The 144,179-nt window shown below is 42.4% G+C and overlaps 2 protein-coding genes across 7 annotated transcripts in view; one reads left to right on the top strand and one right to left on the bottom strand.

Annotated features, from left to right (window-relative positions):
• Positions 1–30,489, bottom strand: part of Ncbp2l (nuclear cap binding protein subunit 2 like) — a 31,445-nt gene extending 956 nt beyond the window's left edge. Inside the window, exons 1-2 of the mRNA XM_026402644.1 lie at positions 30,278–30,489; positions 29,924–30,153 (exon numbers count right to left, since the gene is read on the bottom strand). Coding sequence (XP_026258429.1) covers positions 29,924–30,153; positions 30,278–30,489 — 442 coding nt within the window. The remainder of the gene's footprint in view (positions 1–29,923; positions 30,154–30,277) is intronic.
• A 21,258-nt stretch (positions 30,490–51,747) lies between these two features.
• Tsc22d3 (TSC22 domain family member 3) lies at positions 51,748–118,497 on the top strand. Of its 6 annotated transcripts, none has more exons than XM_026402673.2 (4): positions 51,748–51,850; positions 52,413–52,838; positions 115,816–115,867; positions 116,971–118,497. In XM_026402673.2, exons 2-4 carry the CDS (start codon positions 52,519–52,521, stop codon positions 117,199–117,201), a joined length of 603 nt encoding a protein of 200 aa, XP_026258458.1. In that variant the 5' UTR covers positions 51,748–51,850; positions 52,413–52,518; the 3' UTR covers positions 117,202–118,497. The 6 variants fall into 6 exon arrangements, with proteins under 6 accessions (XP_026258458.1, XP_026258460.1, XP_026258456.1 ...); XM_026402675.2 differs by having other exon boundaries at positions 52,427–52,838; XM_026402671.2 differs by lacking the exon at positions 51,748–51,850 and adding an exon at positions 51,941–52,071.
• Positions 118,498–144,179: the final 25,682 nt, after the last annotated feature.

Genomic DNA, 144,179 nt, shown 5'->3' on the forward strand with positions numbered 1-144,179 from the left:
TAAAACAAAAATAGTGGAGGAGACAGAAAAGGGCAGACAATTGAAGGAAACCCAACCCCTCTTTCTTTTTACAAAGGGAGAATGGCTCTGTAACATTGGCCTTGGGCAGAAGTTATGCAGATGTATTAAAGCTATCAGAGAGTGTGTGTGTGGGTAGGGGAGTTTTTTGCATCTTAAAATCCTTGATGAGCAAAACAAGAGGGTCATTACAAGGAGGACAATGGGGCAGATGCTAGCTATCCAGGTATACAATATCCCTAAAAAGCTGATTGGTCCATTTGGAACCCCGGAGCCTCCCATTGGTCTGGAGTCGGCCTGTCTGCTGACCTTTCATTGGCTCAGAGACCACCGCCCCACTCACAAGGTGAATGAGAGAGGAAAGGAGGAGGAAGCCCCAGAAAAGACTATTTCTAATAAGGATCAAAAGGTGAGAAGGGAAAAGAAGCCATAAAATGGGAGGAAACAATCCCTCTCAGTTAAGCCTTCCATTATTGTGTATGGGAACAAGTCCAGAAAAATTAAGGTAGCTCTGGGTGTATCCTGTCAGGGAACCAATAGTATTCAGCCAACACCCCTGTTAAACAATGTGCTGGAGAGCACTGAGGTGGAAACAAAGGCAAAAATCACAACCAAGCTACCCTGATGAAAGTCCAGCCCTAGGAGAAGTAAAAGTTAATGAGTCACACCAAAAACACAGGCAACAAAGGCAAAAAATAAACAATGGGACTACATGCAACTTAAAAACATCTGTACAACAAAGAACACAATCAACAGAGTGAAAAGGGACAGCATGCAACTTAAAAACATCTGTACAGAATGGCAGAAAATATTTGCAAACCATATATCTGATAAGGAATTAGTATTCAGAATATATAAAGAACTTCTAGAACTCAATCAAAAACACTAAAAATTGGCAAAGGATAGGCATTTTTTCTAAAGAAGAGAAATGAATGGCCAACAAGTATGTGATAAGATGTTCAACATCACTAATCACAATGAGATTTCATCTCACTCCTATTAGGATGGCCATTATATTAAAAAGTGAAAATAATAAATGCTGACAAGGTTGTAGAGAAATTGGAACCTTTGCACACTGTTGAAAAATGGTTCAGTCACTATGTAAGGGATTTTAAATTGGTGTAGCCACTATAGAAAACAATATGGAGTCTCCTCAAAAAGTTAAAAATAAAATTACCATATGATCCAGCAAATCCACTTCTGAGTATGTACCCAAAAGAAATGAGATCTGTATATAGAAGAGACATCTTGACTGAATACACTTTCTTCTCAGCAGCACATGGATCCTTCTCTAAAATAGAAGCGACAACTTCACTCCCATGTTTATTTCAGTACTATTCAAAATATCGAAGAAATGAAAATCATCTAAGTATTCATCAACAGATTAATGCATAAGGAAAATCTGATATATACATGCCACGGAATACTATTCAGCCTTTAAAAAGAAGGAAATCCTGTCACATGATACAATATAGATGAACTTTATGCTACATCAAATAAGCCAATCAAAAAAGACAAATATTGAATAATTCTACTCATATGAGGAGTCTAAAAAGATAAAATAAATCAGATTCATAGAAACAGAAATTAGAATGGTGGTTGCCAGAGGCTAGGGCGTGGGGGCATGAAAATTGTTGTTTGATGAGTGTAGAGTTTCAGTCATGCAGGATGGGGGCAGTTCTGGGGATTTGTTGCACAATATGCATGCACTTGACAATATTGTACTGTGTACTTGGAAATTGTTCAAAGGGTAAATTTTATGTTATGTGTTTTTTTGCCTCAATAAAAAAGTTAATTGCTTTTTAAAAAGTTAATGAGTCAGGCTAGATATGGTGGTGCACACCTGTATCCCAGCTACTCAGGTGACCAAGGCAGGAGCATCCCAAGATGGAGGCCAGCCTGGGCAACTTGGTGAGGGTATCTCAAAATAGTTCAATAGTAGAACATTTGCCTAGCACATGCAATACCCTGGGCTCAATCCCTAGTACTAAAAAAAAAAAAAAAATGTTAATGGGTGAGAAGTCTGTTGATCTCACCATAACAGAGCAGATAAATAAATTATGTAGTTGCTAAAAACAATCACATATATGCATATGCATACATTGGATGTGTGTATGTATTAGAGTATATATGGTATTGTTAAATAAAAACAGCAAAGAACTATGCATGCATTGCCAGACACAATGGCACACTTATAATCCCAGCAGCTTGGGAGGCTGAGGCAGGAGGATGGAGAGTTCAAAGCCAGCCTTAGAAACTTAGCAAGGTGCTAAACAACTCAGTGAGACCCTGTCTCTAAATAAAATACAAAATAGGGCTGAGGATGTGGCTCAGTGGTCAAGTATCCCTGAATTCAATCCCCAGTACCAAAAGTGGGTAGGGGCTGGGGATGTGGCTCAGTGGTTGAGTATCCCTAAGTTTAATCTCCGGTACCAAAAAAAAAAAAAAGAAGAAGCAGCAGAAGAACAACAACAACAACAATAACAACAACTATGCATGATTTGTTAGTACTCATGTAAAAAAGGAAGAGGTATATGTCTGTATACGCATACATTGACACTCTTCTGTAAAGCTACCCAAGAAACTGATTACACTGATAGTCTGGAGGTGAAGCATAGGTTGGAAAATAAAACCCAAAAGAGTTAACATTGTATATGCTGTTTTGTACTGTTTTAATTTTTTGTAATAGTCATGAATTGCCTTTTCAAAAGCCATTTAAAAGAGCAAGGAACAAAGAGATAGAAAGCAGAATGGAGGTTACCAGGGGTTAATGGGAAGGGGAACTAAGAAATTATTGTTTAAAGCATAGAGTTTCTGTCTGGGATGATGAAAAATTCTGGAAATAGTATGTTACACAGCATTGTGAGTGGACTTAATGCCACTAAATTGCACACTGAAAAATGATTAGAATGGTAAATTGTGTTATGTATATTTTATCACAATAAAATAAATAAAAAATAAAAAGAAAGAGGAAGCTCACAGAACAAGTACAGACTATTCTATCTGCATAAAAAACCAAATATCTGTACATTTCAGGAGATGGAAGCACCTTGCAAACAGTGTGATCCTGGAACTGAGGTTGGTGTTTGATTTTATTCATTTCATAATTAAATATTGTGCAGTGAGATTGTCTTTAGTCATTTTCAAACAAAATTTTAAGGTATGTCTCCAAAAACCAAATTGAACCCCCAATTGAGTCAGAAGTTCCTTGAGAATCCTTCAATCTCACCTGCTATGCTCTCCACAGAGAGCTAGATAATTTTCTAAAATGTGAAGAAGTGACCACTTTCATCAGTGACATTCCCAGTAAAAGGTAACTAGCTCTTGACAGAACTGACAATAAAGGATATTTGTTTTTAATGGAATTTATCATCCTTTAGAAACTATCCTATCCTTCACGTTTTAGCAATCTCCCTTCCACCTGAGCTTCCAGGGCTTTTAAAATAGCCCCTGGCTCACCAGAGCTCTATTAACAGCTCCCCAACTCCATCTTCCCTCCCCAGCAGCAGCCCATGTTCTGGACTTTTCCTTTTCCTCCTCAAAACTTAACCACTTCTGGGTTCTGTTCACAAAGAATCTTGCTAATGATTAAGAATTCAACCAACTAATTTGAGCTAAATGTTAATAGCTTCATTTGTCTCTCTATTAGTAGATAATATTTTAATTTTAACAGAGGCCTTCAATGTATTAATTCAAAGGAATGACTAATAGTGTGTGTGGGTGGGAATGGGGGTGGGGAGATTTTTGCTAATCACAGCACATAAGCAGCTGCTTTGAAAATATCCTCACTTTCAGTGGTTTTATGTAAATTACTCACTGTAAATTTATTAAAGTAAATGTTTTGTATCTGGCAGGAGATGCAAAATTGGCTGGGAGTATGTGATGAAATTATTTGTTTATAATTATTTAATGGTTACCTTTGTATAGAACATATGTTGATCCTATTAACAAAATAAATCTGGCCCATGAAAAAAAAAGACATTTGACAGATTCAGCTTGAGGTGTTTAATTGAATTAATCTGAGGCAGACTTACCACACCACAGGCCCACAGTATGAAAGGGATAGCTTATGGGCTATTTTTTCCAGCTAAGAATGTGGAGCAGGGAGGAACGGCTCCAGATACTTTCTACTGAGAGAAGCACAGAGCCCAGTCTGTTCTAGGAGGAAAATTCACAGAAGGGTGATTCTGTTGTGCAACAGAATCCATGCTTCTGCAGAAGGGGACCTTCATACTGCTCTCAAAAGAAGCAGCTAGTTGTCTGAAATCCAGAGGTTGACCAAAGAAAGGCTTTTCTAACCAGGGGACTCTTAATAAGATGGTAAGAAGAAGAGCACTTTTGGCATGGACTCATCAATAGGACATTGTTCTAAAACTCTGGTTGTGAATAGCCTATGCAGGCAGCTTAAGAGAGAGTGGTTTAAAATAAATATGTTCCCAGTATGGAGAAATGACATGCCCCTGGTACTCTTTATTCTCCTTTGATTTATATTCTGCTATTGCTATTATCAATTTTGTAACTTACCCAAATTGTGCTTGCTACAATATATATGTTGTATGTTTGATAACTATGTTGCATTGGTAAATATTTTTCTGGAGTTTTAATGTGACTTTAGAACTAAGTCTAAAACCTTTCTGCTGGCCATGCTTTCTAATCAGAGTCACACCTGCCTTCCATGAAACCACGTCTTCCTGGTTTTCCTCCCATCTCACTGCCTGTTCCTCAGGTTCTGTGGCTTCCTCCTCCTGCTTTTCTACCTCTGAAGGTTGCCATGCCCCAGGGCTCAGACCTTGGCGCCCTTCTCCATTGACACTCACTCCCTAGTTGACCTCCTCTAATATCAAAATTTTAAGTACAATACATATGCTGTTGGATCTCCATTTTATCTTTCCATCTCTGATCTCGCCCCTAGATCCAGACTTGCATATCCACCTAAATATTTTACATCTCCACCTGGCTGTCTCATAGCCATCACTAACTTAATGTGAACACAAGAGAGCTCTTAGTTTCTACTCCTCCTCATCTAAGTTAATGGCACCACCCAACTACTTAAGCCAGACACTGGGATGTCAACCTTACACCTCCCTTGCTGCAATGCCCAACATTCATTCAATCTATGACCAAGCCGTATTTTGGCGTCCCCACTTCTAATTACAATCAGTAATGCAGCCAGTGTTATCTTTTCAAAATGATCATTTGACACCTGTTCCCAGCTTGAAACTCTTCAATGTTCTTTGTCATTAGAATAAAATTCAAAATACTTAAGATGGTCTACAGGACCTGGCATTAGCTAGCCCTGCCTATCTTTTCAACCTCATTCTGTTGTACTCTTACCCTTGCTCACTGCAATCCAAATACACTGGCCTTCTGATACCTCTGAAACTACACAATGCCCTTAGCCATCCCAGAATATTTGCATGCTCTTTTCCTTCTGCTCAAATGCTCTTCCTTCTACTATTCACATGACTGCCTAGTGCCTTCTCTCAGATTATACGTCACTTCATTGAGAAGCCTCCTCTTACCATCATATCTAATGTACCCTGTCTATATTCTCTAGTATAATATTCCATTCTGTTTCTCCAGGGAATTGATCACTAGCTAAAATTAATGTAAACATACATAAACATGTTTACTATATGCCCCCATACATGCATGAATGCACACACATGAATACACATTGCATGAGAGCAAGACACTTGTCTGTATCTATCACAGGTACATCTCCAACACCTAGAACAGTACCTAGATCACAGTAGATACTAACATTTTCTGAATGAATAGCAATAAACAGGAAAGAGTTTGGTGCAAAGATGATCTGAGTAAGTCTGACATGAACTTACCCCCACCTTCAATCTGCAATGAGAACATTGCATGGAAAGGAGATCTTAGAAGATCAGTGCATTCACAGCAGTTTCATGGTGGAAGGACAGATGCATAACTTAGTACCTCAATTGCCTATATGCCAGCAATTCTTAAACTGGCTAAAGAAGCACTAGCATCCCTCAAGATATTAACTAATATTCTGAGAAAAAAATTGATCAAACATGCTTAGGAAATGCTGCAGACTGAAGCTCTCTCCTTCTCTCTCTCTCTCAGAGACTCACAGCACACATTAGCATATAAAGGCTCTAAGAAGTCCTTCCAGAAATGAAACCTATTTTAACTGCATTTAGCATTTCTCAAACACAGTTGGCCATGGAATATTTATATTTTATTCACTTATTAATGTCTCACAGGGTTCAAGCATCTCTCAAAATTGTTTTGGAAACACGGCCAGAGATATCACACATGTGTGTACATGTGTGATAGAGATAGAGGTGTGTGTACATATGTGTATGTCTGTATCACAGATATTAATGAGAGTTAACTTTAGGTCCATGACAATAAATTCCAATTCAAAGACATTTATGTGAGGAAATACAGTGTGATGCAAGTTTAAAATAAAGCAACGAATGGATATATTGCATGCTGTTGATATTGATCTGTTAGGAGGGTACTGGCCTACAGTGGAGGGAGAGTACTAAATTAGTTCAAATATTCTAGCCTGAATGAATTACCTTGAGGCTACTAAGAACCTGCAAACAAGATCAATGAACCACTGTCAATTCTCCTTGAGAAAGCAAACAAATGAGAGAAATATCAATAAAAGATTCAGAAACTACAGGCGGGCAGGTTTCAAAAGGAGGAAGGTGGATTCTGCAAAGTAAGGATCAATAGACTTGTTTTGAGACAAGGTTCACACCACTAGTCCTCTTATTCATTTGAGTATTTCTTTCTGTTCCTTGTACTAGTCATACTTGCCCATGCTTATGGGCTTTGCATTTGCTGTTCCCTCTACTGGAGCAGAGACTGCTGAACTTTTTCTGTAAGAAACCAGTGATAAATATTTCAGACTTTTTGGGCCATATGATCTCTGTCCCAATTATTCAGCTCTGTCGTTGAGTGTAGAAACAGTCATAGACAATACATAAACAATAAAACTTTATTTTCAAAATTAGGTTGTGAGCCAGATTTAGCTCAAGGGCTAAAGTTGTTGAATTTGGAGTAAGCACTGCCAGGATTCTTTTTTGTTCAGAATTCAACTCAAACAGCATTGTTTTGGATTATACCACCCAATCTAAAGTAACTACACATTTGCTTTACTTGCTTTGAAATATTCCCATTTTAATGATCTCCACTGCACCTATCACCAACTGGTATTTTCTTACTTATTGGCTTATCCCCACTTCTACACATGCGCGCGCACACGCACGCACACACACACAAAACAATAACATTTACTAAGCTCTTTTTGTGTGCTTAGCATTGTTCTAAGCACTTTATATAAATTAACTCTTTAAATGTCACTAATAACCTCATGACAATAATCCATAATCTCTTAATTTTATAGATGAGGAAATGAAGGCTGAGAGATTAATTAATTTATCCATGGTCACATAGCTTAGCCAGTGATTTTCCAGAATTTAGATCAAGGCTCATAAGCATTATGCAATGTTATATCTCAATGACAAGCTCCATAACAGCAAAAATCCTGTCAGTGTTGCTTATTGAGGACACTAGAACAGAGCCTAGAACAATGTTTGGCTCAAAATAAGTGATCAATACACATTTGTCAATTTAATAAAAATTCTAAAACACTGATTAGTAACACAGTATTCACAAAGAGTAAGTCAGATCAACCCTATTTCCTTCTTTGATTAGGCTAATAGAACAAAGAATGGTGAAGCTAATATTTAGAACAAAGAAAGGGGAATAAAGTTTTGCATTTCTTTGGATTTTAGCAAAGCATCACACAAAATCTTTTCAAAAACCCTTATTTTACTGGAACTTCCCATACCATTTAATGGTAGTTTACTTTTTTAAAAAAATATATATTAGTTGTTGATAGACCTTTATTTATTTATTTTTATTTATTTTCATGTGGTGCTGAGAATCGAACCCAGTGCCTCACACATGCTAGGCAAGTGCACTACCACTGAGCCCCAGCCCCAGCTAGTTTACTTTTTTTGTTGTTGTTTCCATGACATTTTTTGGTTTCCTAGTTCCCTGCACACCTTACTATTCTTACTTTGTCCCTTATGTGATCCTCCTCTTTTCCCTTCTCTGACAGCCCCTAAAATGTGGGTATTGAGAAGAATTCTGTCCTCAGCCCTTGGCTCTTCCCACTTTTCAAATTATCTTAGGTGATTCCATCTTCTGTCATTGTTTCCACTTTTACCTTCATCCTGATGACACCACAATCTCCATCTCCAGGCCAAAAGTGTATTGCAGGCCTAAAAAATTGCACAGGCACCTCAAATTTAACATGTCCAAAACCAAACTCAATATCTTTTCACCAAATTTATTCCTTTTCCTATGTTCCCTGCCTCAATTAACAGCATCATCCTCTCATCCCCGTGCTAGAAATTTGAAAGTCATTTTTGCCTTCTTACTACTCTCATTCCACCCATTAGTAAACATTGACCCAATCTTTTTTTTTTTTAAGAGAAAGAGAGAGAGAGATTTATTTATTTATTTATTTATTTATTTATTTATTTTTTAGTTCTCGGCGGACACAACATCTTTGTATGTGGTGCTGAGGATCGAACCTGGGCCACACGCATGCCAGGCGAGTGCGCTACCCCTTGAGCCACATCCCCAGCCCCAATTGACCCAATCTTAGTGATTCTACTTCTCAAATATTTCTGAACTCATCATACACCTATTAGTTATAACCAACTGTTAGCCACTCTCTCTGCCTCCAGTTCTTCCCCTATTTAGTTCCCCACACAGTCACCAGAATTAGTCTTTTAAAGTGAAAATCTGATCTTGTAACACCCCATTGCCTACCAGAATGGAGTTTAAGCTACGTCAAAGACCATACCAATCTCCTGAAACTTGCCAACTGCTGTCTCACAGCTAATGTTTCAACAATTCCAAACTGCTTGCAACATTACAATTCTCCATTTTATGTATTCCTTCATACTGTGGCCTCTGTTTTTGTGCCCACTCCCCCACTATTCTTTTTAAATATTTATTTTTTAGTTTTAGGTGGAAATAACATCTTTATTTTATTTTTATGTGGTGCTGAGAATCGAACCCAGTGCTTCATGCATGCTAGGTGAGCATGCTACCACTTGAGCCACATCCCCAGCTCCCCCACTCCCCCACTATTGACTCCCCTTTTGCCTGGCTGACTTTTTCTCATCCTCTCAGACTCAGCCTAGACATCATCTCCTCAAACAAGGCTTCCTTTAATAGGTTCCATACTGGGCTGGGTTAGATGGCTTTCTTCTGTATTTTCAAGGCATCCTGAACTGGCCTTTATCACAGCTCTCATTTGACTGTATTTGTCCTGTCTGCTCACATCCCTCATTAGATTATGAGCTACTCAAAGGCAGGGACTATGGCTTATCCAAAGTTGTACCCATGGCACCATTTACAGTGCCTGGCACATACTAAGAATTAAATGACTGCTTGATAAATAACCTATTTTATGGCCACAACACACTATTGTCTCATTAAGTTGACTTATGACATCCTTAATTATTTTTACACAATTATTACATAGTGTAGTAAGTGCGATTATAAAGGAGGAAAAATAAAAGAGCTGGGCATGGTGGCACACACTGGTAATCTCAGTGGCCTGAGAGGATGAGGCAGGAGGATCACAAGTTCCTCAAAAACTGAGTGAGGCACTGATCAGCTTAGTGAGAGTCTATCTCAAAATAAAAAATAAAAATGGCTTGGGATGTAGCTCAGTAGTTAAAGCACCCTGCGTTCAAATTGCAGTACCAAAAATGAATAAATAAATAACTGAACAAAAAAATAAATAAATAATAAAACAGAAGAAGGACACATAACTTGGGGTAAGGTGAGGGAGATAGAGGAAAAAGATATAGAAGTGTAGTGATTCAAATTTGGACTGCAGAAATAGAAATAGTGTATGAGGAACCAGCAAAGAGATACTGTGGATTTATTCTGCATGGTCAAACTACACATAAACAACTTTTCAACTGGCAAGGTAAGTTGGATTATCCAATAAATACCAGAGGTTTTGAAAAAATAAATCCAAGTTTGAGAAATGGTTGAAGGGTTAGAGAAAGTTTAATCAGGATAAGGGAAGACTGAGGGATTTGATGGTTCTCTTCAAGTTTTGAATAGCTATATTACTGTTTGAATTATGTGCCCCCAAAAGATTGTTGAAGTCCTAACCCCCAGAACCTCAGAATGTGACCTCACTTGAGAAAGATTTCTTCAAAGATGTGATTGATTAAGATGAAGTCACATTGTAATAAAGTGAGCCCTTACTCTGATAAAACTGGTGTTTTTATGAGAACAGGAAAATTTGAGCACAAACGTAGAAGGAAGATAGTCATGTGAAGATAGTCAAAGATTGGATTACACTGCCACAAGCCAAGGAACAAGGAGCCCCCACCAAAAAAATCTGGAAGAGAAAAGGAAAGATTCTCCCCTAGAACCTTCAGGGGGAACATAGTCTTGTCAACACCTTAATTGCAGATTTGCAAACTCCAGAACTGTGAGACAATACATTTCTGTTGTTTTCAACCACACAGTTTGTGATACTTTGTTATGGCAGCCACAGGAAACCAATACGGCCTGTCATGGAGCAGGGAGAGCAGATTGGTTTTGTGTAAGACCCAATAGATGGGAGACATAGGGAGACAGAAATACTTTAAATCAAATGGGAACTTCATAGTCAGGCTATCCAAAGATTAAAATGAGCTGCCATGGAAGTCAGCAAGCTCCCCATCACTGAAAGTCAATGTATAGGATAGAGGTTTGTTTGGCAGAGAATGTAATGATAATACTAGTATTAACAGTACAACTAAAAACCTCATCCTAATCTGAACAAACCAACTTCTAAAAGATGCTTATGACACAATTGGGTATTTTGAAAGCTGATTGGATATTTGATTATATTAATGATTTCATGCTAATTTTTAGGTGAAAAGAATAGTCTATTGATTATAATGAGTGAGGGACAGAAAAAGGCAGAGGAAGAGACAACTTATCTTTTCGAATTACCACTTCAGTATTCCTGGAGAAAATCATATGGATGCCTAGGATTTGTTTTAAAATAATTTAGAGGAAGAAGAGATTAGTTGGTTTGCAGATAAAAGAAGATTGTCCACATGTTGGTTATTGTTGAAACAGGAATGATGGATATGTGGAAATATATTTATAACATCCTTTCTGTGTATGTTTGAGATTGGGGGCGGGGGTGGATACTAAGGATTGAACTCAGGGGTACTCGACCACTGAGCCACATCCCAGCCCTATTTTGTATTTTATTTAGATACAGGGTCTCACTGAGCTGCTTAAAGCAGCACCTTACTAAGTTACTGAGGCTGGCTTTGAACTCTTGATCCTCCTGCCTTAGCCTCCTGAGCCACTAGAATTACAGGAGTATGCCACTGCCCCCTGATGTTTGAGATTTTTTAAAGCATTTTCTCATCTAATTTAATTATAGCATGTAAGAAGACCTAAATAAAAAATAGATACATGGAAGGCAGTATTGTAAAGACACTTCCTATAAATTAGTCTACATAATCAATTTTGAAAAAAAATGTATATGCTGTTTACTGGTATCCAGAGTATTTAAGCCCTGGAAGGATCAGTAGACCAGATTAAGGGTTCTAAAAATTGATTGTTCATCTGAATTTACTGAGGAGAACTTTAGAAATACTGGCCTAAGATTTACTGTATTGTATCTCTGGGGCAAGGTCTTAGAATCTGCATATTTACAGGATCCCTGAGATGAGATATCTGGGTTGAGAATCACTGGAAAATGAGATATATAAAGGTCTTTCTCAACCCTTAGAGTCTCTAATTCCTGATTTATTTGCAGGAAAGAATGAAAACTCAGTTATGTGCAGCTCTATAGAAAATTGCTTACCTGTTCACTGAAGACAGTCTTTTAGGTGAGACTTCAACTTTCATTCTAAGGAAATACAAATTTTTTTTAGGAAATACAAACTTTAAGTAATGAAAATGCAGTCCAGATGTACAGAATTAGATGATTAAAAATATCTAAAAACTATATGACAATTAATACATCAACTTTATATTTTATTTCAAATAATTTTCAATGTACAACATATAATACAATAAGATAAAAACTTGTGACTAGAAAGCAATTCGATGGATTTCCATAGGTACCTTATATAAACCAAACTCATTATTCTAGAATTTAATTTTTCAATATGAATTGAGTCCCTTTCCTCAAGGAACCCAAAATCTAGTAGGGGCTAAATACACAAATTCAAAAATTTGATAAAGTCCTGAGATATGATAAATACAAACTGCTACAAAACATGTACAATAAGGTCATAATCAGCAGTGGAAGTGGCAAGAGGATAGTCAGGGAAAGAGGAGTCTTGAAAGCAGTCTAGAAGTTATCTGGGGGCAAGAAGGCATTTCAGAAAGATAGCACAAAATTGCAAAAAGGCCAGAGGAAATGTAGCAGCTTCCATGATGTGATAATATTCTAGACACATAGGCTGAGTGTGGAGTGAAATGAAGAGAAGTTGATCAAGTAGTCAGAGGCTAGATCACAAACACGCTTCATGCCATTCCAAGGGATAGAGACATTATTCAGAATTCTGTTTGGGTAAAGGGGATGGTGGTAGGGAATGCAGAAGAAGAAGGAAACTTTGAAGGGAAATGGGAATGGGGAAATGGGAGAAGGATAATGAGATTAGTTTTGGACTTGCAGAATTGAAAGAGTCTATGAAACAATCCAGTGAAATTGTTGAGTAGATAAATGGATATGTGTGTGGATTGCTCAGGAGAGAGATGAGCACTGAATACCCAGATGTAGATATCATGAGCATGTGAATTGGAATTGAGAGAGCAGATAAGGCTCCAAGGAAAGTTGAGGGTAGGGCTAAAGACAGAGGCCTGGGGAACATTAACATTTAAGGAATGGTGGATGAAGAGGGGCCCCAGAAGGAGGTAGACAATGAGCAGCCAGAAAGGTAGGAAAAGCAGGATGGTAGAGTATCATGGAGTGAAGCATATTAGTTTCTTATTGCTGCTGTATCCAATCACCACAAATTTAGAAGCTTAAAAAACACAAATTTATTAGCTCACACTCCTGAAGATAGGGAATCTAAAACTAGTTTCACTGAGTGAAAGTCAAGGTTTCAACAGGACTGACCCTTTCTGCCATCTAGGGAATAATTTGTTTTCTTGCCTTTGCCAGCTTCTAGCTCCTTGGACCCTTCCTCCTTCATCAAAACCAGCAGCATATTATACTTATATCTCCTTCACTCTCTCTGCTTCTGCCATCATATCCCCTTCTCTGACTGTTCTTCTGCCTCCCTCTTATAAAGATCCTTGTGATTACATTAAGTCCACCCAAATAATCCAGGATGATTTCCCCATCTCAAGATCCTTAACTCAATCAGATCTACAAAGTCTGTTCTTCCACATAAAGCAATATATTCACAAATTTCAGGAATTCAAATGTGGACATCTTGTGGGGGGGAATTATTATGTCTGCCTCAATAAGTAGAATGTTTCAAGAAGGAGAATCAGGTCTGGTGTGGTGGCATCTACCTGTAATCCCAACTACTCGGGAGGCTGAGACAGGAGGAGGATCAACAAGTTTGAGGACAACCTGGATAATCTAGCATTTTGGAAAATGAAAAGAAAGGTGGATATGATTTCATAAAAATTGAAGGGAGATCATCAGAATAGAGGAAACAGACCAGGGGGAAGGAGGAGGTAAGGGAAAAGGGAAATACTAGGCAATATATTGGCTAACTTATATTGTTATATTGTGTGCATATATTATTATGGAACAACAAATCCATATTATTGGGATTAATTATGTACAATTGTATGTACAATTATGTACAACTATAATGCACCAATAAAAATGTGGAAAAAAATTAAAAGTACTGAGAGTGTATCTCCATGGTAGAGTGATGTTGGGTTTAATCCCCAAACAATAATAATAATAATAATAGGAAGAGTGTCCATAGAGTCAAACACAGAGGAAAAGTTGAGGAAGATCAAGACCAAAGAGTGGCATTTGGATCTAGAAATTACAAAAAGGAATTCCCTATTACTTTTCCTACTGCCCATCAGCCTCCCTACTGACTTCACTCCTAACTTGACTGTACATTCCATCATTGCAACTATACTCAGCTCCCTTGCCCATCTCTCCTTCACTTGTACGCTACTGACAAAACTTCAATCCTAGATAAACTCTGCCATCTGCCTTCTTGGGACCTGTACCCAAGCTGCTGATTAGAGATGTTTAGTTCTATCCACTGAGAGGTTCTGCATGCAACAAGAACAGCAGGCAAGCTGGATGCTGTGGTGCACACCTGTAATCCCAGTGGCTCAGGAGGGTGAGGCAAAAGGATTGTGAGTTCAAAACCAGCCTCAGCAAATTAGTAAGACCCTAAGCAACTTAGCAAGGCCCTGTCTCTAAATAAAAAGTAAAGAAGGCTGGGGATGTGGCTTAGTAGTTAAGCACTCTTGGGTCCAACGCCTGATTAAAAAATAATAATAATAAGCAGGTATCCAGACCTTGGTTGCTAAATGGTATTCTCAACTGAAAGAAATAGTACTTATTAAAGAAATGGATGGTTTCATGGCTGGGGTAAGAGAAATACAATATAAGCCTAGAATATTGTTTTTATGTAAGAAAGTAATACTGCATTCAGAAATAATGAGGGAATGTCAAATGGACAAATAGACACAACGCCAGCATGAAGAGACTTCCACTGACCAAATCTGGAAATCTGAAGCATTAAAATAATCATGATAAAAGATGCTAACTCATTGAATAATATAAGAATCTATGAGTCCACACTGCTATAAACAAATGAGAAAGAAGGGAAAGTTCATCTTTACAGTAATAATCAACGTAGGAGAAATGATGGAATAAAAATAAAACACCATTTGGCCTCCATCAGAATAATAGCTGAATCAGGCAAGAATCATCAGTGAATACTTAAACTAGTACATTAAAGTCTGAGAAGTAATGAGAAAATACGTATGTGTGTGTGTGTGTGTGTGTGTGTGTGTGTGTGTGTGTGTGTGTAGGGAGAGGAAGGAAGAGACAAATGTGGTAAAAATGTAATAAATATTAGCATTTGGGGAATCTGGGAGAAGGGTAAATGGTATCTTTCTTCTACTCTTCTTGTAACTTTTCTGTGAATCTAAAATTATGCAAAAATAAAAGAGCAAACAAATGATTTGAAGTGAAAACAGCAACTTCTCAATCAGTTTTGCTTTACTTTTCAAATTCTTTCAACAAGTTTGACTGAAAAGAAATCCAGTTGTGGTAGTTGTTGCAGAAGTTGCCTATTGTATAGGTGGGAGACATTTGGGCTTGTTTATAGTCTCAAGGGAACTATCAAGTAGAAAGAGGGTAAAGATATAGGAGTCATTTTTGGCAGTAGGAACATTGATTGAGCATTAGCCTTAGTAGAATGTATAGATTTCCCACTTAGGATAAGAAAAAAAAAACAAGAAACTATGTGTATGTAGATAAATTTATATGTAAGAAGCCTTCCTAAGACCTCAAATCCATTGTCATTTACTTTTCTCACTGTCCATCAGCCTCCCTCCTCACTTCATCTCTAACTTGAATGCATGTTTCATCTTTGCAAGTACACTCAGCTACCTTGCCCATTTCTCCTTCACTTTATTCTCCTGGCAAAACTCTAATCCTCTGCCATCTGCCTTCTTGGGGCATGCACCCAAGATACTGAATAGTTCAGGGGGTATTACACAATTTAGCTGATTACTTTCACTTTAGGTTCATACAATTATACCACAAGAAAGTAAATAGTCTCTCCATTATGCTATGAATCCCATTCCATTTATTCTCTTTGAGGAATATGCACCTTTAATTAGCTCCTTTCTCTTTTTGCAGTCCTCTGCCTCTCCCTCTCCCTCCGACTCCCCTACTCACCTTGGGCAGTTTCCTTCAGAGTTCAAGCATGTCCTAATACTGCTGATCTTAAAAAATAAACACTCTCCTTTGATCATATACAAACCTCCAACTTCCATCCCACTTATCCTATCCCCTTTATAGCCAACTTCTCATATACAGAGTTGTGTAAATATGCTGTCTGGAATTCCTGCCTTCCCATTCAGTTCCCAATCCATTATAATCAGCCCACCACCCCAACCATTTCATCCAAACAACTGTTGTTGTCAATGACCTACATTTTGGTAAATCTAATGAGCACTTATCTGTCCTCATTTTACTCATGCTCTCAATAGCATTCAGCATGCCTTCCATTTTGAAATACACTTCCTAGTTGTCTGTCTTGACGCTATAATCCCATGGTTTTCCTCCTAACTTCTTAGCTATTTCTCATTCACCTTTACTAAATGCTGCCATCCTTCCTTTACCTTTTAAAAAAATGCATTGTTCCGTGAACCACCCCATACCCTGTCTTCGCTCTATGTTCTCTCAGTGGGTGAACTTATTTGCATGGATTTAAATGCCATTTCCACCATTCCAAAAAGAAACTTCATACTCATCAGTGGTCACTTTTCCCCAAATCCCCATCCCACCACCTGCTCCTGTAAATTATTAATCTTCTTTTTGTCTATATGAATTTACTTACTCTGAATATTTCATATATGTGAAATCATACCACCTATGGCCCTTTGTGTTTGGGTTCATTCACTTAGCATTATGTTTTCAAAATTCTACTGTCATGAATAACTAAAAATAACTAATAAAAAATTCACTCATTTAGCAGCATGTATCAGTATTTAATTTCTTTTTAACTGAATAATATTTTATTGTATGGATATACCATAATTTGTTTATTCATAATCAATATATGGACATTTGGGTTGTTCCTACTTTGGGGCTATAATGAATTATGGCACTGTGAACATTGGAGTACAAGTTTTTGTATGAACATGTTTTCATTTCTCATGAATGTATCCTGATAGTAGAATTGTTAGGTCATATGGTCCTCCATGTTTGACTTCTCAAGGACCGTTTAGAGTGTTTTCAAAGTAGTTGCGTTACTTTACATTCTCATCAGCAATGTATGAAAGTTACAATTTCTCTACATCTACACTAACATTTGTTATCTGACATTTTGGTTACAGTCATCCTGACTGTACCTCATTTTGGGTTTGATTTCAGTTTCCCTGAATGGTTAACAATGTTGAACATCTTTTTATGTGCTGTTATGGTTTGGATGTGAAACAATGCAAGAAGATTCAGAGGAGAAATAGTTGAGTTGTAAGAGTTTAATCAGTGAGTTAATCCCCTGATAGAGATTAACTGAGTAGTAGGGGAAGTGGTAGGGTGTGGCTGGGGGAGGTGGGAATTGGGGTGTGGCTTCGGGGTATATATTTGTATCTGACAAGTGGAGACACTCTGCTTCTTGATCACCATGATGTCCATTGCTTCCCTCTGCTACACACTCTGCCATAATGTTCAGCCTCATCCTGAGCCCTGAGAAATGGAGCCAGCCTTCTATGGACTAAGACCTCTGACACCATGAGTCCTACTCTATAATTGTGCTGATCAGGTCCTTTAGTCACAGCAGTGAAAAAGCTGGCTGAAACATGTATTCATTCATCATGGGTATCTCTTCTTTGAAGGAACACCTATTCAGATATTTTGCCCAATATATATATATATATATATATATATATATATATATATATATATAGATTGATACTGGAGATTTAACTTAGAGGCACTCTATCACTTAAGTACATCTCCCAATCCTCTTTATTTTTTATTTTGCCCAGGCTAGCCTCAAACATGTGATCCTCCTGCCTCAGCCTCCTGAGTACCTGAGAGTATAGGTGTGTACCACTGTGCCTGGATGCTCACTTTCTAAATTGGTTTATCTTTTTATTATTGAATTATAGGAGTTCTTTAAATATTATAGATATGGATATATACAGTTTCTTATCAGATATGATTTTTAATTTTGATAATATCCAAGTTATTTCTTTTTCCTTTGGTTGACTTGCTTTTGGTGTCATATCTAAAAATCCATTGCTAAAAATCCATATCTAAAAATGTATGCCTATTATTTTCTTCCAAGAGTCTCATAGTGCTGGCTCTTACATTTAGATCTTTGATCCATTTTCAGTTAAGTATATGGTATGAAGTAGGGGGTCCAATTTCATTCTTTCACATATATATGTCCTTTCACCCATCATGTATACATCCAATTGTGCATATTTCTATCAAAAGCTATTCTTTTACCCATTGAATGGCCTTGTCAAAAATTAAGTGACTGTGGCTAGGGTTGTAGCTCAGTAGTAGAGCACTTGCTTAGCAGTTGTGAGGCTTTTGGTTCAATCCTCAGCACCACATAAAAATAAATTTAAAAAACAAAGTTATTATGTCCATCTACAACTAAAAAAACTTAGTTGACTATAAATGAAAAGGTTATTCTGGATTGTTAATTATATCCCATTGATTTCCATGTCTATGATTATGCCAGTACCATGCTGTCTTGTATATTGTAACTTTGTAGTAAGTTTTGAAATCAGGAAGTTTGTGTCCTCCAACTTTGTTCTTCTCTTTCATGATTGTTTTGGCTATTCTAACTGCTGCATTTCCATATGAATTTTGAGATCATCTTGTCTACAAAAAAAGTCAGCTGGAATTTTTATAGGAATTGCATTGAATCTATAGATCAATATGGGAGGTATTACCCTCTTATTAAATCTTCTTATTAAATCATTAAATAATTAAATCGATGAATATTAAATCATTAAATCTTTCAATCCATGAATATGGAATATATTTCCATTTATTTAAGTCTTCTTTTGTTTCTGTCAACAAGGTTTTATAGTTTTCAGAGTATAAGTTTAGCACTTCTTTTGGTAAATTCCTTCCTAAGTAGTTCATTCTTTTTGATGCTATTGTAAATGGAATTGCCTTCTTAATTTCCTTTTGGAATTTTTTTTTATTAATTGTATTTAGAACACAATTGATTTGGGTATATTTATCTTGCATACTGCAATTTTTGTGGAACTATTAATCCCAATAGTTCTTTTGGGGGGATTCTTTAGGGTTTTATCTATAAATAATCATGTCACCTGAAAATAAAGATAATTTAAAATTTTATTTATTCTTTTCCAATCTGAATGCCTTTTATTTCATTTTCTTATGTAATTGCTCTAGCTAGAACCTGTAGGACAATGTTGAATAGAAATGTCTTGTTCCTGACATCAAGGGAAAGTTTTTTATATTTCATCACTGATGATGTTAGCTATGGGGTTTTCATAGATACCCTTTATCAGGGTGAGGACATTCTCTTCTATTCCTAGTTTTCTGAGAGTTTCTTTTACTAAGGAAAGGGGTAGTGCATTTTTTCAAATGCTTTTTTCCGAGTCTATTAAGATGATTGTGTAGGGTTTATCCTTTAATCTATTGATGCATTCAGCATGATATTGAGGAACATATTGTAAGAGCTACTGGAGGAGTTTTCCAACCACACAGTAAAAAAAAAAAATCTTTTACTTAACCAAAAGTATCATTCAGAAGAAATTCTTAAAAGCATTTTCTGAGTCTAGGAAGACATCCTTGGAACCAATCCAAGTGGGAAGCCACTAGGAGGAATAGCTGAGTTATACTTCAAAATTTCCTTCCAAAAGCACCCTGTAATGAAAACAAATTTTACTCCAATGACTTTAAATTTTCTTTTTCTATTTTAGGGAAGTTGCAGAAGGGAGATGCTGAAAATTTGGTAAACTCTATTGCTGTATGCAGAGTAAGCTAAATTGGCCAGAAATACTGTCAGATGGTCTTCCTTCTCCCTAAATGTAAAAATAGCTATGGCTAGGTGGCAGTAGATGTGAGATCTAAGAGATCCTGCAAGTCAAGCCAGAAAGATTACTGGAGAAAGAGAGAGCTCCAGTGTGATGTAGTCGAATTATTCCCTGAGAAAAAAGAAATTCACAGAAGGTTTTAGAGTTAGTGGCCTGAGAGAAAGGGAAAGAGATAATAAAGTACTCTAATTAAGGGCATCAGCTTAATGACTCTCTTGGTTTGAATCCCAGCTCTGCCACTTACTAGTTGATGCCCTTGAGCAAATTATTTTATCTCTTTGATCCTCAGTTTCCTCACCTAGGTAATGTACACAGGAATAAATGTGTTCTAAATATAAAGTGCTGTATTTGTCAGGTTTCTCTAGAGGAACAGAACCAATAGGGTGTGTGTGTGTGTGTGTGTGTGTGTGTGTGTGTACACATATATGTGTTGTGAGATATATATATATATATATATATATATATATAATTATAAAAGGGGGATTTATTAGATTGACTTACAGGATCTGAAACCAGAGAATACTACAATGGCCATCTGTAGATAAGAGCTGGAGGAACCAGTGAGCTACTCAGTCCAAGAAACTGGAGCCTCAGAAGAATCATCCTTGGGCAACTGCAGCAGCAATCCAAACACCCACTCAAGAAGAATTGAGCTTCATCTGCACTGGTTTCTTCCATCTTCCGCCATTTTTCCATCCAGACTTCAGCTTATTTGACTGTGCCACCCATATTCTGGGTATGTCTCTCCACTCAGTTTGTTATCACACATGCCAGTCATCTCTGGAAGCACCCTAATGACATACCCAGAAGTCTCTGAATCTTAAAGCATCTCTTAATTCAATCAGGTTGATAATGCAGATTAACCATCACAAATCCACCCCATGTTAACCTGACACCCAAATATCTTTTTAAATCATACTTAGTCTCCAAATAAACACAACAACAAGGTCATGATTTCACCTAACATGATATAACTATCCTTTGTAGAACCAAAAATGCACTAATTTCTTCCCTAGAATATGCAGCAAAGTTTTGGGTGGTGTTTACTCTTCTGACATCCCACAACTTAAATACTATAAAGTAGATTTAACATGACTTTTAGCATTGACATTAAGTAATTAATATTATTACAAGATAAAGGAATAAGAGAGGAGAGGAAACAGACATCGCTGCTTATAATACATATGCATATATGCACAAACATATTCTTAACAAAATAGGAAAGAAAGAACTCATGACAATTATAATCCTCATTTCTGTAACTGGTCATGTGGCTATAGTTGTTATTTATAACTACCTTCTTCAACTACCCATTCTGTATTCTTTCTGCCTTCAAGAAGCACTTCAGCAAGTCTTGGTTATCTACCTGGAGGGGTAACCCACACCTTCATTCCTGAAGTATCTGAGACATTTGGTTGCTATAGTTTCTCACTGACCTTAATGCTAGGAGGTAATGCTAAGAGACACGCTAAGGGAGTTCCAGCAATATACACATACTTTTCCTTAGTTCCATTGTGGAATCACAGTCCAATTTGCCCCTGGTAATCTGGATCACTCACCCCTGCCAACACCATAATTCCTTTTTTAGCCTGTTGACTTAAGAGGCATGAGAAGCCCTAAGTAGCCAGAGGGAAATCTTAACTTCAAATTCCTTGGAATCATTGTGCCTCCTGGTAGGGGCATTGTCCCATTTAGAAACAAGACTTCTAGGCCAGCATAGCATAAATCTGCAAAAACAAGAAGCAAAAATTTTGATAGTGGGACACTAGGAGTAATGGTGAGTGATACTGTTCCCCTTTCCACTCCTTAATTTCTGAACCCATGAATCCTGGCTACAGGAGAAACAGTATCATATAGCAGTATCATATAGGTTCAGGGCACATTCAGCCTTCTGGAGAACCTTGCCCCAGCCCTGCCAGAAATTGCCACCTAGCTGGCACTGTAACTGCATCTTCAAAAGGTCATTCCACTGTACTATCAACCCAGCTGCTTCAGAAACATGATAAGACCAGTGAATTCTGTGGGCATGAGCCTAATACCACACTTCTTTGGCTGTGAAGTAAGTTTCTTGGTCAGGAACAATGCTGCATGGCATACCATGACAACAAATAAGGCATTCTGTAAATCCATGGATGGTAGTTTTGGCAGAAGCATCACATGCAAGGAAGACAAGTTTATACACAGAACAAGTATCTATTTCAGTAAGGGTGAACTACTGCCCCTTACAAGATGGATCAAACTGCCACCAAGTCACTGGCTCATTACCCCAGGCAAGGATACCATATTTGGGGCTTTGGGCTAGACTCTGATGCTGGCATACTGGACACCCAGGAATGGCTGCAGATCAATCTTGCTGAGTGGAAGTCCATGTTGCCGAGCCCAGGCATAAACTACATTTCTGCCATCATGGTCATATTGTTCATGAGCGCATTGGGCAATGACAGGGGTGGCTAAAAAAAGAGGTTGACTGTTATCCACAGACCAATTTGTCCTATCTACATCATTATTAAAGCCCTCTTCTGCTAAGGTCATCTTTTGGTGAACATCTACATGGGACAAAAATATCTTCGCATTCTTTGCCCATTTGGAGAGGTCCATCCACACACCTCTTCCCCAATTTTTTTCCATCAATTTTCCAATCATGTTCTTTCCAGGCTCCTAACCATCCTGTCAAACTACTGGTTACAGCCCATGAATAAGTATACAGTCACACGTCTGGCCATTTTTCCTTCCATGTGAAATGTACAACCAGCTGCACTGCCTGAAGCTCTCTGCACACTGAAGTTTTCCTTTCATGTTCAAGGATGTCCCAGAAAGTTGCTGTTGTGCTGGAGCCATTCACTTTCCAATGGTACTCACTAATGTACAGAACCATCTGTAAATTAGGCTCTAGTCTTCTCTTCCTCTATCAACTAATCATAAGGTACAGCTCATGAAGCCATAGGCTCAAGCTGGGGAACAAAAGGTATTGTAACAAGAGTAGGAACCTTGGCCATTGGGCCACTTCTTTATGCAACTTACTCATGCCTTCAGGACACTCCTGGGCTCAATCATGTATGTGCTACTTCCATTTGAAAGAATATTGCTGCTATACATGCCTAACTTTAGGACCCTGTGGATCAGATAGCACCCAGTTCATGATGGACAGCTCAGGTTGCATAGTAACTTGGTGGTGGCCCATGGTCAATTATTCAGTTTTCACAAAGGTCTAGTTTCAGGCCAAGAACTCAGACAGTGGTTTTCAGATGATATGGCCTTGCTCCAAACTCCCAGTGGTCTACTCTGTGATTCACCTATAAGGGCCTGCCAAAGGATCCAGACAACATCCCTATCTGCCACTGACACCTCAAATACCATTGGACCTGCTGGATCATATTGCCCAAGTGGCAGAGCAGGCTTCACAGCAGTCTGGACCTGTTGTAGAGCCTTCTTCTGCTCTGGGCCCACTCAAAACTAGTAACCTTTCAAGTCACTTGGAAGATGGGCCAGAATAAAACAACCAAGTGAGGAATGTGTTGCCTCCAAAAATCTACATAGATTCACCAGGCATTGTACTTCTTTCTTGTTTGAAGGAGGGGCCAGATATAATAACTTATCCTTTACCTTAGAAGGGATATCTCAGCTGGATAGAGTGGTGTACACCTGTAATCCCAGTGGCTGGGGAGGATGAGGCAGAAGGATTGAAAGTTCAAAGCCAGCTTCAGCAAGTTAGTTAGGCTCTTAGCAACTCAACGAGCCTCTGTCTCAAAATAAAGTAAACAAAAATGCTGGGGATGTAGTTCAGTGGTTAGGCATCCTTGGATTAAATCCCCAGTACAAAAAAAATGGAGGGATATCTCATCAGGCCCTACATACACCACTGGACTTCTAGAAATTTCACTGAGGTAGAAGGTCTTTTAATTTTAGTTGGTTTATTTCCCATCTTTTAACATGCAGCTGGTTTACTAATAAGTCCAGAGTAGTTGCTTCCTCTTGATCACCTTGTTAAATCAGCATAATGTCATCAGTGTAATGTATCAGTGTGATAACTTGTAGAACAGAAAGGTGACCAGAGTCCTTATGAACTAAGTTATGACACAGGGCTGTCATAACTGGAGACATGGATATATCCTAGAGGTAGGTCAGTGAAGGTGTATTGCTAGTCTTGCCAGCTGAAAGCAAATTGATTCTGGGGGGGATTATGAATAGGTATGGAAAAAAATCCAAATCAATAGCCACATATTAGATACCAGGAAATGTGTTAATCTGCTCAAGCAAAGAAAACACATCTGGTACAGTAGCCACAATTGAGTCACCACCTGATTAAGCTTTTGATAATCAACTATCCTCCAAGATCCATCTCTCTTCTTCACAGGTCAAATAGGAGATTTAAATGGGAATGTGGTGGGGACCACCATCCCTGCATCTTTCACTAACCTCTGCAATCCCTCCAGGGATGCAATATTTATTTACTATTTTCACAGGTAGAGACAACTCTAATGGTTTCCATTTGGCCTTTCCCACAATAATAGCCCTCACTCCACTACTCAGAGAACCAATGTGGGGGTTCTACCAAGCTAATTAGATGTACCAGAATTATGCATTGTGGGACTGAGAAAATAGCCACAGGATGAGTTTTCAGGGAACCCCTGGACCAACTGTCATATCTTAGCCAAAATTCCATTGATCAACTGATCTCCATAAGTCCTTACTTAGACTGGAGGGCCAGGGTGATGTTTTGGATCTCCCAGAATCAATGTCAATTCAGAGCTAATGTCTAGTAGTCCCCAAAAGGTCCAATCATTGCCTTTTCCCCAATGCACACTCATCCTGGTAAAAAGCCATAGGTCTCTTTGGGAAGCATGGGGTGAAAGATTAACAGTGAAAGCCTTTGGTATTGTATCACGGTCCATCCTCAAGGGGACCTAACCTCCCCTTCATTCATAGGAGGTCATTACTGTTTCCATAGGCAATGTAGGATTCCTTCCCTCATGGAGAGGTGGAGAGTTCAATACCACAGAGGATATGGATGGGGATGTTTTTTCTGTTAGTAACAGTGGGGAGGCTACTTCCTTGGGCAAGGGAAAAAAAAAACATTGGAACATAGGTGTTCAACGTCTCCAGCTTCTTCAGGGTCCTCCTACCACATGTCTCCATCCCAATTTACAGGATCCCATTCTTTCCCAAGCAATATCCTCACATTAACTACAGACAGCCTTTGAGGCTGAGAGTTAAACTTGCCTCCCAGTTCAGCCAATCACAGGATGAGGGTTTGTGTCTGGTTTTCAGCAACCTGAGCCCTATGGCTGCAGGAGAAAAGGTTCTCCTTTAGAGGACAATGAGAAGATTTAAGATTGGTTGTGACAATATGGAGCTAGAAGGTGAATCTCTAAGTTCATCCTTCTCCTTTGTTGCTTTGTCCTGTGAAACCAGAAGTAACTGGCCAACATCATTATTTTCCTTAGTTTTCCTGAAATGTTCAAAAGTATAATGTTTAGAGTCACTAAACTCCTGTGCCTCTCTCAAATGGTGAATTGGGATCATCAAAAACATTTACTTGGCATATCTCTTTAAATAGTTCACAGCATGGGCAATCTGTATTCTCCATACTACCAGCTGGAGAAGCATCTCGAATCCTAACAACTCCAGAAGTCACTCCTGCTACCAAATTCTGTATGTCAGAGTTCTCTAGAGGAACAGAACCAACAGGATATATATATAACAGACACATTCATATATATATAAAATATACACACATTTATATATATATATATATATATATAAAATATACACATTCATATATATATATACACATTCATATATATATATATATATACACACATTCATATATATATATATATATATACACACACACATTCATATATATATGAGAATGATTATATGATTATAAAAAGGGCACTTATTAGATTAGTTTATAGGACCTGAAGTCAGATAGTCCCACAATGGCTGTCTGAAGGCTGGAGGACTGGAGAAACCAAGGGGGTTGCTCAGTCCAAGAAGTTGGAGCTTCAGAAGAAGGAACAATAATGCAGTTTCAGTCCAGGACTGAAGGCCTAGAAACTCCCTGGAGAATTGATGGTCACAATCCACTTTGGCAGAGTGAAGGACCTAAAGTCCAATATCCTCTGGTGATCACAGGAGGAATCTAAGTACCCACTCAAGAATTGAGCTATGTCTGCACTTGGCTTCTTTCTTCTTCCACGTGTTTTTCATCCAGGGCCCAGGCCTATGGAACTGAGACACCAAGGTTCAGTGCACGTCTTCCCCCTTCAGTTTGCTGTCCCACAAGCTAAATCATCTCTGGAAACACTCTCAATGAACACCCAGAAGTCTCTGAATCTTAAAGTATCTCAATCCAATCAGATTGACAACCCAGATTAATTATCACAAGTGCCTAGCACATAATCACTCCATAAAAATGGACATTCCCTTTCCTTCCTGATTCAGGAAATAAAGTTACTGACCAGAGAGGATGACATCAGGTTACAAGGTAAAGGAGTCAAAATAAGAAGGTGATTTTACCCAATTTTCCAGAAGATCACAAACCCTGGAAATACAGGCTTGAGTTTATGAGGCATTGATTCAATTCCTTTACAACAAGGATGAAACTGAAGGCAAAAATGTGTGAACTTTGGGATCAGATTGCTTTTAGCTGCCATGTCAACAGAGTATCCTGCCACAAGATGGTTAAACAATAAAATATAATGTATTTCCTTACATAATAAGACATCCAGACATAATGTGTGCTATACAGTTAGTCAGCAGTTGAATTATCTCATAAAGGACATGGGGATATTTGATCCCTCTTTTCACCATTTGAAGTGTCCCATTCATCTTAGGGCTAGTTTCTCCTATGATAATAAGAAAGCTGCTTATAGTAATCACTGTATGTATACCTGTTCACATCACATGCCTCTCCTTCAAGCATAAAGTAAAAAATCTTTTATTTCAGTCTCACTTGGATTCCCATTACTTGTTATCTATCCCTGAGCATAATAACTATCATCGCAGGATTGCCAATCTCTGATTGGTTTAAGTCTTTACTACTAAACCAATCACCAGCAAGAGGGAAAGGATTACCATAATGCTTTACATAGCTAAACCCATGAAAACTAGAGAATTAATCCAGGAGGCCCAATATCCAGCTAATGGGGATTACAAAATAACCGAGGAAATGGAGGGTGAGGAAACAAATAAATAATACAAATGAATTTCTAAAAATAGGTACAAATCTCTAGATTGAAAGTTCCCCTTGAAAGCCCATCATAGTAAATTAAAACAAAACAAAATACAACTATATAAACATTGTTGTGAAACATCAGGACACCAATAATAAAGAGAAAACCAAGATTTCTGACAGAGAAAAAGCAAGACTTAAAAACCTGACAGGTATTGGATGTTAGAGCACAAGGGACTTAACACTCCTGATGGAAATTATTGTCATCTAGAATTATACATCAATTCAAACTATCAAGAAAGTGTTGGGAAGAATAAAGATGACTCATAAAAATCAATTTGCCACATGTTTTGCCTTGGTTCCTTGATAATGTGTTCCTGCAAGCAAAGTAGTAAACCACAGAAGAGAGAAATACAAAATCTATGATATGGTCAATCAGACCCAGGAAAATAGTGAAAAAAAGTCCCTGGATGGCAACTATTGTCTTAGAATAGGAGTTCTCAACCAGTGGTGGTTTTGCCACCAAGAACAATTGATAATGTCTAAAGACATTTTTGGTTGTCAGAGTTGGAGTGTGTGTGTGCATGTGCATTCTTGTGCATACATTTGTGTGCATGTGTGATACTATAGTTAATGGATATACAAGGTCAAGAATGCCACTAAACATCTTATAAAGCACAGGACAGCCCCTCACAACAAAGAACTATCTGATCTTAATATCAATAGTGTAAAAAACCCAGATTGGAGCATAAGGACAGACAGATTACAGGAAAAGAGTAGGGGAATAGAAGACTTGATTTTAACAGAAATTTGCAGAAAATTAGGGGATGCAATAAAGACTAATAGTGTAAAAAATACACAAAAGGGCTGGGGTTGTAGCTCAGTGCTAGAGCACTTGCCTAGCACATGCAAGGCACTTGGTTCGATCCTCAGCACCTCATAGAAATAAATAAAGGTGTTATGTCCAACTATGACTATGAAAATAAATAAGTAAACAACCAACACCTTTAAAAAATAGAAAAAGATGAACAATTTCAAGAAAAATACAATTGTTGGATTTTCCTTGGCTTTTTAAAGAATAGTATTTACATAGTCACAATAATAAAATATTCCTTACTAATTTTAACCATTTGGAATTAAAGACAGAGCATGGACAACTTAATTATTAAAAGTAAAATCAAAAGTACAATGAAAGAAGCTGGGAAGTAGAAAAGGTAGAGGAAAGATGATATACAGGCTAAGGGGAATTAACATCTTCATCTTACAAAGTGGAGAGTACTATGTGGTAGAACAAAAATGGAGGTGTACCTACGTTAAAATACAAGAATGTCTATTGTATTTGGGGCCTCTCCCAGCAGAAACTTCCCCACCCCCTCACTCCCTCAAAGTCAGTTTTGGTAATATATTTTGAGAACTGAAATGTGAGTAAAAAGTGACATATACCATTTCTGGGAGGAAGCTCAAAGAGCCAGCTCATGCTTTGCCACTGAATTTCCTTCTACCACCATCCCCTTAGTGATTATAATATCATCCTGGGACCCAAAAGGGAGGATGATCATGACATGATACAAAGACCTCAGGTATTTAACAATGGAAATGTAGTGGGAGGAATAGCTCTTAGTGATGTTATACCAGTAAGATTTGAGGGGTTATTTGTTACTGCAGTATAATCTAGCCTACACTAATTAATAATAGAAAACATAAGTAAAGTATTGTAAACTATACTGAGAGGATGCAGATTAGAAAAGTGCAAACTGAAGTAAGAAGTGACCTAAATCCCCATTATGAAGGCAGGAATTCAATAGATAATGTTTCAAATGAAAATAAATAAGCAGTCATGCTATTTAGCGATATGGATGAAAAACCAAAAAAAAAAAAAACAAACAAAACAACTGCTTAAAAATTAACTTATTGCATAAGGAACAGGCCTAAGTTCCTAGAACATGCCTCTAATTCCAGCAGCTAGGGAGGCTGAGGAAGGAGGATTGTGAGTTCAAAGCCACCCTCAGCAATTTAGCAAGGCCCTAAGCAACTTAGAAAGACTCTGTCTCTAAATAAAATACAAAAAGGGCTAGGGGTGTGGCTCAGTGCTTGAGTGCTCCTAGGTTCAATCCCTGGTACCAAAAAAAAAAAAAGTTAATAGGCCTAAGATATGAAAGAGAAGAGTAGGAGGAGTCTCATTTCATCATAAACTCTTCCAGACGTTTTATGGTTTAAAGTAATATTCTTGTGTTACTTTGATAATTTTTTAAATTTTCCATTTATTTGACTTTATTTTATATGCACTTTAAAAAATGATGATTTGGGGCCCCTGGAATGTGTTCATAAAATTCAACTGCAGTCTTCTTAGAAGAGAAGTTGGATTTTATAGGACACAGATCTAATATACCTAATTCGTTCCTGAAGAACACTTCACTTTTGACCAGTTTAGTAGTCAAACTGGTAAACTGGCAATTTGTCAACCACCTACAAAATTCAGATGGGCAGGCCATGGTGGTGCTTGTTTGTAATCTCAACAACTTTGGAGGCTGAGACATAAGGACCACAAGTTCAAGGCCAGCCTCAGCAACTTAGTGAGATCCTGTCTCAAAAAAGAAAAAAAATTTTAAAAAGGTCTGAGAATGTAACTCAAGAGTAAAGTGCCCATGGGTTTAATCCCCAGCACAGCGCACAAATACACACACGCACACACACACAAAAGGTGGGAACAAAAGGATTCTGTTTATTTTGTGTCATTTAGTAAATTTTCAGAGAGAAAACTACATCACAAGGGTTTCTGCTCAGCAAGTAAAGTAATTTAAACTTGTAGAATGGGCTATTTATAGAGCTGATATTGTTCTTTAATTGATTTAAAAAAAAATGAGCTGCAAAGTTTTCTCTAGTGTATTCCTCTCCTGTTGTGGGCCTGAACCTTTTTTCTAAAGCGTCCCCCACCAACATCAAAGTCTTCAAGAAAATCATCTATTACCTGGCCCCCAGATTGGCCCTTGCTACACTGTCTACCCTCTAAATAACTGAGATCCCAATCTGTTCCAATGATATGGTCATTTAGGCAAGTCCCATTTAGGAATTGCATGGCATTTTCAACATCAGCTCTGTTATGGTATTGTACAAAACAGAAACCATATCTATCCAGTTCTACCCAGTCCCATAAATATACTTTTCTTAAAAAAAAATTTAGTTGTAGAGGGACACAATACCTTTATTTTATTTATTTTTATGTGGTGTTGAGGATCAAACTCAGTGCCTCACACAAGTCAGGCAAGCGCTGTACCACTGGGGTACAACCCCAGCCCCATAAATACATTCTTGATATCATTATATCCATTAAAGAGCTCATATATTGGCTCTGTATGAAATGAAAGATTCCCCACATACAGTGTAGAGTTCTCTTTCAGTAATTTTTCATACTCAACATTATCAACACTGAACTGCTGGTCCTGGTAATCACTCAGTTCCAGAAAGGAGACATTATTCAGAAATCTCAAGTCACTGGACATGGTATTGAGTGGACAGAGTGTAAATAGCAGTTTTCAGTTCCCCTTGGAAACAGTGATACCACCACTGCAGCCTGAGTTTGTTTAAAATTAAAAATAAAAAGGAAATTATAAGAAGGGAAATGAAAATACAAATTTGTGGATATTTAATTCATATCCAAATGCAAGGATACCTCAGCTCTTGACCATGAGCTCTTGACCATGTCAAGGCAAACTAAAAATGAGCAGTTCCAGACCCAAGAAGATGATCATGAAATCCCACTTTTAAAATCTTCCTGAAAGAGTCTACATAGAGTCTGTTTTTGGTTGACTTAAATCTGATATACTTAATCTGTAACCAAAGAGCACTTTAAATAAAAGTGAGCTCTTGGAAATTATGGCATGAAACAGGAAAATGGATCAAATTTTCATGGAAAATGAGCATTACTATCCTTGAATAAGGACTAGGGATTAGGTAAATCACATTTATGATCAGTGTCAAAGCACAAATACTATTGGGACATATAGTGATAATTTGTAATCTAAGTCCACAATATGGGAATCAAAATATAATGCTGTTATATAATACTGTTATATATATATATATATATATATATATATATATATATTACTGTTATACAGCTCTGTAAAAATGAAAACTCTCTGGTATCATAAATAAATTTGGCCTAAATTAAGATTAGATTTTATTATCAATAATTCCACTTACTCATCTTCAATTTTAGAAAGTCTTGCATTTAATTAGTTGACTATTCCAAGTCTATTTTTAAAATCTTTTTAGAGAATTTCAACTAATGCCATTTTCTCCCTTTACTAATTTTTCTTACAGAAGACAGAAGCACTAAAAATTATTCAATTGGTTTTGCAACACTTTTCAAAAATAGACATTAGTTTCCTTTCCCTCTCCTATTTTGCAGTGGCTCCCAAATTTTAGGGTGAAAGAAACACTTACAGAACTAAGTTTAAATGCAGATTGGTTCAGCCCACCCTTAAGAGATTCTGATTCAGTAGATTTGGAGAGGGACCTAGGAATTAACCTACAACCCTCAGTGATCCAGCCGCAAGTAATATAAGGACCACAATTAAAGAAACTGCTGAGGAAGTGCATTCCCTTAACACACATTTAATGAGTACTCTATTTACCAAACATTATGCTAGGTGCTGTGAATACAGAAATACAAAGAAAGAGTGAAAAGCAATATTTTGGAAATCATAGAATCCCAGATACCAACATGATATGACTTGTAAACACAGTAGATAAGCAACAAATATCTGTTGAATGAACAAACAAATGAATAAATGAATTAATAACTGAGTGATATCAGACAATAAAATACAACATAGTGTGATTAGTACTATTTGAGAGCTATTTGTGGAGGTAGGAGAGAAGGAAACTAATATTTATTGAGTATCTGCTTTGTGACAGACATTGTCTACACTTCCCACTACATCACACAGGAGGAGTAATAGTTAGCCCAAGTTGGGAACAACAGAGAATGCTTGTAGAGGAAGGGTTCAGACACTGCTTAGCAGAGGATGTGGGGTGTGTGTGCACATATGCATGTACATTTTTGGGGCAGGAAATATAGGAGTTTAGGAAATAAATTAGGGAGAGAAAAGATGTGGTAGGGCAAAACACAGAGACTAATACAAGCAAAGAAAATTGAAATGGAAACCTAAAATAAATAAACAGGAGCAAAGAGTGATGTACAATTCAAAACAATAAAAGTGGGAGGCCCTGTCTATTTAGATGTCATTTGAAGAACAGTAGGAAGCCCACTGCCCCCCCCAAAAAAAAATCATCTTCCTGACAGCCTTTCAATGATGCCTGAAAATATGTCACTGGAAACTCATTACTTTGAGTCATTGACAAATTGCCCTGCTAAAAAACAAATATCCCTCCCAGACTTCATTTCCTTTTTTTGATCTGGTTGCTAGATTGGCAGATCAGAGAATGTGATAGTTATAGGGTATTTCATTTCATCCATGCATTGGACAAAGTTTCTTATAATTTCCTTGTAGATTAGATAGAAAAATATAAACTGGACACTTACACTGTTTGTTGAGATGAGCCTGTAACTAGTTGAATCACTGTAGCCAAAGGAGTAAAAGAATGTTTTGGTCAGACTGGAAGGGAAGTTATAGAAGACAGCCAAAAGGTCCTGTTCCTGGTCATATCTTGTTTGGTTCATTTATAACTTTTACATAATACAAATAAGAGTTTTCTAAATGGTCTGTGCAGTCCAAAGATGGAAATGGCTTCTTTGAAGAGCAGTGAGCACTAGGCACCAAGGGATGCATGCCAACCTTGGAGAACCTCTTGAATGGCGGTCAAGCAGTAGGCAGGCCCCTTACAATCAGTGTGGTATTATGAATCAAGGATGAATTTAGGGGGTGCATACTGGGGATTGAATGGAGCAGAACTTGGTCACTGAGTTTCATTGCCAGCACTTTTTTTTTTTTTTGTACTTGAGTTTGAACCAGAAGCACCTTCCAATGAGCCACATCCCAGCCCTAATTTTTTTTTATTTGAGACAGGGTCTTGCTTAGTTGCTGAGGCTGACCTCAAACTTGTGATCCTTCTGCCTTAGCCTCCTGGGACAATAGGCCTGTGCCACCATGCCTGATTCAAGCATGAATTTTGAAGTCAAAAAACCTTGGTTCAAATTTCAGTGTCACCACTTACTAGCAATGTGATCCTGGGCAAGGCACTTATACTTTTTTCAATTTCCTCCTCTATAAACTGGGGATCAAAATACCTACCTTGAAGCAAATGCCATGACAAAATCAAATGTAAAATCTTGACACACTGTAGGTGTTCAATAAATGGTAAATCTTATACCAATTATTCTGATTCAGTGACTCAGAATAGGAAATATAAATATATCTCAAATCTACCAACGACACAAAGGTAGGAGGGACTTCGAACTGATCTATGTAGTCATGGAGGAGGCTGAGCCCAAAATGACAATGTGATAATATTCAACAATTATAAGTTTAATTATTGTTTTAGGCTAAATGCATGCAAAAAGGGATGGAGTGAGGTAGATATGAAAAGAGTCAAGCTTGGGAGCTCTATTTTACAATTGGGGCATCCCATATATTAACATTTCTTCACTCATTTCTTCATTCATTCCATAAACATGTATGGGGCACTGTGGTATATTCTGAGGCAATAAGTATAAGATCCAACCCATTCCATTGAATAATTCACCACAATCTCAGAACAAAGACAACTTAAAAGGTCAATTATAACAAAATGTGATTATTCTAATCATAAAAGCATATAATGGACCCAAAAAGAGAACACAGAAGGGAATGCAAAACTATAGAGGAAGAGATTAAGGAGAAGAGAACTTTCTATAGGATGTGATCCTTGAACTTTTTTAAAAAATATATTTATTTTTGAATAGGTAACTCATACTTTTTTCTTTTTATTTCTTTTTCCCCCCTTTGTGCTTGTATCTGAATACAGAGGGCCTTGTACATGCTAAGTAGTTAATTCAGATTTTTGGTACAAAGTACAAAATGGTAACCAAATTAACTCTTCCACTCCTGTTCCCCAGATACTCAGTTCTCTACAGAGGCAAATCACTGTTAGTTTCTTGGGAATCTATCCAGACATATTGAATCCAAGTTTGAAAGCCAAGAAAGGGTATGGCTATAGGACAAGGGATCATTATCAGCATAGACAAGAGTATGTTTGAAGGACAGAGGCACTATGGGGTGTTCAGCTTGATATCATTTGGGCATGAAAATAAGAAAGGATAGCAGGAGATAAGATTGAAAGTGTAGGCAGAGTTAGGTTGTGAGGGGCCTTGTTAGTCCCAGTGAGCAGTTTTAACTCTACTAATAAGAAGTGGGGAACCATGATAGGGCTTTAAGCAGGAGTGGTGTGACTGGATTCACATTAGATTAAACTCATTCTAGCACCAATATGGAGGAAGAACTAAAGTGAAGTAGGCCAAGAGGCAGGGAGACCAGTTAAGAAATTATTTGAATTGTTCAAAAAAGAGATAATGGAAAGCCAGGACTAATATGTTGTAATAACTTCAGGAAGAGACATATCACGTAGATATTAAGAAGACAGACTTAATAGGTCTCAATGTTTGATTGAATGAAAAAATAGGAGAACTTGCAAGTTTCAGGCCTGGACAACTGTGTGGATAGAGATTTAAGTCACCAAAATGTTGGCAGTGAGGTAGATAGGGGTGAAGGGCTGGGTTTGAGTAAAGAAGATGAATTTGGGACATACTGAGTTTGGTCTGAAGTTACTTATGGGATGTATCATATTTTACATGTCTAGTACTAATTTAGTATACAGGCCCTAAAGCTCCAAGGGAGATCTCAGGCTACAGATAAAGATCTAGAGATTAATAGCATGGTTGACAAAACCATAGGGATGGATGAGTTGATCTAGGGAAAATGTACAGAATGATTTAAAAAATCCTGGAAAAGACTGTCATTTAAGGGGTGGCAAAGGAAGGGTCTACAAAGGAGCATGAGAAGGAGTAATCATAGAGGAATGAGGAAAATCAGGAAAGGTACAGAATCACCAAAGCCAAGGAGTAGACAGTTTTAAGAGAGGCATGAGGACAGAAGTAGAATGAGAGCAATCAATTATGTTCCACACAGCAGAGAGACTGCCAGTAATATAAAGACTTAAAATTGTTCATTGGATTTGGCAAATAGGATGTCATTGCTTTTTCTCATCTATAACAGTGGGTCAGAAAAACTGGAGTTGGGCTGAGTTTTGAAGAAGAGGTGAGGAGATGAAACATATATCTACACTTTAGAAAATCTTCCATGGTCATGGAAGAAGAGAAATAGGGCAAGTGCCGGTTGGAGATACACTTGAAGGAAAGTTGTGTTTGTTTGCTTGTTTTTAAAGAAAGGAAATTTGAATATATCTAAATACTGATGGGAAGTAACCAGAAAAAGGACAAGTGGTTGAAAGACAGATGAGAAATGGGATTGCTGATAAAGAAAGTTCCCCAAGGAGGTGGGAGATCATGGGCTCCAAAGCACAGGTAGATGGATTAGCTTTGAACTAAAGAGTTATGTTTATTCCTTCAAGACAACAAAAAGAGGCTAGGATATTTAGGGATGAAGCTATGTGGCAGGGCAAGGTGAGAGCAGAAAAATTAGCATTAGCATCTGATGGCTTATATTTTTATAATGAAATAAAAGGTAAGGTCATCTGCTTAGAATAAAGTGGAAAATGGAAAGATGATGATGAAGTGGAGTAGAGGTGAAAATGATTGAAAAGATACAGCTTATACCTGGGTCATCTAAAGAAAAGTAAATTCACTTAAAATGGTGGTCAGAATTGGAGTACAGAGGGAAACTATAAATGAGGGAGTGAGGTACTCAACACGTAAAAGAACTAGAGAGCAGCAGAGGGCAGTGGAAAGGATCAGAAGAGAGTGGCTGTGCCGTTCCCTGGCCCCACATGATAAGAAACAACAGAGAACCTCTACCATTGAAATTTTTGATAGGTTGGTTATTTGGTAGATATTAGGTACCTGACCCAAAGCAAGTGTTCAATAAATATGAAGAAGAGACTTACTCTTTTTTAAGCAGTAACAATTATGAAATTGCTTAAGAAGATCATAGGAAGTAACAGTCCCCAAATTACTCAGTACTTGTCAAGTCATAATAGGGGGAAGTGTGTCCATTTCTAGGGGACATATTTTAAAGTGAATATTTATAAGCCATAGTGCATCTAGAGAAGAGTCACGAAATCACCAAAGGGTGAGGGAATAGCTCAATGGTAAAATGCTTGCCTAGCATGTATAAGATCCTGAAAAATATAGAAAGAATGAAGGAATAACCAAGAACTGATTAGGAATTGGGTATGTTTAGTCTAGCTAAGAGATGACTAAAGGAGGATATGACAGATTTTATGAAACATTTGATGGGCTATTTCTGCCCCATGTGATAAAAGTAAGATTAATGGATAGAAGTTATAGGAGAAGATTGCAATTTTTTTTCAGAACAGTTTTTAATTCATCCAGTGATGAAATGTGAACTTACCTAGTCTATTCAAGGCTGATTAAATGCCTATCCACTAATGGTGTCAGAAAGGCTGCCCCCCAAGCTAACCACCCCAATGGTTAAAGAGAAAATGGAAAAGCAATCCAGTTGTCAGGACCCACAGATCATCAAGCAAATTTGTAGATATTGTGAAAGACAATTTCCTACCCCCAAAAAAGTAGAGCTTGGCTGAAATAGAAGGTCCTTCCTGACTCTTGCTATTGGGCAAGAATTAGTCATAGACTCTAAAAATAGGAAAAAAATGAAAAGTAGCTCAAAATGATCACAATCAAAATCCTAAGGGGAGGAAGGAGAGAAGGTGGCAAGAAAAAGCAAATAGCTTTCCAGGAAACAAATTTTACTGGGCTTCTGGAATTGGCCAGAGGTTTCTGCAAAGAACCTTTTCAATGTCTGCCTTAAACTAATGCCTGTATTGTTTCAACTATGTGGAGGGAATAAGATTTTGGACTCTAAAAAGCCAGACTGTTGCTTGCTTAATAGGGAGCCAGTAGTTCTTCCTCTTCTTGGGAAGGAAATTAGAAAGAGCTGGGATAGTAGTGTTACATGCATTATACTTTTGTCAGAGGGATCCTAGTAGTAGAGAGAGAGCTAAAAGCAGCTATTGCAGCCTGGAACCCCTTGGCTAGAGATCTAGCTTGTGCCAAGAGAAATTAATGCCTATTTGAGACTTCTTGGAGCTCAGAGTGGGAGAAGATGCTCATACATATTTAACAGCTGTATTTAAGTGAGCAGTTGAACATGAACTGAAACAGACTAGCAGATCCAAAGCAGAGACAGTGACCTGGAGTAGCCTGCAGAGGAAAAGAGAATAAGTGACTGTTTTGTGTAGAAGCTGATTTCAATTGAATTAAGAAGCAGGTATTCATGGATATTTATTATTTGCACTATATGGCCCTGCCATTCAAAGTGTTGTCTTTGTACTAATAGGAGTAACATCACCAGAGAGCTTATTAGAAATATAGGATCTCAGGCCCTTCCCCAGACCTGCTTACTGATAATCTGCCTTTTAACAAGCATTGGGTGATTTGTATGCACAGTTCAGTTTGAGATGCACTGTCATATGTGGTTTCTTACTTGAGCTTTTGCCTAGCAAAACTCTAACTTCCTCCTCTTTCTTTCCCTTTGCTCCACCTCTCTTGTTTTCTGATTTTTTTCCCTACTGAGCTAGCAAACAACTCTAATCACAGATAATAACCCTAACAGTAGGGCTCCTAAAATACTCAGGTAAAGAAAAGGGTGGCCACATACATATTCTAAAGCACGGGTTTGAGTAATGGGAAATCATTGACTTGATCTGATGTATTATTTGTGTGCCATCTCTGATGCTTTTTTCAATCTTTTTGACTTTTCTGAACCTTAGTCTCCTCATCTGAAAAATGAAGGCCATTATAAGATTTTCTTCATAATACTATTGTTAAGATAAAATGAGGAAAAGTTATGCAAACTGCCTAGCACGGTGCAGTACTCAGTATATGGTACTGATTTTTTTTAATTATTTTATTAGTTGTTGATGGAGCTTTATTTATTTATATGTGGTGCTGAGAATCAAACCCAGTGCCTCACACATGCCAGGCAAGCACTCTACCACTGAGCCACAACCCCAGCCCTGATAGTGATTATTATTAAAAAAAAAAAAAAAAAAAAAAACATTAGTTTTTCTGGGCATGGTGATGCACACCTGTAATCCCAGAAGCTCAGGAGGCTTAGGCAGGAGGATTGAGAGTTCAAAGCCAGCCTCAGCAACTTAGTGAGGCCTTCAAAAACTCATTGAGACCCTGTCTCTAATAAAATATAAAAACAAAATGGCCTGGGGATGGGATTCAGTGGTTGAATGCCCCTGGGTTCAATCCCTGGTAACAAACAAAACAAAACCAAAAAAAATAGTTTTGATGTGAAATTAAAAATACTGAAGAACTATGTTATGATCCTCTACAGTCTTCCAAAATTCCTATAAGTTTTTGTTTTTTTTTTCTGAAGAGCTTCCAGAAATCCCTTTCTACTTCATCTGGTTCTACCTCCTTGATGACAGTGCCAGGATTCAAGCTAAAATATTTCTTATTCCATTGGATTTGCTTCTGGTTTCTGCTGAATTACAAGATTTCCTACTTTTTCATTGCAAATGACCCATGCTTCTAGTACATTAAAACTAAAAAATAATCGTCTGTGGGTTGGCCTGGAAATATAATTCCACTTATAACATTTTTTTTCTCCTATGGAAAAATGCATGTCACCTTCCAAACAATTGACTTCAGAATGAACTTTGAAAACTCAGCCTGTCTCTAAGGTTGGAGACTGCCTGTATGACAACATATGGAGTGGTCACAAAAGACTAGATAAACCAAGTCCAGAATTCCAGAGGTGGCTGAAAGGCAAATGAGAAATAGTACAAATAGTACAAGAAGCAGGGCAAAAAGATCAATCTGAGTGCACAGTATCAAGATTTAGAAAGCTAATACAGGAAAGGAGATATACCTTGGGAAGGATATTAAAAAACAGCAACAATGACAACACAAACCATTTTTCTACTATATTATGTCAGGAGCTACTAATCAGTATCTTGGGATCTACGAGCAATATCATGGCCTTTACAAGCTAACTCTCCAAGATGGTCACCCTCCTCCTGCCCCACTCTCTGCAGTTTGCCTTGATTCTCAGCTCAGAAAGGAAGATAGTAAGCAGTATTTCCCATCCTATTTATCCACACACACTGACACCCCATCCCCAAGTTCAGCCAACTTCCCTGTGCCTTTAACCTCTCTGTTAGCTTTCCATTGCACTGACTAAAATAAGTGCAACTTAAAGAAGGAAAGGCTTATATTTGCTCATGATTTCAGACCCTGGTAAGCTGACTCTATTCCTTTGGGCCTAAGGTGAGGCAGAATATTGTGGTGGAAGGGCATGGCAAAGGAAAATTACTCAGTTCGTGGCAGATGGGAAGCAGAGCGAGGGGAAGAAAGGGACCATAGACGTGATTCTGCAATCTGCATTTGGGGTAAAATTGGGAGTTCATAACCCACTTCAATCTAATGTATGAAATATGATATGTCATGAGCTTTGTAATGTTGTGAACAACCAATAAAAAAATAAATAAAATAAAAAAAAGAAATAACATTCCAGGACACACTGCCAGTGACAGACTTCCTCCAACCATGCCCCAGCTACCTATAATCTCTACCACCTCCCAGCACTCCATTCAAATTATTAACCTATCAAAAAGATTAATCCACTGATGAGATTAGAACCCTCATGATTCAATCATTTCCTAAAATCCCAACCTCTGAACATTGCTGCATTAAGGACCAAGTCTTCAAAACATGAGACTTTGTAAATCATTCCAGATCCCAAACATAATAACCTCCTCCCTTTTCCTAAAGGAATCATGGTGTCAAAAAGTACAACATAGTTTTTATACACAAAAGGGAAGATAAAATAAGATGACCAGTGAAGACAAGTTTCCCAGGATGGAGAGATATGGAAAGTTAGAAACAAAAGACCACGAAAAAGCAAAGGATGGCCAGGACAGTAGTGCATGCCTGTAACCCAGTGATTCAGGAGGATCATAAGTTTAAGACCAGCCCCAGCAACTTAGCAGGTCTGTAAACAATTTAGTGAGACCCTGTCTCAAAATAAAAAAATAAAAAGGGGCCTGGGGATATGGCTCCTTAGTTAAGCACCTCTGGGTTCAATCCTGGTACAAAAAAAAAAAAAAGAGGAAGAAGAAGGAGGAGGAGGAGGAGGAAGAGGAGGAAGAGGAGAAGGAGGAAGAGGAAAAAGAAAAGGATTTTTGTGCCTTCTTATGGAAGTCATTAGCAAGAGGATCAACTGTGTCCAAGGGAACTCTGGGTTATCATGGCAACATTATAAATTTTCATTAAAATATCCACAGAGACCTGCAAAAACATTAAAATTTGCACTAGCTTAGGGAACTTGGAGGGGGGAATAACCACCATTTGCTAGTGGGGAAGGAATTTGGGCCAACCATCATGGGAGATGGGGTTAGATTTAGGAGCATACTTATGGTCTACATAGAACTCTACCCTTTGATCAGAATAGTTAAACTGCCCAAGAAAAATGGAGATAGCTCCTGATTCACTTCCACCAACTTTCTTCAGCTTTGCAATATAGAGACTGCACTGATGAGCAAAGCAGTCATGCCTTCGCTGTACCAAAGATATTTTTGGAGGCAACCGGAGTTCTGCTCCACTTCTTCTATTATCACCTGCTTTATTTTCCATATGATTTTGGAGACTAGAACTTGAGCATACCATGTGTCTAGTATTGGTGGAACTGGTGGTCAGGGACAGAAATCATCATCAGGAAAAGCTCCAAACATATGCATGCTTGGAGATCATATCTGAAATAATATAATACAATCAACTGCAGAGTCAGACAACCCAGAAGGTCAGAGACAAGATTTCATCTCAGTCCCATAGAACTTAAAAATACTAATAGCAGTGACAACACTATCAACTGCCACCATTTGTTGTGCAATGATCATATGCCAAGAACTATATTAAGTACTTTACATATCACACATTGTCTCATTTATTCCTCATAGCAAACAGAAATTGTTATTGAAGTTGTTTGAAAAGTTCAAGTAATAATAATGACATCTACCATTTATTGAACACTTACTATATTCTAACATTAAGTATTACAAATCCATCATCTTATTAGGTGAATGCCAACTAGGCACTAGAAAATTGGCTCAGGTAAACACTATGGCCTTCTCAATTCATCCTTTAAGGCTCAATTCAAGTCATCATCTCTTCCAGGAAGCCTTCCTGACCCTTCCAGTATGAGTTAGGTGTGCCTAGGTTGGGTATGTGTTCTTTCTACCAGCTTCCTGTGCTTCTGTCTTTCACAACATATAGATAGATAGATAGATAGATAGATAGATAGATAGATAGATAGATAGATGATAGATAGAATGTGATTGTTTATTTGATGGTACTCCCACCCCTAACACACACACACTACACACACACATACTACACACACACACACACACACAACTGGACTGATTACTCCAGAAGAGAGAACTCTTTAATTATTACCATGCAACAACATATGACCTCCATAGTTAGTTCTATAAAGAGAGAACCTGGTAGATGTATTAATTCACTTGATTATGGTAATCATTTCACAAGGAACATGTGTATCAAAACATCACTTTGTACACCTTACATAATAATTTTTATTCGTCAATTATACCAAAATAAAGCTAGAGGAAATAAATAAGTAAAAGGAGAACTAAAATAAGAAAAACACAAAAGAAAACTTTTGCTGAACCCTGATCTTGGAAGTCTCTGTGGGGATATGAGCTCTGAGCCTTTAGAGACCCAGCTATCCCAAGTCTTCAAATGTGTAGGCTGCTTCTTCAAGCAGCTTATTCTAACAGCCTGTCTCCTCCCCTTGCAGTATCTATCAAAGGGAGTGCTCAGTCCCAGGCACTCATCCTGTACTTAACAAAAGGCAGATATTGTATGGTCTCTTGCACCAGCCCCAGGCATTGGAGTTGAAGCTCTGAGGTGACTTGAGTTATGCTAACCTACTGGTGGAGTCTCAGCACTTTGTCACCAAAGGAGTGGCTTCTACATAATCTACGGAGAAGAGAAAGAGAGCTGGAACTATAGGCACCAGAATGTCAACAATGATTACCTGAAGCAGAGGGGTAAGTAATGTTCTCTGTGCTCTTATGTCTGTACCATGAATAGGGACATATAAAAAGGGGAAAACTGAGATGAAACCTGCTCTTGGGTGGCAGAATTGTGGGTAAGTCATAAAACTTCATCACATCTTCCCGCATCATCAATTTTTTAAAATGATCTTTGTTACTTTTTGAAAAAAAAATTGGTAGTTGTAGATGGACAGAATGCCTTTATTGTATTTGTTTATTTCTATGTGATGCTAAGGATCGAACCCAGTGCCTCCACTCATGCTAGGCAAGTGCTCTGCCACTGAGCTACAGCCCCAGTCTCAATCTTTGTTACTTGTATAATAAAAATATATATATTTGTGCTGGGGTTGGGGGCTCAGTGCATGCCTAGCATGCATGAGGCACTGGGTTTGATCCCGAGCACCACATAAAAATAAACAAATAAAGGTATTGTGTCCATCTTCACTAAAAAATATTTTTAAAGTTTTTTTTACAGTAAAACATGTTACTTTTTTAGCAAATGTGAAAACTAGAAAGTCCCCCTCCTTCACTCTTTTCCTTCAACACCTCATCCCTCCCTTCCCTGGAGGTAAGCACTATCAACATTTTAAGTGGAATCCCTCTACAGGGGGATCTATTTTATTTTTTATGTATTTATTTATTTTTTCTATTTGTTAATGGATCTTTTGTTTTATTTATTTACATGTGGTGCTGAGGATTGAATTCAGGGCCTCACACATGCCAGGCAAGCGTTCTACCACTGAACCACAGCCCCAGCCCAGGAGGATCTATTTTAATTTAAGCAACAGAAAAATGTGTGAATTCTGAATAGAGTAAAATCTCAGGGTTTTTTTTGCTGCTGTTGTTGTTGTTTGGTTTTTGTTTTGTGTACCAGGGATTGAATCCAGGGATGCTTATCCACTGAGCCACATCCCCAGCCCCCCCTTTTTTTAGAGAGAGAGAGAGAGAATTTTAATATTTATTTTTTAGTTTTTGGCAGACACAACATCTTTGTTTGTATGTGGTGCTGAGGATTGAACCCGGGCCGCAAGCATGCCAGGTGAGTGCGCTACCACTTAAGCCACATCCCCAGCCCCCCAGCCCTTTTTGTATTTTATTTAGACACAGGGTCTTTGTGAGTTGCTTAGGACCTCACCACAATGCTGAGGCTGGCTTTGAATTTGTAATCCTCCTGCCTCAGCCTCCAGAAATGGGATTACAGGTGTGCTCCATCATGCCTGGCTAAAATCTCAGATGTGATAGAAGAATGAAACCCCCAACTTTAGTTAAAATAAAATCGTGTTTATAGAAGATCTAGGCTTGTGGGCTATATGAGGACTGACCTCTCTGAGACTTTGTGACTTCTCCAGAGTCTACTTTTCCTTGAGAACAGGAGGAAGAGGGAGAAAATGAGAAGAAAAAAGGAAGATCTAGAAAATGTAGAGATTCTTAAAGATAAGAACATGATTAATACTGCTGCTACTACTACTGTTACATTTGTCATTTTTAAAATATCATAATGGTAACCATTTATTGATCCCCATTAGGAAAATGAAGAGAAAGTGGGCCTCGACAGAGATGAAGAAACCTACTACAACTGCTCATTTACATGTCCTCCATACAATTCCCCCTCAAACCATCCGCCACATATACAATATCCACTCTCAGCCAAAGCTCCACATAGAAATAAATTCACAATGACAAAAATGTATATATCCTTTATGTACAAAAATTTTACCCTTGTTTTCTCATTAACTCTATCCCATTTAAATCAGTTCCTAGTAAGTAAGTTTGTACCCAGTCATTTTTTAATATATGTTTTTAGTTGTAGATGGACACAATACCTTTCTTTTATTTATTTATTTTTATGTGGTGCTGGGGGATCAAACCCAGTGCTTCACACATGCTAGGCAAGCGCTCTACCTCTGAGCCACAACCCTGGCCCCCTGTCATTTTTGTATCTAAAGAAAAGCCAAAGGCCAAATGTTTTCTCTGATATGCAGATGTTAATCCACAATAAGGGGTGATGGTTCATAGGGAAGAATAGAGTTACTTTAGATTAGGTATAGAGGGTGAAGGGAGGGGAGGGAGCATAGGGGTAGGAAGGAGAGTAAAATGAATCAGACATTATTACCCTATATGCATATATGACTACATGACTGGTATAACTCTATATATATCATGTACAACCAGAAGAATGAGAAGTTATACTCCATTTATGTATAAAAGTGTATCAAAGTGCATTCTACTGTTAAGTACAACTAATTAGAACAAATTAAAAAATTTAAAAAGAACTGTATTAAGAAAACATGAAAAGAAGAAGGATGGACATTGAGACCATCTGGTTCAGCCTTCCATCTGCAGAGGTGTTTATTCTATTTGAGATCTTTGACTTATTTTTTATTTGATGGCCCCCACGGACAACTTAAAAATTTTCCTCCACTTGCCCATCTCCACATTTTATTTTTCTTTGGTCAACCACTCAACAAACATTTACTGCTGGGTGTGATGGCACTTGCCTATAATCCCAACTACTTGGGAGCTGAGACAGGAAGATCACAAGTTCAATGCCAGCCTCAGCAATTTAGCAAGACCTTGTCTCAATATTTTTAAAAAAAGAAAGGAAGGAAGGAAGGAAGGAAGGAAGGAAGGAAGGAAGGAAGGAAGGAAGGAAGGAAGGAAGGGTCTAGGGATATAACTCAGTGTTAGAGCACTAGAGCACCCTGGGTTCAATACCCACTATTACAAAAAAAATTACTGAACATTCATCTTGCTCAAGCACTGGGCTAAGAAAGCTTGCAAAAATCATCTGAATGTCCATTAATGGATAGAAAAAATGTGCTTTGTGTATACACAAAATGGAATATCATCCAGCCTTTTAAAATGAGGAAATCCTGCCACTTAAGACAACATGGATGAACCCCAATAATACTATGCTAAGTAAAATAATCCAGATACAACAATAAAAATACCACACGATCTTGCTTATATGTTGAATCTAAAAAAAGGTAAATTCGTAGAAGCAAAGAGTAGCATGGTGGTTACCAGTGGAAAGTGGAGTAGGGGAAAGGGGAAATGTTGGTCAAAGTGTAAAAAACTTCAGTTTTGTAGAATGGTGACTATAGTTAATAAAACTGTATTGTATACTTCTCACCATGCACACAAAGGAAGGTAACTATGTGAAGAGATGGATGTGTTAGCATAATTCTATTCTATGTATTTGTACATCAAAACTTCAACTGTATACTTTAAATATGTATATTTTTTTAAAAAAGAAAGAAACTTGTGGTTGGGGATGTTATAGCTCCCAAACCTGGCTATCTGTCAGAATCACCTGGGGGAGTGTTTAAAAATATAGTTCCTTGATCCCTACCCCAAACGTACTGACTCAGAATTCTTATGGTTGGGGTCTAATATGGGATAACTTATAAATGGTGTCCTCACCCCCAAAATTAATATTTTGAAATCCTAACCCCCCAAGTACCTCAGAATGTGACTATATTTAGAGATGGTCTTTAAAGAGTCAATTCAGTTAAAATGAGCTCATTAGGGTGGGGCCCTAGTGAATATGATTAGTGTCCTTACAAAAAGAAGAATGGACATAGACATACAGACAGGAGACCATGTGAAAACACAAAAGACAGACATCTACAAGCCAAAGAGAGAGGCCTCAATAGAAACTTGCTCTACTGACATCTTGATCTTGGACTTTTAGCTTCTGGAACTATGAAAACATAAATTTTTTACATAATCTAGTCTGTGGTAGTTTGTTATGGCAGTCCTAATAAACTAACACAGGGTCCAAAATACCTGGGTTTTCCAAATAACCTTCCCAGGTGGTTCTAATATAACCATCCCAGTGCCAATCCAAATGTCTGAAGTTTGGTTAAGAGCAAGGGTGGGGCTTAAAATCACACTGACTTAGGGTCAAGTCTCATCTCTTCAATTTGCCAGCTGTAACCTTGGAAGACAATTTCATATCTCTGAAAGCTATAAAACAAGGCTGCCTCACAGACAGCTTCCTTAGGAATAAATGGGAAATCATTGTAAAGGCTTTAGCACAATACTTGGCATATAGCAAAGGTATATTCATGTGAGCTATTATTATTAATATTTTAAGGGATTGGTCTAAAATGGGGACTCTTAAAAATTCAGGGAACAAATGAACTTAGATGGAAAAATATTACATCATTATTTTCACCATACTGTAAGTGAAATTTATTTTCCTTTAATTAAAAATGCAGATAACAGATCACAGTAATATTAACAGTATCTGTGACTTTGCCATCAATAGAAATCACTAACAGTTTTATGTCATAATATCGTTAATACCAGTATTTTAAAATATATTTACACTTGTTACTTTGAAGTTACCATGGTTATCAAAGCTGCCTCTAAATCTTGCTATTTACTGCATTAATAATAAGCACTTATGTAACTATGCCACAAATTTCTTGTTTCTATATTTTGATAACTACACTTCAATATAATTGCTTTCTTCTGTAACCCTAAATATTTTATTTTGTGTTATCTAAAACTATTATTCTGAGAAAGGATCCATAAACTTCCCTATATGTCAAAAAGGCCCAAGGCACAAAAGAAGGATTATGAACCACTCATCTAGATTTTATAACTTTGCCAGCTTTAACAGTCTACAAATTTGTGATGAGCACTTTTGAAAGTGTTTGAGAAAGTTAATCTCATTCACCCAGTTAAGAATGCCTACTAGCTGGGTATGGTGGTTCATACTTGTAATCTCAGTGGCTTGAGAGGCTACAGCAGGAGGATTGCAAATTTAAAGCCAGCCTGAGCAATTTAGCAAGTCTCAAGAAACTTAGTGAGGCTCTGTCTCTAAAAAAAAAAAAAAAAAAAAAAATACAAAAAAGAGGCTGGGGAGGGCTGGGGCTGTAGCTCAGTGGCAGAGCACTTGCCTAGCATGCGTGAAGCACTGGGTTTGATCCTCAGCACCACATAAAAATAAACAAATAAAATAAAGGCATGCTGTCCATTTACAACTACCAAAAAAATTAAAAGTGGGGGCTAGGGCTGGGATTGTGGCTCAGCGGTAGAATGCTCGCCTAGCACGGGCGGGACCCAAGTTCGATCCTCAGCACCACATAAAAATAAGGAGAGAAATGAATTACAGTAGATGGGATAGAAAGAGAAGATGGGGGGAGGGGGATTGTAGAGGATAGGAAAGGTAGCAGAATACAACAGTCACTAGTATGGCATTATGTAAAAATGTGAATGTGTAACAGATGTGATTCTGCAATCTGTATGTGGGGTAAAAATGGGAGTTCATAACTCACTTGAAACTAATGTTTGAAATATGATATGTCAAGAGCTTTGTAAGGTTTTGAACAACCAATAAAAAAAAATAAAAAATAAAGGCATTGTGTTGTGTCCATCTACACCAAAAAAAAATTAATTAAAGAAAATTTAAAGGGGGGGATGGGGATGTGGCTCAGTGTTTAAGTGCCCCTGTTTTCAATCCCCTATTCAAAAAAAAAAAAGGCTAACAAAATTGAGGATCAGTGATATAGAAACAAACTTGCCTAAAAATCACTTGTGTGCCTTGTTTTAAACCTAACTATTAGTAAATGCTTAAAGGGCAGCTACATATACTCTAGACATGCTATATGCCCTCTCTGAATCTCAGTTTCCTTGTCTATTAATGGGGATGATGATAGTATCTAACTCACAGGGCTGTTGAGATAATTTAATGGCACGATGTCGTGCAAACCACTTAGCACAGTGCCTGGCACATGGCAGGTCAACAAAAATTCAGCTATTATGCTTGTGCTGTCAGTTTCCTTCTTGGTTCTCTACAGTACAAATGAAAATCTTTAAACATATTAGTAAATCATTGATTACATGGATTTTTTTGAATATGCGATCTTGTTAAAATAGATGCTACACTTTGTAAATGTTTGATAAATTCATCATTTAAAATGTCACCTAAAGGGTAAAGACACAAGCTCCAAAGACAGAAAGTTGTGGGTTGAAATCCAGACTCCACCACTTACTCTTTATGTTACCTGAGAGCTTCTTTATGTTTCCCAAGCCCATGTCATCCCTGGAATCATAATACCTAATTCATAGGATTGTTGTGAAGAGTAAATGAGACAATATATGTAAGTGCCTGGCACACAATAGGGATTCAATAAATTATATAAATATATATTATATATTTTATTTATTTATATTCTCTTTTTTGGGGTGCTGGGGATAGAACCTAAGTCCTTATGCATGCTAGGCAAGTACTCTACTGAGCTACATCTCCAGTCCTTATTCTTTTTTAGGGGGTTTACTGGGAATTTAACTCAGGGACAATTGACCACTGAGCCACGTCCCCAGCCCTATTTTGTATTTTATTTAGCAGGGTCTCACTGAGTTGTTTAGTGCCTCACTATTGTTGAGGCTGACTTTGAACTCAAGATCCTCCTGCTTCAGCCTCCCAAGTCTCTGAGATTACAGGTATGTGCCACCACGCCTGGCTCCCAGTTTTTATTCTTTTTGCCTATGAATTTTTTCTATGAATCTGTTCTTTCAGTTATACTACAAATTCTTTGGAGTCTAAGGCTGTGTCTTATTTACCTCTGAATTCCTACTAATATAGTACCTGTCACAGGGCGAGCGTGAAAAGGAGGTACTCCTGCTATTCCCTCTCTGTTCCACTCAGAAAGCCACTAGCTCTTTCTAGAAGTGAGTTCTCTCTCTGCTTTCTGAGTTTATGCAATAACATTTTTCTGCTTGGAGTTTTTCCATTTAACACAATATATGTCAGCAAAGCAAGGTTCCACAGAGGGGAGCCAGGTGGCCCTGCCCAGTCAGCCTTCCCTTGCAGAGGTATGCAGTATGTCAATATGAGCTGGACTTGTATGCAAACACGTGACAGTTCTCTGAATCTTATCTCTGAACTATCTAGATTTTTCTATATCTCTATTATATTTTTTCTTGATCAGCCTAGATATGGTATGCAAAGCTGTACTGAATTATTAATAATACTGCTTGAGAACAAGGACCACAAGGAGGAAAATGTCAAGGGGACAAAATCTTGAATTTAATGGTGCCAAATGCCAAGAAGGAAATACTTCCACTGGGGCCTCTTCCCAAGGTTATGCACAAAGATAAGAGGACTCAGGCAAATATTAGAAGCAAAAGGTCTTGCAGTTCTCAAAACACAATTTAAGTAAACATTTATGGATCTAATATATTTTGTTATAACATTTAACATAAAATAATTATAAACAAGAGGAAAAATAATAAACACTGTAATTAAAAAACAATTCAGGGGGCTGGGTTTGTGGCTCAGTGGTAGAGCACTCACCTAGCACTTGCAAGGCCCTGGGTTCAATCCTCAGCACCACATAAAAATAAATAAATAAAATAAAGGTATTGTGTCCAACTACAACTAAAAAACAATAATAAAAAAATTCAAGGGGCTGGGGTGTGGCTCAGAGGTAGAGCACTCGCTTAGCATGTGTGAAGCATGTTTGATCCTCAGCACCACATAAAAATAAAATAAAGATATTGTGTCCACCTATAACTAGAAAATAAATACTTTTTTTTAAATTCAATAGGCTAAAAGTCTACACAATGCAGATGAAATTTCATATTCTACTACCTCCTCTGGCTTTTACCCAAGAACATTAAAAAAAAAAAGACAAGGAAGAAGAAAAAGGGAAAATAATTCATCTAAAGGATTGGCTTTTGAGGGAAGAAATGGAGACTTCTTAGCAGTCTGTGAGAAGAACACAGGGGTCATACTCAGTTCTGCTGGTCTTGTCAGTGACCATCAATCATCCCTGACCTTAGAATCCTATCAGGAGCAGAGGTATAGATTGTTTTTGGTTTTCTGGCCACTATAGCAGAGAGTACACCTTCCACATTCTTATTCCCCTAAATTTGGGGACTCCAAATAAGACCCACAGGGCTTTAGGAACAGGAATTAATTTATTGACTACCGTTTGCTCTTAATCACAGGTGTAGGTTATGGCACCTGGAAGAAAATTCAAATCCATGAAATCCAATCTGCAGCTACTACAAAAAGATGTGGTTCTGACCCTGACTGGGGTCCCTGTCTACAGCTTTGCAATGGCGGGCTGGGCTGGGCACTCTCTTGGTGTAGGAGATCTGCTTCCTCCTCCACCTTTTCCTCCTCCTCCAGTGTCTGTTACTGAGAACCAAAGCACTGTGGATTCCACCAGGAGGCACCCCTGGCGTCTGCCAAACATCTAACTTGGTGACGCAGACATAGACTGTTTCATGTCTAGAGCACAAGATGGCAGTATATACTGCTTTATTTCAAAAGTCATGGGCTTGTGAATGAATCGAGTGAAAAGGGGGTGGGGAGTGGGACTGAAATTGAAATCTATTTGAGTTTTATATGGAAACTGAACATTGCGAATATTTTTAATTTTTCCAGGAACCAGTAATTTTTGAATCTTACACGTTCAATATATTCCAAGTCTCCAAGTCCTGAGACATCTTAGAAGCCTACCACTTGCCCACCCAGCACATCCCTACATCTCACAAAGCTGGGGTATGACCCAGGGCACCAGACTGCCCCCTCTCCACATATCTGCCCTTTCACTGTACCTCAGCACCGGATTCATCCTCTCAGATCCCTCCGCCGGCAGTTTCCGAACGCATTGCTTCCCCAGTGCCCCTCAGGCCCGTGAACATTTAATCACCACATCTGTGAAAAGGGTAAGAAGGCCGGAGATTTCCCAAGGTGGCAGGTAGGAGTGAGAAAAGGTTGAGGAGAGCAAGTTTACCAAACAGAGGGAGATAAATGAGAGGAAAGAGGGGGTGCTGAAGTGAAGGAAGTGAGGAGGAAATTAAATGAGGGAAATTAAGGGAGCTGAAAGAATTCAGAAAGAGAAAAAAGAGGAAAGGGGAAATGTAGAAGTGGAGAAAAGTGGAGAAAAAGAAATGAGAGAGAGAGGGGAAAGAGAGGAACTGCGGTTGGAAGGGAGATAGAGGAAACAGACAGATAAAGAAAAAATAAAAGAGAAAATTTAGCGAAAAACTGGAAAGCGTGGAAGGTTCAAAGAAAGTAGGTGACTGTGGAGAGGGAGAAGGGTTAGAGCAGAGGTAAGTCCGCTAGCCAGAGCTGGCGTTCCAGAAAAACAGGAGAGGTTATTCAAATAGGATTCAGGAGAGAGGGGAGAGAGTAAGGGGGGTGGGGGAGAAGACAAGTGAAGTGAGAAGAAAGGGACAGAAACTGAGGACGAGTTTGACCGTGCTTCTTTGAGTTTGGCTTAAGACATTTATTGAGTATCCCTGACGTGTATCTGGCGCTCTCTTGACTCTGCAGAGACGACCTGTTCTCCGCACCCCCCAAATAGGGTTTGTGGAGAGCGACGGTTGAAAGCCACGACACGCGGGGGCTCCCAAACGCGGCGTTTCTCCTGTAGGGGGACTCCTCCGCGGTGGGACTAGAAACATTTGCCCTCCCGCCAAGCTCCAGACCCGCTAGGCGGGGTGACAGGGGAGGCGCGGCGCTCCAGACGGAGTGCTGGCAGATTTCTGGCAGAGGATGCGCCATGAGCGTTGAGGGAGCCCGAATCGTGGCGCTAGGCGCTCGGAGAAAGGGAGAGCCGGAACGGGTTCCATAGGAGTGCGAGCGGCTGCGTGGGCGCTAGGGTGAGGGCGGGGCGGGGCGAGGGGGCCAGACTGAGCCCGACCTGGGGCCCGCGCCTGCCAGGGAAGCGACGACGGAGCGTGCTCCGCCGGCCCAGCTGGGGTCATTTACATGCTGTCATAGCCGGGTGCTGACTCCGAGGCGTGCGGCAGGCTCGCTCGCTCACTCTCTCTCCGCTCCTGCCACCGCTCAGCCGGCACAGCCCAAGAGAGCCTGAGAGCCTGTGAGCCAGGGTGGGAGGGAGCATAGGAGGGAGGGAGCGAGGGCGCGCCCCGGTTCTCCCTCTTGCCCTGTTGCCCGCCCTTCCTGCCGCCACAGGTCCGCCCCGAGCCCTGCTCACACTTGGGAAACTTGGGACTGCGCTGGGGCCGTGTGTGGCACCTCAGAGGGGGCGGCCCCGGCCACTAGAGGAGGGGGAGGAGGAGGAGGAAGTGAGCCCGAAGGATCCGCTCAGAGCTGTTTGTCCAGCTGTTTCTATTCGCACCCCGAGCAGTTACAACCAGAAGGGGGCTGAGCCTAGGGTGGCTGGCTTTGGGCGCTAATTTCCAACTCTTCTCCTCACAGCTTGTCTTTTCCAGGCACCCTGGAGTCCCCCAAGGCCAGCCCGGAGGGCGCGCACCTGCCAGCCGCCCCTGACCTCGAAGGCCAGGCGGCCCCCGAGCCTGAGAAGATGGCCCAGTCCAAGACCGACTGCCGCTCACCTGTCGGCCTCGATTGCTGCAACTGCTGCCTGGACCTGGCCCACCGGAGCGGGCTCCAGCGCGACAGTAGCGGGGAGAACAACAACCCGGGCAGCCCTACAGTGAGCAACTTTCGGCAGTTGCAGGAGAAGCTAATCTTTGAGAACCTCAACACTGACAAGCTCAACAGCATAATGCGGCAGGATTCGCTAGAGCCAGTGCTGCGGGACCCCTGCTACCTGATTAACGAGGGCATCTGCAACCGCAACATCGACCAAACCATGCTCTCCATCCTGCTCTTCTTCCACAGGTGGGTGGCTGGGCACACGGGTGGGTGCGAGTCCAGGTTCACACCAGCCTCTGCTGGACCTTCACCTCTGACAAAAGGGGCAATCAGGAAGTTCATTAGGGGCACGGGGGAGATCAGGCTCTCTGGCTTTGGTAACTGGACTTTGAGGTTATTTGGAATCCCACAGAACTCAGGGGAGGATTGGCAGGTGCGAATATTTTGAAGGGGCCTACAAAGGCTCACCAAGACAACTCTGGGGCCCAGAAGGTCGGCAGACCCCATAGGTATGGAGAGAGCTCTCAGTACCCATTTTCACAAATGCATACATTTCCACAGACCCCTTAGGACATTCAGCCGTGAGGTCCTCTTGGAATCTGAGTTCTACTGTATCCAAAAGCCCATTTCTAAATGTACAAGCTCGGATTGAAACTGCAAGAGCTTTTAAATTACTGAGTGGCCCTAACTGACAGTGAGGACAAGGAAAATGTCAAGACAAATTAGGCTGCAGCTGGTGGCAGAAGGTGGACGGCTGGGAATAAGAAAAACCAGAGACAGGTTAGGTTTTCTTGAGACTCTGGATGGGGGGACTCCACCCCCTCCATGGATCACAGCCTTTGATTTCAAATGTAGGCAAAAGGAACCCCAGAGAGCACCCTAGGACATCTCCTTGAGTGCCTCAAGAACTGCATGTGGCAGTAAGGTGGATGAATCCATATCCCTGCAAGCAGTGTTTGAGAGGGTAGGTTAGACTTTCTAGAAATCCTGTTGGGGAGGAAAGGAAGAGAGAGGAGAGAAACACAGTGGGCATACCCAAGGCAGCTGTTGTCCCCCAATGTGAGATGATCTGGTAGCAATGACTTAACAACTGAGGTCATTTTTTAAAATTTGTGTTTGTTCTTTTTAGTTATACATGACAGGAGGGTCTATTTTGACATATTTATACAAACATGGAGTATATGGTATTCTAATTATGATTCCAGTCTTATGGACGTACACAATGTTGAGATTCACTATGCTGTATTCATATATATACTTAGGAAAGTTATGTGAGGTTCATTCCACTGTCTTTCCTGTTTCTGTCCCCACTCCCAATACAACTGAGCTAATTTAAAGACAAGGAAGGCAACTTTAGGAAACCTTGCCATGGGTTTGGCATTCTTAGTGGCAGGCTGCGTGTGTATGTACAGGGATGGATTTTATTCTTGCTCAATGACACAGGTTATGTAAGTGAAAGCCATCCCTGTTGTGCGAGACTGGATGGTAGTACAAGTTATGGTTCTACCTTTCTGTATGAGCCTGAGCAAGTTACCTTACCTCTCTGGTCTCTAAGGCTCCTTCTAGCTCTGAGGTTCTAGGTCATGGGTAGGTGGTGTGAACAGACAAAGTGATAAGAAATACTGAGCACTCACAAAATGCTTGGGTGCCTGTGAGGCTGAAAGGAGAAATTTTAAAAAACAATAGAGAAAGGCAGGAGCGACCCTCACTTAATGCTAAGATCAGTTTTGCCTCCCTTGTCCCAAGACAAATCCACCATCGCCTCTCCCTCACTCTATTCCCAGTGGTTCCAGAGGGGGACAAGCAAGGCTGCCAACTTCGTTAGTATCACTGTATCATTTGAGATGCCATTCAAGCCCTTTGTCATCTATTATTTCACTTTAGGTGTCAAATTATCTCATTTTCTAAAATAAACCAGGCCATGGATGGAACAGGTTTTGAGAGAATCTTCATTTCTGGTGAAAGATTACTACAAGTGTATTCATTCCACAGACGTTGAAACCCTGCAGAGCAAAATCCCTAACTGGCTCCTAAGGATCCTCTCATCTCTATTGGAGAGTGGCAGAGGGGGAGGGGTGGTGCAGAAACCTGGAATTGTGTCTGTAGCATTTGTGTTCTTTCAGCTGGGAGAGAAACTGCCCCTCCAGGGCTTTGGTAAAGCGTGAAAGGGGGAACTTCCTCTGGTTCTGGGCCTAGGAGGATTGAACTTAAGTGAGCAAGGTGTGAAGTTGGGAGCCTGAGGATCAAAATTTTCACCTGTGCCACACCTCAGTGTGTCCTGGTTTGGGTTTCTTGAATGGAAAGACCTCCTTTGTTATCCACATTATTGATGTTTGATTCTTGGTAAAACCTGGAAATGCTACAAGTTGGGGAAGAGGGGAGGTGTTGATGGCGCTCGTTGAGAAAGGAGAGTGAACTATTAGGAAGGTGCACCTGAGCACCCTGTCTCCTGGAAACAGAGCAACTCAGTGGCCTAAACTGATGAGGAGCAAACCAGCAAGTTGTCAGGCTTCCCTGAGTTTGAGGAGTGAATGGCAGGGTCCTGTGGTAACAATCTTATAGTCTCTCATTTTTCTTGACAACTAGGACCTTAAAGAGCACAGATACTGGGCTGGGGGTATAGCTTAGTGGTAGAGCACATGCCTAGCATTCAAGAGACCCTGAGTTCCATCCCCAGCACTGGAAAGAAATGGGGGTGGGGTGAGGACTGAATTCAGTTTAGGCTTTGCCCAGAATGACATGCTCATTAGCAAACCAGGAGACCATTATTTCTAGTCATGAGGCTTTTCCAATGTCTGGATTGGACAGTCTTCTTCTAAGTGAACATTTCCTTTATTACTTCATTTCATTCCCTGGGTTTCTATCACCATACTTCAGCTGCCGTTTTCACTCCTGTTCCTTTTCATGATTAGACATTTCAGGTTCCTGTTTCAGTGTCTTTTTCCTTAGCCAACTTTCAAGACTGCCTGTCCTGCTGGAGAAAGTATGCTCCATATCCCTCATCCCATAGCCTATTCTCTTGCTATGAGGGCTCCCGCATTCTTAGGAAGAGGGCAGGGCACACTCCTGATTTATATCTTGTTTGCCTGCTTTGACCTGTCCCTGCTTCCCAGCTTAGCCCTTGGTTTCCTTGGAACAAAAGAGTGTAAGAAATTTGCAGGTAGGGCTGTATTTGACTCACTTGGTTTCCCTCAGCTTCTACTTATACAGCCAGTACTTAATAAAGTTTTTTTGTGTGTGGGGGGGGGGAGTGACTACTTAATTGTTGGTGCAGTCCCATGTAAAGATTTTACAACTTTAAATTTGTCCTGGAAAATCCTTATTAAAGTTTAAATATGGTTCTTTTTTTCCCCATTTTTTAACACCACATGCAATGCTTCTAGTACCCTGGTAGAAGTCCTGATAGACGCTTCTGTGTATACACATATAAATCTGTGGTAATGGGGTATGTAGCATTTTGGTCTGTAAATGGTGCCTCTATACTATTGGGTGGAAGATGTGTGTTTTAAACACCATCCCCTCAGTCTTTTGTTATGTAACTAACAACTCTAAAGGTTTAATAGCTAATGTTTATTTCATATTTTATAATGTATACTAAATATCATATCTGCATAATTTCAGTTAATATTTATACCAACCCAATGAAATGGTCACTATTATTTCATTCTATAAAGAACAAAATGAAGGCTGGGGTTGTGGCTCAGCGGTAGAACGCTTGCCTAGCATGTGCAGGGTGCTGGGTTTGATCCTCAGCACCACATAAAAATAAAGTAAAGTATTGTGTCCAACTACAACTAAAACAAAATATTTTTAAAAAGAACAAAATTGAGACTCAGAAAAATTAAGTAACGTGCCCAGTGCTTCACAATGAAGAGTAGAACCTAGACTGTGACTGAGAGCATGAATTCTAGGGTCTATGTGCTGCCTATGAAGAAAGAATTGTTAAGAACACTAAAGAAGCTGGGTGCACATGCCTGTAATCCCAGCAGTTTTGGAGGCTGAGGCAGGAGGATCATGAGTTCAAAGCCAGCCTCAGCAAAATCGAGGTGCCAAGTAAATCAGTGAGACCCTATCTCTAAATAAAATACATAATAGGGCTGGGGATGTGGCTCAGTGGTCAAGTGGCCCTGAGTTCAATCTCCAGTACAAAAAACACTAAAGAAGAATAAACTCAGGCTGGGGTTGTGGCTCAGCGGTAGAGCGCTTGCCTCACATGTGCAAGATCCTGGGTTTGATCCTCAGTACCACATAAAAATAAATAAGTGAAATAAAGGTATTGTGTACAATTAAAAAAAAAACTTAAAGAATAAACTAACACTAGAGACTTTGTTAAAACACTAAAGATGGGTCTATGAAGAAGAGGTAAATGTGAGCACACAACTTTTCCAAATGGGCAATATGTGCTTGTTAGGTAAGGGGACCAACAGTCTTGGTCCTGGAACACAGGACTTTCATTGATCCCACTGGGACAAATCTAGGAAAACTAGGACAGTTGGTTACCCTATTATTAGGGGATTTTACCTTGTGATTTGAGTATGCTTCTACGGCTGGAAAACTTAGGAGGGAAACAAAATAAGCTGGGAACAACTGAAGTTTTCAACTAATGCATTCCTTATTTATTTATTTATTTTTGGTACCAGAAATGCTTAACCACTAACCCATACTCCAGACCTTCCTATTTTTTATTTTGAGAAAGGGGCTGACTGTGTTTCTGAGGGTCTCACTAAATTTCTGAATCTGGCTTTGAACTTGTAATCCTCCTGCCTCAGCCTCCAGAGTTGCTGGGATTACAAGTGTGTGACATCGTGCCTGGCTTATTTTATTTTATTTTATTTTGAGACAAGGTCTCCATAAATTACTAAGGCTGGCCTTAAATCTGTGATCCTCCTGCCTCAGCCTCCAGAGCCACCAGGATTACAGATATGTGCCCCCGAGGCCTAGCTGTAAATTCCAGTTTAAATGTAGCATAAACACATGAAAAGCCTTGCTAATTTGAAATTTCAAGAACTTTAATTCTTCCACCAATGTGATATACCAAGCTAGAATGAGAGGTTTGGCAATAGTCTGCTGTTGTGATTGTTGTTATTGTAACCTCAAATTTATTTCTAGGATTTTACCCAAAACTTTAAAATCAACTCCATTCTGCCGTCAATCCCAGAGAATCCTTCCCCAGTGTAATCTAAAATATTCTGTACATGAATTTCCCTTCAGTTCCTGAAGTCTTAGTATTCTATCTTTAAGCTTCTGACCTGGCACCAACTGGTTCTCACACATAGATGCTAAAATAATAACAATAATAATAATAATAATAATAATAGCATATCTTGAGCTGGGGTTGTGGCTCAGTGGTAGAGTGCTTGCCTAACACATGGGGGACACTGGGTTTGATCCTCAGCACCACACAAAAATAAAGTTATTGTGTCCATCTGCTGCTAAAAATATTTTTTAAAAGGTAGCATATCTTTCTGGTTGCTTTATGTGTGCTCATTTATTTAATATTCCCTATAATGCTAATATATAGTAGCATGGGGAAAGAAATAAATTTAAAGATTAGGCTTTCAAGAAAATTTTACATAAGAATATTTGTGCTTTAATTTAGTCTTAAAATTAATGATTTGAAGCTGGACACATTGTTGAGTGCCTGTAATCCTAGCAATTTAAGAGGCTGATGCAGGAGGTTTGTAAGTTTGAGGCCAGTCTAAGCAACTTAGTGAGACCCTGTCTCAAAATATTTGTGTGTGTGTGTGTGTGTGTGTGTGTGTGTGTGTGTGTTTCTAGGGATTGAACTCAGGGGTGCTGTATCACTGAGCTACATCCCAAGCCCTTTTAATTTTTTATTTTGAGACAGGGTCTCATTAAGGCTGGCCTTGAATTTGCAATCCTTCTGCCTCAGCTGCCCAATTTCTGGGATTACAGGCATGTAACACTGTGCCCAGCTCAAAATATTTTTAAAAGGCTGGAGGTGTAGCTCAGTGCTAGAGTGTCCCTGGGTTCCATCCCCACTATCTCCACAGATACTAATAATTTCATAATACATATTCCCGGACCTGGATTCTGAGAAAGTAGCCACTTATGTGGTGTGATATGAGGGGCTACTTGCTATAGTGCATACATATACTATTTAAGATTCAGTTCTCTGTACCCACACTATCTAAAACTTCTCTCCCATAGCGTCAGTTGTATGTGGACCACACCGTGAGAAACCCTGAATTAGAGATTGCAACCCTTTGTCAACTAATTTACCATTTGATTTCGAGGATGGAATTCTTTGCCATAGAGAGGTTTTGGGTTTCTATGTGGTTAAGCCTGTCATTCTTTGCCTTTGTGATTTTTAGTTTTGGTATCAAGCTTCAAAAGTCCTCTTAACCCAAGGTAATTTAAAATAACTATTTCCTGAGCGTCTAGTGGTCTGACAAAGAATAGGCACTCTTGGATTAAGGGACAGTTTCTTTTGAAAACACAAAAGCTTTTGCAAACTTAACAAACTTAACATTCATGATTTGGATTCCTCATGTGAACCCCAATGTCTAAGAAATTCTCCTTTTCCTAAGGCAACGTGGAAGTGCATATGCTAGGAGGCTAGGATGGGGGGGGCAGTCCTTTTGTTGTTGTTGAGTCTGATACCCTATAGCACCTACTGTTATATCTGGGTGTGTGTTATATCTGTATGTATTGTCTTTAATATATATATTATACTTATATATATATATATATATATATATTAAGTATATATAACCACTATACATTACTACTATATACATATTATAGACAATAATTTATATATATATATGTATATATACATATATAATATAAAATTTGCCATTTTAATAATGTTTAATTTTACAGTTCAGTGGCATCAGGTACATCCACAGTGTTGTACAACCATCACCATTTCCAGAATCTTCTTATCATCCAACATACCTCTGTACCCATTAAAATGAAAACCTATTCCCCTTTCCTCCCAGTCCCTGGAAACCTCTATTTTACCTTCAGTCTGTATGAATTTTCCTATTCTAGATATTTCACAAAGTGGAGTAATACAATATATGGTCTTTGTGTCTTGCTTCTTTGACTCACCATAATGTTTTCAAGGTTCTTCCATGTTGTAGCATGTAACATGCTTTTTAAGACCAACTAATATTTCATTGTGTGGATATAACACATTTTGTTTATCCATTTATCCATCAGTGAACACTTTTTGGTTGTTTTTACCTTTTAGCTATTGTGAAGATTGCTACTATGGCCAGCCACGGTGGCACAGGTCTGTAATCCTAGCAACTCAGGAAGCTAAGGCAGGAAGATAGCAAGTTTAAGGCCAACCTCAGCAACTTAGTGAGACCCTGTCAAAAACGCAAAATAAAAAGATCTGGGGATGTAGCATATTGGCAAAACACCCCTGGGTTCAATCCACCATGTCCCCTCCAAAAAAAAAGAATGCTGATATGAATACTGGTGTACAAGTATGTGTTCCAGTCACCGTTTTCAATTCTTTTAGGTATATATAGAGTGACATTGCCCAGCAATGTCACTTTTGATACAACTTTTGGTCCTCTGCTCATAGTCGGCCTACACATATATAATAACTCTCAGTGAAATGAAGAAATGTCTGTTTCCTTGGGAAGAATACCCCCACCCTGAGTCATCTGCTGGTACTAGTGATGACAATGAAAAGGAACCTACAAGTTTCATGAAGTGATGGTGCCAGCTGGGGAAATGATAATCTTTCAGAATATTCATGAGTCAGGGACTGGTAAAAAGTTTTAGTGTGCATCTCTCATGAATGGCCAGGATCTGATATACATTTTAAAAGGGTAACATGGAACACCATGACTGGCCATTAACTACTTTGTGTGATTTTTTTTTTCCAGAACTTCAGATAGGTACCAGCTCACTGGGAGTAGGGTTCTTTGGGAATGGAACACGGGAAAGTAAAATTTAGAGAAGAGAGGTAGGGCGACAGCTGGAGACCATGAAAGGCCTAGCTTGGGTAGGCTACAGCATGAGGCCCTGGGCAGTACAAGAGCTCAAGAGGCCTGGCTAGAAGGTTCATGCTCTTAAAGAAAGGTGGTAAGAACAGAACATGAACTTCATCTACTCCTCAGTTTAGCCCAGAGTGGACCCTGTGAGCCCAAAACTTAGAAAATAACTCTTTCCCCGGTGACCTTATTTTTCTTCCCTGACTGAAGAGAAGGTTAACACTCCTGCTTATATTTACACTTCCAGATAAACTGACAATCTCTCAATTCCAGGTGGAGTGTTGGCTTCTTTCCAGACCTGGCCCTGAAGCGTCTGGGTAAATGGAGATTGATGTGTCTGACCAAGGCTGCCAGGGTCTCCAGGCCCCCTGAGTGATGGAGCCCAGCAGAATTCTTGACCCCACCTGCTGGGTTGGTTGAGAGAACCAAGGCCACTGTGTTTGCACCTGGTAGTGGCAGTTGCATTATTTGCTCATCGTGATTCTGCTTCTACCTGAACTTTCTCCTCTTATGTAAGGCATCTCTCAAGATAACTGCAAAGCCATAATCTGCCATGGTTGGCTGGGTTTACATAACAAATTGGTTTGTGTCGTGCAATAGCCTCTTGAGCCCTGAAGAAACCAATGTGCCGAATGAGACTAAAGCTTGGGCTCATTTGGTGGGGCACTTTGTGTGCTCAGTGTACTCGAGGGAGGAGAGCATTTCATGACCATAGGGGTCAGAAAGATGAAAGATGTCCCTTTTAGATGAAGAGAGCAATAATGGCCCAGGACATATTGTGCTGTCCCATTGCCTACAGTTATGGGACAGGGTTAGGGCTTCACTGTAATGCCACAACTTTCTCAGACAAACCCTCCAAAGAACCCCATGGGCTAACAGGAGCCCTGGGAAAGCCAGAAGGAGAGAGCCTAGCTTTAGAGCAACCTAGGTTGATGATGACTCAGCATGGAGAAAATGGCTTCTGGATGCCACTGTCTCCCATGCCGAAATCCGGCTTAGCTAAGGAGTTGGAGTGGGAATAAAGTGTGGTCTTTGAGAGCAGAAAGCAAACTTTTCAGGAAGGAGTAAATCTTATCAGTAGACAAGGCAAGTTTGCTTGGACCTTCCAGCTAGAAATCCCTGCCCCCAAGTAGCTGTCGAACTTCCGGAATCCATCTAGGAGGTATAAGATCCCACCCAACATAGGAGAATGAATGGGAAGCTTCCCATTGTGCAGATGCCAGCCCAAGGGGAAAAAAAAAAGCTAGAAGCAGGCTTGGTCAGTGATGACCCAGGCATGCTATCAGCCTTCCTCTCCTGGGAGCTGCTTTCATCAAATAGGTCCAGCTTGAAATCAGGCCCCAGCCTATAGACAAAGCATGACAGGGACGTTCCCCATCCTTCCTTGAAGGAAGAATTTTCTCACAAAACAGCCTTAGTATTTAATCCACTTCCTCATGTCTTCTCTTCAGGAGAGATGGAGAGCAGCTGCTCACAGTTTAGGGGTCTGCCTGTATTGCCACTGTTCAGTGCTATTTAGGCGTGTGATTGGCTCCAGCTAGCCCTGAAGAAGGAGGGAGTGAGAAATGAGAGGAAGGGAAGTAGCTCCTTCCTGGCTTACCCTCCCCCAGAAACCCCTCCTTCAAGGCTGCCATTTAGCCTTGCTCCTAGCCTATATCAGCCTGAGGGCCCTGACTCATATCTCATACGCAGTGCCTTATGTAACAGCCAGGTTACTGAGGCATCAAGCTTCTGCTTGCTCAGTGGCTGGCTTCCCTGAGGCCAGGCAGTCAGAAGCCTGCTGAGGGTCTATATGGAGCTCATACTTTCCAAGGAAAAGCCTACTATCCCCATTGTCAGGCAAACAGTCTGCTCAGAATAAGTGCCAGACAGCAAAGGTGAGCCTCCTCAGCCCCCATTGAGCAACAAATATAAGCATACTGGTGAACTAGAGTGGACTTAGTTTGGCTTGAGGCGTTTTTGTTGTGGGGTTGGTGGGTGCTCTTCTTTAACCCGATAGTGCACCACTAAAGAGCCAGCCTAGTGCATGGAGGGGCCCCAGAACAGGTCTGTGGAGTCCCTCTTCCTTTTGTTTGTTGATTCAGGTACTGTTTTAGGGACCCCAGGCTGACTGACAGCAGGTGGAAGGGTTTACTGGAAGTTAGAACAGCCTGTTTAAAGGAAGGCACTTCAAGGGGCTGGGGATAAAGGTCAGTGGTAGAGTACTTGCCTAGTATGTGTGAGGCCTTGGGTTCAATTCTGCACCAGCAGCCAATTCCAAATCCATTCGTCATGAATCTCAAAGTCCCAAGGCCGATTGGAATTCACAATGATTCTTAGCTTTTCCTATTCACAGTTACGTCACCAGCTTGATGCAACTGAGGCCCCCATGAAGCCAGGATTACTGGAGTCTCTGACATATTTCTCTAATAAACTAATCTGACTATCTACAACACACAATATTCCCATCAAATATCCCACTGGGCTCAAAGCTTGTGACTAAGCTCTTGTCTTTGCCCTAGCCTGTTCTGCTATGTTTCCATAAGTGGCTAATACCATGAGGGTAGGTGGGGACACTGCTCTGTAGTCTGAGAAAGAGAGAGAAAAAGGAGAAGATAGTAAAAAGCAAAAAAAAAAGTGATTTGGGAATTATCAGTAGATATAGTTTGTAGCCCAACTCCTGAGTCCTTGAACAAGCTCAAGATCACCATCCCAGGGCTTAAGAGAGCTGGGCACCCCAAGTCTCTGAGATAGAGGTACAGAATTTTCCCTTTGGGGAGTCCTCCTAGGCTCTAGCACCTTACTTCTCCCTGTCCCTTTTGCCCTTTTGGTTCATCATAGTCAATTTGCAGGGAAAAAAGGAGAAGGAGGAGGAGGAGGAAAAAAAACGAGAGAAAAGAAAGAATAAGAAAAAGAACTGCTCAGTTTTTAGGCAACTTAATCTGCCTGGCCATATGCACAGAGAAATGAATGATGGCAGCACCTCATTCAGCCTTGTACTGAGCCACCACACACTTCAGTTAATCAATCCATCATTTATTGACCAAGGGTCTGCTATTTATTGAGCACTGACCGTGGACCTATTGAATACCTACCTACGGAGCTAAGCACTCTAGAGGACCCTGGGGACATCAGAGGCTAGATGAGGGTGTGAGGAGCTGAGGGTGTAGCTGAGGGGAGTGGAGCAGCTGTACCCAAGGCCCATGGGGAACAGAGCACTGGAGCAGCCACAGGTCTCTGAGAGCCAAGTTGGGGCTCCTTCTCCTTGAGGGAAAGACCTTAAGCTTAGTGGAACTTGGGCGGTGCCAAAGCAAACTAGGAAGGGAGAGTCTCTTTATGGCGGCGGCTTCCAGCAGAGCCTTAAAGAATGGGTTGGCTTTGGCAGGTGGGAAGCAGCTGGCTGGCTGACTAGCTGGCTGAGAGACTTTCTGGTTGGGAGAGGGGAGAAGAACCTTTCCAGTCCAGCAGGATTCCTGGTAGGAACACTTTTGATTCTTTCTGGGATGAACCCAATGTCACCAAGCTTCAGGAACAAGAGAACCAGTCCTCTTCCTCGATGTCCTCTCTGCCTTGGGGCAGATTTACTCTATATCCTCTCCTCAGGAACCTGGGCTACTCCTGCATAAATAGAGGTCTTCAGGGCCTGGGAACAGGAAGAAAGTTCCTTGGAACCAGGAGAGATGAGCTTGGGGGTATAGTTAAAGGTGGACACTCCAGAAGATACTGTGGCTTCATGTCTGTGCATCTCTGTCCTCAGTTTCTGCAAGGCCCCTTCTGAGGTGGGTAACAGAAGTATGGCAGTGTCAGGATGCTTGGGGGGTGGGGGTGCTGGTGGCCCCATAGGATGTCCTTTTAGTCTTGATTGCAACTTGGTCAAACCCTTATTCCCTGATGCCCTCTAAGTGAAGTTCCTGAGGTAGGGCTAAGAAAAGTGAGAAAACTCAAGCTGGCAGGGAGTGGGAGGGAGCTAGGGTAGCAAAAGGGACTACCTCAGGTAAATTAGGGAAAGAGTGTGCTGTCTAAGGTTAAAGTGTTCCATCTTTGCTGTCTGGTATCCACTCCCTCGGTTAGTGTCTTGGATTCACCTGCACATAATCCTTTCTTACAAGTGGTCTACAGAATTCATATTCAGGTTCAATATCAGTTTCAATCAACAACAAATATTCATTACACATTTTCCATGTGCCAGGCTCAGTGTTAGGCACTGGGGATACAATAGGAAGTGTACAAAAGGTGTGGTTTAAGCCATCTTAGAATGGTAGTGGAATGGAGGAAACAGTCACTAACCAAATGGTCCCATTAATGAATGTATAGTCACAAACTAAGTGCCAAGAGGGAAAAGGAATAATCTTTGTCAAAGAATATAGCAAAGAGATTTCCTAAGGAAGTGATATTTGAACTAAAGAAATGAATCTCTAATGCTGAAATTTTGATCATCAAACCCAGACTACAGAAGACATTTTCAGACAGAGGACTTTCTAAGGGATCCATCAAGTCATGCCAAGTAGGTAGCTCTCTCTCCTCTGGAAATATCTCTAGGACCGAAGTAACCAGCAGGTCCAAAGGGAAAGGACTAAAAACATTCTGACAAGAGATAAGTTTGAAGCCCATGGGGCAACTTGTATTCAATGTCATTCTATGCTAAAAATAGTCTGTGACAGTATGGAAATGTGTAAAGGCTGGCCCTGGGAATCAGTGATAAAGTGGGTATAGCCTGTGGGGAGGAAAGTTTGTTTTTGTAAATTATTTTCTGTTCAGAATAAAAGAAAGGGGGAGGTGGGCTGGGTTTTCTTTCCCCTTCGGGGCTCCCTTCTGAGCAATGACTGTTTCTCATTGGACAGAAGCAGTAGGGCACAGAACTTCAGGCTGCACTCCTTTCTGGGGCCCAATGTGCAACTTCTCTGGGCTGCACATGTCAGATATTTGGCCAGGCTGAAAAATAGCCTGAATATGGAAGGGAAGGGAGACTACACTCTGAGAAGAGCAGAGAAATTGATTGAGGAACCCGCACACAGGCAAAGCAGGTGAGAGCTGAGATCTCAGCATGATCCAAGTGAATCTAATTGTGATGGGTGCAGATAAAGGAAATGAGACTTGTTTAGCCAACAGGAGGTAAGCCTGGGCTTGAGGGACATGTTGGGCAAAGCTAAAGAAACTAAGATTATAGAGAAATTTAGGGTTCCTGGGGCGTGGTGGGGAATGGGGATGGTATAGAGAGAGAAGAGAGGTTGATTTTCAAATATAAAAAAGTCACGACTCAGAGAGGGTGACTAGCTATTTCCCAGCCACACTAGGAACAGAACAAGAGGAAATGGGCCTACACAGTAGCATGAAGAACTGAGATTAGATAGCAGAAAGAACTTCCTGACTCAAGCGCTCAGAGAAACTAGAAAAAATTATCAAGGAATGTTATATATATAATTTTAAAATATGGGAAAGATGGTGACAGTAGCCATTAACAATTGGATAAAAAGAGTGAGGGGACTGGTTTTATAAGGACCATGGACAGAAAGGGGCAGGCAGTTGGGAAAACAAAAGGGTCAGGAACAAGTACTTATAAGGAAAAGGCAAGTGCATGTGTGAAAGATGATGAAAATACTTTCATAATAAAAATGTCAATGAAATTTCCTTGGGAGGCAAGTCATTAAAGCTGCACTCTTCTCTGAATGGTGTGGGGGAATAGAGTAAACTCATTAGGTCTTCCCCAGAATCCATAGACTTTGTCTCAACAGGGCACCTCATGCCCTACTCTAACATTTTGGGGGAGCACCCCTATGCTGGAAACAGTAGAGTAAGACTGCTCACCCCAGCTACTTGTGGGGAAAAACATTTCTCTTTAATGCACACAACAAAGATTAGACACAGGCTACAGTGGGAAACACAAACCATGGGCAATCCCTGCCACCGGAAACTTAAAATTCAATGGCATAAACAGATGTCAAATAATAATTTCACAAATAACAATATCATGATAATTGATTGTAGTGAAGGAAAAGTGCAAGAAGCTGGGAGAACATAGGCTAAGGGGCTTCACCTGGGATTAAAGAATCTGTGAAAGAAAACTCACTTTATTGATACCTTGGGCACTACATGTGACCCACTGTGAGTGAGTCTTGCCCAAAATCAGTAGCAAGAAAAGACAACCTGAGCCCAGTAACTACTAATGCCCTCATATGTAGATTTTGAAACTCTTCCGGCTGTCTGAAGCCCTGTCAGATAGGAGCAAACCCCCAAGGAAATTTTCTTACTGCCAAAATCAGGCAGCCTCAATTTAGGCAGAGTGATTCTCTAAGGGCCATAATGGCCTATCATCTGAAAGTCCAGATCAGGAAGACTTTGAAGAGCTTATCACCTGCCACATGAACAGGATGGAGGTCAATGAAGAGAATAAAGAACTAATGTGCAGAAAATTACATTTGAAATTGGCCCTTAGAAATGACCATGTCTCCAAAATGCTGTGTCCTCAAGTCTCCTCTTTAAATATGGGAGGTTTTGCTGGTATCTTCTAATTTTAACTACAAGTTGTATCTGGTGCTGTTGAGCCTGATCCTGGCAAGTCAGGATCTTAGAGGGGTAGGGCCCAGCTGTTTTTCCCTTTCCCTCTCTCAGAGGGATGAAGGGTTCTGGTACTTGTGAGGAGCTGTGATGGGCTTCTCTGCCCTTGAAAGGACCTGGAGGGGCCACAAAGTGGCTCATAGGGCATTAGCATGAAGCACGGGGGCTTCACATTTGTTGGACAACCATTGATAGACTCAGTGGCCTTGGCAAGTGATAGCATTTCTGCATCTCAGTCTCCTCATCCAGAAATTGATGGCAATGTGGCTGGGAAAGTTAAGTGAGAGGATACTTCTAGAAAATATACAGCATCCTTAGATTATCATTAGGCAAGTCACATTTAGTGCCAGAACACCTTATCTGGCTTGCCTTGCCTCTGCCTCTCTCCCTAAATCCTTACTCCTCTGACACCTTCCCTTTTGCATCAATCGCATACCCTCTCCAGCCTCAAGCCAGCCCAGGCCTGAAAACCCATTTGGAAAGACGTTCCCCTATCAGTGCTTGCACTCTGAACCTTCTGCGTTCATACTCAGTTATAAATGACTGAGAACACTTTGTGTTTCCCTCCTGCTGGGGAAGGAGGTGAACTGGAAAGAGCTTTTACGTTCTTACCAAAGATCAAATCCTATGTACACATAAGGGTGTCCTACTGGTATTGCTAGCAAATGGGAAAGGATTTCTGAGGGCAATGCGGGTGGGGAAGGCCTCTTCAAGACCTGAGCTTCTCTCCTCCCAAAGTTGGCTGCCTGGGCATGCACCTTGACAGAGACATGGAGGCTCAGAACTGGTAGAAACTTTCTTAGTCATCTTTTCTGAACCCTTCCTACTACAGATGAGGAAACTGAGGCTCAAAGTGGGGTTTGTATCTGCCCAAACCAAACAGCCAATTAGTGAGCAGCTAGAAAGAGAAACCATGTCTCCTGATTCTCTGATCCAATGGTGTTCCAACTTCCCATGGCTGTGCACATCCCATCCCAGTAGGTACACAACATCTCCATGCCAGGAGACCAGCTTCAGGCCCACCTGATGCCAAAAACAGTGTTTTATTTGATTTTATTTAATGGAATTGACCAGTGGTTTTGGTGTTGTGGAGCCCCAGCCCTGGAATCCTGCTTCTGCTCAGGCTGGGGCTGCATGCCACAGCCACAGTCATGCTAGGGGGATAGAAAGGCCTGCTGTTCGGGTTGGAAAAGAAATCAGTTGCTGAAACATTGGTCTTTTTGAAAGTTCCAACCACAGGGGCTGGCTGGCAGAGCTGCTGTCTGGGCTCCCCCAGAGGATCCGGCCCTCCGCTTCAGTCTGGGAGTTAGTTTAGGAAGCTGGCCCGGCCTCCGCAGAAGATCCCCAGGGCAGCACTCGCCCCAGGAGCTCCAGCTTTCGCTCAGAGCCTGGGAGCCCCCGAAGGCACTCAGGGCCGGGAACTTCCTCCCGCCTCCACTGGCGAGCCAGCCCAGGCTGGCCCTGAGGTTCCCTGAGCACTTTTTCTTTAGAGCCTGGGAAAGAGTTTTCAATTGCTCCCGCCCTAGCCTGGCAGCTACAAGAAGGGAGGGAGGAAAGAAGGGAAAGAGGGAGGGAAGAAGGGAAAGAGGGAGGGAAGAAGGGAAAGAGGGAGGGAGGGAGGGAGGGAGGGAGGGAGGGAGAGAGAGAGAGAGAGAGAGAGAGAGAGAGAGAGAGAGAGAGAGAGAGATCATTCAAGTAAGAGGGGAAAGAACCAACCCCAGCCAGCCAGGCAATCAAGGTGTCCCTCTGCATCGGTGAGATGAAGGTGGAAAGGCTGGAGGAGCCCCAGCTCCTTGAGGAGCCCCAACTCGGGGAAGACCCAGAGCCCGGGGAGGAGGCACAGTTCCTGGAGGAGTTACAGCTCGAGGTGGTAGAGAGTGGGTCAGATTTGGATCCAGAAGATCTGGGTTCGAGTCCAGACTTTGCCACCAATCTGATGCTTGAGCTTGAGTAAGTAACTCCCTGCCCTTCTGTGGGCTGATTTTCCTCCTTAAAAATGGGGGAGGGAGAGGCAAGATGGTCTGTAGGGTTTCTTCCAACTCAGATATTCATTTGGGAACACTATGCCTCTAAAATCTTCATGTGTGGGCTGGGGTTGTGGCTTAATGATAGAGTGTTTGCCTAGCATGCATGGGGCACTGGGTTCGATCCCCAGCGCCACATAAAATAAAAAACTAAATAAACAAAATAAAGGTATTGTGTCCATCTACAACTAAAAATATATTTTTAAAAAATCTTGATGTGTGGGAATGGGATGCACAGAAATTTGGAATTAGCTGTTGAACACCTGAATGTCAGAATACTTTTACAGGGGCAAAGGGTTCACGTAAACAAGATCAAACAAACAAAAAACAAAAAGAAGAAGGCAATAAATGTGTAAGACTCATGAGCTTCAAATGGGGATCCAGGCAGAGTATTAATGAACAGAGTATTAGTTTTGATTTCTAGAATTCAAGGATGATACACTTTAAGCAGGTTAGTGATGAGAACTAGAGTGTTTGGGGATTTCATTAATATGCAGTTGCTAATGAACCCCTCAACCAAATGTCTCCCAGTGACCCCATCAGTGCCCAAATGCAGTTGCTGAACCAAATTGCAATTCTTGAGTTCTTCATGTGTGTCTTTGCATAAATTCTCAATTGAATGCTGGGATGTGGGTGATTTTCAGATGTTCACAGCCAGATCTAAAAGACAGCCTAAGAAGAGAGATGAAACTGACCACCTGTCTTAAAAACCTACTTTATTGAAATGAGACACACTGCTGCATGACTCATTTCAGATCCTTTTGGAAATCTGAAGGCCAATATATATGGCTACCCCCACCAATAGTGTGCAGATATGCTTTCAATATGCTTGGTGGGTGTTAGTGTTTGATACATAACATTGCATCCATATTCCTTTAACTTTGTGTTTATCCCTCCCTGGGTTATAGGATGAATGCCTGTAAGCCATAGCAGGTGGAGTTTCACTAACCAAAGAGCTCTTGCCAGGCCAGCCATGATACTTGGGGCTCCCTAAATGGCAGATCATCTAAGATGTCCTCTGCCAATCTCCACCACTGTCTCCACTGCAAGAGAAACTACAGTGGAGACAGTGAGTAGAAGAGGAGGCTCTCTCCACCTGTTCAGACACCTGCCCACAGTCCTAGTGCCCTTATTATCACACAGACTGTGCCCTTGCTGCTGCCCACCCCCGTACTTGGCTCCATTTATTTGTTCAACAATAATTTCCTGACAGATTTCTGGCCACATAGTAATCGTAATCAATCATAGATTCCTGAGATTGGAAGGGATCTTAATATTTCCACAGGATAATCGTTTTCAAAGATTACTGCAAGATATAGTCTTTCTTGTACCTTAGAGACTGTGGAGAGGGGAGGAAAAGAGAGGTAAGGGCAGAGGTGACTTTGAGGGAGCAAAGAAGAGGAAGAGACTGGAGGAGGACAAAAAGAAAGAGGAGAGGTAGATTATACCACCACTCTCACCAAATAGAGATTACACTTCAAAATAAGGTCATAGCTGGGTACAGTGGTGTATGCCTGTGATCCCAGCGGCAGGGAGGCTGAGGTAGGAGGATCAAAAGTTCAAAGTCAGCCTCAGCAACATAGGGAGACCCTAAGCAATTTAGTGAGACCCTGTCTCTAAATAAAATATAAAAAGGGCTGGAATATTGCTCAGTGGTTAAGTGCCCTGGGTTTAATCCCCAGTACGCCCCCCCCCCAAAAAAAAGGTCACAAATAAGAATCTACATGTGTTGTTTTAAAGTTTTTAGGGTTTTAGTCCTCAATCTACTTGCATTTCTTCACCAAAAGGTTTTGAAGCTGAGTTCCACTAAACTAGAAGGTGTCTCCACATAGATGGTACATATTAGGAGGTGAATGGACCCCCAAGGGAGCTAGGGAGGCAGAGCTCACAGCCTCAATTCAGACTCCCTTAGAGCAGTCCTGCTCCTCCTTAAACTTTGTGTCCAAAGACCACAAGAGCTTTTAGGTTAGATTGGTGGGGACAGGGCAGGGAAGTAAGGATGGAGAAGATTATTGTTTAACAACAACAACAAATGTTGTAAACCACTGAAGGACCTTAACTCCCCAGCCCCGCAGCTGAACAGGAATTTTGTCTGAAACATCCCCAGGAAGTAGACATGCTGCCTGGGCTTAAAGGCATCTAGTATGAACTGGTTCCCTAGTTGATCCACAGTCCATCTGTTTAGTCCAGACCAAATCAGCACACATCTTCTTGCTTGCAAAATGCTTTGGCCCCTCCTCTCATGTTCCTGCTGCGGGGCCTCCTTTGTCTTTTGACCACCCGGGGAGCAGACTTAGGGGAGGGGTGGCCCTGGCTGCCTGGGGGAATACTGTGTTCCCTGCTAAGGGTACCACGTGCTCTGTGTGGCCTCTGTGTGCGCAGGGCCAGACAGGCAGGCTACTGATGTGGGCTTGCAGCACTCCAGCCGATGCAGCCCCTGGGGCCAAGGTGGAGGAAGTCCACTCCACCAAGGGCACTGGCTGAGTTAAGTGAAGTCTAGTGTGGAATTCTGGGCAGGGGAAATAGCTCGAGGGAAGGAACACTTGACCAGGAATAAGGGCCCAGTGTTCTATTGCGAATCCAGCTTTGGCTGGGGCTGTCACCTGAAAGGAGAAAAATAATAACAGCCAGGACCCTGTCCCTGGAAGGAAAGAGGGAGGGAGCTAGGCTCAGGATGGTATCCTGGCCATTTGGGGCAGTCTAAAGCTCTGACAGCTTTACATTAGAGAAGAAAATAAAGCTGGGCTTGTTGGTGGCAGGAACCATCTGCACATGTTATACAGAGAGCACTGTTTCCCTGAGTGCGGTAAACATACACTGGTGGTGTGCAAGATGATTTTAGGTGGCATGTGGACTAACTTTGTTTTTCTATTTTTATAGCTACTTATTTATTTAACATGTATTAGGGGAAAATGTGGCTAGCACATACACCCTATGATTTTAAAAATATTATTTCTAAGGATGAGGCATTTTTAAAAGGTGACTCTACTTAAAGTTAATTTAGAGAAAATATCTTGACCATGGTAGACAAATAACTGGAGTTAGGGACATGCCATTGCATTGTGTGTAAGCAGGGGTGGGGCAAGAAGAGACAGAGGATAAGTGACAGGAGTCATACAGTATGGTTTGAGATTGTCTTTTTCATGTGTACCTAGCTTGAAGTCCTCCTCTGACAGCCTTATTCCAAGTGTAAGAACAACCTGCTATTTTTATATCCCTGGTGTCCTGCTCTGCCCCTTGACACTCAACACTCCAGATTAGCAGCAGGCCCTTCTCTTGGTCGAGGGCACTGTCTCTACCACACTTGGTCAGATATGGGGAATCAGTGGGGCCGTCCCCACCAGCCTCCACTGATTTCTTCTCAGCATTGTTCATGGGCATATTCAACTCAAATTTAAGGAGATGTTTCTGGGAAGCAAGGCAAGAAGTTCCAATCTTTCTCTGAATGAACAAAACTAGAGGAGAAGGATAGGAAATACGTCACTGCACCAATTTTGCATGGACATGCACCCATTTCCAGACAGACTGGGACAAGATTTCATGGGAAATGTACATAACATCAAACTGTAAAAGAGGCTTCCCAATTCTGCTTAGAGTTTTTGATGAGCCAGTGTCAATCAGTTTGGTCCACTTCCTCCTTCTGTTGCCTACAGTAGAAAACATGATTCTTAGTCCTGCCTCCTCTTGGGACTCACCTAGTGAATTAGGAGGGAGAACTCTGAGGGGAAGCAGCAGGTGATGAACATCATGGGACTGGTCTCCTGCCTTCTGGCTTGGTTGTATTTTTCAGGACATATTGTGTGTTTTTCCTATATGGTCCACTCCCTTGAACTGGCTTTAGCACACAGTTTAATCTTCAAACATCTCTAAGAAAGGAAATAGCACAGTGTCCTTTGGCCATACATTCCAGTGGTTGACAACCGCTGTTCCCTGAGATTGTTCCTCCTAGTTCTAGAGTCTTCCAGCTCTCCCATATATGCTTAGTCATTAATTACCTCATTGACCTTTTTTTAAAAATTAGCTAAATCTATTTTTTTAAAGAAAACTTTGAACCAGGTTTTGTTTCCTCATCCTTTAAATATTCTCCAAATTCCCCATCAGAGATTTCATTCCATCTTCTATAAAAGCTGAGAGCATAGCATGAACAGCTTTGCCTTTAGCCAGTCATCCCAATCCCACCTCTGATCAGTGACGCACATTTGCAAGACAGCAGGTTAAGAAAGGAGCAAGAGTAACTGGATAGTGGAGGACCTGGTCACCTGTCCTAACACCCTCAGCAAGCTATACTATAGGAAACTGGAGCTGTGTAGGGTTTCATTAGTGGCTGATGATCATGGAATAGAGAAGGAAGATGACCTCATGGTTTCTACATGCTTTTTTTTTCTATTTAGAGCATCCAAGATAATGATTATTCCTTAATGATATTAAATTGTGTGCTAGCAATTCATTGCAACTTCTGCCTTTTAGCTGCCCATCCACAGGGTCTCATTCTTTTTGTTGTTGTTCCTTTAGATAGACATGACAGTAGAACATATTTTGACACATTATACATAGATGGAGTATAATTTATTCTAATCAGGATCCCATTCTTGTGGTTGTACATGCTGTGGAGTTTCACTGGTTGTGCATTCATATGTAAATATAGGAAAGTTATGTCAGATTTCAGATTCCCTTCTTATATCTGAGTAGAATCACATTTGGATTATCCCTATATTCATTATCTACTTTGTGGATCATCCATGACAAACACAAAATCCCCCCATACTTTCTAGCTAGTTTCTTGGAACTCAGGGGTACAAGATCACTTTAACACCAGTCTAAGCAAAACACAATTAAAGAAAGATCTGGTGAAATTCAATTACCCACTCACATATGGATTCCAAACCCAAGTATGTTTGAGTTTCATGTGGCTGCAGTAATGTAAGATATATGTCATAGATAATCCAAAGTATAAGATTAATATGGGGGATATCATGTATAGCTACCTATTTCTTTCAGCAGTTTTGCCTTCCTCCTTTTTTGGCTGATAGAAAAATGAGCTTTTATCCCTGGAGTATAGAGAAACTAGGAGGAGAAACTGGATGTGAGGAGAAGCTAAACTAACACCAAGCATTGCCAAGGGTATTTCGCAAAGTAGAAAAGTCACCCAGAAACACTTGGGAGTTGATTTTCCAACACCAAGAAGCCATTTCTGTGTATCTTTGGAATGTGTCATATGGTTGTTTACACCATGGATTTGTACGCAAAAGTCTAAGGGGCCTGCCCACTGGGACCTAGTTTGACTTGAGGAGGCAGAGCCAAGGAGTTCCCAGGAAATCAGTAGTTCCCTTTGCCCTCCTCACCACAGCCCAATGGCTGTATCACTATGCCTGGTCTGATCAACTGGCTTGTGTGAGTCTGCAGGAGGTGGTGCAATTTGTCTGAGGAAAATCATGTCTGAGACAGGAAGGGGCAAGGAAGCCTCTTCAGCCAAGGATTTATGTATCTGTCACAGGAGGGAAGTGTGAGCTGAGAAATGACTCCCAGAAGTGCTAGAATTGGAAGAGGCAGCACTGCTACCTTTCACAGTCAGTGGTATATTCATTGGGAATCCATGGTACCTCAGGAGACCAGCATCCTAGCCCTTCTTCCCTTCTTCGAGTCCTTGCTCCCTTCTCTTTCCCTTCCTCCCTCCATCTCTCCTCTCTGGCTCAGCACTCACTTAAAAAAAAAAAAAAAAAAAAACAGCAGAATTGGCCAGGTGTATTCTGCCAGCAGCCAAGCAGTAGGTGAAGGAAGGACAGTGAAGAAAGGACAGCAAGGGCTTTTGCTGCTTTTTGCCTGGCAGTTAGAGTTCAAGGGAACAGACCCCAGACCCTTGAGCCAGCCACAGCAGGCGTGTGGCTGATGCCATGTCACCAGGGCTGGCACTAATGGCATCTTGAGTGGATGGGGTTCCTACATTCTTAGAGTTCACAGCGACCATTCAGCTCACTTAGTTGGGCTCTATCTAGTCTTAATTCTTGCCCTCTTTGTGAATTGATTTTTGCATTTCTGCCTGCCATGCATATCATGGCTATGGGCCCTCTGCTGTGCCAGGAACTGAATCTTTGCTCCAGTTCCTTTCCTCCTGTTGTGAGGTTGCTGGACCTGCCCTTTTGGCAACCTCATTAGACTCCAGTGGTGTCTCTGGGAATCTAAGCTGGGCAGCAGCACTCATCTTCAGGACTTTATCATTCTTTGGTGGCTTCTAATCTCTTTAATGCAAAGGTACCCCCACCTGAAAAGTTGCATCCAGCTGTCTTGGGGAGCACCCACTCTGTTTAGGTCTGTGACCTGTACTGATAGAGATAGACAAGAAAAAGCCCAGGATTTCAGGCACAGCTTTTGTGTAATCCTTGCCTATTCTTTATTCTAATGACTATTTTTACCTCTCCTCTTCACACAAGCAAGGGGTGGGCCATTCCAGGCCTTGAAGCTCAGTAGAGAAAGTCAATGCTACCCAGGCTCCAGATTTAGTTTCTCCTTACCAGCACATGGCCCCTATATGACATGGGAAGATTTGAGTGTAAATACTGGAGAAATGTCTCAGTGTCGAGAAAAGATTTTATCTCCCTTACTGTAAACTTGGTTGCTAAATCACAATCATTTCCAGCCCAGGTAGAAGAAGCAGGCCCATCCCTCAGAAAACATTGAACTGCATAGTATTTGTTTTTGATACTGTCTTTTCTCCCTTCTACCCCCATTCTCCCTTCTGCTCTGTTCTACCTTCACTCAAACAACCCTCTGCTACTCAGGGCTGTCAACTCTGGAATGAAATATAGCTGATGGTACCAAAATTCCCTCATCCCCTGTCCTGTTAACCAGGGCCTTCCCGGCTTGCTTTCTGCTAATGCTACTTGACACAATGACACCAGGTAAGGTGTGAACAGCTGACAGTAGCCGAATATGCTTTCCCTCCCAGATCACAATTCTGCTTAAGTGTGGACCTTCAGAAAGAGTAAGCAGAGTGAGTCATATGTTCAGTGGAGGGCAAGTGAATTGAGCTTTTGGGTCATAGTCCCTCCGACCTTTGTCTCCTCAAATCAGACCATGTGGGCAGCCACCTTTACCATCTGTGCATAAGGCCATCCCTGATGGGCTTAAACAGAGATATTGCAGTTGACTTTAATAGAAGGAACTGGGAAAACCTGACTAGGTGAAGTTCCCAGTTTAACCAGTGAAGGGGGTAGCTGGATCTTGCTTAGGCCTCTGGTGACTCCTCTGGCCAGCCAGGTAGACACTTTTAGAAGACGCAGGAAAGAGACCAAAAATTCTCCCTCATGCATACCTGACTCCGTTGACTTTTTAAATATCTGAAAACACAAGAGTAAGTCAATTACTTGTAATAGCAAAAACATTCTTGCTTGCAGGGAGGAGCTCTGACCACATACAAAGAGCAAGGGTTACACTCCTTCTGAAGGGTCTGCTCTGAATCTATTTTTGGCTCATTTACTCTTCTTTCCTCCTTGAGTTCTGTTCCCTTCTAGGCCCCTCAGGAGCCTCTCTCTCCACCTCCTTCCCGGTGTCTGTGCTCACACAGCTTACGCAGGGGAAGTAACCCCTAGCCAAGTGATTCTCTCATCCAACACATTTTCCGAGATGGTCCCACTGCTCCTTCCAGAAGAGCAGGGACAAAGACTGTCTGGGCCGACATAACGACCTCTTCCCCTCCGCCCAAGCACACCGGAATTCCAAATGCTCTTGTTTCCTTCTAGCACAAATGACTTTTGCTGCTGATCCTCTGCTCTGGGTTACCCATTTCCTGTTCAGCCCTGGCACAGCAAACATGTCTCTGTAGCAGCTACCTCGGGGTAATTTGAGAAGCAGTTCTAGGCTACCACATGTGGAAAAGGAATCAGGGGAAGACACATGTGGAATAAGAATCTCCTAGAGAAAGATGCTGGGCTTTTGTCAGTAGCTCTAATAATATAGAAATACCAGCACCGGATGTTTCTAGGATGCCAGCATAATTTACTCTAAGGTGATTTTTAAATGATTATTATATTCTCCCAGTTTTAGGGATTTTAACAAAATCCCTGACACTATTCCATCTGCCTCAAAGAGTCAGCTACCACCCATCTCTTGGCTTCGTGAAAGTCTTTGGGCACACATACCCCTATCTGTCTTGGAGCCTCCAGCTTGTCCCTGCAGTATCTGATCAGTTTATGCCTAGTCAGTCAGATGTGCCCTGTTGCTGAGCCTGTTTGGTTGGGGAGGATGGGAAAATGGGGCAGGTACTCCAGGAGAGAGAGATTCTGTTTCCCCACCCCTGATTCTCTAGCTCTTTCTTCTTGTTATGTGTCTCCTGTTTCTGGGCTTCCATCCTGGTCAGGCCCAATCCCCCTTGCCTGTAATGCTGGGTTTGCAGTTTTCCTTGCCATACTCAGTCTGCCATCTCCTCCGCCACTTTCACCACTTTCCTTGGCTTAGCCTCTGGGCTGGTAGCAGGTTTCTGCCTCTCTGGCCACTGAGCCCACCTAAAGATGTTTGGCCAGTTCCTCTTGGCTTTTTTCTCCTCACCATGACAGGGATGTTCATTCATGGTGGGACCATGGTTGGAAGGCATTGCTTTAGGAGACCTTAGGGAATAACTGCTTCCTTATGAAATATACATGTAAAATCAGTGATACTGCTCACATTCACTTGGTCCACAGCTTTTTAAAACCCATTTCTGGGCCTATATTTCTTTTTTTCTTTCTTTTTATTTATGTAATTGTTTATTTATTTGTTATTTATTTATACCAGGGATTGAACCCAGAGGTGCTTAACCACTGAGCCACATCCCCAGCTTTTTAAAAAATATTTTATTTAACAAGAGGTCTTGCTAAGTTGCTTAGGGCTGCAATAATTTGCTGAGGCTGACTTTGAACTCATTATCCTCTTGCCTCAGCCTCCTGAGCCACTGGGATTACAGGTGTGCGCCACAGCACCAGACCTGGGTCTACATTTCTAATAAGCCTCTGACTTGAATTGCCAAAGCTGCAGCCCCATTCTACAGTGACTGAGAATGCAGGACTGTACTCCATACAAAGCTACAAAGCGTCTGAGTAGACAAAAAGTGTCGTACCCAACTCTTTTGTCTTCTGCAACATTCTCTCACCCCTCTTCTCCATGCCCTGTCTTCCACCTCCTCCAGTGCCTAGGCTGAGGCTGCCCCTGGATGCCCAAGAGCATCAGGTACTAAGCAAGGGCTCTGCTCTGTACTCCCAATTGACAGGTATGCTCCTTTGGAGCCTTAGGGAGCCACTGGATTGATCTCAAGGGCAAGTAGAGAGCCTAGCCAGAGGGACCTAGGCCCTTTCCCCCAATGTCAACCTAAGTAGCCCTGCTTTGGTCTCTTATAATTTTAATTTTCCATGTGAGATTCTGTTCAAAAGAAGGTGTCTCTTAATTTTCTAAAGCCACTACTCTTGGCCTTTCTCTCTCCTTATCAAAACTAACCTACCTCTTGTTTCCCCTCTGGCTTTGAACTCTGCTAGCGGACAGTGGGGGTAATGCTAATCAAATAACAATCTCCGCCAATGGGCTCTCTGGCTGAGGTTGGCTGACAATGCCAATACTTTCATCCAGTTAAGATGGTGAGGAGAGCAGGCAGATTGGCACTCTGCTTCTCACATCATGTGGCTGCCTCCCCACCCATCATTAATAATAATTCCTCACATTTGCATAGCACTTGACAATTTCCAAAGCACTTTCACAGACTTTATCATATTTGATCCTCTGGAAAGCCTGTGAAGGCCGCCAGGGCAGGGACTGTTATTTACATTTTACAGACACAGAGACTCTTGAGACCATTTAATCATTGGCTTCTCTAAAGAGCTCGCTAAAGGGGACTAGTTGGGGGAGCTAAAGGGCTGGTTAAAAGGAACAAGAGTTGGAACAAGGGTTATGAAAGGAATGACAAGGGGGGAGATGAGGTAGAAGGGAGGAAGAGCCTACAGTGCTCTGGATCCATCAATCCTGTTTGCAAATCATTTCAGAAGCAATAAGGAACCAACTGGAGGAGGCAAAGATTTCTTCTTCATGACAGTGGTTGATGGGGCTCTGGAACAGGCCACTAACCCACCTTGTCTCATCCCCACTCCACAAACCTGATCTTGTCACATAGCTCTCTAGCAGCTTGTGGGGCAGAATTTCAAGTTCTAGAACTGGAAAGGCCAACAGAGACCATCTAGTCTAGCCCTTCACTTTTTAGGAGAGGAAATATAAGCCAGAGACATCAAAAAAAGCTTGCCCAATGTCACACAGAAAAGCAGAGGCATCTCCTAACTTGGCATTCTAGAGAGTTTTCCTCTATAACACACTGCTCTGTGTTTGTGTTTGTATGTGTGCATGTGTGTGGGGGGAGGGGCGCTATATGTGCAGGGGTGTGAAGAAGACCCATGGGCAGTGCCCAGGATGCCTGTCTGGTAAGCTGATGTGGCCTGGACCTTGCATACATATGCAGTGACTAGGGGTTAAAGCCATTTATAGGGCCCGGGGTATGATAGGGTGTGAGAAAGACAGGGTTCAGGGTTTCTCTCCCAAGGGGATTCACCCATATAAACTGCTCCAGGTAATTAAGATCCCAGAAGAATTGGCAGCTGCTTGCTGAACAAATTAGACTCTGCCTTTATGGGCATGTTCTGTGCTGGAGATCAGAGGGCCCTCCCTGATGTTTGGTTCATTAGTCATTGTTCCCTGTCAGAGCAAGCACTCAGAAAATTGGATGTCTGGCAACAGTCTGTATTCAGAAATTCAATAGCAGGAGCAGCAACGGCAAGAGCCGAGTGTCTGGGACAGTGCTTCATGCACAGTAGGTGCTTGAAAAATGCTTGTTAGCTAACTAATGAACTAAGTAAAGAAAGCCTTTAGTCCTCTGTGCTATTCAGAATGAAACAGTGTCAATAACAGATCTGATTGCTTTTCAGCTGAGCCACATTTGAACTTTTTAATGGGCAGGCTGGCGGGACATAGGGAAAAACTCACCAGAGTCTAGATTTCCTATGTAGACTACACTGTGCAGATCACAGCACCCAGTGCTTAGATGTTGCATTACTTTCTGCTTGGGTGGAGGAGACTCACTGCTCCCTCTGAGCTTGCCCATGACTTCCACAGTTGAATCTAAAAGCCTTTTTTCCAGTTCTAGTGGCTTTTTTTGGGGAAAGTGGGCTTTAAAATCAATTTTTTCTTCTTCACCATCTTGCCGTAGCACACGCCTGCCAGGTTAATTTGGATAGGCACTTTCATATTGTTCTTAAATGTCAGGGAAAGATTTTTGTTTTTGTTTTGCTTTGTTTCTTATACTAAATGTTCCTAGTTCAAAATACCCAGGATTCCTTGCAAAGGTCAGCTAACATAGCAAGACTAAGAGAATTGTAGAAGCTTTTGGCAGCCACTAAAGGTTACCACTGGTGTCTTGTCTATAGGCCAAGGGAGTGAACTCTGCAAGGGATTTCAAATGTCCTTGATGGACTTTTCCGCCATGCTTAGTAACATTAGTAAAAGTACTTATCCAATTCACCTAGCTATCCCATTGTTTCTTCAAATCTAGTCATTTTATTAAGCATGGACTATTTTTGCCTTTTTTGGGACAGAATGTATTTGTAACTATATACTGTGTCAGGACTTGAGGAATAAGGATGGATGTAAAAAGCAACATCTGTTTACATTATATGCAAAAGGTTAGAAAAATGTATGGTAAACATATTTATGTTGGAGGTTACCTGTATTCATGAAGGGACAGCTAGAAGGACAGCATCTGGGAGGGTTGGTGTTCTCATGTGAGTGACATATGCATGTAACTCCATCTGAGTCTACTCCTGTATGAGACTTGACAGCCAGGATGGCGAGGGTATATGTGAAGGAGGTATATGTGCTTGCCTGCCTGAGTCTATGTGTGAGCATGTGTCTGTCTGTCTGCCTGCCTGCCTGCCTGTCCATCTATGAGGGTATATGTGTCTGGACTATCTTCAAATTGTAGGCCTACCTGAGAGAACCATCTTGGCTTTTCTGCACTCCCAAACCTCTTAGTTCTTTGCCTCTTCTTTCTCCTTCTTAGGGAGATATTTTCTACCACGTTTCCCCATTTCTCTGTTTCATGATCTCTATCATCCCCCTTAGCACCCTTTCTTCCAGGCCTCTTTGCAGTCTTCAAACAAAGTGGGGGTAACTACACCAGGGGGAAAGGCGGCACTCAACAATGGGGAAACAATCTCCAAGCCAATGAAATGTCTGCTTAAAGATTGTTCTTGGATCAGTGGGAATCCTGCGGGTCACCCTTGGACAGATTAACATCATCAAGAAATGTAATATAGATATTCAATCCTTGAATTTTGGTGAATTAATTAAAGCCTTGTTTTTAGTTCTGTTCAGAAGGAAAATCATTTGTTATCTTTAGTCTGACCCTGTGCCTTCAAGGAACTCTTATTCTGTGAAAATAAGAGCTGAGGTAGGCAATTCACATGTACTTGTGAAATCTAAGCAGATTATCTCACCAGTGGCTATAACTGTAATAAACTAGAGTGACCTCCGTTTAAACAAACAGATGTTTGGAACTGACAATTGAAGTGCAAACATGACCCTTAATTAATGTCTTGGTTAATAATAAGTTGTTCAGTCTTTAGAGATATTAGCTAAATTCTCAGCCTTTAGCTATTATTTGTGTCTCCAGGCTACCTTTGGATTCTGTTAAGAAATTTAAAAATTTTAGCTATTCAGTCTGTGATTAGCTGGAGAAGCAGGCAAGAAGTAAAACCTAGAGACAGTTCTGATTTGAAGTATATTTTAGGAAAAGGATTCCTAAATACTCAGGGTCCCTATCCATAAATGTATGCCATTATCAAAACCAGTCCCTTGCTAGGCACAGTGGTGCACACCTGTAATCCCAATGACTCAGGAGGATGAGACAGGAGGATCACAAATTTGAGGCCAGCCATAGCAACTTAGTGAGACCCTGTCTCAAAATTTTAAAAAGTAGAATAAAAATAAAGGGCTAGGGATGTGGCTCAATGCTAAAGTACCTCTAGGTTCAATCCCCCATACTAAAACAAAACAAAACAGTCCCTTTATAACCTCTCATAGGTAAACTCACAAACAAGGTATATGTTAATGCACTTTAATGATTAGGCATCTAATTTCAAATTATTTCTTATCAAAAATACACTGTGGATCCAGTGTAGTCACATGACTAAATTCATATAGACTGCCACTTCTGGAAAAAACCTAAAGAGCGACCTAAAGCTCTATTGCCAAAGAGATGAATAAAGCAGAGTTCTGGAAAATGGAATGTCCAGCTCCTGGGTTTAATCATTGCTTGGTGTGAGGCACCCATCCTTGTCCCAACTGCTTATTTGTTATTTCATCAAGATGGGACAGGGAGGGGTTGGTTAAGTCAACTGACATGCTGGCTTTGGGTGGCCCTCCCTGCAAGAATAGCTCTTTCTTTGCTGCAACGGATACATCCAGCTGCAGATTTCCGTCATCACTGGCCACACTTGCAGATGAATTCAGAAATTATACTGGCCTCCCCAATTGTTGTTAGTGAGTTGAACAAGCACTATTGAAACCATCCTCTTGCCCACACCACTGTACTGGTTGCTACAGGAGGAGGGGGGAGAAAAAAATGCAAAGGCCTGCTCCCCACCTTTCTGAAGCTGTGGGTCATGTTGGGGAGATGGGATACATGCAGAAAAGTCACTCAAGGACAATTACAAAGTTATATGTCTGCAGATGCAAAATAGTACGAGCCAAAATGATGGGCTTTTGTGTTAGGTGAAATTAGGTGCCAGTTATAGCTGTCTAGGATTCCAGTACAGAACTTCATTAGTGGAAGGTTAAGGAAGACCTTGTTCTAACTCTTATATGTGCACCACAGTCCCAAGCAAGAACAAGGAGAATGGAAGTGGCTAGGGTGGGTTCCATAGCATGTGTTTAAACTGAAATAGCCATGAAGTTGGCGTGGTTTTCTTTCATGCTGAGCTCTTTATTTCAATGGAATGTCTCCCAGATATCCAGGTCACCATATCTCAGAAAACAGTATGCAAAATTTCCCCACCGGCGAAAGTGAAGGGTTGGCAGCTTACAATAATGGAAGATTGGCCATATCAGAGAGAGCAGGGCAATGGTACCATTGACCTCTGATGCAGCCCAGTCCCTGACTTGAGCACAAATCTAATTGATTTAATTTTGGCCTGGGAATACTGGGGTCAGCCTTGTGGACTTTGCCATCTGCCTATAATCTGACTCCAGAGTTTGCTCAAAGTTGAAGAAGTTCTCTATGGCTTATCACCTTTTCAAAGCTGGTAGACACTCCCACCCACCCACTTCCTTTTCTGTGTAATTTTCAGCTACATATATAGTCCTCAACTGGAGCAATACATGGGAAGAAGAAAGGTGGGCTCTGAATCCCAAAGGAGTGCTAAGGGCTGCATTCCTGGGTTTGCCCCCACATTGCTCCCACTGCCATCCAGTGGAAAACTAGGGCTGAGCTTCTCCCTTATTCCAGAGCTTGACCCCTGAGTAGGAATTGTCTAGAAAGGGTCAAGGCAAGAAAGGGCAAGGGTCCACATTTCCACTCAGGCTTGACGTCAAGCCCAGAGTGTGCTGCTCACCTGGCCTAGTAGTGTCAATAGACATGTTGGTTTACAAATGAAGTGGTCTAGAGTATCCCCAGCCCCACCCTGAAATCTTGGTCAGTCTCAGCTTGCCAGGATATGCCATGCACCTCAACTCTGGAGCTGGGTCTACTGCTTCTGGTTCCTGAAATTCTGGCTTGGGCCTTGGGTCAGCATTTCTTCTTCCAACCATGGTCAGGACCTAGAAGTGTTTGAGGCAGGGCCCTGACTTCTAGTGTCAATTCTTCTGCTAACTAGAAATCTCTTCTTCACCATGAGCCTCAGTTTTGTCATCTGTAAGATAAAAGGGTTGGACTAGATAATCCCTAAGGTGTTCTTCTGGCTCCGATGTCTGTTCTGGGTCTAAGTGCCCTCCCTTTTTTATGAGGTAAACATTTTGGGGGGAGTAAGGGACATTTGAGGACTTCCAGTTTGGAAGCTGGGGCAAAGTTCCCAGGCTGTGTTTGTTTTTCCGTCGTGTCTGCTTCTTCCCAACTGGCTTTTTGCATTGCTTAGGGCTAAGGGCCACTCTGGTTTGGGCTGTGGGTGGGTGTGGCAGGGCAGAATGTCCACTGGGTCAGTGGTTCAAGGCCCTGGAAGCCTGGGCCAGCAGGGGAATACTATTGCTTTAGCTCAGCTCAGCTGCTGGAGCCCCCTACTTCAATAACATTGCCACTGACCCCAAGAGGTCATGTGGAGCCCCTCGCAGGCAGGCAGACAGTGTTGTGGGGCTGATTCCATGTGGGAACAGACACTGTTCTTGGGGCTCCTGATGAGTGGGGATTTCTCGGGGATGATGCAAAGAGCCAGTGTTGATCCCAGGGTAGGATCAGGTTCTCCTCAGGAATCTGGGAAACTCACATGGAGGCCCCGTGGGAGCTGGTCAAACTGTGGGATTGGAGGGTCTTTTCATTAAACTGTAAATAGGACTGGGCAGGGGACCCCAGACGTTATACACTCAGGTTCTTCCACAGGCCTGGCTCTTCTTTTTCTGGGGGTGGGGAGTAAAGGAGGGGAGAAAGGCCTTCATAAATACATGGGACAATGGGTTAGAAGAAGGGAGAGCTTGTTGTTCTATCTGATTATGTGATCCTGGGACTCCCCCTATTTCCAGCCTTTTCCAGGGAAGCATTAGTGAGTTGGAAACAGCCTAAGCAGGCAGAACAGTGATGATGTGCCACACAGAAGGCAGTGTCGGCTACAACAAACAAGCACAACCTCAGACAAATAAACACAGTATTGAGAACGCATTCTGTCTTTCTCTCTCCCATCCGTGTGTATGTGCATGCATGTGTGCATGTGCACATGCACACACACACACACACACACACACACTTACATACATGTGCTCACAAACACAGAGGCCTCACTGCACACTCATCCCAGGCCCTCAAACGTAGCTCTGTGACACTGACTTTCTGTGGCGATGCCAGTGGCCCAGCCCATACCACCTGCAGGTACAACTTCACTTTGTTCAGGTGTGGGGGAGGGACAAGGTTCCTTGGAAGGGGAGGAGCATTTTTGAGAGAAGGAAGGAAGGAAGGAAGGAAGGAAGGAAGGAAGGAAGGAAGGAAAGAAGGAAGGAAGGAAAGAAGGAAGGAAGGAAAGAAGGAAGGAAGGAAAGAAGGAAGGAGAAAGAAAGAAAGAAAGAAAGAAAGAAAGAAAGAAAGAAAGAAAGAAAGAAAGAAAGAAAGAAAGAAAACAAAGCAAGGCTGAAGTCCTCCCACAGGCAGGCTCGTGCTCCGGGTGTGCTTTTGCAGGCCAGAAACTACAGAACTGGGAGTACTGCCAAGTGCTTTATCAAAGGAAACAGCCCGCCCAACAGCTGGAGATGGGCTCTTGCCAGCTGTGTGTGCCTCTCAGTCTCTCCTTCTCCTTTTCTCTCCCCTTCTCCTATCTCTATCCATCCATCTCTTGAGCCCACAGACAGACTTCCTTGGACCACAGAGAATACCCTTGATGCTAAATAAGTTGAGTCAATTGCTGTCCAAGCTGGTTGGGGGAGGCTGCCTTGTGAGGGGATATGTTGCCCAAAATCTGGGCTCTAGGCATTGAGTGAGGGGTGCTGGGTCTCAGGCACTTCTGCTACAACTGGATCATTGGGGAGATACAGTCCAAGAGTCTCTCCTTAGCCTCCCTGTCACCCACCATGGGAGGTGGGTACCTGGCTGGGCAGTGTGTTGGCAGCAGCAGAGTGTTTTCCAGCAACCTCAGCAACTTTTCCATCCATATTCATTAATTAGTTAATTACTTGGATTCATTTCCCTAAGCCTTGGGCTTCCCAATGGGGGAGGAGACAATGTGGGGATAGTAGAGAGCTCTGAAGAAAAGTGTTCTCTCTTTCCTGGGGATGGCAGGTCTACCGCCAGACACTGAGGAGAGAAAGGGCAAGGGGGACCTCCTGTGGCTTCATTCCTTCTTCCAGCCTGCATCCACTTAAGACTCCTGGTTTTCCAGCTAAAGTGGCCAGCACAGCCCTGTAAGGCTGCCCTGAGCCGTGTTTATAGAAGCAACCCAATGGAATGGAGAATGGGGCCAGCAGAGGCTGCCCAGGTCAGTGGACTGGACTCAAGGAGCTGAAGGCAACAGTCCCATCCCTGAAGAGATCCAAGGGCTTCTTTCTATCCCCTGAACAAATAACCTTCACCCCTTGCCTCAGCCAGCCTCTGGGGATGGCCTAGGCAAAGCTAACATTTCCCTTAAGAGCCTGGCCATATGTCAAGGGCAGGATCTTTACTATGTTCATCTCTATATCCCCAAGGGTTGCCTTGTTCCAGGGGCTTAAGTATTATCTGCTGATCTGGACTTGGAGAAACTTTGAAGTTTGGGTCTCAATGAATGGGAGGCAAAATTTGGCCATGTGTATTCCCCAAGGTTGCCATGTTGAGCTTATTTTGCTTTTGTTTGTTTGTTTTGTGTACTGGAGATTGAACCCAGGGTGCTTTACCACTTTTTAATTTTTTTTATTTTGTGATAGGGTCTCACTAAGTTGCCAAGGCTGGCCTCAAACTTGTGGTCCTCCTGTCACTGTGGTGCCTCCCGAGTCACTGGGATTATAGGTGTGTGCCACCATGCCCAGTACTTATTTCTTCTTTAACAGAGTTCTACTTATGAGATGGCAGGCACCATGCTGGTTGCTATGGGGATTTCCAAGAGGGGTGAGACCAAAAACTTAGATCATCTTAGCTTCTGGCATCTGGTGGGCACCCTGCTACCCACCCTCATTCTCTTTCACTCCCACTCTCTTACCAGGTGGTTCTTCTCTCCTGGCTGAGCTCTTGGATCTTCCCTCTTAGCACTCTCTTCCTTTCTTCCCTGAGGCTTCTTATACAAATGGGTGCACTCATGTACTTTGTCACGCGTGGGTGGCACTGAAGTATAATGAGTACAGGCTTTGGAGCCAGAGAGACCTCAATTTGAATCCCTAGTCAGCCTTTTCCTATCACTGATGGTATACTTAAATTGTTCCACTTCTCTGAGCCTCAGATTTCCCCTCTGTAAACTTGATAATGATATGGATAATATGAATCCCATGATTTGAGGAAGGTTAGTTGAGATAACATACCTATTGTATGTGAAGTGCTTTGAGCACTGTTTGGCACAAAGTAGGCACACAATGACTGTTAGATGCTAGTGTCCATTACTGTAGCCCTGTGTCTGTGTGATAATTAAGGGTATCTGTCACATACAACTGAGCTGATAAGAGTGACTATGTGATAAACCATAGAAAGACTAGAGATCCTGACTGGGACTCTCAGAAAACCTCTTAGTAATTCGGGTTGTCTAGCCCTAACAGCCACAATGCTGAGTAGAACAAGGTGTAGAAGTCAAGAGACAGGCACAACTCAACCCTTTATTCCTACATCTATCCTTCCCAAGCAGAGCTTCCTCTCAGACCATAGTACACACCAGACTGGCTCCTGGGCATGGGCCAAATGTCTTCTGGAAAGTTCCACCTTCCCCAACTTCTCTGGACTCTGATTTTCTGACTTCCCTTATTTGGGGTCTTCTTTGTTCCACCTCTCTTCCCTACCCCATGCTCTAACACACATGTTCTTGCCACATTTTTCTTAGTGTGTGGTCAACCCTCAGTGTATCTTAAAAGACCAGGCTAGAACTTGAAAGGACTGCTTCTATCATGGCCTGTTTATGACCTTATTCTCCCTGAGGATGTGTGTGTGTGTGTATGTGTGTGTGTGTGTGTGTTAATGTAGAATCTGCAGCCTTAGGGTGCCAGTTCCTCTGTATGTTAAACTTTGTGGCATCAAGATTTCTCATTCCTAGTCCAAATACAGATTGTTCAACCTGCCATCAGCAATGGCCTCTGAACACTGGCCGTCAGAAGGAGGCTGACATGGGTATTGACACGATTTATGTCTTCACGAATGGAGGTTTGTAGGGTTTGCCCCCTTCAGTTCCCTCACAGGGGCACTTCCGATGGTTGGCACCAGCAGCACGTCAGCTGCAGGGAGCAAATGGTGAGAGGGAAGAGATTCCAGGTCTTCTTTGGCTATGACTGATTCCTTATTTCCTCTCCTTTCCCAGTTTGGGAGCATTTGTTGCTGTTTGAAGGGCTGGGCAGTGCCAACACCACAATAAACAGCTTGTCCAGTACACACAAGCTCTTTGGGCCCTGAAATGTCAGCTGGCCAACTGGCTCACAGCTAGACCCTGCTGCGTGCCGTTTGCATCCGGCCCCGACAATGCCGCTCAGCACTTGTAGAGCCATGTGTCATAGCAACAAGACTGGGGGTGGGGGCCCCCACAGTGACCCAGTCCTAGCTCCGGTAAGCCAAGCTCAAGGGCCACCCTTAGGACCCCTGGGTAAAATGACAGCCTCAGGGATCCAGATTTGCTGGTCTCAGCCCAGCAAAGCTGCTGGCTATCCTCCTCTCCTGCCCTAGTCCTGGCCCCATGGGCAGCAGCCAGCCAGACTCCCTATGTCCCATATGGCTAGACCTCTGACGGGTGTTGGACAGAAACATCTAGCCCAGTGAATGTTAGTGGGGTATGGGACGTGTGCCTCCAGGGGGTGCAGACTGAGCACAAAGGGCAAGGAAACAGAGGGAGTGGCAGCAGGGTCTGGTGGCAAGAGTGCCAGGCCAGGATCCAGGAAACCTGGGCTCTGCTCCCAGCCTCTGCCACCAACTCCCTTGGCGTCCTTGAGCAAGATCACCCAGAGGGCAGGGTTGGGGGAGCAGGCACAGGGCCAAGACCTTGCCTAGAAGATGAGCTGCAAAATCTTGCTCATACACTTGGGAGTTGGGGGTGGGGTGTTTAACCAGGAAACTTTTCACCAAACACCCACCTCACTGCCTTTAAATGCCTTGGATGCATTTTGACCAGTAATGGAACCAAGCTTAGGTGCCCAGAGGACATATGAGAAGAAAGAAGGTGGCTTCTTCCAAAATGCCTTTCCTTTGATTTGCTTGGGAGACCAACAGGCAGGGAATCCCTGCTGCCAAGACTGAGAGCAGAGAGCAAAGTTGACCATTAGCTATAAAAGTCTATGGGATTGTTCTCACTTATGCCCCTTGCAGCCACCCAGCACAACTTCTCTGGGAATGTGAAGTTTGTCCCTAGTCCTAGGAGTTTTTATAGAAGAAACCTCTCTAGGCTTACAACATGAGGTACCCATGCCTCAGTACCCTGATGTTCAGGGATCCACACCATGACACATGCTTACTCTCAGGACCCATCTCACTTATCATCCCTGGACTTCCTCTGCCTGGTAGCAACAAATCTCCTATTTATCTGGCCCTGTGTGCTCAATGAGAACTCATGGGGCATAGTAGCATTCAATTAATAGAAGCCACCAGTGTCTGACTCTGAGTTGATTCTCAATATATATTTGTCAAATGAATCCAGGCTTGACTGAACTCATAATATTCTTATATAAAGGACTACATTTAACAGCAGATTCCAAGGTCTGTGGTAGGACCAGTTCAGGGGCAGGAAGAAGAAGCCTGTTTGAGACCATCCAAGAAACAGCATGGGGGTAGTCACCCTCTGTGTGCATGGAGGGAAGGTGGGATACACCCATGGTGTGTAAAGGGGGAGAATGTCTGGGCAAAGGGCCAATATCCACTCCAGTCTGAGAGCCTCAGACACTTCCTAACACAGGAAGGCCCCATGGTGGTGTCTAATTGGCTTTGGGGTTGCTCTCTGAATGAAAAGAACCTGTGTGGCAAAGCAGGGTCAGGACTGAGCTTCTAGAATGTCTAGTGAACTTTGGGCAGCTCCTGGTTATTACCAGCTAGGTGCCAGTTGCCAGGGAGCACCTTGAATCTGAAGAGCATTGCCAGAGGGAACTGGGAGGGCCTTGGTCAGGGTCTTCACAAATCACTCACTTCAGTATGCCTCCTGTCTCCGGTTGGTTCAGGAACTCTAAAAGTCTGGACTTTGCATCTTCCCTTGCTGGATTACTGTGTTGTCTGTGCCTTCACAGCAGGGTAGGTAAGAAAGAGTGGCCCAGGAGGGAAAAACAAACAGAGGAAAGGTCCCAGGGTCTGTTGACGTTATAAGTGCTATTGATTGTACAAAATATTTCCACCAAGAGGACAGTGAACTGACCTCGTTTTGCAGCAGGCTTGGACTCTGACGCCACTGTCTAGGCCATGAACTGAGAATCTGAGAGGCTATGGCTTTATCTCAACACATACTTGATAGTCACCACTCTCTGGAAGGCCAAGCTGGGCCTCCCGATGTGGGATGCGAGAGGATGTGGGTGGTTCCAGGCCTCTCAGCAACTTCTACCTTTCCCCAGGGACATTATATGACCCTGAGCTCATACACTCTCAGGTTTTCCAGGACCTAGTTGTTAGAGGAAGGAGGCTTTTCAATCAAGAATGACCAGAGAAATAAAACACAGGTAGGAAGAAAGTGGTGGAAAGAGCCCTGAACTAGGAGTTGGTGACTTTGGGCTTGCATCCCAGCTCTGACATCAACTAGCCATCTGAATTCAGGCCATCAATTTCTCCTCTCTGGGCCTCAGTTTTCTCATTTGTTAAGTGATAGGTAGAGAGGTTTGAAAATCCAACAGACCTATGACCAGGAAAGGGGTGCACACCTATATTCCCAGTGGCTCAGGAGGCTGAGGCAGGAGGATCATAAGTTCAAACCAAGCCTCAGCAATTTAGCAAGACCCTAAGCAACTCAGTGAGACCCTATCTCTAAAATATTTAAAAGAAGGACTAGGGATGTGATTAAGTGGTTAAGTTCACCTGGGTTCAATCCCCGGTACCTAAATAAATAAATAAATATATAAAATCCATCAGACTTATGAAAATGCAGACATTAGGAAGGAGAAGAATATGAAAAAGAGAAGAAGGGACAAAAATGAAAAATTAAAGGCAGTACAGAAGAGGAATACTGGGAAAGAAGTGTGTTGCATCTTGGTCAAGTGAGGCCTTGATTGGAGACTTTGTGGCCTAGATCTTATTCCCAATTCTATCACTAATAAGCTATATGACAAAAGGCAGGTAACTTCTCCCCTGTGTATGTCATTCAAGTGGGAAGAAGGATTTAGCCCCCTGCCACCTGGACTACTTTATATTTGGAGAAACTAGATATAAACATGGCAAACAAGTAGTGGTGTGACATGGATAATAGATACATCTGGAGATGGGGAAGGTAATGGTGGTTGGCAGGTTAAGGTTCCTTTCATCTCTTTGAATATGTGAGAAAACAAAGCACAATGAAAAAGAAGTTAGAAGATGCCAAATCAACCAAAGGGGAGAACTGTGTGTTCAGGGAAGAAGCCAGTCAGTGTGGATCAGGCATTTATGACAGAAGCAAAGAAGGATGGCATGCTCAGAGCAATTATGGGGACAGAGAGGAAGGAGGATAAGGAAAAGGCAAGGCAAGGTCATTTCAAAGGAGTGATTAGAAAGGGCATTCATGAATATTTGGTGAGAGAAGGCTTGGCTGGAGGGCATGCTGGTGAGGAGCCACCATGGAATGGAAATTTTTGTATTTTGCCACTGAGCCACATCCCCGGTCCTTTTATTTTGGGGGGGGGGTACCAGGGATTGAACTCAGGGGCACTCAACTAATGAGCTATATCCCCAGCCCTATTTTGTGGTTTTTTTTTTTTTTTTTTTTTTTTTTTTGAGACAGGGTCACTCACCATTGCTGAGGCTGGCTTTGAACTTGCCGTCCTCCTGCCTCAGCCTCCTGAGCCACTGGGATTACAGCCATGTGCCACCATGCCTGGCTCCCAGTCCTTTTTTAGTTTTTTATTTTGAGACAGAGTCTTGCCAAGTTTGGTCTTGAACTTGTGATCCTCCTGCCTTAACCTCCCCAAGTCACTGGAATTACAGGTGTGCATTACTGCACCCTGCAGCATGGAGATCTTAAGCAGGTCTCAAAATAAGATTTTGAGGAAGGTGGTGAGAGCTCCAACAGACTGGCCAAACAATGACCCCCACTAGAACACCTTCAAAATATCAGATATTCTTCCATTGGGAAGTGTGGTCAAGGGCCCACCACTAAGTGTTTGATACTCTTGGATTTGACACATTATTGATCCTTGCCCAGGACCAGAGATAGAATCCATGCAGGCGTAGAGTCATCTTGCCAGAAGTGACATGACAATTTCTTGTCAGGGCCAAGAGCAAAGGTTGGTCTGTCTGCTACGTGACCTCTGCCTCTGGATGATCTTAAACAAATCCCTAGTTGCAATATTGGCCCCCTAGAGGGGAAAAACAATCCCATATAACTGAGCTCTAAGGGCTTAGGAGGCCAAACCCTACTTTCTGGTATCTTATGGGACCTTTGATGGTAGGGCCCATGCTTAAGGCATAGGCAGTGCGGGCTGGGTGAGGGGGGAAGAGTATGATCTGAGAGTCATCTGAATCCTCAAATCCCAGTTCCTACTGTGTGACCTTGAACTGATCACAACTTCCTTGGGTTTCTCCTTCCTTGTCTGGCATCTGGCATGTCATTTTTAAAAACATAACATTGTTATGAAGAATAAGTGAAATAATGCATGAAGAATACTTGGCACAGTTCCTGGTACATAATAAACTCTCAGTAAATGGCAGCTATCATTATTATTGTGATTACTATTACTATTACCACTACTGGTAATAAATATGACAGTTTGCCATTTTTCTTGCCAGCTTCCCATTTCCCTGTTCCCTCTTTGACTTCAGAGTCCTGCCATGCCAAAAGTACATCTGTGGAGCCTTGAACCTCCAAGATCACCTTCCTTAGCTCCATTATAAGAACAGCTTTCTAAGATGGCCTCTCCATGAAGTCCCAGCTTTCCCCAATCTGTCTGCCAATAAAGGGCCCCAGCAGCAGGCAGAAAGAGGGAGACAGGTGGCAGGGGCCAACAAAACGAAGCCATGCATTACCACTTTGTCACCAGTTCCCTGGCAAGGCCTACCCAAGGTCACCTTTTGCTTCTAATTTCCTCCTTTGGAGAGAGGAGGGTTGAGACACAACACGAGGGAACATTTTTATTTTTTGTGGTATTGGGGATTAAACCCAGGGCCTTGTGCATGCTAGGCAAATGCTTTACCACTGAGTTACATCCCTAGCCCTGGAGGGAGCATTTAGATAAAAGCAAGAGCTTTGTCTTCACAATTTGGGAGAAACTCCCTCTCTAATATTTTCTAGACCAAGAGATGTTCCAGACAAGAGGAATGGTGTCACCTTGCACAGAGGGCAGAACTAAAAGGTCCATGCTATGCTATGGTGGGCCTCATTCTCCCACCCCTAGGCCAAAACCCCAGTGCTCTTAATTCTGAGGTAGAATACCAGGTTTCTTCAGATGTGAATACTCAGGTGTGGCCCTGCAGAGGGAGCTGATTGTCAGTGCTGGGATATTTAGAAGGTTTCCCAAACTGCTTTCCAGCCTCTCTTCCCTGAGGGAAAAGTGGGGGCATCAGAGAAACTCAATGGCACTAGGCCAGGGAGAATTGAAATCACACTGTAGCATGCAGGTCCTAGAGATCAAATGGCCTAGCCCATTTTCTGGGTTGAGAGGTGAAGGAGAAGATGGGAGGGAAGAGTAGACAGACAGGGCCTGCAGAACCTAGAGGTGGAGCAGGCAATTGTCTACCTGGCAAGATTTCAGGGCCCCCAAAGCAGACTCCACCCCAAACATCTCCTCCAGAACATGTAACCAAACAATGGTGTGTCTCTTGAACACATGTTGAGTATTCTGCAACGTCTTTTAGCCTTTGGAGAAAATTGTCAAGTCCAGTATTACCTCCGGAGTCCCTTCCTCTTTACTGCTTTGATGGGGAGAGCCTGAATGAAGTCAGGGCTGGGAGAGGGTCATGGACAAGCTGGAGAGGGAGAGAGCATGGCAGGAGGCCCTTGCTTGGTGAAGGAAGGCCTGAGGGTGGCAGGATGGGCGGGGGTGGGGGGACAAGGGTGGGGCAGGAGATGTTCTTAAAGAAGGGTGGAGATGCACAGGAGATCCAATGTGGCTAATGGCCAAGCCCTGGAGAAGAGACAAGTTAGGAGAGAGGAAAGGGGCAGGCCTAGGGTATGTGGACATTTTTGGTAAATATACTGCCATAGAACCTGAATGAGTCCTTCAAGTACAGCAGGGCAGGGAGAGGCATCATAATTCCTGATTGCCATTTGGAAAGCCTCCTCTCTGCCATTTGGAAAGCACCCGCATATCTATCTCTCTCTCTCTCTCTCTCTCTCTCTCTCTCTCTCTCACACACACACACACACACACACACACACACACACACACAGAGTCTCTAATTTTCCTAACAGCCCTGGCATGGTAGGGGAGGTATAATTACCTCCATTTGACTGATGAAGAAACTTAGACACAGAGAGATTAAGTAATTTACCCAGAGTTTTACAGACTGTTTTAATGGCTGAGATGGGACCAGAATTTTGGTCAGATGAAGGCCTGAATTGGCCTAATGAATGTCCAGAGTAGGTAACCCCCTCCATGGCATTATTTCAGGAATGCTAAGAAAGCCCATTGCCCTCAAAAATCTCTCTCTCCCTACTCACTAATGTCTACAACTTTACTCTTAAGAGATTTTTTGGCCGGGGGGGGGGACTGAAACTGTGGCCCCTCTTATAATGTGAAAGGGTGCTGCTGCCCAGAAACCCAAGGAAGTTGAGGCAGGAGGATCTCAAATTCAAAACCAGCCTCAGCAACTTAGCAAGGCTCTAAGCAACTTAGAGACCCTGTCTCAAAATTTATATATATATATATATATATATATATATATATAAACAAGGGCTGGGGATGTGGCTCAGTGGTTAAGTACCCCTGGGTTCAATCCCTGGTACCAAACAAACAAAAGGTGCTACTTAAGGCAAGAGTAGAGAGGGCAGGAGAGAATGTCTCAGTAACTCAGAATACAATCTGGGAGTGTTCCTAGGAGAAGGCCTGGGCAATGGAGCAGGGCAGGGGGTATGTAAGAGGGGGAGGGACCCAAAGCTGGCAAACCTCCACCCTTTTGCATAAGGAGGAAAGGAGTGATGTCAGGGCAAATGTGGGCAACCCTGGTAAGGGGGGCGGCTCTACCCAGAAGTGAAGTTGGACAACTCTAATGGGTGACTACACCAGCTAAGTCCTTGGAGGGAGGTTAGGGAAGGAATTCCATGTAGCCTTGGGAGAACAGGGAGGGGGAGGGCCATGGTGGTGGCTGGAGAAGGAAGCTGGACTTGTGGAGGGGTGGAGTGGGGGTGGGGGAAGCTATTCATGGAGCTGGCATGGAGCCAGGGGCCAGTCCCAAGGGGGTGAGGGGAGGCTTGAGAGCTCTGGGCCCCATTCCAGCTCCTGACCTTGAGTCACCATGCAACTCGGCACTTTTCCTACCTCAGCCCAGACACCCATCAGGTCTCTGTTATCTGGGCTTCCCGTTTTACAGAAAACTGTATAAACGTTACTGGCTCCTCCTCCTGACCAATCCTGCCCTTCCTACAAACCTCTTGCCCCCACCCCAATCCAGCATCCTGCAAACCTCCTGGGTCTCATGGAAGCTTGCTTTCTGCCTTTGGTCTCAAATCTGCCCCTCCCCATTGCAGGGTGCCCCTGCACCTGGTGGTGCAGACGCATCCTGGACCTGAGGACAAGGGCCTGAAGTTCTCACTTATCCCTTGGCCTAGGCCTCTTGACTCTGAGATAGAGCTGCAAATAGCTGGGTCTCAGAAGATCATGGCAGAGCCTATTAAAACTGGCATCAACTTTAGAAGTCACTTTTGCTGTCCATTCATTCAATTCAGCTATTCAACATACCTGTGCCAGACACTTGAGACATGTTCCTGGCTTCATGAAGCTCTCAGTTTGAATAACTGTATCTTTCTTCAAAGAAGCACCCAAATAAATATATATTTCCGTCCCCAATCTTCTCATCTTACAATTAGGGGGAACTGGGGACAGAATGCTTTTGGGGCTTTTCAAGGTTGTTCTGGTAGCCAGTGACAAAAGCAGGCCAGAACCCAGGCTTCCTAATTACTATTCCAGTGTTCTTAACTATGTTCTTTTTTTCCTTTATTTTAGTCCTGGGGATTGAACCCCAGGGCTTCACACATGCTAGGCAAGCACTCTACTACTAAGTGACACCCCAGCCCTTTTTATTTTTTTTATTTTGAGGCAGGGTCTTACTAAGTTGCCCAGACTGGCCTTGATCTTGTAATCCTTCTGCCTCAGCTTCCTAAGTAGCTGAGATTACAGGCATGTGCCACTGTACCTGGCTTGACTGTATTTTTGCTTTTGGTTTTGGTACAGGGAATTGAACCCAGGAGCACTTAACCACTAAGCCACATCCCCAGCCCTTTTTTATATTTTACTTAGAGACAGGGTCTCACTGAGTTGCTTAGGGATTCATTAAGTTGCTGAAGCTAGCTTTAAACTCACGATCCTCCTGCCTCAGCTTCCTGAGCCACTAGGATTACAGGTGTGCACCACCACTCCAAGCTCCTCTGTGTTCTTAAAAGAATACAGCATGGGTGAAAGAGGGTAGTATTTACCCCATACATAGAATCAGACATACCAATAGAGTAGAGGGTGATCTTCTTGGCAAGCTTTGAAGAGCATTGATAAGCAATCTCCCCCCACAATTGCCACCCCCCACCTATGACTAAAATTATATCATTGACTGAATCCTTTAGATTAAAGCCCCTGTAATCTGACTAAGGAAAACCTGTTAAGCCATTACCTGCCATTTACACAAATTTCTTCGATCTGTGCTTCAGGGCTGGCCCAGATACATTTGATTTGTGGGAGGGAAACTGGGAGTGTCACTTAAAGAGGGCATTGCTGGAGAGGCAAGTAACCCCCCCCCACTTCTGCATCGGTGGGCCCCCCGAAACTCCAGACAACAGGAGGGCACTGGTTGCCTAAGGGGACGGGTAGGAGGAAGGCACCAAAAGGAAGCAGGAAGGTTCTGAAGACAGGCTCCTACTTCACAGTTTAGCCTGGGGGCCTGTCGTGCACAGACACAGTGATGGGTGACATTTTGTTTCAAAATGCATGTTTACATTTGGTCTTTCCTTATACTGGATTATACTGAGTCTTTTGTCCCTTCTCCAGCCTGATGTCTGGGTAGTTTGTACCTATTTGCCCTTTCTGAAGGGCCCATCCCTAAGAATGGGCAAGAAGCTGCCCTTCAACAATCTGCCAATCCCTAAATTGAAATGCAGATTCATCCCATCTTAGAATTCTAGAGGGTGCTCACTCTTCAGGGAAATTATCTGACTTGTTGTTGCTTTAGTCAATGGAAAGGGCCAGCTTCCAACCAAGGTCTTCCCTACCATGACCCTGCTCCTTTAAGGACTCATCAGATTCAGCTGCAGCTGCTGTGAAGGGGCATTCAGTGAGAAGTCACAATGATGCAAGTTCCAGTCATTGCCTAGAATGCAGTTGTGCCTGGAACTCAAAACAAAGTGCAATACCCAGCTAGAGACAGCCCAGCACTTTGGAGTCATAGACTAGGGATTCTCATCTGGCCTCTGCTCCTTACTAGTTGTGCAGCCCCAGGTAAGTCATTGAACATCTCTGTGCCTCAGTTTCCTCATCCATACTATGGCCTGATGATAACCCTGTTGGGTGCAGAGCAGGCTGAACTGTGTTGTCTGCAGGGCAGGCTGAACAGATGTTGGCTGCAAGATAGCCCATGCACTCAAACCCCCCTCTATCTGGTCCTTTATCATCTGTTTGCCTCAAGTCTGAACATTCAACCCTGCTCAAGGCTGAACACTTAACCCCCCCCACCTTGGGCCAACAAGGCAGCTTGAAGACCCAGAGGCCCCATTAGATTTGGGCTATAAAAACTCCCTCCTGCCAGGCCCCTCTCTCTCTTGCTCTCTCTCTTGCTCTCTCTCTCTCGCTTTTTATCTTTCTTGCATGCGCTCTCTCTCTCTCTCTTGCTCTTGCTCTCTCCCTCTTCATCTCCCCTCTTCCCTTTTCTCTCCCTTTCTCTCTCTCTCTCTCTCTCTCTCTCTCTCTCTCTCTCTCCCTCTCCCTCTCCCTCTCCCTCTCCCTCTCCCTCTCCCTCTCTGTTGCACTGCTGCAATAAAGATCTTTTGGTTGCTCCGAGTGTTGTAGTCACTTTCCTTTCAAACCCAATATCTAATTCCTAAGACTGTGGACAAAATTTAAAAAGCTAATGTATATATTATTCTTAGCCAAATGCCCTCTAAACATTCAGTACTCTGCTGAATGCTGCTGCTGTTATTTGTACCAGATGAGGCTTTGAGATCTCCCAGTGGAAGGTCAAGACCTCACAGTTATCCATCCTTGCCCTCTTGTTAAATGGAGATTTTCATATGTCAGTTTTGCTTAAAGCGAGGCCCACCTGCCGGGCATTCCCTGCTCTGGTGATTCATGGGTGGGATTCATTCCACGCACCTATTTTAAGCTGTTCTACATTTTCTCCCTCCTGATGTGGATGTGTTTACACAGGGGAGGTCAGTCCCAGTCAAAACAAGATGAAAATACACTGCTGGCTGGAAGCCCCAGGCTAACTGGTTTCAGGTCCTCTCCCAGCTGTCAGCACCTCACAACAGGGCCACAGGGGTGGGGGGATGCCCAGTCCTACTCCCCTCACCCTCTTGAGGCAGGCTCTGCCTGGTGTCAGGCAGTTGGCTGTCACCTGGTCAAGCTAGAGGGAGCCCCAGGGCTGAGGATTTTCCAGAGTTTTACAAGGGCAAGAAGGAGAGATAATGAGGGACAAGGGCTGCCCTCACCAGCTCTATTGTGAGTATGTCTCCTTCCAGGGCCACCTGGTGCACAGGTATAGAAGACCACAGCTAACAGAGAATGGCAGAAAATGGCCAAACAAAGCTCCCCTGCCCTTCTGCTTGGAATTTCCCTCACTGGACTCATTCCTTTAGGTTATCCTGAGGCTCTTGGTAGAAGGAAATTGCCCCAGGGAAGGAGAATCCATCTAACCTCTCAGCCACAGACTTTCCCAGGGTCAATTTCTCAGCTATGCCACCTTATAAATGAGGTAGTAGAGTTTGAGGAGGACGCATCCAGGAAGGATGTTTTGGTGAGCAAGCAAATGGGGTCTCCCAGGCAGATAAATGTCCCCAACATGGCCAAGGCAGCATTGCTGCTTTGCACAGCACCTTCATAACAACTTGCTCTTTTTATTTTAATTTTTTTTAGTACTTGAGTTTGAACTCAGGGGTGCTTTACCACTGAGCTACATCCTGAGCCATTTTTTAAAAATTTATTTTATGTATTTATTTTTTATGCGGTGCTGAGGCTCAAACCCAGTGCCTCACACATGGTAGACAAGCACTTTACCACTGAGCACAACCTCAGACCCTGAGTCCTTTTGAATATTTGAGATAGTGTCTCATTAAGTTGCTGAGGCTAGCCTCAAACTTAAATGATCCTCCTGCTTCAGCCTCCCAAGTTACCAGGATTATAGTTGCCCATCTCTGTGCCCAGCATAACAGTTTGTTTTTATTTACCAAGAAGAGAAGGAAAAAGCAATCACCTTGCATGGTGTATATGTTATAGGAGAGGAATAGTATGAATGCCATTTCAGTCATGAGGATCTGGAAGCCTTCTATGCAGTCTTCCAGCTAGCTAATGGCCAATGTGGAAAAAGAATTCTGGCCTCCTGACTTAATTTAATTCTCACTTGATCAAGTTCATCTAGAATGGTGCTAGGGCAGTCCTCAGGGAGTCCCTCCCTTCACATATGCATCAGGAGAGTCCCTCTCAATTCTCCTTATCACAACTATTTGTCTGAAGGATCAGTATCAGCCACATGGGTGAAACCTATCATTGCAGCAGCCTATTGTTGGAGAGAACTCACCTGGTGACATGACAGATGTCTCTAGGTTATCTCCCAACTGTGCTCAGGAGCCATAAACTCTATTACTCTTTTTTTTAATACCTTTATTTATTTATTTATTTATTTATTTTTATGTGGTGCTGTGAATCGAACCCAGTGCTTCACACATGCTAGGCAAGTGCTCTACCACTGAGCTACAACCACAGCCCCATAAACTCTATTACTCTTAAAGCTGCCCATTCACAAGCAATTTGGTTTTTTTGATAGCTGTTTGGGAGCATTTGCATGTCACCAGAAAGCCCAAGGCCGCCAGGTAACAAGTACCCATTGTGATAAGCCCCCAGCACACCACCAATTTATATTTAGCAAGTCTGAGTCACTTCTCCCAGAAGCCCCCTACTGTTCAGACCAAGCTGAAGAGGTCATCATGTTCCTTCCCTGAGAAAAACTAAATAGTTCCCCCTCTGAGAAAGACCTTTCATTTTAATAGGGTACCTCAAGATTTCAAACCCAAGGATGACATTAATGATTAGGATTTCCTTTCTCTTGGTAAGCATCAGGATATTTTTATCTGGGATTATTTTGTCATTCCCCACCCCTGTCCCATCATTCTAGTTACATGGCTGTCACTCAGAGAATCAGGCCTGCTAGCCCTAAATCCCTCTTTGATATTGGTGCCAGCTGAGACTTGGCTGCCCTGCTCCTGGGCTTTATCACCCTCTACTGCTCCCTGTGTGTGACCTGTTCGCAAGTGACCCAGCCCCTTTAGCTAAAGATGGAAAGTGACCAAAGTCACAGCATTACTAGAAAATCAGGAGCACATAGCTGGGTAAATTGTCCCTTTTATTTAAGAGGTAGGACCTTGCTTTCAGGTCATTAGTGACCATTTATTCAATTAAACTGTGTTTGGGTTTTCCAAGTATGTTTGATTTTCACAGGTCTTTCATATTTTAACTGCAGAATTTCTCTCAAACAATGACTGTTCCCAAATTCAAGTGTTAACAAAACGCTAATACATGAATTTGCCTAGTTCTTCTCCACTGGGGCCCTTAGCAAAATTCTAACACTTAGCCAGTTCTTTTATTTATTTATTAACCACATTTGCCCTGTGTCCATGCCATGGGGGTACAATGATAGATAAGACAAGCCCCTGCCCTCACAGAACATATATTCTAATCTAGGAAGCCAATGGATGCTTACTTGAGTCTTTTTGTTGCCTGTTGCCCACTTTTAATCATGGGCCTCTCTGGCTGTGCCTGAAGCAATAGAGGTCCTGCTGATGACTGACTTTGCCATCAAAGAGGCTCTCAAGGTCAAAAAGTTGTATAAGTCAGGACAGGCAATGGTGGCACACACCTGAGTTGCTATAATCCCAGCAACTCAGGAGGCTGAGGCAAGAGGATCTCAAAGTTTGAGGCTAGCCTCAGCAACTTAGTGAGGCCTTGTCTCAAAATATAAAAAGGGCTGGGGAAATAGCTTAGGGGTAGAGTACTCCTGGGTTCAATCCCCAGTAGAGAAAAAAAATGTGCAAGTTAGAAGTCCTTTGTACTGGAAAGATTGCTATGAACTCCAAAAGAATAATTTAAATACTGATTCATGTTAACAATAATTCCACAAACCACCCTTCCCCATAGGTAGTATGGATAATTTGTGAAACTATGGGAACAAAAATCACAACTGGACAAAAGTTTAGAAGTGTTAGACTTTCAAACAGCTTTGAAAGTGCTACACATTTGGAGAGCCATTTTACCAGGGGTGATTAGGGGATCAGGACCCTTACTCATCACAGAGTTTATTATATTAATATGGCCCTTTTTCACTCTCCGAAGAACTCAAGAATGCCGCCTACAGGAAATCCATAAGTTTGGAAACATAAACCAAATATATATAATGCCATCAAGAACATCTTTTATCTGTGCTGGGATTGTGGCTCAGTGGTAAAGCACTTGTGTAGCATGTTTGAGGCACTGGGTTCCATCCTCAGCGTCACATAAAAATAAATAAATAAATAAATAAATAAATAAATAAATAAAGTAAAGGTACTAGGTCGGGGCTGGGGTTGTGGCTCAAGCGGTAGGGCACTCGCCTGGCATGCGTGCGACCTGGGTTCGATCCTCAGCACCACATACCAACAAAAGATGTTGTGTCCGCTGAGAACTAAAAAATAGATATTAAAAAAATTTCTCTCTCTCTCTCTCTCTCTCTCTCTCTCCTCTCTCACTCTCTCTTAAAAAAAAGGTACTAGGTCCATAAAAATAATCTTTAATCTGTTAAAAACGTAAAATGCAATTACCTATGTTTCCAAACCTTAGAGCATCTATAAACATGTATACCATGCATGTATGTATATGTTATAGGAGAGAAAGAGCACGATTTTCATTTCAGGGATGAGGATCAAACCCTGTAGGATGTTTTGAAGCTTCTGTGCAGTCCTCCAACTAGTTAATGGCCAATGTGGAAAAAGAATTCTGGCCTCCTGACTTAATTTAATTCTCACTTGATCAAGTTCATCTAGAATGGGTGCTAGGGCAGTCCTCAGGGAGTCCCTCCCTTCACATATGCATCAGGAGAGTCCCTCTCAGTTCTCCTTATCACAACTATTTGTCTGAAGGATCAGTATCAGCCACATGAATCAAACTCATCATTGCAGCAGCCTATTGTTGGAGAGAACTCACCTGGTGACATGACAGATGCCTCTAGGTTATCTCCCAACTGTGCTCAGGCCTTGGTTCCCCAAGATGTCCAAGGAAGATTTCTAAGACTCCTTTCTTCCCAACTGCTGAGCTAGTAACTGTCTACAGTTGGCTGTTCCTCAGTTTCCATATTTACTTTAGCTCTTTTGCAACTCTGTCAACAAACTCCACAGTATTATTAGTTTTAGCAAATAACAGGATGTCAGAACTGTTGACCAGGATTCGGTAGTTTGCTGTTAGAGTCCTATCCCAGGACATAGGGGCTAGTGTTCCTCTTATTTTTTAAGGTGTATGAGCATTGGCAAGAAGCTTTTCCTGGTTAGGCCCACCATGCTCTGCTGTCCATAGGTCTTTAATGCCTCTCATGCCCACAAAGTTTCCACCCACAAAGACCTGGGCACTTCGGTCTTTACTTGGTGGCATAAAGACATCTGTAAGTAGATTTTTCAAAAACAATCAACTCTGATACTTGGAATTTTCCATTTTTGTGCTTTATCTTCATAGTCATGTATGGCTTTTCAAAGAAGTTTGTACTTGGTAAGGTGACTTCAGTGCTTAGTATTCATGTCATCAGGAACGGTTCGGCAATGATAGTTTAGGCTGGTAGTAAGAATTTCCAGGCTTTTGACCCAACTCAGAATATTTTTTTTTTCCAACCCTACCCACAACATGAACTGACTCAAGGAGTGAGAGAAGAGGTTAAAAGTGTCACTGTGCTGCTGGTAGGGAGCTAGGCAGTCCAGGCCTTGGAGGGAAGCATAGCCTTTGTTTATTTATAAGCCCCAAACCTAGCAGGCAGTGTAATTTAAACATAAAAATAAAATACCCAAGCACAGGCCGGATGGTACCACAAAGAACAGTGAATTCCCTTCTCAATCCCCCTTGGCAGAAGGGAGTTGTGAGCAGTAGAGGCAGCCTCATTGCCAGGGAGAAGCTCACAAGCCATGGAATGGGGTGATCATGGAAGGGGCAGGTGAGCTCCAAGCTTGGATCAGGGTGGTGATAGGTATGTTTGTAGTCAGCTTCAGCAGGTTCCTGGTGGGGAATGAGTCACACCCCTCCAGTTAACCTGGGAATCAACCCATATTTGACTGGGTGGTGACAGTCACTGGGCTACAGGAAAGCTGGCTTCTGTAGAAGGGAGGTAGGGCTGGTTCATTGACTAAACACAAGAAAAATATTAGCCCCTTTCTGTTCTCTGGTCTGGGTTCTTTTCTCTTCCCCACTGTGATGTGCCCCCAAACCCCAACCTCCCAGGTGGAGAGTTCCCACTGACAACTGTGAAGTGTCTTAGAAGAAATTTGTTTCTCATAAGAGAGAGACAAATTTTGCCAAAGATTTGGATATAAATCAGAGTAGGTTCAATGAAAAGACCGTGCCCTGTGCCGTGTGCTTCTCTTTCTTCCTGAAGAGGAGTGTGTATTTGTTGTCAGCAGTTCCTTTGTGTGTGTGTGGGGGGGGGCTGCTGGGAGTTGAACCCAGGGGCACTTTACCACTGATCTACATCTCCAGCCCTTTTTCTTATTTTGAGTTAGGGGCTACACTAAGTTGCTGAGGCTGGCCTGGAACTTGCAGTCATCCTACCTCAGCCTGCCAAATTGCTGAGATTACAAGTGTGCACTGCCATGCCCGGCCTTCTTTGCAGGGGATGGGGGTGGGTTTGTTGGATATTGAACCCAAGCCCTTGTGCACGCTAAGCAAGTGCTTTATCACTGAGCTATATCCCACCCCCTGTTGTCAGCAATTCTTAAAAGGAGTTCTGTAGACTGGTGCAAAAAGAGCTATATTGAAATCACCTGAAAAATACCCTCCCCCAGCTCCAGACCCATCCCGCATGACTTGCTAGAGCTAGAGCCCTGTACAAACCTTCTCAGGTGATTCTAGTTTTAAGAATCTCATCCAGATCCATTTCTTTCTCTCCCCAATCCACTCTCAAGGTTTACTTGCTGTGTGTCCAGTTATCTTCTGACTCTGATTCATCACTCACTACCCTGTTGAAAGTAATATGATAATTTAGTTCATACTGAAGTGCTTGAACTGTTAGTGACTGAATGTGGCACCTTCTCAAGGCTTTTACATTGAAAAAGAAACTTTTCTTCCTCTTAGTGTATAGAATTGCAGGACAGATCACTGGAACTCAAAGTCATGACTCTGGTGGTGACCTTTCTAGGTACCTCAGTAGCAAGTCTGGGAAACAGCTCTGACTGAGAGGGATTTTTTTTTCTCATTGCCCTTGCGATCATACTTCTGAGGTAGCCAGACACAGAGGGCACCTTTTCCAGGACTGGCTCTAGTTAGAACTGTCCTCAGGAGGAGTCTCTGGGTTGCCTTAGGCATCCATGTGATTGATTATGTACAAATGGTGCTTGTCTTTTATTCTCCCTCATTTAAAAGAGTCCATTATAATGTATGATTGACGTCTTTGAAAACTGCAGTTCCTGGACTTCCTGTTCACAGGGTGCAGTGTGACTGTTCAAGCTGGTTCTCCTTGTGCCCACTTGATTGCCACCCCCACGTTTCCCTTTAAGACCTTGCCACCTATGACCCCTGTACAACATGCAGCCAACTCTGGATGTTAGAGAAAGCAGAGGCCATGACTTTCGACACTCTAGCTTAAATTAAAGTATCCTGCCTTGCCATCTTGCCACACCTTGTGGCATTACTGCCCCTTTGGGGTCACGGGGAAGCTGGCAACAGCAAAAAGAGAGAGAAAGAGATATGATGGCCTGTCTCACTATCTCTGAGAATCAGACTGTGCGAAAGGCTGGAGAAGGTGTTTGCCTAAATGTGTGAGTGCTTTGTGCTTCCCTTTCTTCCTGATAAGGTGTATGTAATTCCTTGTCAGCAATTCTTAAACCAGGCGGGAGGCTTTCCTTAACCCCGCCCACTACTCTTTTGAGTTCCCTGGCGCTGTTCCCATGGTTGGAGGGCCCTGCCCAGAGAGAAGCTCACCCTGTTTCTCTCCTTTTTTTTTTTTCTGTTTTGGGAGTAGTGTTCCCCCTGCCCCCCACCTGAGGTGGGCAGTCTTCCCTCATCAAGGAAGCCCAGGGGACAGGGGGGGAGGGGGGAGAGGTATCTGCAGAGCCAGAGGCCCTTTGCAATCAGCAGAGCTGCTCTTCACAAGTCATAGAGTACTGCAACACAGGATCAAGGAGCCACCTCAAGTGAGCCCCACAATGAAGAGCATTACTGTGAGGTAAGCAAGGCCTCAAGAGCACAATATGAGGGCCCTGGGATGCTCATAATGCTTACCCATAGTGGCTGAGGAGCTGGAGCCCCTGAAGAGGCCCAGCATTATTAACCATCCTTTTGTTCCTTAGTGAACCTGTACCACTTCAAAGGTCACACATTCTACAGTGGGGCCCATAGTGGAGAGCCAGGTGCTCCACCTCAGGGCCCCTGCTCTCTCCACAGGCCCCTTGTCTGCTGGCTCTGCCTCCCTGACAAGACTCTCCTGGCTTTTTCCAAGCACTTCCCATAGCCCTAAGTCTTTCCTCAAAGTAACCTTGGCAACTGCGGGAGAAAATTACTTAGAATTTTGGCCAGTGGGATGGCTCTACAGAGCAGAGGGGATGGGAAGAGGCCCTGCCAGTGTCCTGTTGGTGGGGTTAGGCTGGCTGAGGGCTTCTGCAGAACAGTTAATGTGGATAGTGGCCATGTTTTTGCTGCTTTCTTTCCCAGCCCCAGAAAGGCAGTGTACCAGGATTTCCAGAGGGTGGTCTGTGAGAAGGGTTTTTTTTTTTCTTTTTTCTTTTTTTTTTTTTTTTTGTGGTGGTGCTAGGGATTGAACCCAGGGCCTTGTGCATGTGAGGCAAGCACTCTACCAACTGAGCTATATCCCCAGCCCATAGAAGGGGGCTTTTTGCATACCTGACAATGCTTACTGGTCTGTAAGGAAGGACAAGGAACTTTATCATCTGCTTCTAAGGAGATGGCACAAGGGTAAGATAGCTGACCAAAGGAGGAAAGCCAAGAGCCCCTTCTCAGAAGGACAGGCTGGCAACTCAGAAAACAAACACCTGTACCTTATTCCCTTGCTTTACAAACCGTTGGTGTTGAGTCAGGTGCAGTGGCACATGCCTGTAATCACAGTAACTCTGAGGCTGAGGTAGGGGGTCAAAAGTTCAAAGCCAGCCTCAGCAATTTAGCAAGGCTCTAAGCAAGTCAGTGATACCCTATCTCTAAATAAAAATAAAAAGGACCGAGTATATGGCTCCGTGGTTAAGCACCCCTGGGTTCAATCCCCGGCACCAAAAAAAAAAAAAAAAAAAAAATTAAAACAAACTCTTGGTGTTAAGGAAGGGAATCAGGGTAAGGGACGCTTCCTGGCACTACAGGCCACGGTGTCGGAGGGGCTGTAGGTCCTATAGAAACCCTAAGCTTCAGGACCGCTGCTTTACTCCCAGTCAGGAAGGCATTGGCCGAAGGGCACAGTGGGAAGAAGAAAAACACACCCCATCTTTTGGAGTGAAGTAGTGTTCAGGGATGGGAGTGGTGTAATCCTCCTGAACTCCAAGCTACTGTACTGTGCACCTCGGAGCCCCAGATTTTTTTCCTGAAGCAAGCCTTTCACTGAGGTCTAACAAGTAGGGAAATCTTTCTGAACTCGCCACAAACTCAGGATATTTTGGAAGGATGCACAATTCAGGGCTTGTATTCCTGGTTTGCTTTTTAATGCTTTTCTGAAATGTGCCTTGGGCTTTGAATATGTATTCAGTCAACTTAATTGAATTGAATATTAATGACAGTGAGTGTGGGGAAGAAAAAGGAATGTGATTCCTTTTACCAGGGTTAATTTTACAAACCTCTTTTTTAGTAAATCTGTTTTGTACTTGTAGCTGGATAATGGGGAGGGTAGAAAATGAGAAGGTTTTAAAAAATTATGGAGGTAAATTTTCCCAGCTGAAATGCATAAGAGGAAAGGAGACAGGCATAAAAATTGACACAGGTTCATGAAATTTAAGATCCACTAAGCTTTTGACTAAATTCCTGGATAAATCACTAATACTTCTAGTCCAGATGAGATGCCTGGACAGCCCCCCACCATGGTAAGTCATCAAAGTTGGAGTGATAAAGATGATTTGAAGAGTAGTTTTGGGCTTCTCTGAATACGTGCCGGTGGGATAGAATCCCTTGCTAAAACAGGGTAAGGCTCTGCCGCCTGCCATCCTAGTGTCACTCAGAGATTGTTTGTGAAGCTCACACGGGACCCTGTCCAGGAGGAAGCTGAAAGGCACAATTCATTGCTCTTGCCATCATCTAGTACCAGGGTGTGCCCAAAATCATTTGCTAGAGCTGCTTCTCCAAGAGAGTATCCATCTCTCTATGAGGATTCTCCTTGGGCTCCCTCCCATCCCCCATCACTTTCTATACCCTCCTCCCCATTTTCTTGCCCCCTACAAAGTCGGGACTCCCAGCCGTGTCCATGCAGGGCACTTCACATGATCCACAGAGAACAAGGAACTTTCTCTGTCATCGTCTTTCCTTCTTGCTTCCCTCCTTCTGGACTTTGGGGATTTTCCATGAAGACAAAATAACTATGTAAGTGGCAGTGGCCTTCCTGTCTGTAGTCTCCCACATTGGAGTGGAACCAGAGAGGAAGAGAGAAGATAAGAGAGAAGGAAGGAAAAATTAAACCATGGCATTTCAGCCTCCTTATTCCCCAAGCCTCTTCAGAAAAAGGGACAAGTAAGTAATGAGAACTAGACAGAGCCTCAGTTGGAAGGGGGCCGCAGGATGTGTGGGGGGTGTTTTTCAACCTGTCTCATCAGCACTGTGCGCTCTAGGGCTCAATATCCTTTTTGTATTTCCTTTTCCAGCTCCTAACCCAGTGTTTGCTTTGTGGCTTGTCCCACACCTCTTGCATGGTGTCTTTTTCCACTTCTCCCGACATAGGACCCTATGTTTTGCTGGCAATGTTGCTGAATCCTTGGGTGGAACATTCCCTCTAGAAAATAAGGAAGACTTGCCTATAAATAATTTACTTTTGGCTATGTGGTACACAGTGCTTCAAATGTGACAAAAGGGGAAGTGAGATGTTCCTCCTCACTACCTCCCCCATCCAACCGCACCCTCCCTGAGCCTGCTCGTCACCCCTTGTCAGCATGTTGAGAGTCTTCCTGAGGCTTCTGCTGCTCAGACTTTGCCCAATCACCCTTTCCCTGTCCCGTGGGAACCGGGAGTTAGAAGGGATCTTGTCCTGACGAGAGTGGCTTTTGAAGTAGAAGAGACCAGCAGGGATGCTTAGACTCTTCTTGCAGCTCAAAGAGAATAAGTTGGCTTCTAGAATCTCCTGAAATAGGGGGGGGGGGTGGCTCCATCCTCATTATGTTCTCCTCCGCTAGAAGGTTGCCCCTGAGAGAGAGTCAGCAATGTCTGTTTTGTCACAAAGTCCCATGGCATTAAAGCTAGAACCGAGAGACAGTGAAGGGCCTCGCTCATCAGTTAGGCGCTTTTTGCTGCACTGACTCTGGATCTAGCCTGTGTTGTAAATTCTGGGATGTAAGAAGGAGAGTTTGAAAATATTTATGAATGTTACTGTTGCAGAGCTATTTTTTGTTTGTTTATTTTTGGATTTTTTTTTTTTTGCAAGGGGGGGGGAAGTGTACCAGCGATTAAACCCAGGGGTATTTAACCACTGAGCTATATCCCAAGCCTTTTTTTCAGGAGGGTACCAGGGATTGAATTCAGGGGCACTTGACTACTGAGCCACCTCTCCAGCCCTATTTTATATTTTATTTAGAAACGGTCTCGCCGAGTTGCTTAGAGCTTCACTAAATTGCTGAGGCTGGCTTTGAACTTGCAATCCTCCTGCCTCAGCCGCCAGAGCTGTTGGGATTACAGGCATGCACCACCATGCCTGGCTGTTGCAGGGCTATTGAAGCTAGGCCACTGCTTCCTGTATGTGGCCCACCTTCATAGGACACAAGGACACTTAAAGTTTCAAGGATCAGCACATTACTCAGAAATATTAGATTGGATAATGGATATCATGTATAGCACAAACTTCTATACTCTCTAAGGTTTAGTGCAGCTGTTCTGGGCAGAGGAATTTTCTTTCTTTTTTTTTTTTAAGTTCCAGATATTGAACCGAAGGGCACTTAACCACTGAGCCACATCCCCAGCCCTTTTTTATTTTATTTTTATTTTGAAACACGGTCTCGCAAAGTTTCTTAGGGCCTCACCAAGCTACTGAGGCTGGCTTTGAACTTCGAATCATCCTTCTGGACAGAGGAATTTTTTTTTTTTTTTTTTTTTTTTGGTACTGGGGATTGAACTCGGGGGTGCTCAACCATTGAGCCACATCCCCAGCCCTATTTTTGTATTTCATTTAGAGTCAGGGTCTCACTGAGTTGCTTAGTGCCTCGCCTTTGCTGAGGCTAGGTTTGAACCCATGATCCTCCCGCCTCAGCCTCCCCAGCCACTAGGATTACAGGTGTGCACCACAGCCAAGGGCAGAGGAATTTTCTGATGTGCCAAGGGTTAAAAAAAAAACAAAAAAACTTTGGGTTCCTCTTCCTCCTCCTACCCCTACTAACTATCTCTATCTCCCTTGTCCTTGTTGTTAGAAAATCTTTGTACAGAGACATTTAAGTCCATTGTCATCTTCTATTGGATTCTGGGATCTAGTCATTTTAGTAATAGAGGATCATAAGGCCTCAGGGTTATCATTTCTCACATAACAGAATTAAAGGTAGATATGTGGATTAGAGATTGGCCCTAATGGGACTGGGACCAGGCATCTTTTTGAAGTTTGTTTTTTTTTTTTAACTAAATCCCAGATATGAACTTATTTTCTTGTTGATCTTCTCCCAAAAGCTGAGCATAGCAAGAAGAGAGGGTAGGATCTGGGAACAATAACACATGCCTGTAATCCCAGAAGATTTGGAGTTTGAGGCAGGAAAATTGCAAGTTCAAAGCCAGCCTCAGCGACTTAGAGAGGCCCTAAGCAACTTAGTGAGACTCTGTCTGGAAATCAAAAATCAAAATGGCTGGGGATGTGGCTCAGTGTAAAATGCTCCTGGGTTCAATCCCTGCTACCAAAAAAAAAAAAAGAAAGAAAGAAAAAAAGGCAGGGACGAATTAGTTAAGGGTTCCAATGAGTAGGGCCTAAGGAACTTGAGGTTTGACTGCACTATGGTTGTTATTCCAAGACTGCACACCTTATTTGGAATACTGGGTATTCCCCAAGACTATATATCCATTCTGGAATTTGGGTGAATATTTCCTAGAGAGAGAGCTTTCTTTGAGGACTATTTGACTGCCTTTTTGAATGAACTTGTGCCTTTTCTAAAGCCCATTGGGACAGTTTAGATATTCTTCAGTCCCCAACTGGTCAGAAAACTATCTGTGCTTACAGAATTCAAAGTCAACCTCTGGCCTCTCAAATACTAGTGCAGCCAGCATCCTAGGGACACTTCCCCTGCCCCTCACCCTTTCTTCCTCCATGCCACTCTTTGACACCTCAACCCATCCCCCAACTGCCTCTACTCATTCATTCAAGTCTCCCCTCATTCAAAAAAAAAATCAATTCCCCGCTCCACTGTGCTGATAATTTATGTTTTGACTTAAGATGTTCCGTATGGGAAATTCTTGATGCTTCTTAGCATGGTTCCATGTTTAAAATACTACACAAGTGGGTTTAAAATACTACACAAGTGGGTGTACTATGAACAACAGTGTACTATGATCAGGAAGACTTGAACTGAAGTCCCACATCTGCAATTTATTAGCTGTGTGTGTGTGTGTGTGTGTGTGTGAGAGAGAGAGAGAGAGACAGAGAGACAGAGACAGTGAGAGACAGAGACAGTGAGAGACAGAGAGAAATAGATACTGGGGATTGAACCTAGAGATACTCTACCAGAGAGCTATATCCCAGATTTTTTTATTTTTTATTTTCAGATAGGGTCTTGGTAAGCTTCCCAGGCTATTCTCAAACTTGTGATCCTTCTGTCTCAGCTTCCTGAGTCACTGAGATTACAGGCATGCACCACTACACCTGTCTGCAATTTATTAGCTCTGCCACCTTGGGCAAGGTAGCCTCTCAGACCCTGTTTCTTCATAAGTGAAATGATGGCACAGCCAGCACAGTGTCTGCCTACAACTGATGCTCCATTAATTGTAGCAATTATGGTCAGTGTGTCTCAAATTAAGCTTGTTTTTTTTTTCTTTTTCTTATTTATTTGGTATTGGGGATTGAATCAAAGGGTACTTTACTACTAAGCTATACCCCCAGTCATTTTTTTTTTAATTTTGAGACAAGGTCTTGCTAAGTTTCTTAGGATCTCAGTAAGTTGCTGAGGCTGGCCCCAAACTTACAATCCTCCTGCCTCAGCCTCCCCAAGTCCCTGGGATTGCAGGCCTGCACCACTTCACCCAGCTTCAGCTTTTTCTGTTTTTTGGTACCAAGGATTGAACCCAGAGGTACTTAGCCACTGGGACACATCCCTAGCTTCTTTTTAATATTTTATTTAGCGACAGGATTCTTGCTCAGTTGAGTGCCTCACTACGTTGCTGAGGCTGGTTTTGAACTCGAGATCCTCCTGCCTCAGCCTCTGAAGCTGCTGGGATTACAGGCGTGTACCATCAAGCCCAGCTTCAGCTTGTTTTTTAATTGAAGTATAATACGTGAACAATTCAAACACAGCTCTGATAGTAATCTTAACCCTTTTTCCCATCCCTCTTCAAACTGCCTGGATTTCTCTGCCTCTGTTTTCACCTAAGGGACTCACCCATCAAAAGAGCTGTTTTACTTCTGCCCTGTACCTTGTTTTCCCGGCAGTGTCCTCCCAATCCTGGCCAACCCAGCTTATTTCTCTCCCCTTTTTACCTCATCCTCCCTTGGAATCTTGGGATGGGTAACAATAGTTTAGGAAAAATTAACAAGGCAATGAAAGATCAACCCAGACTCTTCCTGGACCAAGAAAGCTCTGGGTGGCACAAAGAGCAGATTAATATGTCAGGGAATTCCAATATAAATTAAGCTATTGATTCAAGTATTTTTTTCTCAGATAACTTTTCTGATGACCTATAAATATAGTCCCTTTGTTCAGTCTACTGCATACAGCTTAGTGCAAACACCAGGTTCAGGGAGCCTGTGTCATAAAGTTAACAATATACTTTGATGAGGATCATCTCCCACCTAAAGTAGGAAGAAGTGGGCTAAGGGAGTGGGTTTGCTTGGATAGTTTTATTGGCTAGCCCTTTGAAAATAATAATGGGCATTGTATACATGTTACCACTACTGAAATCCACCAGTGGAGCCCCATGCCATAGCCAAAGATGTTGGCTATTTGGTGGCATAACTGTACTAGAAACCCAGATGCAATCAAGGCTTTCAGACTGGGTTTGGCTGGAGCTTTGGCTAGGGTGTTGGTGCCAGGTACCTGGTTAAGAGAAATATCCTGAAGCAAATAATAATTACCTTCTTTGCTGATAAGAGGGCCCAGTACTTTTCCAGTAGCGTGATTGCATTAGGATATTTCTTTGGACCACAGCCTGTGGAACACTGATTTATGGGTACTGGCCTTAACTTTATCCAAACTATTGTATATTTGGTGGAACCCAGTGTTCTCCTTGTGGTCCCCTGTTTGTATAAATAACGTGCTGTTGCATCACCTATCCCTTTTCCTGCCTAGGTTGCCCTTGTAGATGTAATTCTGCTTCTGTCCACCAGGTGGCCTCACTTAGGTAGGAGCCAAAGGAGCTAGAAACACCTCAAGTCTCCCATGCCTTTTTTTTTTTTAAAGTTTGAAGCTGAAAAAGAATGAAAATAAGTTTTGATGGAAACATATATAACTCTTATTAGGCAACAATCATATCATTTTCCTTGTGGCCCAGAGTCCTCTTTCCATGAAATACCTTCTACTGCTATATGCATGGCTGGACCCATCACATGGCAGGTGTTTTCCTGGGTGGTTTATATAGTAGTTTTCTTATCCTTTGCTCTTCATAGGAAAGTAACAAATTTTCTTATGTTTTTATTGTGCATTATAGTTATACATAATATTGAGGTTCATTCTGATATATGGTGGAGGAAAGTAAAAAAATTGTTTCTTTTTAGTTATACATAACATTAGGATTCATTTTGACATAATTATACAAGCATGGAATATAATTTGCTCCAATTCAGTCCCTAGTACTTCCCTTTTCCCTCCCTTATACCCTCCCTCTGTTCCCTTCCTTATGCACTCACCCTGTTCCCTTTACTTAATTTTTAAAATTAGTGCCTTGCAGATAAACATAATGGTGAGATTTACTTTTTAAAAATAGGGACATGAGATCCCGGGTTATGTTGAATGTATTTTATTTACAGAGTAAGGTGGGGAGACTGAAGAGAAAAGGGGTAGTATCTGTGGTCATTCCTGTGCCCACTCTCATACCCTATCTCTTCTCCACCTCCTCTATTGCCAACCTAGCTGCTCCCCCATACATGTTCATCCACTCTTGTACACCCTCTCCTCCATACACATGCATAAACAGATAAATGCAGACCTCTGTGTGCATTCCTTGCATGTCACCAATCTGTGAACCTGTCAGTACACAGGTAGATACTCCCACACCTGTAAATTCTAAGGAAGAAATGGACGGATGGGTTTTGGAGTTTGGAGCAGGCTGGTATCCAAGTCAGGGGACAGCTGCATTAGTAAGAGTGAGTGTGCAGGTGACACAGTATATGTGCTGGGGGGAGACTGAAAGAGCAGTCAGAAGGAGAAAGTAAGGCTTCTGATGGTGAGGGTGGGCATGCGTGGAGTGTGACAATGAGAGCATTGCAAAACCATCAGGGTACTCTGGCTGACACCTTGGAGAAGTGCTTTTAAAAGCAGCACCGCCCTCTACTGAGTGCTTTCTGCCTCCTGTTAGGCTGTTGTTTCTCATTTCTTTGCAAAACAGCTCCAGTTTGGTTTTTACCAATCTCCAGAGTCCTCTTTGGAGATGCCAGTTGGCACAAGAAAGTGCTGAACTGTTTACAGTCCCAGTCTAAGGTTCAGGAAGGGGATGTGGTTTTACTGGGCCACAAAGCCCGGTACAGGACTCATTTGCATGGCCCCTGACGCCATGTGACGCAGCCAGCTCCTCCTATATAAAGAAGCAGGAGCCGAAATATCTCTGAGTCTGGGTTGGACTGGAGGCAGTGGAGTTTGTGACACACTAGGTGACACCCCTCGAGGCACTTCCCTTCAACTCCAGCTGGAGCGCCTGTCTGGCTTTGGGTCCGCTCCGCTGCCTTCACCCCCCTCCTAGCTCCAGGGCCAGACTCCAGCGCGGAGCCCAGCCCGGTACAGCTTGCCAGCAGCCAGCGGCTGCCCAGCCCGCCCAGGCAGGCCCGAAGCACTGCCCGAGCTCCCCGGCAATCCGAGCCATGAACACCGAAATGTATCAGACCCCCATGGAGGTGGCGGTCTATCAACTGCACAATTTCTCCATCTCCTTCTTCTCTTCCCTGCTTGGAGGGGATGTGGTTTCCGTTAAGCTGGATAACAGGTAACGACTGGCCCCAGCTCCAGCCTGGCGCTGGCGGGGGCTGGGCTGGGAGCTGGATCTCTGAGCGAGCCCTGCGCTGCCGGCCCCAGTTCCCTGTGGTGCAGCATCCTGGGAAGGGGCGGGGGTAGGGGACGCAGGAAGGGGGGTCACCACCGCGCTGGGATCCGCCGTCTGAGCGTCCCTGCGGCTGCTGCGCCCTGAGAACCAGCTGCTGCAGCCGCAGAGGCAGCCAGAAGCAGAGGGATCCCCAGCGGGCAGGGGTGCACCACCGGGGAGAAAGCCGGAAGCTTCTGAGCAGAGAAGAAATTCTTAGCTAGGTTCTCAGACTGGTAGGTTTGCCTGGGACCTTTTGGGCCTGCGGCGGGGGCCTTCCTAGACCTGGCGCCCTCATTGTTTCTGTATCCCTGGGCCACGCTGGCCCATGAGCCCCAGGACCCGGGCTGCTCAGGGCGGCAGCGCTGAGCTAGCCTGGGTGGGGAGGTGCAGCTTTCTGCAGGGGCCAGAGAAGGACCCGCTGCCAAACTGCCTGGAACTCCAGGCCAGGGAGGCAGGGGAGAGGAAGACCCAGGGCAGATGGAAGACTTTGGTCACAACTGCCAGGTACTCAGAGTGGAACCCAGAGGGTAACGGGTCGCTTTGCTTTTGTCTTGACAGTGCCTCCGGAGCCAGTGTGGTGGCCATAGACAACAAGATTGAGCAGGCAATGGTGAGTGGCATCACTGCGTCATTCCCATCCCCAGACTTTGCTGCTTATGTAACTCTGGGCAGAACTGAGGGGGTGGGCACAAAAGCTGTTAGCCAAAGGCCTGAGAAAGCCAAAGCCAGATTCCTATCCTCCCTGAAGACATTTGGTGAAGTCTGGTTAGAGTGACAGCAGTCTACCCTTGCTGGGCTCCCTTTCTCCCCACACCCCCCATCCCAGGGCTTTGCTGCAGCTTCTGGCTCCCTCCTGGGCTGCTGCAGGGCAGGGAGCTGAGACTCTTGTATTTGTATCCTGCAGTTGGCAGGGGCCAGAGCTCATTGGATGCAACTGCACTGCAGTGCCTCTGCAGAGACTGGGCTGGGGTCAGAAGTTGGGAGGAATAGAAAGCCAAGCACCCCACACCATCTCCCTCTGCTTACCAGGTAGAGGTCAGACTTCACTGAGCAAGCAAAATAGCTATAGGGGCTCGGGGCTTCTCACAATTAGAAGCCCCTTAATTGTGCTCTGAAGCCTAAATGACACACTTCCCCACCCCTAGTTTAATCAGTCATCAAATTCAGAGAGGATGGAGCAATCTCTACACCCCCCACCAGCAAATGCCTGTCCAACCAGGCTGCAGGCCAGCTGCGACTCTAGTGTGCTGGGCCCTGTGAAGGGGAAGAGACTCCCAAATAGGCATTTTTATTTCTTTGGTGAAGATTTGTAAAGGAGACCAACAAGATGGGGTGTGCTACAGGTCCCCGTGGACCCCTGATTTAGACCAGCAGCTGGGCAAACCAGCAACCAGTAGAATTCTCATTCCAAAAGTCCCTACAACAGCCAGACTTGAAAATCTTTAGGAACTTGCAGGAAGGTGGACCTTTCTTGTTCAAAACCTGGCTCCCAACTCTGGCAAGGCCCAAATTCTACAGTACTCCTGTGTGAAGGTTTAAGTGCTTCAGAGAGGAGCTATGAGGAATTGGGCTTCAGGAGCGGCATGCTGAGGGAAGGCTTCAAGGCAGTAACATGAAAGCTAGGGCAGGCAGGCAGCCCCATGGCAGGGTGAAGGTGCTTCAGAGGGGCCTCAATAGCTTAAGAATCTCTTTGTGTGGGTTCCTCCTTGGCAGGATCTGGTGAAGAATCACCTGATGTATGCTGTGAGAGAGGAGGTGGAGATACTGAAGGAGCAGATCCGAGAGCTGGTGGAGAAGAACTCCCAGCTGGAGCGTGAGAACACCCTCCTGAAGACCCTGGCGAGCCCCGAACAGCTGGAGAAGTTCCAGTCTCGGCTGAGTCCTGAAGAGCCAGCTGCCCAATCCCCACAAGCACCTGAAGCCCCCGGTGGTTCTGCGGTGTAAGTGGCTCTGTCCTTAGGGTGGGCAGAGCCACGAAACCTGTTCTACCTAGTTCTTTCTGGTTTGTTTTTGGCTCCCCAAGCATCATCTCACGTGGAGAACTTTACACCTAGCATAGCTGGTGCCAAGAGATGTCCCAAGGACATGGCCACCTGGGTCCACTCCAGTGACAGACCCCTGACAAAGAGCAGGTCTCTGGAGGCTGAGTTGCATTGGGGCTTCAAAACCCCAAGCCAGTGAGCCTCTAATGCCACTGCGCCCTGGGGGCTCCCAGGGCCTGGGCAACTTAGCTGCAACTGGCAAAGGAGAAAGGTAGTTTGACATGTGATGCCAGTTTGCTCCAGAATGTATAAAGGGGTCTGTTTTTCATTTCCATGGACATCTTCAACAGCTTCACCTGATGACTGTTCTATGAAGAAGCCACTTGTGTTTTAAGCAGAGGCAACCTCTCCCTTCTCCCCTGCCTCGCCAAGGCAGGGGGCACAGATGGGAGAGATTGAGCCAAGTCAGCCTTCTGTCGGTTAATATGGTCTAATGCATGGCTTTGTGCACAGCCCTGTGTGGGATTACAGCTTTGGGATGAGCGCTTACAAAGTTCTGTTTGGTTAGTATTGGCATAGTTTTTCTATATAGCCATAAATGCGTATATATACCTATAGGGCTAGATCTATATATTAGTGTAGCGATGTATCCATATATACATACACCTACATGTTGAAGGGCCTGACCAGCTTTGGGAGTATTGACTGGTCCCTTATCTCTTAAAGCTAATTCTTTGACTGTGCTCATTTACCACGTTGATCCAGTTTGTCCTTTAGATTAAGTAAAACTCAAGAGTAAAGGCAGGGAGAGGAGGGCCAGCCCTCAGAATGCGGCCACAGATGCCTTGCTGCTGTACCCTTTCTTTCCCCAACTCTCCACTGAAGACATGTGAAATCCTTTTTCGAATGCCAAACCCACCATTCACTGGTGCTGACTACATAGAATGGGGTTGAGAGAAGATCAGCTTGGACTTCACATTGTCATTTGAGAACTTTTTTTTTAATTTTGGTGGAACACTTTCAGTTGAACAGATAGATGGCATCCTGATGTGGATGAGGGGTGGATGAGGGAATGACTTTGATCCCATTGGGGCCTGAGGGATGTGCCCAGGAAATTTGTTTCCAAGAGGGTTCTGTGACAGTGAACTTTCCACTTTCTGACACCTTATCCTGATGTATGTCTCCAGGATTTGGATTTTGATTTTTCAAATGTAGCTTGAAGTTTCAATAAACTTTGCTCTTTTTTTCTAAAAATAAACTTGGTGTCTGAGTATAAAGAGACCAGGCAATGGAGGCCCTCATCCAGTGGGGGTGGGGGAGGCTGTTTTTCTGATCAAGCAAATATTTCTTGAGCACCCCTAAGGGCCAGGCCTATGCTACGTTCATGGTCATGTGTCATCCACCTAGCCTCCATATAAAGGACATGTTCTCACTGTTGGTAAGCAAGCTAAGACTTGGTGAGTTGAAGTGACTTGCCCAAAGTTAACTAACACAGCTGCTATGCAAATTTATCTCAAACTCCCCGCTGTCCCTCTGTCCTGGTCTAGCTTTCATATTAGAGCTTCAGAGTGAGTGTTCAGGTGTCTACTGATGCCCAAACTCAGTTTCAGGGGGTGATTTGGGAGGAAGGATATCCCCCAAGAAGGACCCAAAGAAAAGAGCAGGATATATGTGTGAAAGAGCAAGGAGAGAGGAACCAAATAAATAATGACTGGATTTCCTTCTAAAATCACCATACCACAGTGCATTCTCCTTAATATCAATCCACACATGACATTTGATCTTGGCTAGAGGGTCTTAGAAAAAGACAGGGAATTGGGAGGTGACAAAGCCACATCGCTGTTCCCTGCTCCTCCCACCCTGCCCAAAGAAAGAAGCCTTCAATCCCTGATTCTCCACTGTGAAAGTTCATTCACCAAATGCACAGGCAGTGTTGGAAGAGTAGCTTCTGACCCCAGCTTCCCTCTTTCACCTCTTTTTGGGGTTCATGATCACCCACCACCATTTCCTGGCCCTACTTCTCTACCATTTCTTGCTGTTTCTATGATTGGCTATGGATGAGCATTTAGTGTTTCCTCTATCATGCCCCAAAATGAACCCACCCTGGTCCCTGAGCTTTGTAAGTCCACTGTGTTCCCAGGGGAGACCATCACCCCTATTAGTGACTCCCTTCAATCTGAGCTTCCTGTAGCATGAGCCTGCTACCTAACCCTTGGCCACTTGTTACTGATCAGCACTCCTTGATTTTCCTCAAGCATAAACCTCAAGGTAACCAAGATTTCTTGGCCCCCTCCCTTTCACCAGTCATTGCCTTAATGTAATCAAAATGGTACGTTTTGTTTGTTTGTTTGTTTGTTTCCTGTCAGGTTCATCCACATGGCCTTTTCTTTTCCAATCACCAAGACCCTTCTTTAGAATTTTGCAAACCCTTGGTTGCTGGCCTATCAAATCCCAGTTTCCCTACCCATTTCCAATGCTGCTACTCATGATGCCAAGTTTGTCATCTACACCTGCAAATTTGATCACGGCATGCAGATTGCACAGCTACTGAAAGTTCACCAACTTTGGCCTAGTGCACTGGAATCCCCCAGGCAGCCACGCCCAACCTGCCCAGGTTCTCCCAGTACCCACCCCCCCCCCAACTAAGATCAGGGATCTGTGCACTGTTTACACCTGGTTTCCAGCTGAACAACAATGAACAGATGAAAAAAGGAAACCCAGAAAATAACTCAGCAATACTCCAAACCTCTCTGGACATCAAGTCCTTTCTGTACAAGAAAGGGGAAAAAACATGTCCCATAGTCACATAGTGGTAAAGAGAGAACAATTTTGTTTCCTAGGCAACCCCGACCAAACAGAGACAAACACTGTGACTTCTGAGGCCACAGCGGTTACATGACTAGATAAGAGGAACTTCAGATGTTTGTTGTTCACGTATAGAAGCAAGTCCTTGTTGTTTTTCCACACAAAATGACTAGGCATGGAGAAAGGCCAAAAAAACATATTGTTCTTGGACTTTTGTGGCCTTTGGGGTTCTGGGCTCAGCTGGTTCTGCTGGACGAAGAACAAGAAAAAGAACAATGAGACCTGTAGCAGTAATCATCCCCTCATTGGGCATGCCACCTCACCTTGTGCCCTCTAATCTACTGCCTCATAGGATCTCAAAGGCAGCTCCTCCAAGCATAGCGACAAGGATGGAAAAAGCACCTCTTTGCAGCCCACCCCCAATGTGGAACATTCTGTTTCCTGCCCTTCGAATGAGGCAGTTATGATTTACCTCCATTTGACAGACAAGAAAACTGAGAGCCAGATCCCATCTTTCCCACAGATCCCATGGGGCAATGGTTCCTCTTTTGAATGTCAAAAATATCCTCAGACTTCCCCCCAACTCCATGATAGTAGAACTTTTAGTGTTTTTTGAGAGAGAGAACATCGTGACAAAAAGTGACTGAATTCAGTTGGACTTTTAAAAGAATTGATTGCATTTGTCACAAAAATATAGACATGGGTTTGAAAACTAAAACAGTTATGCGTATGTTCATTAGCTATATGTGTGTATACACACAATTTCAAAACATGTTGTATACATGATGTTTTAAATTACATGATGTTTTAAATAAATACATACAATTTTAATAGTTTTTTTTTTTTTTTTTTTTTTTTTTTTTTAAGACAAAGCTAGAACAGAAATCCGGGGATAGAATACTTGTGTTAAAAAAAAAAAAAAAAAAGGACCAGGGCTGGGCTCAGTGGCAGGGCACTTGCCTAGCATGTGTGAGGCACTGGGTTCCATGCTCAGCACCACATAAAAATAAACTAAATAAAGTTATGTGTTCATCTACAACTAAAAAATATATTTTTTTAAAAAAACAAAAAAAGGACTTTTAGGCTGGAGACAACCACAGGGGAAGATGCTCCTGAGAGAGAAGTCATGGAGAGAGCAGATGAGGAGACAGGGCCATTGGGGCCAGGAGTGAAAGGAGAAGGACCTCTGGAAAGACCATAGGAAGGAAGATGCATGACCCTCTGGTATTTGGAAGTTATCTTAACATCATCCTACTTAATCTGGAAAATATTGCTTTTAAATCTCATTTCTCCTCCTAGTTGGTTAGAAGTTAATGGACTAATTAGAGCTTTGTAGACAGCTCAGGTCCTCAGGTTTTCTTATACAGAGAAGCTTGTTGGAATACAAACAATACTTAACTACCTCCACTAGATCAGGAAAGGATTAACAGAGAACCCCATCAGTTAGCTATTCCAAGCAGAATGGTTTCCAGAGAGGAGCTGGCTGGAAGGAGCAATGATCACAATAATTAATTATGATAACTATCTGGGCTAGGGCTATCACTCAGTAGTGGAGCACTTGCCTAACATATATGAGGCCCTGGGTACCATCCCCAGTACCACAAAAAATTGTTTCCAATAATGCTAGCTATCGCTTACAAGGCACTTAATTGATGCCAGACATAATTCTAAGCTTTTTACATCTCTTGACTCTTTAACTCCTCTCCACAAACATATGAGAAGTATTCTATTAAAATCCTCATTTTACAGAAAATGAAAATGAGAAAATGAAAGCATTTATGGCACAGAGAGGTTAAGTAGCTTTCCCAAAGTCATACAGCTAGTGAATGGCACAGCCTCTATGTGGGAGGTGGGGGAAGATGAGATGGATGCATGGAGACACAGGATAAAGAATCTGAAACATTGCGTTAATTCTTCCTATGTAACCAGAAGGGTGCCAGTGGTGGTGGGCAAGAAAGGAGACCACTCCAGACAAGTAGAGGGACTAGCATAACAACAACAACAAAAAAGATCCATGTGTCTGGGAGAAGTAGGGGTGAACACAGATTTGGAAAGGGGAGGTTAGGAAGTTGACTTTGAATGGCTCCCAGCCAAATGACTTGAGATAGCATCTAATAGGTCTCAGGGAGCCATGGTAGGCTTCTGAGCAAGGAAGTGATGTGATGTGAAAGATATTTGTAGAAGATGGGTCCTGGCAGCTGGAGAGGCTAAAACAGAGAAAAGCTAGCAGGCAGCCAGCTGCTGCTGTAATCCAGGTGTGAGATGATGAGGGCCAGCCGGGGCAGGAATAAAGGGTCATGGAAAGGAAAGAACAAGGCCCAAAGACAGTGAACAGTGGTATTTCTCCAAGTGTGGTCTGCAATCCACCCGCATCGGGTTGATGGGAAGTTTAAAGTGTAGATGCCAGCTCCTAACTCCATACTACAGAGGTGGGTAGGGCTCAGGAATCCATAACTCTAATATATCCCTGGTGATGTGTAACTTGGAAAGCTGGAGGACCCTCCACAAAGTAAAAACTCAGCATGACCTGATGGCAAAGTGAGTCAGGAGGAGGAGAGAGCAAAATAGCCACAAGTCAAGGATGTCATGAAAGTTTGTGTTTTATATATATATATATATATATATATATATATATATATATATATGAAATTTGCCTTATTTACTTATTTATTAATTTGTTTTTGGTATTGGGGATTGAACCCAGGGTATTTTACCACTAAGCCATATTGCCAGTCCTTTTCATTTTTTTTTTTTTTTCATTTTGAGCCAGGTCTCACTAAGTTGCTCAGGGTCTTGCTTAAGTTGCTGAGGCTGGCCTCAAACTTGATGTCCTCTTGTGTCAGTCTCCCAAGTCACTGGGATTATAGGTATGCGCCACAATGCCTGGTGAATTTAGCAGTTTCAAAGAATTCATCTCCCTTCTGAAAAAAATGACAGCTTTTTCCTAAATCCCTGTTTCTATCAGTGCTTCCATGGTCTCCCAATCCCGTAGACTCAAAATTTTTCATGGAATCAGAAGTTGAGGCATTAGGGATATTCCAGTCCAGTGGCATTAAATATATTCCTACTGTTTATCCACCTATCTCCAGAACTTTGCCATCATCCCAAACTGAAGTTCTATACTCATAAAACACTAACTCTTCTCTCCCTCTACCAGCCTCTAGTGCTATGAAAGTTAAATCTGGCCAACCATGGTGGTCCATGCCTGTAATTCCAGTGACTAGGGAGACAGAGGCAGGAGGATCACAAGTTAGAGGCCAGCCTCAGCTACTTATCGAGTCCCTAAGCAATTTAGTGAGATCCTGTTTTGAAAAATAAAAATGAAAAGAGCTAGGAATGTGACTCAGTGGTTAAGTGCCCCTGGGTTTAATCCCCAGTACAAACAAAAAAAAAAGGAAGGGAGGGAAGGAGGGAAAGAGGGAAACAGGGAGGGAAGATTTTGAATCTGGAGGATTGGGAGGCCATGGTAGCACTGAAAGAAACAGGGATTTAGAAAAAGGATGTGATTTTTCATAAGGGAGATGAATTCCAATTTTGATATCTGGCTGAGCTAAACATATTTACATATAGAAATATACCAGCTGTAGAAAAAGAAAGGTGAAGTCAAGGGTTAGAGGGTGAGATATGTGTGTGCCTTCATGTCATGAGAACCAAAGTGATGCACAAGGAGATATGCTCCAGAGAAGTAGCTCCAGAGCAGGAGCACAAGGCCAGGAACCAAGAAAAGCTGTGAGGAAAGAGCTAGGGAAAGCTCTAACAGAACACTGAGGTTTGTTGATCTCCTCTCTGTTTTTAATCTTTTGGTGTATTGTTTTCCATGCTTCCTCGTCAGAGTCCTTACCATAATCCCTACCATTTTATAAAATTAAACTAGTCTCTAAATGTCACTTTGGCGCAAGGCTGAGACAGCTGGATATTCTAAAAAGAGGTAGTCAAGAGCACATGCCTGTAATCCCAGCGACTCTGGAGTCTGAGACAGGAGGATTGCAAGATTGAGGCCAGCCTTAGCAACTTAGTGAGACTTTAGTCACTTGGTAAGATCCTATCTCAACTTTTTTAAAATAAAATAAAAAGGACTGGAGACTTAGTTCAGTGGTAAAGTGCCTGGATTGGATCCCTACTACCAAACAAATTAAAAAAGTGAACTCAGCATATATTTTAAAAAGGACTGGTGGTTATTCAAAGTTGTCAAACCATCTTGTGAAACTACAGGGTTTTTAAAATTCTACTTAAAAAATTAGAGTTTTAGCAGGGTGAAATGGCATATATCTGTAACCCAGCAGCTGTGGAGACGGAAGCAAGAGGATCCCAAGTTGGAGACCAGCCTCAGAACTTAGCAAGGCCGTAACTCAAAATTTTAAAAAAGGGCTTGAGATGTAGCTCAGTGGTAGAACACCTCTGGATTCAGTCCCCAGTACTTGGGGGGAAAGGTCCTGGATTGTAGTCCTAGTCTTTGACTAGTAAATTCTATAACCTTAGGCAAGTCATGTCACGTCTAGATATCAATTTTCCAAGTTGCCAAACGAAGTGGTTCCACAGGATTGTTTCTAAGCCTGTGCTAAGGATCCCTCTGGGCTTGTTCACATCACCTCATTGGTGTAGGCCTCAGTTTCCCATCTGGCCCTCAAATTCTATTTGTTCTCCTATCTAGATATTATCAAGTTGCACTGTTAAGAGCAGGAAATTGATGCTCTTAAGAACTAATACATGGGCTGGGGATGGAGCTCAGTGATAGACTGCTTGGCTAGCATACATGAGGTCCTGGGTTTGACTCCCAATTCCAGTTGCTGTAATCCCAGTAACTCTGGAGGCTGAGACAGGAGGATTACAAATTTGAGGCCAGCGACTTTGTAATTAATCAATGTACAGAGACTTTGATTAATAAGCCAATACATGGTTCAGTGTGTACCACACTCCATGTCATTTTGTAGAGGAAGGAATCATCTGTACAGCCTTATTTTTCAGCCTTCTTCATTTCATGAGCTACTTCCAGTTGACTATATTGTGACAACACACTTTCAAGCTCTGGGTCACCAAATTAGAATGGGAGGGAGAATCTCTTGCATAGGCAGAGGGAACAGGCTTGTAATTGAATGTTTTATGATTGCTTAGTGGCAGAGCACTTGCTTAGCATGTTCAAGGCCCTGGGCCAGTCTCTGTACAGAAAGAAAGAAAGACCTGTGATTGGTGCAGTTACATGGAGAGGAGAGCAAAGGAACAAAAAAAGAGATGAGGTGGAGGGGCCAGGCAGGAGAGAACTAGAAGAGGAAGAGTAGGAGCAAAAAGGGTGGCCCCAGCCCATTGGAGCCTCCTTAGCTGGGTTCCCCCACTCTTTTCCTGCTGTTCCACTGAGGAACTTGCTGCCTCTACCTAAGAGAAAATGGGATGAAATCACCACTAAAGACTGGATCTATAGGTCCTGATTTCTCTCAAACATGCCTACCTTGCTGCTCATTGCAATCCAGAACCCAGTTGTTTACAAATATAAAGTTAATCTGATCATGTATGGAGCCATCTTTAGGCACAAGTGAGTTAAGTCACACCTGGGATCAGAACACAGAGTACCCTTAAGGGCTGGACAGGGCTCTAGAGATCATCTGTCCCAGCCTCCTCAATTCCCAGATGACGTCACTGATGGCCAGAGGGAGAAACAGCTGTGCCAATCACTCAGTCAGTTAGCAGGGACAGGATGAATCCCCTGTGGTGATGATGCTCTACAGATGAGCAGGCCCTAGGCCTCAGTGTTCCCATTTGTAAAATGAGGGGTTGGGCAAGAACAGTTGAAAAGGAGAAATAGTTTTTGTTACTTGTTTGCTGGGAAATTGAACCTAGGGCCTTGCACATGCTAGACAAGCTCTCTCCCACTGAGCTACACCTCTTTTTCATTTTCTGTTTTGAGGCAGGGTCTCACTAAGTTTCTCAGGCTGGTCTTTAATTTACAATCCTTCTGCCTCAGCTTCCTGAGTAGCTGGAATTATAGCACCCAAGACAGAGCCATAGTTCTTAGCTTTATCTACACATGAAAGTCACCTGAGGGGAGTTTAAAGAAATCTGGATGTCCCATCCCCAGACATGTTCCCAAAACTGGTCTGGTGTTGGGACCTGGGTATAAGTGATTCCTGGGTGATCTGTGAGGATTATTCCAATTATTGAACCCAGGGATTGAATCCAGGGGTGCTTGACCACTGAGCCACATCCCCAGCCCTTCTGGTGTTTTTATTTTTGATACAGAGTCTTACTGAGTTGCTTAGGGCCTCACTAAGTTGTTGAGGCTGGCTTTGAACTTGTGATCTTCCTGCCTCAGCCTTCAGAATTACAGGCGTGTACCACCATGTGCAGCAATTATTCCAATCTTGACATCTAGATTCATTTATTCATTCAACAAACAGTGGCATCTACTGCATGTTGGGCAGTGTGAAAGACACGAGGGATGCACCAGTGCTTAGGTCAGTTGTGGCCTCTGTGCTCCTGGGGCTCGTATCATGTATGTCCAAAGAGGTAACAGATGAGGCGGGATGCAGAGTTGGAAAGGTGGAACAGGGCACACAGCCTCACCCCTTCTGTGTTCTCTCAGCCTGCAGAGTACACCAGCTCTGGCCTGCTCTTCCAGCCCAGCAGTAACTGGAGTAGCACAGGCTCTGCCCCTTGGAGACCACTTGTGCTTGTCCACCTGTGGCAGGGACAGGGTGGCTGACTAGGGGTTGCATATCAGTAAGACTGTTTGGCTGCAATTCAATTCCTCTTCTCCCAAATAGCTTTATGATTAATAAAGGTGACATTTTTATCTCCTGCATGACTCGTGTGTGTCTCTCTTGACTGATTCTCATTTCAGGCAGAAGAAAAGAGGTGCTATTTATCAGCCTCCTCGAACTCCATAACACTCTATTGGGCATGACGTGCAGTACACAGATAATCCTACAGCCCCTTCTCAGTTACTTTCGCAGGCTTCTCCTCTTCTATTTGCAGTACCTCTGGCTCAGTTTTGCCTTCTCTGTCCTTCCTCCCTGCTTGGTTCCATCTATTCCCAAAGTCTTAAGTAATGTCACGATGTCAGTGACTTTAACTTCAGTGCTATTACCAGCTCCCATTACTGTGGGCTCCAGGCTTCCTTTGTATATTTCACAAGTATATTAATACCTATGTGACCAAAATCAAAGTTTTTTGGCTTTTTTTTTTTTGGTGGGGGGTACTAGGGATTGAAACCAGGGATGCTTAACCACTGAGCCATATCCCCAGTACTTTTAAATATTTTATTTAGAGATAGGGTCTCTTTGAGTTGCTAAGTGTCTCACTAAATTGCTGAGGCTGGCTTTGAACTCCTGATCCTCCTGCCTCAGCCTCCCAAGCCACTGGGATTATAGGTGTGCACCATGGTGCCCAGCAAGATCAAAGTCTTGACTCCTGCCTCCCATAATGGAATCCATATAGCTGCTCAAACCAGAAGCTTTGATTCCCCACCACTACCCACAGCTCCCACACCCAATTCACCATCCAATGTCATTCACTCAAGTTCCAACAAGCACCTCTGTACAGCCCCATTGCCACTAGCTGGTCTAACTCACCTTCCTTTCTCATGGGAAAGCAAAAGCCTCACACATTGGACAATCTCCTTACACATGGGATTCTGACCAATTCTCCACAGCAGTCAGAGTGAACTTTTTAAAAAAAAATTTTTTTGTAGTTGTACATGGACAGCATGCCTTTATTTTATTTGCTTATTTTTCTATGTGGTGTTAAGGATCAAACCCAGAGCCTCATATGTGCTAAGCAAGTGCTCTGCCACTGAGCCCCAGCCCTAGCCCCAGAGTGACCTTCTTATTGCAAAATCAGATCATAGCATTCCCTTGCTTTGAGCTTATAGATGGCTTATCATTGTACTTAGAACAAAGTTCAAACTCCTTCCCCTGCTGAGCTTCTTTCATTCCTCAAATACTCCACAGAGCCTGGCTTAGGAGGCCAATGCAGGAGGATCATGATTTGAAAGCCGGCCTCAGTATCTCAGCGAGGCCCTAAGCAACTCAGCAAGGCCCTGTCTCTAAATAAAATATAAAAAGGGCTTGGGATGTGGCTCAGTGGTCAAGCACTCCAGGGTTCAATCCCCAGTATCTAAAATAAAATAAAATAAAATAAAATAAAGTGATTAAAAAAATGTGGCATCTATACACAATGGGGTACTACGAAGCAATAAAAAATGACAAAATCATGGAATTTGCAGGGAAATGGATGGCATTAGAGCAGATTATGCTAAGCGAAGCTAGCCAATCCTTAAAAAACAAATGCCAAATGTCTTCTTTGATATAAAGAGAGCAACTAAGAACAGAACAGGGAGGAAGAACATGAGGAAAAGATTAACATTAAACAAAGACGAGTCGGGGGAGAGAAAGGGAGAGAGAAGGGAAATTGTATGGAAATGGTAGGAGACCCTCAATGTTACATAAAATTACATATAAGAGGATGTGAGGGGAAAGGGAAAAAAAAAACAAGGGAGAGAAATGAATTACAGTAGATGGGGTAGAGAGAGAAGATGGGAGGGGAGGTGAGGGGGGATAGTAGAGGATAGGAAAGGTAGCAGAATACAACAGTCACTAGTATGGCAATATGTAAAAATGTGGATGTGTAACCCATGTGATTCTGCAATCTGTATTTGGGGTAAAAATGGGAGTTCATAACCCAATTGAGTCAAATGTATGAAAGATGATATATCATGAGCTTTGTAATGTTTTGAACAACCAATAAAAAAATATAAAAAAAAACAAACAAAAAAAAAGCAAGGAATTGAACCACTGGAAGATCCAGCTATCCTACTAGTAGGTATATATCTAAAGACTTTTAAATCACCCTACTACAGTGACACAGCCACATCAATGTTAATAGCAACACAATTCACAAGAGCTAAGCTACGGAGCCAATCAAGGTGCCCTTCAACAGATAAATGGATACACACACACACACACACACACACACACACACACACAATAGAGTATGTATTATTCATCCATAAAGAACAATGACTTTATAACATTTGCTGGTAAATGGATGGAGCTGGAGACTATTCTGCTAAGTGAAATAGGCCAGTCTCCAAAAGTCAAATTTGAATATTGTGGGGGACAAAAAAAAAAGAATAAAAGTTTTGTGGAATAGACAAAGGGGAATGAAGGGAAGGAAGGAGGTGTGGGATAAGGCTTTCCTGTCTTTACAGTGGAATGAATCTGACATAAATTGCCTATGTACACGTATGAATACACCACCATGGATCCCATCATCATGCACATTCACAGACACTCACTAAAAAAATAACTATGAGTAAATGTCAGAAAGCTCAGTAGAGTAGTGGTAAGGAAATAGGCAATGGGGGGAGAGGAGGGACTGAATTAGAATAAGATATATTCCATGCTTTTATAATTATGTCAAAATGAATTCTACAGTAATGTATAACAATAAAAAAGTTTATAAAGTAAAAAAATAAAATAAAATAAAGTAAAATAAAATAAAATACTCTATATAATGCCATTGTGAATGTGGCTTCCAGCAGCACCCTCACTCCTGCTGTCTGCTCTGTGGTTTGTTCCTATCCCTTGGCTCTTCCTTCCTCTTAGAGATTTTTGCCCAGCACTCTGTCTAAAGAAATGTTCCCTGTTATCATTTCTCTTTTTGCACTTCCCTCCATATTGCAAGGATTCATTCATTTTTGTTGTTGTTCATTTCTGCCTTGCCACTCTGGAAGCTCTGAGGTCAGGACCCATACCTGTTTCATGTACTGTGATGTCCTCAGAACTAAACACATTACTGGATCATGCTGAACAACAAAGAAATTTCTGGAATTTTCAGATACTGTTGCAGGTGATGGTGGGTTGGGGAAGAAATTTTTGGATGAGGACAGAGTGAGGAGGGAACTTTTTCAAAATCTTCCAAATCGCACAAGTAAACTGACCTGTTGATCACGTCAATTATAAATGCAATAAACTGTTTGTTCTGTCAGTGACTTTTAATTGACCTTTTCTGTGTGTCAGGCACCAGGCTAGCACTGGATATTGGAGTAAACCTGAGAGACAGCATTCAGGGTCCTCGTAGGGCTTACTGTGAAGGGAAAATATACCTGCAGCCTGTTGCTATTCCTGTGACTCTTGCCTAGGAAAAGTTCCTGCTGGTACCCTTAAGACCTTCTAAATGTTTTCTTTTCCCCATAGCCACACTTTAACCCATAAAACTCCAGCCCATTATCTGGAGCTGTTTATCAAGGCACAGACTCATTTTAGAGAGGAGGTATAATACTACCTAGGATTAGTTCTGTCTATAACAAAAAAAATAACACTTACTTTGAAGACATAGTGTAACCAGGTGCAGTGGTACACACCTGTAATCCCAGAGGCTTGGGGGTCAGAGACAGGGGGATGGCAGGTTTGAGGCCAGCCTCAGCAATTTAGCAAGGCCCTAAGAAATCTAGTGACACCCTGTCTCAAAATAAAACATAAAAAGGGATGGGGATGTGACTCAGTGGTAAAGTACCCCTAGGTTAAATTTTCAGTACAAAAAAACCCCAAAAACCATAGTGTAGCCAGGCATTTTGGCACACACCTGTAATCCCAGTAACTCAGGTAGCTGAGGTAGGAGGACTGCACATTCCAGGCCAGGCTCAGGAATTTAAATTAAAAATAAAAAGGTTTGGGGATGTAGCCCAATGGTAAAACAACCTGGATTCAATCCTTTGTACCAGGGGAAAGAATAGTGTATTTATCTCTCATAAGAGAAATCTGAAGGCAAGCAGTGCAGGCTTGATATGGAATTTCACCAGAGACTCCAACTACTTCCAAGTTGCTATCCCCCATATTTAGCATATTGCCTCACTGTCCAAGATGACTGCTCAAGCTCCAGCCTTTGTATCTACAATCTAGGTGGCAGAAAGGAGGAAGGAGAAGGAAAATGGCTCCTTGCTTTTGAGAAACCTCCCAGAAGTACTACACAATGCTTCTACTTAACATCTCATTGGATGGAACTTAATCTGTCCACTCCTAATTAAAAGAAAAGTTTTCTTTAATGAGTATATTGCACTTCCAAGCAAACACAGGTTCTATTAATCAGGAAGAGAAGAGTAGACATCGGAGTAAGCAACCAGTAGTTTCTTTTTGGGGCATTTAGACATTTTTTTTTTAGTTGTAGATGGACAAAATACTTTTATTTTATTTATTTATATGTGGTGCTGGGGATTGAACCCAGGGCCTCACACATGCTAGGCAAGTGCTCTACCACTGAGCCATAACCCCTGCCCAGGTATTTAGAAATTTTGAGAGATAAGGACAGGAAAGAAGAAATAGGGGGGGAAAAGCACACAAAAAAAGAGTTTTATAGGACTGGGGATATAGCTCAGTTGGTATAGAGTGCATGCATTGCATATACAAGGCTCTCGCTTCAATCCCCAGCAACACCAAAAAATAAAGAAAATAAAAATAAGTTTCATAAAAAGGTCCAAGACCACTGATTTCCATATAAGGGGATGTGTCTACCCCTGTGGACTAGAGCTGGCTGGCAGTTGAGGCCATATATCTTGGGAACAGAGCAAGCAGGACAGAGTCCTGGGTATGAAGGTTTTCCCAGAATGACCCAGGCAAGAGGCCCTCAGGAAATAAACCAAGAGACCTCTCACCAGAGAAATTCCGAAAACTTGGATCCCAGACTATTCTCTTAAATATTTTTCTTGAAGCGAAGGGGATACCACTCCCTAAAATAGGCCCCAGGTCAAGATCTGGGGCCAGATATTCAAAGTCAAAGTTCAAGAAAAAATTCTCTTCATTTTTTTGTAGATGTAAATGGAGCACAAGTACATAATCTTCAGATCTTGGAGCTTAAAGAGGGCCTGAAGAGTCATAGAGCCCAGGGCTGAGGTTGGAGCTCAGTGGTAAAGCACTTGCCTAGCAAGTGTGAAGCACTGGGTTCGATCCTCAGCACCACATATAAATAAATAAAATAAAGGTCCATCGACAACTAGAAAAAAAATATATTTTTTTAAATTTATTTTTTAGGTGTAGATGGACACAACACAATGCCTTTATTTTTATGTGGTCCTGAGGATCGAACCTGGGTCCTGCCCATGCTAGGTGAGCACTCTACCACTGAGCCACAATCCCCGCCCCCCAAAAAATATTTTTTTAAAAAGCCTTTCTTTAAAAAAAAAAAAAAAGAGTCATGGAGTCCAATCTCTACCCAGCAGCCACACTTACTTCCACTCTGCAACCTCATGCTCAGGACAGGCAGGTTGTGTTGGGAAGATGTTAAATTCAGGGGATTATTTTCAATTAAGATGTAGCTTTTTGCAGAGCTCATGGATGTTTAGTGGGTAAAAATTACCCAATATCACCAAGTTCCTCAAACCTAGAAGTACAGGAGCCATTCCAACAGACTCCAACCTTGCTGAATAGCAGTCCCTAACCCAGCATATCAGAGAATGACAGACAACTCTCACCAAGTCAGATAGCTCCCTGCAATTCCCTTCTACTTCCTCCTCCAAAGGCATCAACATCGTTTCAACAGCTTCTGCCCTGTAGAGGCTCAACACATAGTTTCTTTTGCCTTTGGAAAAAGCCACAGGACTGGGCGTAGTGGTGCACACCTGTAATCCCAGTGGCTCAAGAGGCTGAGGCAGGAAGAGCACAGGTTCAAAGCCAACATCAGCAATTTAGTGAGGCTGTAAGTAACCTAGTGATACCCTGTCTCTAAATTTAAAATAAAAAGGGCTGGGGATGTGGCTCAGTGGTTAATTGCCCTTGGGTTCAACTTTAAACACACACACACACACACACACACACACACACACACACAGCAATGGGCACAGTGGCACATGCCTATAATCCCAGTAATTCAGGAGGCTGAGACAAGAGGATCATAAATTCAAAGCTGGCGGCAGAAATTTAATGAGATCCTGCATCTGAAGAAAAAAGAACTGCTCAGTGGTAGAGCAGTAGAGAATCCATGGGTTCAATCTCCAGTACTGCAAAGAGGGGGGCCTCTTTAGAACTTTGATCTTGGGCGCACCGAATAGAACTCTTGTACTTCTAGTTTCTTTTGAAGGCCCTACAGCTTGATTATCTTCCATCTCTCCCATGGAGTCTGGGAAATGGGACACCAGAGCATTGTTAGAAAGGGCTGAGGGAACTAGGACTTAAAGAAAACAGTTTTCCTGCCTCTGGGCAAGGTCCATTCTGGTGCCAAGCAGAGCTATGGAAGTTTGTCACCTGACCCTGCCCATCCAGTGAGCAAGAATTAAATACTCAGGCAGAACACGATGCCTGCCCCTCCCATGAATGCTGAACATTCTGTTTTTTGCCCTTAGGAAGAAACTGGTAAATAACTGCATTCTCTTCTCCCAGTCACACACCCCCTTCTTTGCAAAACCAAAGAATTGGGTCACATTACATAAGTCTATGTGGTTTTGAAGGGCTGAACATCAAGCTTCGAATTGTTGTCCAACACATTGGAGCACAACCCCTTTTCTCCTGGGTAACACAAAGGAAAGCTGCTGACTTCCAAAGTTTGGTAAGGTTTGTTAAGTTGTTTTTCCATATACTCCGGATCATTTTAGCCCATGGGATTTATTTGGTTTCCTCTTCTAGAAGGGCGTTAGAATTCAGGGAATTATGAAATGATATTAAATCAGATATAATCACAACTGTATTTTTAGAAGGAAAAAAGTACTTAAGAGCTAGGGCTGTGGCTCAGTGGTAGAGTGCTTGCCTAGCATGGGTGAGGTACTGGGGTCATTCTCTAGCAGAAGGAAAGGGAAATGGAAAGGGAATGGAAAAGTGAAAGAAAAGAAGGGAAGGGGAAAAGGAAGAAGCAAGAATGCCTAAAATTAGCCCAGACAGGCATTCCATTATGGTATGGGCAAAGGAAAGTTACTAGAAATATCTGCCATCAAATGACCAAGGTCAATCCCCTCCTCCTGTAGATTCAATCATTTAGTTATTCATTAGTTCAGGCAATAAATATTTATGGAGAAACTCTTTGGTACCAGGCTGAAAGATGAGGTTCCTAATTTCATGGAATTTACCTTCCAGTGGAGGGAGACACACAGACAACAGAGAAACAAATAAGATCTGATAGAGAAGAAACTGAGGCTGGGAGAGAGGACATGCCCAAGGTCACATATGCAGCTCTTCTGACTGGCAGTGTCTCCATTTCTCATTGAATATATTCAGTGCCCTACCATGTGCCAGGAATAACACTAGGCATTGAGCATGTAAAATAAATAAGACAGACAAGGTTTGTGTTCTTGCAGAACTCATAGTATAGTCTAGGAGACAGAGTGTGAATAAACACACACAAAAAAACATTGAGACTTCTGACTGATTTCTGGTTCAGCACACTGTCCTACCAACAAGTAAAGAGCTGAAAGAATTGAAAAATCAACAACACTTCTTAGATCTGTAAGAGAAATTAGGTCATAGGGCAAACTGCTATCCCCAAAATTGGAGAGAAAGGCAGATGTAGAGATTCACAACTTTGCAGAGCAAAACCTACTGCAGGCACCAGGGCCAGAGTAGAAAAACCTGAACTGTAATTGACAAATTGCCGCAGGCTCAGTGTAAACAAGCTGGGGAGTTAAAAACTCCAGGAGCCACCTGGTGGGGGGTGGGGGTGAAGGGTGGGGGAAGCACTTTTGTGAGTTTTACCTCCAGGAGCTCAACCAGATCCTCACTGCTAATATCAGAAAAACTCACTCCTGCTTCTAGCAGGAGGAGGGGGAATATATTTTGAAATATACCAGAGCATTCTGTTCTTTAAAAGGACTCAGGAAAAACAATTATACTAAATTAAACTAAAGCTTAACCTGCCTCATCATCCTGGGACAAGGACATGTTCAACTGGATTCTCTCTAGCCTTCCACCCAGGGGTGAAGAAAACACACAACTCCAGCCTACTGTGGCTATTCTGTCCTGCCTCAGGGGCACAGGGAATGAAAAGTCCGGTGAAAATCAAAGTGCAGAGGCACAAGGTCACCAAAAGAGAGACCTAAGCATAAGATCATAGAACCTGGGTATGGTGACACATTGCCTGCAATCTCAGCAACTCCAGTGGCTGAGGCTGAAGGATTGCAAATTGAAGGTCAGCCTCAGCAATATAAGAGATCCTGTCTGAAAAAAATAAAAAAGTAGGGGGTGAGGTAGGGGGCTGGTAGTGGAGCCCCGCCCCCTGCCCTGCCCCACCTAGGGGTTCAATCCCTAGTACTGCAAAAACAAAAAATAACAAAGTTTCCCCTCCTCACATCTTACCACTACATCATTAAAGGTCTATTTACATCAATTTCTTTTATTCAGTAGATCACATACATGTTTCCACTTAACTTACAAGGCCTATTTAAAGGAAAAGGTACAGTTTGAGGAGACTGAGTAAGCATCAGAACCAGAATCACATGTGGCAGCATGTAAGATAATCAGACCAGAATTTTTATAAAGCTATGATGAATATGCTAAAGGTTTTAATGGATAAAGAAGACAACATGCAAGAATGGATACATAACGTGATCAAGGAAATGGAAATTCTAAGAAAGAATAAAACATGAGTGCTAGAGGTCAAAAACACTTGCACAGTGTTTTTGCAAAAACACAGGCACAGTGGTGCATACTTGTAACCCCAGCTATTTGGAAGGTGGAGGTAGAAGGACCTTAAGTTTGAGGCCAGCCTAGGCAATTGAGTGAGACTCTGTCTCAAAAGAAAAAAAACAAAGAGGACTCAGTAGTTCAGCACCCCTGGGTTCAATTGCCAGAACCAAACACACACACACACACACACACACACACACACAGTGAAAAACTACAAAAGTATAAATATATATAATGGGTTTACTAGAAGAGAGAAAGGGGCCAAAGAAATAGGAAGCAATAATGACTGAGAATTTTCCCAAACTAATACCAGACACCAAATCACAGATCCGGGAAGCTCAGAGAATACCAAGCAGAATAAATACCCCTAAAAATGTACACCTTGGAATATTATATTCAAACTTCAGAAAAAAAAATCAAAGATAAAGAAAAAATCGGGACTCTGGTTGTGGCTCAGTGGTAGAGTGCTTGCCTCACATGCGTGACTCACTGGGTTGAATTCTCAGCACCACATATAAATAAATGAATAAAATAAAGGTCCAACACTAAAAATATTTTTTAAAAAAGAAAAAATCTTAAAGAAGTGAGAAGAAAAAAATAATTTACCTATAGAGGATAAAAGAATTACATCTGACTTTTCCTCAGAAACTAAACAAGAAGAGAGTGCTGTGAAATATGTAAAGTTTTGAGAGAGAGAAAAAATAACTAAAATTCTATTGCCTGCAAAATAATTCTTCAGAGGTAATGCGGAAAAAAGACTTCCTCAAATAAAAATTGAGGAAATTTGTTGCCAGTAGAACTACCTTGAGAGAAATGTTAAAAGTTCTTCAGAATACAAACAACAATAAATGTTGGGGAGGATGTGGGGGAAATGGTACACTCATACATTGCTGGTAGAAATGCAAATTGGTACAACCATTCTTCAAAGTGGTATGGAGGTTCCTCAAAAAACTTGGAATGGAACTACTATTTGACCCAGCTATCCCATTCCTCGGTTTATACAGAAAATTATAATATTACAGTGATGCAGCCACATCAATGTTTATAGCAGCTCAATTCACAATAGCTAAACTATGGAATCAAATTAGGTGCCCTTCAATAGATGAATGGATAAGGAAAATGTGGTACATATACACAATGGAATTTTACTCAGCCTTAAAGAAGAATGAAATTGGGCTGGGGATGTGGCTCAAGCGGTAGCACGCTCGCCTGGCATGCGTGCGGCCCGGGTTCGATCCTCAGCACCACATACCAACAAAGATGTTGTGTCCGCCGAGAACTAAAAAAAATAAATAAATATTAAAAATTCTCTCTCTCTCTCTCTCCTCTCTCACTCTCTCTTTAAAAAAAAAAAGAAGAATGAAATTATAGTATTTGCTGGTAAATACATGGAGCTGGAGAATATCATGCAAAGTGAAATAAGCCAATCCCAAAGAACCAAAGGCCAAATGTTTTCTCTGATATGCAGATGCTAACTGAAGAATAAAGTTACTTTAGTTTAGGTGTAGGGGAGTGAAGGGAGGGAAAGGGGTATGGGGCTAGGAAAGATATTAGAATGAATCAGACATTGTTACCCTATGTACATATATGACTACACCTCCAGTGGGATTCTATATCATGTACAACCAGAAGAATGAGAAATTATACTCCACTTATATATGATGTGTCAAAGTGGATTCTACTGTCATGTATAACTAATTAGAACAAATAAAAAATGATTTTAAAAAAGTTCTTCTGAGAGAAGGAAAATGATGAAAGTCAGAAATTCAGATCAGCATAAAGGAAATGCATTGGGGAATGAATAAGTCAAAGTAATATGAGAATTTTATTTTTCTTATTCTTGATTGACCTAACAGATAGAAATGTATTCAAAATAATAGTAACAATGGCCAGGTGTGGTAGTGCATGCCTGTCATCCCAGTTGCTTGGGAGGCTGAGAAAGCAGGATCATGAGATCAAAACCAGCCTCAGCAAAGGTGGGGTCCTAAGCAACTCAGTGAGACCCTTTCTCTGAATAGAATATAAAATAGAGCTGGAGATGTGGCTCAGTGGTCAAGTGCCCCTGCTACTCCCCCCCCCAAAAATGGAATAAGACAAAGATTGTCAGAGTAGATCAAAAATCAAAACCCAACAATAGATTGTGTACAAGAAACCCACCTGAAATATAGACATATATGATGACTCAAGCCTATAATCCTGGCTCCTCTTCCTGAGTAGAAATTCTTCAATTTCCTATTGAGGAGAGAGGATTGGAAGAAGAAGAAGAAGAAGAAAGAAGAAAGAAGAAGAAGAAGAAGAAGAAGAAGAAGAAGAAGAAGAAGAAGAGGAGGAGGAGGAGGAGAAGGGAGAGGGGGAGGGGGAGGGGGAGGGGGAGGAAGAAGGAGGAGGAGGACTGAGGATGTAGCTTAGTGGTAAAGTGCCAACGGGTTCAATCCCCAGTACCCCCCCCCACACACACACACACAAAGAAATACATATAGGTTTAAAGTAAAAGCATGGAAAAAAAGATATACCATGTTAACATTAATCAAGAGAAAGTGGAAGTAGTTATATTAATTTCAAACAGAGCAGAAATTAGAGCAAGGAAAGTTATCAGAAATAAAGAGAGGCATTACTTAATGATAAAGGGGTCGATTCTCCAAGAAATCATTGTGAACTTCAATGTTGACATGTCTAACAAAAGAGTTCAAATCCATGATGCAAAGTGTGATACAACTGCAAATAGAAATAGATGAATTCACTATTATATTTGGAGACTTCAACACCACCATATCAAAAACAAAAAGATTCATCAGGCAGAAAATCAGTTAGAATATAGTTGAACACAACAGCACCATCAATACCTGGATGTACAACTGACATCTATAGACTATTTCATTCAATGGCAGCAAAATGCACATTCTTCTCAAGCTCACGTGGAACATTCATGAAGACAGATCACACTCTGGGCCATAAAACACACCTTAAAATTTAAAAGACTAGAAATAATACAATGTCTGCTCCCAGATCATAAGAGAATTAAGCAAGAAATTAACAACAGAAGTACTATATGTCAAAATATACTCTGCTGTCATGTACATCTAAAAAAAACAAATTAAAAAAAAAGAAATCAGTAACATAAAGATAGTGGAGAAAGCCCCAAATACTTGGATATTAGACAATGCACAAGTCAAAAAAAATCTTGAAAACACTCAAAATATTTCAAACTAAATAAAAATGAAAATACAACTTAGCAAAATTTGGGGAATACAACAAAAGCAGTGCATACAGGGAAGTTTATAGTATTGAGTGCATGTATTATAAAAGAAGAAACTTCTAAAAATCAATCATCTAAGCTCCCTTTTTAGGGAACAGGTAGGGAGCAATTTATATCCAAAGTAAGCATAAAAATAAAAAAGAAAAGTTAGAGCATAAATCAATGAAATTGAAAACAGAAAATCAAGAAAACTAAAAGCTGGTTCTTTGGAAAAAAATCAGTAAAATCAATAAAGCTCTTGTTAGACTAAGAAAAAATGCAGAAGACACAAACAACTCATATCTTAAGTGAAATAAGGGATATTACTAGAGATCCTATGGATATTAAAAGGATAATAAAGAAATATGGTAGACATCTCTATGCCCACAAATTTGATAACCTAGATGAAATGGACCAGTTCCTTGGAAGACGCAATTTGCCAAGAGAACATAGAAGAGAAGAATTACTCATTCAACTAATGAATTCAAACTATTCAAGAGAGCTTTTATTATAGAAACTTTCACACATACACAAAAATACAATCTAGAGGGCTGGGGTGTGGCTTAATGGTATAGCGCTTGCCTAGCATGTGTGAGGCACTGGGTTCAATACTCAGCACCACATAAAAATAAATAAATAAGATAAAGGTCCAATTTTTTTTAAATGAAATCTAGACACAAACCTTACACCCTTCACAAAAAAATAATTCAAATGAATCATAAATCTAAATGTAAAACACAAACTACAAAACCCCGTATGACATAGAAAAAACCCTGGATGGCCTTGGATGTAGTGACGACTTTTCAGATCCAACACTAAATGCATGATCCATGAGAGAAATAATTGATATACTAGATTTCATTAAAATTAAACACCTTGGGCTGGGGTTGTAACTCAGTGGTGGAGTGTTTGCCTTCCACACGTGAGGCACTAGGTTCGAGCCTCAGAACCACATATATATAAAATAAAGGTATTGTGTCCAACTACAACTAAAAAAAAATATTAAACAGATTAATTAATTAAAGGTATTGTGTTCATCTGCAACTAAAAACAACTAAACACCTCTACAAAAGACACCATGAAGAGATAATGAAAATGTTTACAAAACACACACATCTGATAACGCTAACCAAAATATGCCAAGAACTCTTTAAACTGAACAATAAGAAAATATACAACCTGACTAAAAAATGGGCACAAGACCTGAATAGAAGTCTCACCAAAAATAGATACAGATGAAAAATAAGCATGTGAAAAGATGGTCAGCATTATATGTCTATAGGGAATTGCAAATCAAACAATAAGACATGTATTAAAATGTCCAAAATCGAGAACATTGGCAAAATGAAAAGCTGCTGAAGATGTGGAACAATACAAACTTTTATTCTTTGTTGTTGGGAATGCAAAATGGTACAGTCCGTTTTGGATGACAGTTGAGCTGTTTCTTATAAAATTAAACATTCTCATATCACATGAGCCAGCAATAGGACCCCTTGGTTTTTACTCAAATAACTTGAAAACATGTCTGCACAAAAACTTGCACACAGAGCTTGACTCATAATTGCCCAAACCTGAGAACAACCAAGATGCCCTTAAACAGATGAATGCATAAATAAACTGTGGTACATCCAGAGAGTAAAACACTTTTTCAAGGCTAAAAAGAAATTAGATATCCAATCATGAAAAGAAATAGAGGAACTTTAAATGTATATTATTAAGTGAAGGAAGCCAAACTGAAAAGGCTATAGTCTATGATTTAAGTATATGACATTCTGTAAAAAGCAAAATTGCAGAGACAGAAAAAAGGCCAGGGCTTCTAAGAGTTAAGGAGGACCAGAGGAATAGGTGGAGCACGGGGGATTTTTAGGGTAGTGACACTCTTTTGTATAATACTGTAATAGTAAAGATATGCAATTATCATGCATGAAAATTTAGAGTCAGGTGCTGTAGCACTCACTTATAATCCTAGTGATTAGGGAGGCTGAAGCAAGAGGATTGCAAGTTTGAGGCCAGCCTCAGCAACTTAGCAAGATGCTGTCTCAAAATATAAAGGGCTAGGGATGTAGTTTAGTCATAGAACTCCCCTGAGTTCAATTCCCAATGCTAGAAAAACATAGAGTGTACAAAACAAGAGTGAACCCTAAGGTAATTTATGGACTTTGGGTTATAATGATCATTGTTGTACTCTAGTAGTGGTTATAGACGGTCTGGGAGGGAGTCTGTGTATGTGTGGGGACATGAGTACCTGAGCACATTCTGTACTTTCTGGCCAACTTTGCTATGAATCTCATATTGCTCTAAAAATAGTTTATTCAGCTGGGCATGGTGGCTCAGGCCTGTAATCCCAGTGGCTTGGGAGGCTGAGGCAGGAGAATCAAGAGTTCAAAGCCAGCCTCAACAACGGTGAGGTGCTAAGCAACTCAGTGGGACCCTGTCTCTAAATAAAATACGAAATAGGGCTGGGGATGTGGCTCAGTGGTTGAATGCCCCTGAGTTCAACACTGGTACAAAAAACAAACAAACAAAAAAACACGTTCATTCTTTTTTTTTTTTTTTTTCAAATGTAGAAAGTTGGGGTCTCAGGTCCCTGAGAGATCATCTGTCCACTTACTTGGCAGATGGAGCAGTCAAGGCCCAGCAAGTAGAAGATACTTGCATAAAGTCACACAGCAAGCTCCTAGCAGAGCCTGGGTTACAATCAGGGATCTTGCCTCTCTGTCCACTATCACTCATGCTGCCAAGTATCAAGGGTCAGCCTATTGTTTGTTGTTTGTTTATTTGTTTTAGTACCAGGGATTATACCCATGGGTGCTTTACCACTGAGCCACATCCTCAGCCCTTTTTATTTTTTTATCTAGAGACAGGGTCTCGCTGAGTTGCTTACGCCCTGGCTAAGTTGCTGAGGCTGGAATTGAACTCTCTATCCTCCTGCCTCAGCCTTCCAAACTGTTGGGATTACAGGCGTGCACCACTGCACCTGGCAGCCCATTATTTTTCAGTTAGTGTTTTGTATGAGCTCTTCTGAAGGAACATACAGGTTCTGTTGTCCACAAAGGTACAGAACATTTTAGCCCAAAGCCCATCTTCCTGAGAAGATTCTGAAATAAGTGGGCCTTCTGCTTCATAAAACATCCCACTGTTGCTGAGTGTGGTGGCACACACCTGTAATCCCAGCAGCTTGGGAGGCTGAGACAGGAGGATCATAACTTCAAAGCCAGCCTCAGCAATGGTGAAGTGCTAAGCGACTCAGCGAGACCCTGTCTCTAAATAAAATACAAAATAGGGCTGGGGATGTGGCTCAGTGGTTGAGTTCCTCCGAGTTCAATCCTGAATAACCCCTTCCTCCCCCCAAAACCCCCAAAATATCCCACTGTTACCACATCCAAGTCTCCCTGCTGCCCTAAGTTCTGCTGAAACTTTAGGGCTAGGGGTGGCCTCAAAGGTAAGAACCAGGGAAGTAGCCTAAGGCCTTTCTCCCGGTTCTCAGCCTTCTTGATCCTGGTCAAAGTCCAAAGCAGGATAGAACAATCAGGGAACCCATTCATTAGGTCCTATTTATTCCTTGTAAAGGCCCATAATTTTTTTTAAAGGAGACTTTGTACTTTGATAAACACCGTAGGCTCCATGCATACATTAAAATGTGTTTGAATTGTGAGCACATTTGATACAGGCACTGTTTACACTTCCCAGAGCAGAGCCAGAATTCCCATTCTGTGTCAGCTCTGTCCTTTCCAGATACCTAGGATCCAGGCCCAGGGTTCTGTTTGTGCTGCAGTCTGGCTGGGCACAAAATAACCTAGCCGCCAGGAGGCACTTGTAGGTTCAAACAGGAACTCCTTTATTGCCCGAATTCCACGGCACTCCCGGGAACTCTCCCAGCCCTCAGCTAGAACCCAACGGGAACTCTGGGAGAACTCAAAAGCAGGCTCCCAAGGCAGCAGGAGCCTCCCTATTGCCAGACAGCAGGGGTCTATATACAACTGAATACACAGCCTGTTTCAATCCAGCATCATCCAGTCACAGCAATTATACACAGCTTAACTTAATTATCATCATCTTAATGGCTCTCAACAACTCCTTCTGGCAAAAATGCCAGGCACCATCCCTACTGGGCTTTGGCTCTCAACATGTTTGAACAAAGACAGGATGACATCCAGCACTATCCAAGTTAGTAAAGAGCCCAGATTCTCAATGATTCAATATTCACTGCTTCCTTCCCATTGAAAATGATTTCATGGAACAGGGCTCTTGCCTGTAATCCCAGCAACTCAGGAGGCTGAGGCAGGAGGATTGCAAGAGGCCACATTTATTTATTTATTTATTGGTTCTGGGGGTTGAATCAGTGGCACTTAACCACTGAGCCACATCCCCAGCCCTTTTTTTTATATTTTATTTTGAGGCAGAGTATCACTGTGTTGTTTAGGCCCTCTCTAAATTGCTGAGACTGGCCTTGAACTTGCAATTCTCCTGCCTCAGCCTCCCAAACTACTGGGATTACAGGTGTACACCACTGGGCAAGAAATCACTTTTTAAAAGTATTTTTACTGAAAAACAAGTTTTAAATAAAAAATTAATTAACACATAGAATCATACATATTTATGGGGTACAGTATAGCATTTCAATACATGTATAAAATGTATGATGATCAGATCATGGTAATTGGCATATCCGTTATCTCACACATTTATCATTTTTTTGCATTGAAGATTTTCAAAATCCTCTCTACTAGCTATTTTGAAATATACAATTAATCAGAGCACCTCCTCTTATCTTCATAGTCCACACTACCATCTGCTTGTACCAGAGTGCTTGCAATAGCTTCTTAAGGGGCCTCCGTGTTCTCACCACCTTCAGTCCATATTCCTCCCTAGAGCCACAGGGATTGCTGCAGCATGAATTGGCCTGTATCACTCCTCTGCTCAAAATCTTTCCATGGCCTCTCATCTCATTCAGATTAAAATTAAGGCTCCATACCATTGCATAAAAGAAAGTCCACATTCTGGTTCCTGCCTGCCCTCTCCAGACTTCTGTCACAATAGACCTCTCCCACTCAATACTCCTATCACCTTACAGAGCATACTGTTCACTCTACTGGACTTTTGCTGGTAACTGTTCCCTCTGCCTGAAATAATCTCCCATTCCGGTCAGCCAACCTAGTGACCACATACTCATCTTTCAAGACAGCAATAGAAACCTTTCCCAGTAGTCCTAGGCTGAATCAACCACTCCATTCATGGCATCCTGGAATTCGTCACCAAGAAATGGCTCATAAGCACCTATTACAGTGCTATTTTCACCCCCTTCTT

This window comes from Urocitellus parryii, chromosome X (genome assembly GCF_045843805.1).
Source record: "Urocitellus parryii isolate mUroPar1 chromosome X, mUroPar1.hap1, whole genome shotgun sequence".
NCBI lineage: Eukaryota > Metazoa > Chordata > Mammalia > Rodentia > Sciuridae > Urocitellus > Urocitellus parryii.

Excerpts from the sequence above, each read along its gene's own strand:
- Tsc22d3 (XM_026402673.2), top strand. The coding sequence starts at position 52,519 with ATGGCCCAGTCCAAGACCGACTGCCGCTCACCTGTCGGCCTCGATTGC. Across the intron at positions 52,839-115,815 it reads ATCCTGCTCTTCTTCCACAG|TGCCTCCGGAGCCAGTGTGG; the intron begins GTGGGTGGCTGG and ends TTGTCTTGACAG. Across the intron at positions 115,868-116,970 it reads ACAAGATTGAGCAGGCAATG|GATCTGGTGAAGAATCACCT; the intron begins GTGAGTGGCATC and ends CCTCCTTGGCAG.